This window comes from Triturus cristatus, chromosome 3_1 (assembly GCF_964204655.1).
Source record: "Triturus cristatus chromosome 3_1, aTriCri1.1, whole genome shotgun sequence".
NCBI lineage: Eukaryota > Metazoa > Chordata > Amphibia > Caudata > Salamandridae > Triturus > Triturus cristatus.
In genome coordinates this window covers 131,307,935-131,452,113 of record NC_140583.1, presented here as the reverse complement: position 1 = coordinate 131,452,113, position 144,179 = coordinate 131,307,935, and the positions used below count along the sequence as shown (strand labels likewise).

Sequence of the window (144,179 nt, the reverse complement as noted above, 5' to 3'; positions counted from 1 at the left end):
TATGTCGCACATGGCAGTGCACACAAAACTACATTGACACTGTCATGAAATGAGCTGGCACATTTTCTATGAAGCCACTGTTATAAATGAATGTTGTCACAGATTCTCCATATACATGTGCCCACGGTGGTCTAGATTTTGTGAGACTCATTAGTTGTCGGTGATACAAACTAACGAGTGTCAAGACGTACAGACCTCCATGGGCCCATGTATATGTACTTTCTGCAACACAATCTATTTCTAACAGTGGCTCCTCCGAAAAGGTGCCAGCTTCTTCAATGACAGTGTCAATGTACTTTTGTGTGCACTGCCTTGTGCAACATCTTGCATGCAGGCACATCAGTGTTCTCTTTGCAAAATGGCCAATTGGCACATCCCAAACATGTAGATTGCTTGCAGTTGTGTGAGTCCCAAGGTACCAACATTTGTTTATTTTGTGTTCCAAGGGACTTACAGGTCTCTGAGTGTGGTGACACCTTGAGTATTGAGGTGTGTTAGTTAACCTTGAGTGCACCATTCCTGTTTCTTCCAGGATAAACAAGAGGTGGCATGACTGAATTGTATTGCTGTGCTCATCGGTTCGCAGACACTAGCTTCTCAGTGTATTGCTCAATCAAGTTGTGGCCTTTTGTGTATTGAGTTTCCTGGTGTCAAAGTGGCATGGTGGGTCTACCAACTGGGTAGTACAGGGCTTACATATGTGCGGAGTAATCCAGATGTTACTCATGATGCATTGCCTGATATGCACTGTGACCTATTGTTCTTGTGCTCATGTGTCAGATGTATACAGGTGACTGATGCTTTCTTGTTTCTTCTCCTTGCCCACAGCATCATCATCCACACGCGAGGGAGACACCGGCATGGACCTTGAGGAGGGACCCAGCGACAGTGCCACCAGTGCTGTGGAGTCAGCAGGAGACAGTGGCACGGAGGGCGAGGGGAGTCAGTCGGAGGACCTGTCCGGAGGCGAGAGCATGTACGACACCGACAGGTCCCAAGCTGACATCCTTGAGGAGGCGGAGGATGCTACAACATCTGGAAGCATCCCACCATCTGTCCCCGCCTCCTCCATTGCCATCTCCGCCCTCCCAGTTGCTCCGGTCCCTTCTGTCTGTGCAGGATCCCACCGTGTCTCCTTCGGACCAGGCACCGCAGCCCCTGCCCCTGTCACCCCTGCTGCCCTCAGTGAGGAGTCTGTGGACACACTGCACCAGTTTCAGGTTGGTCAGGCATCGATGCTGCATGTCCTCCATGAACACACTAGACTGCTCACACAGTTGGTGTAGTTCGTGGAGGGCATGTCATCAACGATGAATGAGCAACGCAGGTTTCTGCAGTCCATGGCCTCTTCACTGACAGAAGCAGTGTTAGACGGCGACCTCAGAGGAGCCCGGAAAGGGGGTCCTGACTACCCTGAGACCCACCCTCAAAGTATCGTAGCCGGGCACTGGCGGGAGACTCCCCAGGGGGAGGAATCTCGCAGCTAGGATCGTACTTCTGGCACCACACGACACCGAGTAATCACACCGGTTGTTCTCAGAAACAATCTTTATCAAGTAGGTTATCACGGCAAATATGTACAAGGTGGGTACGGGTTCAAGAGTCTCGGAAAGGTAGGGGGGTAGCGGGACAGTCTTGGGCAAAAGTTCAAGCAGGGACGTATCCGGCGCACAGCTCACAATCCTCGAGCCGGGGGATACGGGGTCGTAGTCGGGGTCCGGCGGGACCGTGAGAGTCTGGGGGAGCCGCGAGTCACTCAGCGGGCTCAGGTACAGGTTCAGAGATGTTACGATCTTCCAGGAGCCGCGAGTCACTCAGCAGGCTTAGGCGCAAGTTCAGAGATGTTACGATCTTCAGGAGCCGCGAGTCACTCAGCAGGCTTAGGCGCAAGTTCAGAGATGTTACGATCTTCCAGGAGCCGCGAGTCACTCAGCAGGCTTAGGCGCAAGTTCAGAGATGTTACGATCTTCAGGAGCCGCGAGTCACTCAGCAGGCTTAGGCGCGAGTTCAGAGGTGTTACGATCTTCAGGAGCCGCGAGTCACTCAGCAGGCTTACGTTGTTCCAGCGTCGAATCTGCCGGACCGACCCGGAGCGCCCCTTGTTATAGGTCGACCCCTCTTTGATGTCCGGGGTCGGTGGAGGCAGGGGTCTTGTCACCTGGGGGTCGCTTGTCGGGATTTCCTGCTATTGTCTTTTGATCTCGTTCAGGGCCGGGGCGGGAGGAGTCCCAGACACCCAGCAGGCGTGGAGCCAGCTCTCAGGGAGGCCGGAGGGCCGATCGAAACCCATCGTCCCAGGGGAGTCCAGAGGTGCGATAGAACTGCTCCTCCCTCTCTCATCCCCCTGGAAGTGTGATGTCCTCCAGCCGGAGTGGCGCCTCTAGGCCCGGGTCGCGCTGGGGCCGGGCGGCCATCTTGACGCATGAAGGGGGCATGCGGGCCCGGGGTGGCCGAAAGGAGAGAGGCCACGGACGGGGATGTCCGGGCCGGGTGCGGGTGTTCTGGTAGGAAGGACCGGCTGGGCCGGGTGGTTGGGGCTGCAGGTACCAGGTTCCGGTGGTGCGGGTGCACGGAGGGCCGTTCTGCGAGGCCGGGTCCAACAAGCAGTGTCTCTCCTGCATAGCTCCGCCCCCCCCCTACCCGGGACCCATCCACACTGCCCTCTCCCATGCCTGTCCAAAGCACACACAGACAGTCACAGGCACACACCACAACAGACAAATCCAGCACACCACCACCTAAGGCACAGCGTACACCTCCTGGCATGCACACTCAGGGGGATGTAGTCACACCCACAGGGTCTGGGGGCAAATGGCAGACACGCAGCCACAGTCAGAGTCCGCAGTCCTCTCAACCCACTTCCTCCAAATCCACTCCCCTTAGCTCCTCTGGCAAAAGGTCACCAAAAGAGATCTTCCTGGCTAGTCTGTCCCTCAGCCCCACTGTGACACCACCCCGCAAGCGGTTGCTGAAGTCTCCGGCCAGGGGAGTTGAGTCCGCCCCCATGTCCACCACCTCCCCCGAGAGTGCTGCACCCCATCCCTCAGACACCCCCCCCTCCGTTGGCCCTGGTGTTCGTTCCAGTGCAGGGGTTCCTCTGGACGCTCTGGCTACAGTGTGCAGCGAGCTGCTCACCACCACCTTTGGCACTGCACCACCCCCTGTGGTGGATACGTCCAGTCCTGCACCCACCACACCTACCCAACCCACTCCTGTCCCTGCGGTGCCTGGTACTCCCAGTGATGATGCCCCTCCCCCCCCCCTCCGGTCGACAACCCTTGAGGTGACTTTGTGTAGGCAAGGTAGGGCTGGACAGACTGGCATACGTCCACCCTTGCACTCGAACTATGGACTGGCCATTGGCCTTTGTAAATAGTGTTTTAATCTAAGTTCTTTTTTTTGTGTGCTGAATAAAGCCTTTTCTTTTAGTTTCCACACTATTGCATTTCAGGTTCTTGATGTTGGTGATGAGGCCCATGAAGTTGGTGTTCTGGTAATGTGTTAGGGTTCTGAGAAATGTTTTAGTATGATGGTCATGAGGTGGACCATGGTATCTGTGTGCCATCTCAATGTCTGTGAAAATATTAATTGGTAGTGTGTGTTCCTTTGGATTGTGAGACATTGTTCCAGGAAGTGATCCTTCCTCTGTGGCACCTGACATGTTCCCTGCAAACAGTTGCACAATTGTTGTGCTGACCTATGTCAACATATCCTTTGTTGGTGACGGATCCCTTCAGCAATGGCCATGCATGCTCACCGATGTCTCCTGCTAACTCGTCTGTGCCATCCTTGCCAGTCACTGTACTTGTGTTTTTTGTATGTAGGAATGGCATCAGGAACAAATTGCCCCTTTTCAGCACTATGCATGTGTGTAATCACGGCCTAACACACAAATGGCATGTGTGATGCAGGGTATTTGGGCACCTGACTCACAATTGTGGGCATTGTATCTAGTCGCAGTGAACCCTATTCCTTACATGAGAGACATCATCTGGGTGGCTGGACCAGCACCTGAACATTCCTATGATGTGCGTGACAGTGTGTGTTCCCCTTGGCTAACTTATTTTAGTATGCATTTCCATGACTATACATTCTGTTGGCATTAAATCCGGGTGTGTATTGTGGGGCATCCGCCATGGGTGGGTGTTGTTTGTCCTCACACCCACATGTGGTGTGTCATGCAGTGTGTGAATGACATCCTTCCTCCTGGAAGTGGGGCACTGCTGGGAGTCCTCTGCACCCACCCCTCATATGTCTGGGCACTGATGGTAGTGATATGCACCCACCCCTCATATGTCTGGGCGCTGCTGGGAGTCCCCTGCACCCACCCCTCATGTGTCTGGGCACTGCTGGTAGTGATATGCACCCACCCCTCATATGTCTGGGCGCTGCTGGGAGTCCCCTGCACCCACCCCTCATGTGTCTGGGCACTGCTGGTAGTGATATGCACCCACCCGTCATATGTCTGGACACTGCTGGGAGTCCTCTGCTCCCACCCCTCATGTGTCTGGGCACTGCTGCGAGGCAACTGCACCCACCCCTCATATGTCTGGGCAATGCTGGGAGTCCTCTGCACCCACCCCTCATTTGTCTGGGCACTGCTGGGAGTCCTCTGCACCCACCCCTCATGTGTCTGGGCACTGCTGGGAGTCCTCTGCATCCACCCCTCATGTGTCTGGGCACTGCTGGTAGTGATATGCACCCACCCCTCATGTGTCTGTCCACTGATGGGAGTCCTCTGCACCCACCCCTTATTTGTCTGGGCACTGCTGGGAGTCCTCTGCACCCACCCCTCATGTGTCTGGGCACTGCTGGGAGTCCTCTGCACCCACCCCTCATATGTCTGGGCACTGCACCCACACCTCATGTGTCTGTCCACTGCTGGGAGTCCTCTGCACCCACCACTCATTTGTCTGGGCACTGCTGGGAGTCCTCTGCACCCACCCCTCATGTGTCTGGGCACTGCTGGGAGTCCTTTGCACCACACCACTCATGTGTCTGGGCACTGCTGGGAGTCCTCTGCACCCACCTCTCATGTGTCTGGACACTGCTGGGAGTCCTCTGCACCCACCCTTCATGTGTCTGGGCACGGCTGGGAGTCCTCTGCACCCACCTCTCATTTGTCTGGGCACTGCTGGGAGTCCTCTGCACCCACCCCTCATGTGTCTGGGCACTGATGGTAGTCCTCTGCACCCACCCCTCATATGTCTGGGCACTGCTGGGAGGCCACTGCACCCACCCCTCATGTGTCTGTCCACTGCTGGGAGTCCTCTGCACCCACCCCTCATTTGTCTGGACACTGCTGGGAGTCCTCTGCACCCACCCCTCATGTGTCTGGGCACTGCTGGGAGGCCACTGCACCCACCCCTCATATGTCTGGGCACTGCTGGGAGTCCTCTACACCCACCCCTCATATGTCTGGGCACTGCTGGTAGTGATATGCACCCAACCCTCATATGTCTGTGCACTGCTGGTAGTGATATGCACCCACCCCTCATTTGTCTGGGCACTGTTGGGAGGCCACTGCTCCCACCCCTCATGTGTCTGGGCACTGCTGGGAGGCCTCTGCACACACCCACGCACCCCCTTGGAGCTGTACACTGCTGGCCAGGACCTACACACACAACAATTTGTAGGTGACATGCTGGGCCAGTCCTCTATGGCCACATTCCTTGCGTGTGTATGCCTCGTATCCAACATTTCCTGCTGCCGTAACGGGGTACATGTGGTACGGACCGTACCCACGCATGTATGCGTTGGTACGGTCCATACCTGAGCACTCATGGGGCCGTAGGGGTACGCACCGTACCCACGCATTCATGCGTGGGTACGGTCCATACCTGAGGACTCATGGGGCCGGAGGGGTACAAACCGTACCCACGCATTCATGCGTGGGTACGGTCCGTACCTGAGGACTCATGGGGCCATAGAGGTGCACACCGTACCCACGAATTCATGCGTGGGTACGATCCGTACCTGAGTACTGATGGGGCCATAGGGGTATGCACCGTACCCACGCATTCATGCATGGGTACGGTCCGTACCTGAGGACTCATGGGGCCGTAGGGGTGCGCACTGCACCCACGTATTCATGCGTGGGTACGGTCCCTACCACTGTTGTCATGGCGCCGTAGGGGTACGTGTGGTACGCACCGTACCCACGCATGTTGTTCTCACCTTCTGCAGCGTGTGCGTCGGGTGCAGTGCACCAGGTCGTAGGCCAAGAGGACCGGGATGACACATACGATGGGGTACATGGCTGTACGTCACGTACCGGGGCTCCGTGGCGTTGGGTTCTGCTTTCCCGGCAGTTTTTCGCTCCCGTAGTCACAGCGAGGTACGTAGTGACGTCGGTACAAATCGTATTTGCTGGGCTGGAAAACGCTGCTGAAATACGTGCGGACGTCGAGTACAAGCATTTCCGGATCGGAATCGTGGGTATTTTTTTGCTGTATGGTCTTTTGTATGATTCGTACAGACAAAGGCTTTCCGTACGAATCGTACTTCCTAGGTTGTAGAATGGGTTTACCTGGTACGAGACGTACGGAGAAAACGCTCTGTACGACTATTCGTACAGCCTTTTTCCATGATTGGAATCGGCCCCTAAATAGGTGTACCAAAGTAAAGTAGCACCAAAATGAAAGTGAATTATAAAACACAATTCCTCAAATTATCTCACCTGTCTGACCATGGAGTTCATCTGCCCATTGAGTGCGTCGATCCTTTTCTGCTGGGCACTAATCACTGCTGCTGAGTTACTTCTCCACTTGTTCGCAAGTGATTTTCTCACTGCAAACTAAACCAATGAATGGATCCTTTAATCTTTTCTAACAGCAAATGAAAATGCCTCATTTTTTTCCATGTCACACCTCCACCAATCAAGAGTCGAATAAACTTGCTGAAATTTTCAAAAGTAAGCTGAATAAAGTGACTGCATTTTTTTCTCTGATTTTTTTCTCACACAACCTCGTTTTTAAAATAGCGGTGGTGAACGTCGTCTTTCTACCTCTGCAGATACTGAATAATGCCAGCTGTTCAACTCTCGATGAACTATCACAGATGGTTCAAACTCTCACAGCTCCGTCCTTTGACCCAACTCTCCTTGACATTCACCTCAGAACTCACTGAAGTGGAAGCAAGTGTCTAAAATTAGACATGCTTTCTGCAGCGAAGTCCTCGTGTGATGTAGTCAGAATGACCCGTCTTGCGCATATTTCCTTTCACTTGGGCTGCACATTGGCACCAGCCCCCTCCCCCTCCCCCATCATATTTCCGGGCTTGCACGCTCTGACTGAAGAGAACTAATGTAAGTAGTTACTTTGTTTCTATTTAGTCCTAGGTCAGCAGCGCAAGGAGCTCAGAGCAGGCGGCAGACTGCTGCAGCTGCTTAAGAGCAAGAGACAAACAGCTCTCTACCGATGAACAGAGGGGGCCCCTTCACATACTGAAGACTGGGGTCCCCCCGCACTGCGGGGGCTGCAGAGGTGTTTGTAACACCCTTGTTTCCATGGACGTCAATTCACCGAAATGCCAGGGGTAGTGAGGTGACATCACATGCCCTTCGACCTCTACTATCTCTCACACACATATCGCTTATACATACACACAAATTCCTACCTATACACTCTCTCACACCTAAACACACACTCACCCACAAGCACGCACACAACAAACATTAACAAGCATTTTTTACTGACCTCAGCTGCCACGGAAGGACATTTTCCAGCTTATTGTACTACATTTGTATTACACTTTTATTAAATATTATACTTTATTTATTCACTATTAGTGTAATGAAAAATTGACAGAAAATTTGGAGTGTAGAGCCCCGACTGCTCCTTTATAGCTAGCACTGAATTTTCCATCTTTGAGGCTAGTGGGTCGCAAAGGCAGTGCTAGGGGTAGCAAAGGGCAAGCCAGAGGTAGCAGTTGCGAACCCATGCGACTAATGACGTCCATGGCTTCTTTGTCTCCCAGTTTGAACATTTCTCTATCCCATCCTCCTTCACCACACTTGGCGATGTGACAACACTGAACCTGTATCCTTTTGCTATGACATAATATTCCCTTTACAGTGTTAATTATGGGCGTTTATCTGGCATCTGGCACCTGGCTCCTGCACTACCATAAAACCAAACAGCAGCTCTGTCTATGTGCACACTTCTGTGGATTCCAAGAGGGTGTCGGACTTCCAGGAATCCTCGAGTCAGCAAGCCGAAACGTATACTTCACAACTGTTTCCTTATGGTGCCAGAAGTTCTTAACCATTTCCTCACTCCCCAATTCCCGTAATTGTTCCTGCTTGTTGGGTCTTGCTGTTCTCCTACTTCCTCGCTACATTCCACTTCTCAAGCCCTGTTATCAAGCGTTCTTTCACTTCTTCCTTTACAACTTCACTGTGCTCTTACCCTTTCCTGCCCACATCTTGACCACTATCTCCATCTTTTTCATGGCCTCTCCACAGTTCCAGGTGTCCCAGTGTCTCCACCTTACCACCTGGTACATTGTACATGATCAGTGGTCCCACCTGTGCTTTAATCTTCAGCCTCAGGTTTAGATTCAAGTTTCAGGCTACAGTGTCCTCACCTCTCATTGTCTTCTGGATAGCTGTTACTCATGGCAGTGTGAGATTTTAGGGAAATCTTGCCATCATGGTGTTTCAAACATGCTTTTTCTGAGACCCGCATTGGTGCCTCGCTGCGCGTTGACCAACAAGAACTGCACACCCAGGAACTCATCTTTGTCTTCTGCACCTTGCTGTGCTCATGAAGATGGGATGCTCTACAAGGAGAGACTCTAGGGAGCCTGCTAAGGGCTTGGTATGGCCATGTGCATTATTAGCATGACCACTACTATACTGTGAAAATAGGACTTGAGTAAGTGATTGGCTAGCCATCACAAAATGCAACAAACCACATGCAAATTAGCTCTCGTCCTCCTCCAATAGTCCAGCTCGCATCCCAAATGAAAATTCACGGACACCTGGACCACTTTCACCCTTGATGGGCTTCATCAATGATGTGCAGCTTGAGACCCATGACGCTGTGCTCTATGGGGACAACTCAGTAGTTGTGAAGGTTTAAACTGTTTGTCAAGCAGTTGAAACATGTGACATCGGTGTGAGTGGGTAGGGTTACATTATGGTTCTCCTCTAGAGTTTGTTGCAGTGGAAAAACATGTAAAGTGTGAGTAAGTAGATTTTTGCACGTGTAGCATGTTATTTAGGTATGCCTACCTTTTCTAGAACTCTAATTCTCTCTGGAAGTGGTTCCGTAAGCACTGCACCAGATGCCCAGGCAAGCCCCTTGCTCTTAGGGCTAGTAACATTACCTCCAATAAGAATGACACAAGTGCTGATGAAGTAATTTGTTCTCCTTATGTGAGTTGACATAGGTCTGTTGTCTGATTGGCTAATCGTATACAAGGGTGTGTACGAGTAGATTTTTCTTGGAGTCAGAGGTTTCTGTGAGACCACTGGGGTCACTGCCCTACCTTGTCTAACATGGATGGCAGGGACCTGTCTGCATCTCTGCATGGACGGATCCTGTTAGTTCATGGCCTTTATGATCACAGGAAGCGCTGGATCTTAGAGGACCTGGACTAAGGACTGGGCGGGCAGGCACCGCACATCTTCAAGTCAGGTTTCTCAAGGTTCTCCATATCAAGAGTCTGTCTTTAGGAGGTGAGTGCAGGTGCAGAGGATTGGGAGTAGCTGTGGATCCAAGATATGATGACATGGAGGCATAAGGGATTAGGTTATGGGACACAGAGTAGAGCATAGATTCTTAGAAAGTTCCTTGCCACAGCGGGTGTCTCACAGCCACCTCCAGATCGTTTATACTTTCTATTAAGTGAGTTTAAGGGGAATGCAGTGCGCCGGCAGGACCTTTCCAGGACAGCGACAGTTACCCTGACCTGGACAAGGGATGTTTGCTGTATTTAGACTGTGCAAAGGATAACCACCAATTAGACTGATTCTGGATGAGTGACAGTGCCTGCAAGGGGGTGATTGGATGTCATCCTGCAGAGGATTGCCTAGAAGGGAATGAGGTTAGGGTGCACCGTAAGATGTGTATTCAGTGAAGAAGGGTTGTAAGAGGGAGCGCATATAGGCATGCTGCCAGCAGAGCAACTCTGTTGGGTCTGATCCCTGTCCCAAGGTGCAGGACGAAGAGAGGAATAAAATCTCTGAGATAACCCGACGATAGAGTGGTCTGTCTTGGAGTCTGGAAGGCTTAACAGGGCTATTAGGACCCAGGGGCTGGATGGCCTAGCAGTGGGCTAGTGTCAAGCCATCAGTGGCTTCTTTCCTTGGGGCTACTTTGGTTTCTATGGCTATTGGTGACATATACAAAGGTGTACAGGATGAACAGGAGATGAAGTGTGGATATAATTAATTCTAGTGCAGGTGAGCGGAAAGAATGCTGTGGCCCATCCCTTGTTTCAGCTACCAACTCTGGTTGGTTAATAAGTGTCCCTGGTAGAATCAAATCCCTGCTAATCAATACCTACAATGCCCTTCACAATCAAGTACCTACATACATCAACCACCGCGTGAACTTCCATCACCCTCCAGACACCTGCGCTCCACCTCCCTCACCCTTTTACACACACTTGCATCAACAGTGGAAGACACTCCTTCTCCTCTCTCACCTTGAAGTCCTAGAAGGACCTCCACCTCCACTTCAGAACCTCACCGACTCTTGTGGAATTCAGGAAAGGACTAAAGACAGGGCTGTCCAACTGAACCCCTTGAAGCAGCAAGGCTTCCCTGTGCCTAGATCCCCTCATGGGTGATCAGCCGCGCTTTATAAATCCTGTTTGATTTAATTTGATTTTTTAGTCTGCTGGTCTGCTCCTGGTGCAGCCTTGAGTAAAGTCACAAGCCACTGCTTTTCCAACAATAGACTCAAGAAATCTATGAATGTTGGTGAACCTTTAGGGACCTAAAAAGAAAGACCCTCGCACCGACCTACAAGTATCTATTTCATCTCCCTGCGTATTGTTTGCTGCCCCTGGGGCAAATGGGGACACTACTGTGCAACCACAGAAGGGTATTGTTGCCACAGTCCTAAGATCAGCAAACACCTCATTAGCTCTGGACACACATGCAGCTGCTTTACACTTCATGTGGCAAGCACTTCATGTGACAGAACACCTGGTCAACTGTAAGTCTGAGACTTTATAGCGGTGATGACTGGGGGTCTAATGTGCGTCCCAAGACCCTAATAATCAGCTGGAGGCTCGGATTAGATATGGATTGTGGGACGAGTCCTGATCTGTGTTGGGAGACGTATGCATTAAGGTGTACACTTCAAGGTGTTTTAGAAAGACACAGTCGACACTGCAGACTGGGGTGAGTGCTCACTCTTCGGCAGGTGAGCTTCAATACCATATGCCACACACGAGGGTCCACCCAATAGAAGTCATAGGGGGCACCTCTTCTATAACTCGCGTGCTGAATACAGAAAATAAGGTAAACTGAGCGCTATTACATTCCCAGTACTTCCTGTCTCGTGATTGTTGATTGTTGAGACGGATGCGTCATAGAAATTCTTGTGAGACAACCCCTGTGACGTCACAGGAGGGCCCGTGATAGGTGCCCCGGGGATTCAGAGTGTTCTGAACAATGGGGAGCGCCCATCAGCTGCCTCACGCCAATCAACGCTGCCGGCAGGTGCAGTGTAGGGGTGCGGTGGTGTGTCTGGGGTAGGGGAAGACGGAGGCACAGTGTTATACATTTGAATACTGGAACATTTAAGAGGAAACATCTGTTTTTCGGTGCGTTGCTTTTTCTGCACCATCATTCGACATATACTCTCTCCCTCGTTTTCCTCCCTTACTCGTATCTCCCTCCTCCCATTAGACAGAGTGGGGCAGATTTATGTTGCACTTGCGCCACTTTTGCGCCGCCGTTGCGTCACTTTTGTGATGCAGCAGCGGCGCAAATCCTGCGCCATGGTGCGGGGTATTTACAAAGTGACGCATCTGGGAGATGCGTCACGTTGTAAAGCCCTGCGCCACATATAGGCGTTCCAGGGCAGGTGGGGGCGTTCCGGCGCAGGAACGCCTCCTAAAAGTGGCTGAGTGAAATCTACAAGATTTCACTCAGTCACTTTTAGGCTCATGCTGCGTCAAAACCCTGCGCCTGCTTGAAGCAGGCGTAAGGATTGACGCAGCATTGTACGGATAGGGCCCCCCAGAACATTGCTGGAGCTGCGTCGCGCTTGCGACGCAACTCCAGCAATGCGCCACTTTTACGGCACAGATGCGTCACGCATCTGTGCCGTTTTTGCCCCATGGTGCGCCGCATTATAAATGCGGCGCATCCATGGTGGCGCAGCTGTGGCGCATAATAATTGGCGCATCCCTGCTGATATGCAGGGATGCGCCAGTTAACATAAATCTGCCCCAGTGTATTTATATGCAGGGCCCTGCGTGGGCATCACTGCCCCGGTAGCACAGCAGTACTGCGTGTGCTCACCTTCTGTAGGGTGACCAGATCTTGAGAACCAAAAACCGGGACATTTTAGGAAAATAAAAGAAGGACTACAATTTTTCATCAACAGAATGGTGCAGAATGACAGTTCTCATCAACATAAGATTACAGAAAAGGCATTAAGAAAATAAATAAAATGTAATTTCTACAGCCAGCACCATACACATTAATTAAACTGCTTACTTATAACAGCTGCTCACTAGCACAGCTTTATAACACCCAAAAAAGTGTCTCTCAATTTTTTCAGTCGACTCCCTCTAAAAACCGGGACATGAGCCAAAATTACCGAAATCTGCCGGGACAGCCGGTGAAAAACCAGGACTGTCCGGGCAAACCCGGGACGTCTGGTCACCCTAACCTTCTGCCATGCGAATGGGCCATTTTTTGTGCTGTGCCAGATATATATAAGCACAGCCCAACACGCAGAGTCTCGTAGCAGATACCGACCGAGCCTCAGAAACATTCATAAGGCAGGGGACCCCTGTGAATCCTTGTGGCTGAGCCCTGAATGCAAACCTGGAGACCCGTGAAGGAGAGCGGACCCCGCTGAGCGGACCCCGTCGTTGCCGTCATATCCACACATGTGCTGTATCGCAACCTCTGTGGCGGGCATTGCAGGAGGAACATTAGGGCAAAAATGCAGTGGTCCACGGGCCAGGTGTCTGCTCTCTTCAGTGCCCGCACCTGTCATTCACACGGGGGAAGCTGCTCTTCATAGACAACTTCTTTGTTCCACTACAATCGAACTGACAAGGGCCGGTGCTCGGAAACCCCTATGTTTGGCTCAAATTCATCGTTCCTGCATAATTCTGGGGGGATTTCATAGCATTATGGACCTCATTTATGAGGCTCCTTGCGCCTCCAGAACGTCACTTTTTGTGACGTTCCGTGGCGCAGAAGCCTGCGTGATATTTATCAGGCAGCACGAAGCCACTTTTTTGGGCTTAATGCTGCCTCATAAATATCAGTCCCTTTAACGCAGTCTTCTGCGTTAAAGGGGCGAGCAATGGGTGTTGCTGAGGGCGTTCCCAGCAACATCCATGGCCTTTTGACACTGCCCCAGATTTAGGAGAAATCTACACAATGTACACAAGAGAGGTTCTTTTTAATCTGACATTTTAGAATACTACAATCCTTTCTCTGTAACACTCTGGGCCTCGTTTATTAGACTCCTTGCGCCTCCGGAACGTCACTTTTTGTAAGGTTCCGTGGCGCAGAGGCCTGCGTGATATTTATCAGGCAGCACAAAGCCGCTTTTTTGGGCTTATTGATTTAAAGCTACAGTAATACCTTAGATATTAACCTTATCTGTAGTCCAAGGTTTACCACCTCATTAATCTACTAATCCCAGTCCTTACTAACGTGAGGTGTATACACCTCCCCAGCAAACATTCCGCTGCCCACATAAAAGCCATACTCAGTCCTCGTTAAGGGAGCCTTCTTCTGCTCCAGGTACCAGAGACCCATCAACACCAGCTCCTACCAGGTCTGTCTGAACAGCTCCCCTGCTATTTCTCCATCCGTGGGCGTCGCATTGGAAACAAGCATTGGCATAGCCAATAGGTCTCGCCTTTGGGACCTTATAAGTGTTTAGCCGTGCAACATTTGATGTTGTTGCACGAAGGATATTGTGCTGCATAGCTAAATACTTATAAGGCCCCAAAGGCGAGACCTATTGGCTATGCCAATGCTTGTCCTTTTTCTATGTGTGCTGCATTCTGCAGCATACATAGAAAAAGGAAAAAGCCTCTTGTGATTATTTTTGAACGGAAAGGTTTCCCTTCCTGTACACAAATAATCATCCCCGCAACATAGGCACCCTTGCACCATGGTGCAAAGATGCCTGCATTGGCACACGGCAGCCCATTGTGCGCCGGGGAAAAGGACAGGAATGAGCCGTATCTTAAAGATACGGCGCATTCCTGCCCTTTTCTTTTGCCGTAGGGAAGCGCAGCAGGAAGGGCTGCTGCGCTGCCCTACGGCAAAACCTCGTAAATGAGGCCCTATTTGTCTTTGTAAGACTCAGCTATTCTCCTTGCAGCATTATCTGGAGCACTGTACTTATTTCTATGTTGGGCGTGGTTATATACCTGGGGTTTATTTATGAGAGCCCATCATCACTTTTTACCACGTAAAGTGGTACATGCGTGACGGTACGTGCGTGACGCAGGACTCCGAATCAGATTTATGAAGCCACTCAAAGCCACCCTACGTGTCTTTGAGTGGGCTCATAAATCATGATTAAGGTGACGCAGTGCAAATCGTTGCCTGGCCTTACTCTGAACCCCGGTAGCCGTCTCATGGGTGTTGCGGTGGACATTCCCATGTAACACCCATGGAATTTGACGCTGCCCCAGATTTACAAAGTGATGTAAACCTGGGGAAGTGCCACATCCATATACAGTGGTGGCTGCTGTGTACTGAGGGCATAAGGCGGCGCGGGTCTGGGGGTGATGCAAAAAAAATAATAATAAATAAAACACTTACCTTGGGGTGCGACACAACGTCCTCCTGCACCGGTCGTATCTATTCCGCAGGACACAGCCAACTCCCCTAACAAATCCTGGTGCAGTCTTAACCAGCAAGTGAGCAGTGCCAGGATTTATTGGCGAGGCCTCACTCAGCGCTATCAAGAACATTGGAGGCCCACGCTTTCCTTAGCCCAGCTGTCAAACACAGCTGGGTTAGAGAAGTTTAAAATGTGCATGTCTGACTGGCGTCGCAAGACAGACGGCCATAGAGACATGCGCATTTTCAAACACACGGCTCCCTGCTACCACTCGGCAGCACTGGCCCCGCCCCGTCCTCAGTTCAGGATGGGTCGGTTGCTGAAAAATAAAATGGTAATAAATAAACCTTATTACAATTTTATTTTTCAGCTTTGGCCTGTGGGGATGACGCTCTCCTACTCAAAAGGAGGAGCTGCCCCTGTCCGTACGCCACCTGAGGTGAGGCGTAATGAGGAGAAATATGCTGATTTCACCTCTTCCCATGGGTGCTGCATTCTGCAGCACACAAATGAAGAGAAAAACGCCTCATAGGATTTTTCTTGTGCAGAAAGTAGCCCCTTCCTGCACAACAACAGTACTGCATGCAACGGAGGCACCCTTGCACCATGGTACAATGGTACCAACGTTGACGCTAGGCTGCCAAAACGGAGCCAGCGCCGACAGGACAGGAATGCACCGTATTGCTTAAATACAGTGCCTTCCTGCCCTTTCACTTTGGCGTAGGGCAGCACACCAAGGTGCCTCGCTGTGCTGCCCTATGCCAAAATGCCATAAATTAGGCCACTGGTGTTTTTAGGATGGCATGACTAGGAATATTATGTATTAATCAGTTGTTATTATCTAATATTGTCTCATGAGAAGTGATCAGACTCTGGCCTTTGGTTCCTTTTTCCATGCATTGTTCTGAGAGCATCTGTGGGAGCCACACGTTTGGGTGGACTATACCTTGGTTTTACACTAGCATTGGACTCAACACAAACAATTACAATGCATGCCTTTACAACGCGGTTTTTACATTGCAACTACCATAACAACACATGATTTTACAATGCATGCCATCACAACACATTTTTCGAAACTACCATTACAACGCATACCATTACAACGCATTCTATCACAACACATAATACTTTTCGGGCAACAGTGGGTAAGTGTTGGATAGTGTTAGGGCAAATATTACTATTCCCACTCCAGTGAGTGCAACTGTAGGGTAATTGTTTGAAATTGTAGGGGTAAAAAATTACTATTCCCACTCCAGTGAGTGCAAGAGTAGGGTAAGAGTTGGATACTGTAGAGGTAAAAATACTATCCTATCTCCATGTACCCCAAAACCCATACCCACCTTAAAACTAAAAAATCCCTATTACTTACCTTATAATGCTTTTTAATGGCATGTGTTGTAATAGTATGCATTGTAATGGCATGCGTTGTAGTGACATGCGTTTTAATGTCATGCCTTGTAATGGCATGCGATGTAAAAGCAGTTGCGTAATAACAGCTGCGTTGTAATGGTTGTTTCCCATGTCTAACATAACCCCTGCACTTTTCTAGGGAGACCTTCAAATATTCTTAGGTTAAGATCACGCCTGCTGATTCTGACATCATCCATACACTACACTAGGGTAGCGATTGCAAGAGGTCCTACGTCTTTGTTATCTGTCAATAGGAGTATGCAGTACTCTACGGTGCACTGTAAATCAGGCAGTGTTTGAGTCTTCAGCCAGTATAGCCATGGCTCCAAATTGTACCGTTGCAACCTCCTTTGAGTCGACTTCCTCATCTGTGTAAAGACGCCACTAGTATCCTCGGATAGAATATGATGCTTTGTTGAAATGTATCTTCCTCATCAATAAATGATCCTTATACCAACAGTAGGTCCTATTGTGAACTTTTTTAACATACGTAAATGAAATGGATATCTTTACTATGTCAGTGAGATTTCTGTTTCTCTAGGTCAGTGCGGCTGAAAGGGAGTTGGATAGGTTGGAGTGGGGTAGACTTGGTAGCTGAGAGTTGGGTAGAGTGTGGTAGAGTGGGGTAGAATGTGGTGAAGTGGGGTAGGTTGTGGTGGAGTGGGGCAGATTAGAATGGAGAGGAGTTGGATAGATTGCATTGAGGCTTCTGTTTCAATAGGTCAATGAGGTTAAAAGGGAGTTTGGTAGATTGAAGTGGGGTAGATTGTGCTAGATTGGAGTGGGGTAGATTGTGGTAGATTGGAGTGGGGTAGATTGTGGGAGAGTGGAGTGGGATAGATTGGAGTGGTGTGGCATAGATTAGAGTGGAAAGGAGTTGGATAGATTGCAGTGAGGTTTCTAATTTACTAGTTCAGTAAGGCTGAAACGGAGTTTGGTAGATTGGAGTGGTGTAGATTGTAGTAGATTGGAGTGGGGTAGATTGTGGTAGACTGGAGTGAGGTAGATTGTGGTAGATTGGAGTGGGGTAGATTGTGGTAGACTGGAGTGGGGTAGCTTGTGGTAGATTGGAGTGAGATAGATTGTGGTAGACTGGAGTGGGATATATTGTGGCAGACTGGAGCGGGTAGATTCTGGTAGACTGGAGTAAGGTTGATTGTGGTGGACTGGAGTGGGGTAGATTGTGGTAAACTGGAGAGGGGTAGATTGTGGTAGACTGGAGTGGGATAGATTGTGGTTGATTGGAGTGGGTAGATTATGGTGGAGTGGGATAGATTGTGGTAGATGGGAGTGGGGTAGATTGTGGTAGACAGGAGAGGGGTAGATTGGAGTGGGGTAGATTGTGGTAAATTGGAGTGGGGTAGATTGTGGTAGACTGGAGTGGGATAGATTGTGGTAGATTGGAGTGGGGTAGATTGTGGTGGAGTGGGATAGATTGTGGTAGATTGGAGTGGGGTAGATTGTGGTAGACTGGAGTGGGGTAGATTGGAGTGGGGTAGATTGTGGTAAATTGATATGGGGTAGATTGTGGTAAACTGGAGTGGGGTAGTATGTGGTAGACTGTAGGGGAGTAGATTGTGGTAAAGTGGGATAGTTTGTGGTAGATTGGAGTGGGGTAGATTGTGGTAGATTCAAATGTGGTAGAATGTGGTAAATTGGAGTGGGGTAGATTGTGGTAGACTGGAGTGGGATAGATTGTGGTAGATTGGAGTGGGGTAGATTGTGGTGGAGTGGGATAGATTGTGGTAGATTGGAGTGGGGTAGAATGTGGTAGACTGGAGAGGGGTAGATTGTGGTAGATTGGAGTGGAGTAGATTGTGGTCGACTGGAACAGGGTAGATTGGAGTGGGGTAGATTGTGGTAAATTGATATGGGATAGATTGTGGTAGACTGGAGTGGGGTAGTGTGTGGTAGACCGGAGGGGAGTAGATTGTGGTAAAGTAGGATAGATTTTGATAGATTGGAGTGGGGTAAAGTGTGGTAGACTGGAGTGGGTAGATTATGGTAGATTGGAGTGGGGTAGATTGTGGTACATTTAAATGAGGTAGATGGTGGTGGAGTGGGATAGAATGTGGTAGATTGGAGTGGGGTAGATGGTAGTAGAGTGGGTTAGACTGTGGTAGATTGGAGTGGGGTAGATTGTGGTAGATTGAAGTGGGGAAGATTGTGGTAGATAGGAGTGGGGTAGATTGTGGTCAACTGGAGTGGAGTAGATTGTGATAGATTGGAGTGGGGTAGATTGTGGTAGATTAGAGTGGGGTAGATTGTGGTGGAGTGGGGCAGATAAGAGTGGAGAGGAGTTAGATAGATTACAGTGAGGGTTCTGTTCCACTGGGTCCTTAAGTGTTTGATGCTGCAGGCAGGGCTTTAAGAGAGCCGGGTCTCTCTTGTGCTGAGCACCAGCAGTTTTTTAAAGGGGGCCTCGAAATGGGTTTCCATAGGGCTCTGTTTTGTGACTTGGCACAGGCGGTCCCTTTTTTTCCAGACTGCAGTGACAGCAGGCAAATGATGTGCGCATGCTCACCCTGCTCACTTCTCACTATTGGAGAAGGTAGGGCATGACGTCATGCGAGGTGAGCGTTGTGGCGGAAGGGTAAGCCTTTAAAGAGAGTCATTTTCTCTCTGGACTTCCCTTATCTTTTTGAAACCCAGGAGCAGCAACATTGTCCAGGTGTCTCCAGAGCTTTAAGTGGAAGCGTTTTCAATATTACATGCAGGCCATAGTTGCTGCTTATTTATCTTATGCAACTAACGACCATTAACAAAGCCAATAGTCCTGACTTGTTGAAGGTATGATGTTACTTGTTGTATCATATATCTGGAAGCAATGACAGAAACAGCAAAATACAAGTCAGGCGACACACTATGCTAAGCACAGATTTTTAGCTAACATGTTTTTAAGACACGCCCTTAATTACATTGGCAACACCCCTTTGAGAGACCCCCCATTTTTTTCATCCACCTTAAAGCCCTGGCTGCGGGGGATGCTTGGAGCCTTCCTGGATGGACCGGGGGCCAGGCGCACACCTGTGCGGATTCCTGCAGAGGGTTGGTCGGCGCCTCACCCTGCACTCTTGTCACTTTCTCAGGCGAGGTCGAGGAATGCATGTGGTTTTTCCTGCTACGTCAATTGTGTTTTGTAAAGTGATCCACAGAAATGAAGCAGTGAGTCATTATGCAGAGATCCTGAATCATCCTTTGCACATACACATCTGAAAGTGCTTGATCTCCAACTGTGAGTCAGTGATTGCTGAGAAGGTGAGAAAAGGATCACAATATGCTGACCCTTAACCCCATTAAAATGCGGTTTTGCAATTCACATCTCTTACCTGCGAACTTTACTCAGCAGCCCCGGGACGCGAACTCCAGCACACTTGGAATGAAGTCCTCAGTGCTATAGGATCAGGCGCATCACTAGGGGGGTGCGGACCGCACCGGGTGACACCATCACATGGGATGACACCAATCTGGTTACGCTGTGTTGGCTGCAGGACTGGCCAAACTTTCTCCACTCTATCAATAGACAGCTCTGCAGCCTCACCTCTGCTTTATAATTAGGAGGAACCCCTTACCCGGCCGCCGGGCCAAGATTATTATCCAATTAGGCTATAACGACGTGAGGTGACGTCGACGTTCGAAACACATCACTCACGTGGCTCCCGCTAGTCCTTCCGGATTTCCTGCCCCCCGCCTTCGGTCCTCGTGCTCTCAAGCCACACGGTGCCTTAGTTCCTTCAGGTATGGCTCCTTCTTATTCTTAAAGATGGCCTTTTTAATCGATGGTTGATCGTTGCGCCTGTTCACTCCCTCCGTTGAGGTTCCGCCCTGCAGTATTCCCAAGGTACGAGTTCCACACAGTGAAGGAAGGGGGCCTGCAGCACTTCAGCGAGATCTCACAGCCCCCGTCCCACACGTAATTCCCAGTAAAAGCAGCTGCCCGCTATCCCTTGGTGGAGCAGCTGCTGAGGATAAAAAATGCCGGCGGCTCCCTTTTAGCACTCCTGTTGGGTCCCTTGCTGGGCAGGGAAGCTTTACTCCCCAAAGAAATGCCCCCACGACTCTAGGCACCCTATGAGGGTAAGAAAAAACACAAAGGACCTCACCTCTGGAGATCACCCTGGCGGAAGGTCTGTATTTCGCCACGAACACGTAGTTCCTGGGTGATGCCGAGTGAGCAGGACAGCCCATGCAGTGGAAAAAAACTATTATAATATCAGCTTGGCTGTACTCTGTGAAGCCTGTGGGGAGATGATATGTGCGGGGGGGGGGACCAGGAGTGCATACATGCCAACATTTCAGAAGAGCAAAGTGGGAGTTTTTGGGAAAAAATCGGGAGAATGGGGCCTTGAATCGGGTTACTGTCATGTATGGGCGTTAGAAGTGTGCTGCTGCAGGATCGGACATTTGAAATGCAAATGCACGTTTTTTGCTTACCTTTCAGAAGCATGGAGCACAATGGCAGGCAGAGAGAAGGTGATGCAAGTGTTGTGCACTGGCCTGGCAGGTTGCTGGCAGTGCATACACCAACCCCCCCTCGTGTGTGGCAGCCCGGGCTGGAACAGCTTCCCTGGCACACACACAGCCGCATCCGAGTACTTCACAGGTCTTTAAAAGACCATTCGTTTGTTAATGAGGCTTTGTTGGTTTTTCACCTCTTCTAGAGCCCCTGCATCGCCACTCTGACTATTGCTGGAAGAATTAGCACTTTACACAATGCCAAGCCCTGTCAGCTGAAACGCTGAGGAAACGGATTTCTGGATGCTTGAATCGGTAGGCGGGAGGCGGGAGGCGGGAGGCGGGAGACTAGCCTTGGAATCAGTAGTCTCCCTCCTGAATCGGGAGGGTTGCCATGTCTGCAAGAGTGAGTGACAGAGATGGCAGACATTTCGTTCAAAATGGAAGCTTACACAGATAAACCATATTAATAACTTCATTTCTAGACATCAGAAAAAATTAGTTTCAATTGCAATTATGTCAATATGTCTATACATGTAGAATCATGTGTAAGAATGCATAGTACACGTTATTATTGAAAAATAACACTCGAAAAACCTTTCCACAAGTGCACATTTAAGATGTTTACCTATAAGCCTCCCAATTTGGGAATCCACATGTTCTATAAATCCTGGAATGAGCGCATGTGACCAACCTGAGTTTCCTGTGCTAAAGGTGCCTATGGTAGAGTTTACTGTGTTATTATGGATGCTTGTGATGCATTTTTTCTATAGATATCTTTTATTGGTTTTTATCAAAATAACAGTAACAAATACATAAATAAAAGCCATCTCCAACCATTTGACATAGAGAAGCAGGTAATCACAGCTCTTGTCATATAATAATACTGGAGTATTACTCCCAGGTCAAAAGTACGGAATAAGTCACCAAGCATCTGCATTATTAGATTTCACTTTGTCATCTGAGGAGAGTACCTGTGAGCCCCTCAGGTCTACGAAGTTACCCCCCATACTCCCAAGTCCCTCTCTGCCTTCTCATCACGGCTACATTTTGTTAGGTGCACCTCATCTGCCAAGCCCATTCAATCACATCCTTTGCCCATCTTTCCACACTGCGACCAGTCTGAACCATCCAGGTAATTGCAACCCTTCTCTTAGCCAAAAATAACAACAGGTGTAAGAACTTATCCATTACCTCCTCGTCAGCCCTCCTAACCTGGACTGGTTATTACCAGTGAGTAACCGGTCATCTCACAACAGGCAATCAACCAGATTCGTCTCTATTGGCATTCTTACTATGGTCCCGTTATATGTCAACTGTGTCCACTGGCGGACTCGGAGCGGAGGAAGTCCATGCGGTAAGTCATGAGGGGGTGACACCATGAGTTACCCGCACCGGGTGACACCAACCCTAGTGACGCCACTGTATAGGATCTCCCTATATGTGAGTATAGGTTGGCGCTGGCTGTAGAGCGGTGTGGCCTACACTCCCTGGCTTGTGTAATCAGTATACTAGAGGCAGTGCCGCTGGTATGACGCAATTCTGCGGCCAGAGCCTGTTCGGCATGATGGCAGATTTGAAGCATTTGCCGCATAGTCCATCATCTTGTCCATAATTTAAAGATTTAACAAAACATTTGTTTTTAGCTCAGACGGATGAAAAGTTAAAAAAATTGCAGTGACACAAAGCTGCTGCGCAGTGGAAGGCCTTTCACAAAGATCGACTGGTCACGTTCCATTCGCTTATTACTGTGTTTGGATGTTAAACTGGTATTAGTGATGAGAAAACTTTGCCAAGACAGCATTAACGTGTGTAAAAATTAAAACAATTATGAAGCAATATTATTACAAAATGTTCCATAGTATGTCGCATAAATTGCCTTTTCTTGCAGCATAATCTGGTCAACGCTGCACATATTTTAGTCCTACCCTGCTTTATACTTCCAGTGGCTCTGACTAAAGGGGCATGATATGTGTCAATTTAAGTTTAAGACCCTCCATTCTGGTTAGCGGATCCAGAAAATCCTCATTATAATTAATTTTCCAACTATTTGTAAGTGTAACACACTCACATGCTGACTGGGGGCCGTAGTCAGAAGCTGCAGCAGAGCAAAATATATGTAAACACAACCACAGCTCTTCGGAAAGCTACATACAGTCTCAGGTGTACTCAATCCCACCAGTGACTCAGGAACTCACTAAGATGAGTGAGTTGCTCCCCTACATCTCATCCCTCCTAGAGTGCCGGTAACACCCGCCCTTGCATCTATGGCAGTATTGGGGCAGGGGCGGCCCCTCCATAATTAGGAGGAGCGTTGCCCCACTCGCTCAGAGCCAGCAGCAAAAAAATATAACGCTATTTCAATTGTGTTTTATTTTTAAGCCGCTGGCTCTGCCAGCATGTACAGGGAGGGGCAGTGCCTATGCATGGGAGGGGCAGGAGGAGTGCCACTCCCGAAGTGTCCATGTGTGTTTGGCCAGCCGTTTCAGGCTGACCAAAACTCACATGCACACTTAAGTTTCTCCAGCCCTGGAGAAACCCCACAGACTCCTTGGTCTTGATAGCATGTTCAGGCCAATGCCCAGCAGTGTAAGGATTGGACAGGGAGTCTGTGACGTAGTCACAGTGTGTCTTGCTGGGAGAAGGAAGTACCAGCACCGAAGCATGAGCAGGAGGCAGCCGGCAGCAGGTAAGCGTAACTTTTAGAAAAAAATATTATTTTAAACACACCCTTGCACTGCATCCTGTGCTTCCCCCGCGCTCCCCTTACCCCTGCACCTCCTTCCACTGCCTCTCCGCTCTTTATATATGGCGCCACCACTGGTATGGGGGAGTCTATTCAGCCTAAAGCCTTTGGGCCATATTTATGTCCTGGTTTGCTTCGCTCTTGCACCACATGGTGCAAGAGCGACGTAAACTTTAAGTCAGATTTTTTAAGCCATGCAAAGACACTTTGCAAAGACACTTTGTATGGCTTTGAGTGGCTCAGAAATCTGTAGTAACACAATCCCTGGCACTGATCTGACCTGGACCATGCGCGCAACTTCGGCATCCTCCTCGACCACCAATTGACCATGAAAAGACAAGTCAATGCAGTCACCTCCTCCTGTTTCCACACCCTCCGCAAAATCTACAGAATGATCCCAGTCAGCACCAGAAAAATTATCACACAGGCCCTCGTCACCTGTCGCCTCAACTATAGCAACGCTCTCTACGCTGGAATCCCCACCCAACTATTCAGAATACTTCAGACCATACAGAATGCTGCAGATTCATTCTGGACCTCCCCAAATGGATCCGCATCACCCCACACCTCGAAACCTCCACTGGCTCCCCATCCAGAAGAGGTACCAGTTTGAGATCCTCACACACACACCTACAAAGCTCTTCACGACCAAGGACCATCCTACCTCAACCACTGACTGAACTACCATTAGCCCTCAAGGAACTTGCGCTCCTCACTTTCCCTCGCATGTGCCTCCGCATCTGACACAACCACAGCAGTGTTCGCTACTTTTTCTACATCGCCCCTAAGTCCTGGAACAACCTGCCCCATCACCTCCGGACAGCACCCTCCCTATAAAACTAAAACCTGGCTTTTCAACTGAGACTGTGCACCCTCAGTGCCCAGATACCCTTAGATACCCGTCAGTGATGTGCTATACAAATGACTGATTGATTGATTGATTGAGGAAACGTAACCCAAATTGCTGCGTTGCGTTACTCTGCCATGGGTCAGCATTCTCTAGGCATCGTGTGGCTTTTCTCATGCAAATCCCATGGTTTTAAACGCATTCCAGATTTACAAGACCTTCTAAACCTGGGAATGTGTCAAAAAGATACGTGTCCACAGGAGAGGCGTAACGAGGAGAAATATCTTTATTTCTTCTCGTTATTTCCTCTTTTTTATGTGTGCTACATTATGGCGCACACATAGAAAAAGTAAAATGCCTCTCGGGATTGTTTTTGAGCAGGGAGGTACTCCTTTCTGTACAAAAACAATCCTGCATGCAACGCAGGCACCCTTGTACCACAGTGCAAGGGTGCCTGCATTGGCACTAGACATCCCATTATGCGCCAGCGCAGGGGAAATAGTCAGGAATGCTCTATATGCCTTAAGTATGGCAAATTCCTACCCTTTCCCAGTGACACAGTGTAGCGCAGCAAGGTGACTTGCTACGCTACACTGGGACACTATTTCATAAATATGCCCCTATGAGTACATGTGCCATACATGAGTCTCAGTGGTGCCTCATTACATGCTGCAGAAGGGGCCCATCATGTTATGTTACACCACTATATATCTCCAGAAGTGAACAAGTAGATGGTAACACAAGAAGTTGTGGGAATAGTTTCCCCTAATCCCCCTTTCAGGTCCACCTAAATTTCTTTCTCTACCAGTGATATCTAGCTGAGAGAACGAATAGAGTGCCGTAATGGCTGGAACAGAGTCTGTGTGGGATGTGTGAGTGCGCTATCGCGTAGATAATCACGGTCAGTCGCGCACTCAAATTGGGGGGGCTGGGGACGCTGTTCTATGAAATAAAATGTCCCTAGGGACAAGATTCAAATAATGTTTCAAAATACAGTCAATTGAAGGATTGACTCAAAAGGGGAGTTTGAGGTCAGAAATTTGGAAAACTATGAAAGGTTATTAAATTTAAAGTGCAATGAAGAATGCCGTGCAGAACCTCGTGTGGCGATCCCATTATGGTGCCTCTTTCAAAAACACCGTCGCCTTTGAAAGACGCACTGCTGCGGGACCTCCACGCCGGGTGGCAGAGACCTTTGTCGGAGCGGTGGCACAGCGTTTGGGCCACCGTGCCACCTCTCTGCCAAAAGTCATAATTAGGACCTTAGGGTATCACCAGCTGGGTATAAGGTTCCTTCTGGCTTCATGAAGCTCATTTTAACAAGAAAACTCCTACTCTGGCTTCATTCTGCTGTGCCTTGACTCTTGTGTTCCTGATCAAGAGTGAACTCTACTCACTCACTGAGCAATACAGCTTCCTGTTCTGCGATGGCATGTGAGAACAACAGAGTTATGTGCAGAGCGAGAACTTTTTTCAAGCCTTGGGGAGATCAGCAACTCCAAAATGTATGGTCCTGGTCAAAAATCACGTTCTGCTTGTGCAGCAGATCATCTCCAGATGAATCTTACATATTTAGTCAAGGAGGCATCTTTATGTAAAACTGGGAGAAACCAGAGCCAAGCAACTCAGGGTTCCATGATCTAAAACCATGCCACCCTGTTTACAAATCAGATCACCAGCCAAACAAACTGGGGAGCTTCTTCAATAGTTTATGTCATAGGCTTTCACAAAGGAAGGGAATAGCAGTTACCTGCTGGCCAAAAATTGGACCATTTTCACTAACTCATTGGAGTGTCTGTGATTTCCAGGCATCTCTCAGTCGAGCACACAGTGGGCCCACAGACCGCTACACGATGCGGTTGGGACCTCATCCAAGTCAAGCACCCTATGCATGCTCATCTCTCTTAGGCAGGGCCTGAGGCAGATTTGCCCAAGTGGTTGGACCTGCTCAGGTCTGTCTTCTGTGTAGAGGATATACCTTTTGGAACATCGGAAAGCATGGAACACCCTCAGTGGACTCATATAATGAGGGGGAAAACAGAGGGCACGCCAAAAAGAGTTGAAAAGGGGCAGTAGGGTAAAGCATATATTACCATGCAAGAACATATGTCCCTTTGGAGTAAATGTTTCCAGGTGTATTCCTGGCAAACTTTTGTGAATTCCATATTTGAAGGAGAATGTATACACTTGTGTATTTTCTCATGAACATTTGGCGACTAAGTGCAAGCACTTGCTAGTTCTTCTTTTTTTCACTGGTAAAATATTTTTATATCAGTAGCGTGGTGACGGCTTTCATGATTCAATGGCCCCTTAACCAAGAAGATTTACGTAGACTCAGACAATCTGTTTAACTGTATCTACTGAACTATTGCTGAATCTTGGTCATGAGACGTTAATTAGAAATACTGCACCACCGTGGGCGCACTTAACCCTTGCGGATTAAACTTGTACTGGAGACAACTGGGCTATCATAAAGATCCAAGGGCCTCAGTTAAAAATAAAATCATCTGAGTTAAGTGACTGCCCTCAATTACAGGGGCAGAGAGGCCATGGCGGGAAATCTTGGGGTGACGGCAAACATCAATGTGATGATGCAAGCAGAGGACCTTGAGGACCCGAGGCAAGATGGTCATTTTCAGTGAGGTACACAAGAACCCAGAAAGGACTACGGGGATTCATTTGCTAGTTGAGGTGGAGGGAATCACTGGGATTCCCGTTTAACCGAGTTTCGCACCACGGCGAAAGTAATCCTGAGGATTAGCATGGACCCTTTTGATGATGTGAGTTATGTGAGACCTGCCCCTCCTCTGGCCTCGGAAACTCCATGGAGTCCCGCAGCCCTCTGAAGAAGGAGATGGGTGACCATCACCCGATAAAAGCTGCTCGGCTCCATTGACACTCCACCGCTCTCATTCCTCCCTGACACTTCATGTGAGAATTCACCTAGTTCTCTGCCACACAGTTACTGCATGGCATGGGTTTGATCTGCTGCCCTCGGCGGTTGAAATGGTGACTCCGCCATCTGATTGGTGGTGTCCCCACCTTCATTCCACCAAGTAATTGACTGGGAGGTGAAACCCTCAAGGTAGAATGGTGCTGCCTCCACACAACAAGTTAAGACGCTTGCAAGGTGTTGAAGACTACAATTTGCAATGAAGAACATCTCCGAGCAGTGAGTTGGTCCCAGCATCATAGTGATGCTGGGATGCTGAGGATATATGTAACGCAAAATAGGAAATGCATGATTGACTAACCTTTCATCGTCAGCCTATATTGCCATAAATAAAATGTAGGGATTTATTGTTAACTCTCTGCAATAACAGTGCAAGTCATTTTCCAAACTCACACTACAGAAAAGAGAACAGTCCCCTTCTGTAGCACAGGGTCTACCAGGGTCCATGCCGGTGATGTGGGTGAATGGTGCCACCAGCAAGTGGAGTGCAGATGGTAACTCTAACTACCAAATAGGGATCCGTATAAAATAAATTAGGACATTTTAAAAAGTGTGATGATTAAGAGTTCGATAAAAAAAAGGGTTGGGTTGGAGACAGAATAAGGGATATGAAGATAGGTATGGATGAGGTTGAGGTAAACGTCAAAGTCTAAAGCGCAGGCTAAGGATTGGATTAGTATAAACAAAAGCCCTGGATTTAGAATAGGGCGTGAGGCTAGTGTAACGGAAAAAGTTAAGTTTTGAGGCAGGGGTTAGGATGAGAGTTAGAAAAAGGGATGGGGATAGGGTTTTTGTGAGGGGTAGTGGTAGGATGAGGTTTAGGGTTACTATTAGGTTTAGTAAGTGTTACAAGATTAGGTTTAGAGTTAAAGTAGAACTAATTGATAAGGGTTAGGTTAAGGAATACAAAATGGCAAAGGAGCACATGATAACATTCCGCAGTTTTTCCAGTTTATTATTGTACATGGAAGTCCACACCTCTTCTACTTCTATGTTTTTATCTTGTAGTATTTTAAACGCACGTTTTTTATATGCGATCATAGACATGGTCGTAAGATTTTCTGGTCAAGTTCAGCTAATTCTAATCCCGGCAACTTCTATCTATTTATCTATCTATCTATCTATCTATCTATCTATCTATCTATCTATCTATCTATCTATCTATCTATCTATCTATCTATCTATCATCTATCTATCTATCTATCTATCTATCTATCTATCTATCTATCTGTCTGGCTGTCTGTCTGCCTATCTCTCTATCTGTCGGTCTGTCTGTCTTGTCTGTCTGTCAGTCTGTCTGTCTGTCTGCAAGTCCAGCTATCAATATATCAATATGATGAACTGTCAGTCTATAGACTGTATCTAAAGCTGCACAGATGAGTGCAGTTATATGTCCATCTCACGCTGGTGACTGTGTGTCCCTCCTCCCATCCCACATCGTCTTGGAGAAATGTCTTCATCTCGTACTGCATGAACTCTAGTGCAGTGATTCTCGACCCGCGGTCTGCGGTCCCCTGAGGGCCCGCGATGACCACTCATGGGTTCTGTGACTATTTACTAATTATTAGTAGTCTAATGATCTATTTATATACATAAAAAGCACAATTGCAAAATGACTTTTTTTTAAAGAAATTAAAATTAGAGGCTACAAATGTATTTGGTGTGATGATCCTGATCGTGGGAGCCGCCCAAGTACACAAAAGGAACCTAGTGCGGATGATTGGGGGGCACAACTGAAGAATCACGGGCATGAGGTGACAAAAAGAAATCATGCATTGAAAGCAAAAAAATAAGGTGCTATGCCAGCGTTTAACATATTGCTTTGACTTTTAAGCACTTTGCTTTTAAAAATAAAACTACATTTGAAAAGTTCCAACCTTCAGATTAAAAGTATAATTTCGATGTCTGCATACGTTTTTGTTAGTGATTTTTTTTTTATTTAAACATAAATTGTGTATTTCTTTGCTGTAAACCTGTGTGTGTACTTTTGTGTATTATTTTCAGATTCAAATGATAAAACTTGCTTAGGTGACGGTACCCAGCCTCTTGATTCATAGGGGATCTGCGGAAGGCAGAAGGTTAAGAACCGCTGCTCCAGCGCTTGGGTCTCCAACAGGGGTATGAAGCGCTATATACATGGTCGAGGGCTGCTCTTGCTCCTACTTAAAAGCATTCTACGCGCCTGCAGTGCTGGCTCTTGCAGCTCCGTGACGTGTATATTCCGAGGCGCTATGCACTGGGAGTAAATGTACAGTCATTATAAATGCTCACGTTCTGGTACATGACTACATTCCATCCCTGGTGCCCGAAGCACTGACTTCTAGTGTCTACGATTGACTCATACATGGTTACTAAAGATAGACCAGGAGCCAGGTGCGCTTCAACTTTTCACCCAGGCTGAGGTGTAGCGAGAACTCTCGTCTGTCTTTGTCATTGGGGGCGGAAGACCTGCCCCGAGGCCTCGGGCCGTGCCTGTGCCTGCCCTGCCGTGAGGAGCACCCTTTGACGTCACGTCACGCAGGCCTGAACCCGCGCCCCACCCACAGGCCCAGCCTGACCTCAGCCCACATCGCCCAGACCTCTTTAATGTGCGGAGCTCAGGGGCAGAGCGCGAGCGGCACTGACTACTAGAGCGCCTGATACCCATCGAGAGCTCTCCGCCGCCTGATCTGCATTGTCCAAGAGCCCGGAAGCCACCTCTTCTGCACCTGTCTAAGGCCCATCTCAGGACCGCAGCACCTGCGGAGCATCCGTCTAAGGCCCATCTCAGGACCGAGGCACCTGCGGTGCATCCGTCCAAGGCCCATCTCAAGACCCGGGCACCTGCTCTCCCCCTGTCTAAAGCCCATCATAGGACCGAGGCACCTGCTCTGCACCTGTCTAAGACCCATCTCAGGACCCAGGCACCTGGTCTGCATCTGTTTAAGGCCCATTTCAGGACTTCGGACACCTGCTTTTCACCTGTCCACCACCTGCTCTACACCTGACCAAGGCCCCTCTTGGGACCCCGGTGCCTGGTCTGTACCTTTCTAGGGCACATCTTAGGACCCTGGCACCTGTCTAAGGCACATCTCAGGACCCAGCCATCTGCGCTTCACCTGTCCACCACCTGCTCTGCACCTGTCTAAGGTTAATCTCAGGACTTCAGAAGGCATCTTCAAGTCCCACATCATGCTCGTGCTCCTGGGAGCCCTGCTGACCCTCGCGGCCTCGTCTCTGGCTGTCTCGTGCCCGGGCTACTGTGAAGGTAAGTCCGCTCCGCTGCAGGTAGCGGGGCTCCGTGAGCAGAAGAGCTTCTGACTGCCAGGGCAATATATACGGACACCGTTCCCCATGGACACAGAGTGGGTGAAAAAAAAAACTGGCATAGTTCCTTAGTGTCAAGCTGTATAGCTCCTATGTTCCAGAATGTCCTATCCTAACATCACTTTAGGGGTATTCGTTTGTCTATCAATCTGTCCGTCTGTCCATCGGTTCCTGTATATTTGCATTCCTCTGTGACCCTGTATATTTCAATTATCTACTTTCTAATCTCTTATATGTCTACTGTCCAAATATCTATTTATATGTATACCCATATGTACAGTTATCTATCAACCTGTTCATCCGTCTATCTTTATATTTACATCAGTCCACCCTTCATATATTCGACTGTCTATCTATCTATCTATCTATCTATCTATCTATCTATCTATCTATCTATCTATCTATCTATCTATCTATCTATCTATCTATCTATCTATCTATCTATCTATCTATCTATCTATCTATCTATCTATCTATCTATCTATCTATCTATCTATCTATCTATCTATCTATCTGTCTGTCTGTCTGTCTGTCTGTCTGTCTGTCTGTCTGTCTGTCTGTCTGTCTGTCTGTCTGTCTCACTCTCTGTTGGTCTAAATGTTCTAAAACTACACAGCTAGATGAATGCAGTATGTCTTTCTGTCTGTACATCTGTCTGCATAATACCGCTACCCTTCACATGTAAACTGTCAAATGCAAATATGAAGCTATTTACACATCGGTGTGCGTACATAAGGTATATATGGAAATGAGCAGAGCGCAACGAGGTATTCATTCCCATATCTGAGTGGAAGGCACCATGTCTCATGAGAGGGGAGGCCAGAAGTGCGCCATGATGCCCCCTGGCTCTCTCAACAGCAGCGCTATTTCGCTCAATGAGTGTGTATGACTCATTTGACGCCGTGCTGTTGTTTCAGTTGTTGTAGGTGATGGAAAGTGAGGTGTCTCCAGCACCACAGCTCCAGGGGTTACATGTGTGCAGTGGGATAAAACCTTCTGAGATAGGCCTTGTGAGTGCGGACCCCGGTGTGTCCGCTCTAAATCGAGTCTAATCTAGCATCTGAAAGGCGGAGAGCAGTCACTTCCGACTTTACTCATGCCGGACTATCATAGTAAGGTGAAGTTGCTCTTTATTGTGCAGTAGTAAATGTCCGGGTGACATAACTCACTTGAAGTCGGATTTCTCACTCATGAGATTTCTCACTCATGCTTCGATTGGTTGTTCTCTAAACATGAGGGTGGACTCAAATGCCGAAACTTTTCCATGTAACCAGTAATCTTTCTGCCGCGACCACGACGGATGAACACAACCTTTTCATTCAGTGTAATCCGAAGGTAACTAGTCGTACAATCCAAACACTCTCCATTTCACCCACTACCCATTGTTTGGTCATCCATCAGTCTGTCCAGGAAAAGTGGACAAAACCTAAAGTTTCGGCTAAAGTGATGCACTATTATTTGAAAAATGTCTATTTATTTTCGGTCAAATCTTATCATATTATATTGTTTGCCTCGTCATGATGTTATGTGACAAACATGATGTCATCAGGGTGGTGTTATACTCGCTGATGTTATAGTCAGCTCCATCTTAAAGGGTGCTAACTGAACTCCTTAACGCTGCTATCTCATCACATGTGAGACTTTCTTACTTTTTTCATAGACATCAACAGGAGGGGTGAACCTAGTTATGGGAATGTAGCCCCCACTTCGGTGATGGGAGGCGCGGTAAAATGGGGCTACTACCAGGGCTAGTTCCACATTAATACTACTGTAGGGACAGCTGCCGTATGGTGCTACCGCACACGTCCATAAGAGGGCAATAGATGGCAACAAATGGCCTCAAAATGTATTTATTTGCTAACATTGTTGTTGTGGCTGTTGTTGAGGCTGAGATATTATATTTATAAGGGCACGCCCAGCTATTAGTATTTCATAGGACTTTATTTGGTAGTCCGAAGATAGCATTCCAAACCTTTTAGGGGTTTGCATAGCAGACAACCACCTCAGTATGTTTCTGGGAATGTGGTGTCAGTGTGGCAGGAAATGTGCCTTTGTTAAGTGACTGTCTCAGGCGTGGTGCATTGTGGGTTTGAAGGGAGAGCCAGCAGGGTTGGTCCATGGGACTTTGTTCATCTTCTCGTTCAAGTGCGTGCCCATTCCCAAAAGATGTCCACACCTAGGCCCATATTTGTCATATTTTCAGACAGTGCAACGCAGCAAGCCACCTTGCGGCGCTAAGTGAAAAGGAAAGGGCAGGAATGCGTAGTATTTTTCATTATACACAGTGGCGTAACGAAACTTGAGGGGGCCCCCTTGCAATGTACATGGAGGGCCCCCCTCCGGTCTTATTCAGGAGCCCTCAGGCCAGCTACTGTGCTGATGGGGTGCGTGGAGCTTGGGGGCCTCCCCACACCACGGGGCTGTGGGGGCCTATGTTACGCCCATGTCTGATGATTCTCTAAGAAGTCCACCACAAGATTATTCACATTTCTCCACCACTTTAGCCAAAAAGGTAGGAGAGAGATGGGTCCATATCTGATGGCAGTAATCCTTGAGTGTGTTGCTTTCCCATACTTATTGCCATTTCTAATTCTTGTTTTCCATTTCGTTACTCTTCCCTGGCCCCCAAGTCTGGCAAAGTCAATAGGTCTGGCTTTACCATATTAAGCAGAATTTTGTTTTGCAAAGCCTGCAACCAACATATGCATGCTTGTATTTTCATGTGATAGCCAGACCTAAATAAACCAGGCCTATTGAGTTTACCAATGCTTCCCTTATATTTGCAAAAAAAAACTACGCAGCAAAACGACTTATAACATGAATAAATCCAGCAAGGTGGCTCCTTGTGTTAACTTTATCATTTGACATTGACTGTAATTCGCAAGTCACCAGTTTGAACTCTACTAGGAGCAAGGCCACTTTCCATCCTTCTGACATTAAACAATTAAAAACGACTAAATTAGGTAATGTAACATCTGTTATTCACAGTGTTTGAAAATGGCACTTGTGGTATGAGGTGTTCTGCAAAAACAAGTTCTTTCTTGTGTCTGTACAGCGCTACAGTCAGGCGTAGAGAGTTAATGCCCTTGACACTACCGTGGGCATTTACTGTCACCGGTGGTCATCATTTACCGACACTGAGACCAATTTGGGGCTTTATAGTTTAAGTCTGGGGGATTTCTCGACCTAGAACCTACAATACGTTTCCAATTTGAAAACACATTTGTTGTCATCGACATTGATTGGCGCTATACCAACCAATAAAGAAGCAAACCAAAGTCTGGGATTGTTCAAATCACTGACGCACAAGGGCTTCGATGCCTCGTCAGGGATAGTAAGCGCTATATAAATTGAATTTTAATGCAATTCATGTGCACAAGTGCTCCCAGGGACATCCTGTGTAGATTAGTTCTGACTTCAAGGCTTCGAGGCCCCCGTGCAACGGACATCATCTGCTCACAGCAACTCTACCCCAGACTTGTCTCACTTTACTTCAACCTTCAAGGGTCTAAGCTATTAAAATCATTAGGACGGCCCCCAAATGTTTGTTGGGAGTGGGGTGGGGGGGAGTTCTGCTCTTTTCGTCAGGCCCTCTAATTGCAAAGTTTGCTCACAAAAGCTGCCCCGGCTTGGAGAGCCCCTAATGAGAGTTCCTTAATTTAAACATACCCCTCTCCCCCAGCAGCCCGTGTGCTTTCTCCGCGTCTTTCATGCGTGGTTAAATATGTAAAACACCTCGTAAAGTCACCCTTCAAGGCCACAAAGGGGACAAAGGAAGCCGGGTCGAGAGATGGCCATAAACCTCCCTCGTCAACATCACATGTGCCAATGCAAGGCAGTAATATGTGCATTAGCCCCAAATTTGAATTTCTAACTATGTGGCCCCGGTGTAATGGAAACATTTTAATGACTAGAGGAAGGATTTTTACCTGAGGAAATGGAAAGAGTCGTGAGCTAACAGTTGCTTGCAGGCTTCTTCGGTAATGTCCACGGGAGCATGCGTAGATGACTGGTGCTGAGGCGCGCAATTTACTCTGCGCGCATGTAACCAACCCTGCCCCACCCTGCAGAGCAATGCGTGATGGCGCGCACTAATGGCCTGCTGCCCGTGCACAGAGCCACCCTTTATGGTGCATGGGCGGCAGGTCATTATCTTTATTAAAATGCTCCTCTGCCGCGGAGACTCTTCCCAGGTGAACCCTGACTACGAGTTAATATTTAAGGTATTCTGTCCCATAGTCAAGCCAGTCTGCATTGTGCTGAGGGTGCCCCCTAGACTTCGGGGGGCCCCCATCACCTCGGGGGCTGCGGGGGCTTGTGTTACGTCCCTGATTATACAGCGTATTGTAGCTGCTTAGCGCCAACTAACGCACCCTTGTGTCATGGTGCAAGGGTGCCTGCATTGTAAGCCGGATGTTTTGTGGAGGAAGGCACACCTTCCTGCCCAAAAACAATTCCAAGGCATTTTTCTCTTTCTATGTGTGCTGTATAATGCAGAACACACAAAAATAGTTAAAAACGAGGAGAAATAAAGATACTCCTCCTTGTTACATCTAATCTTGGGAGGCGTAGCATTTTGACGCAGTCCCAGGTCCACCACTCATGGGAAATCTGGGAATTCGCCAAAATCCATGGGTGGATGTGGGCGTGCACCCATGCTCCACCCATGGAACACACCCCGTGGTGCAGACTGACACAAAGCAGCGATTAGTGAGGCTTTGTGTTACTCTAGACTTATCAAGCCATGCAGGACCGTGCAGGGTGGCCTTGCGTGGCGTGATACATCTCACCTAGGTTATGCGTCGCCCTTGCGTCCCCTTACTTGGTGCAAAACCTTGATCATTCCGCCCCCCATATTTTTGTAAGCATAGGTCGGGCCTCAAGCATCAGAGCACTCTACAGACAAATGTACATAAACTCTGCAGTGCATGTGATAACGCCAGAGATTACATATAGACTTGCAGCTTTGTGTACAACAGGTGACAGTAATACTTGGAAAGAACGAACGGATCAATGCGGCGAGAGAACATGGGCTGACAGGAAAACCTTTCAAGATGGGCACTTGGAACAAACCAAGAGACATGGATCTGTCCAACGCCCGGGCAGGAATGTCCTGTGCTCAGGTCATTAGGATATAACTAGGGCTCATGGAATTATGCGGCTGGGGAGGAAAAACTATGCAGCAGAAGGTGGATTATGTGGCAAGTGCAGCAAAGTCCAAATTATATGGAAATTAAATGGCCACAGAATCACATAATTTCACTGTCTCTGTATATCACACAGACAAATACCAACCATGCGTGTTAGGAGAGGTAATGTAGTGTTACTGAGATTCATAACACATGCCCCAAAGGTCTTCAAAGCGCTAGCACAGCAGACCGAGGCCGGCCTGACAGAATTAAAATAGCCAGATCTTCAACTGCTTGGGAACAATCTCAGTCAATGTGAAGTCTCAGACAGGAAGGCAGAGAGTTCGTGGGGGAGGGGGAGAAGGGTGGAGAGGGGAGAAGTGGCTAGGTAGGTGGGTGGTGGCGCCTGCAGGACCTAGAGGTAACATGTAAAACGGGCAGGCAGATTTCATAGCAAAGCGAGCAGCCCCTCGACAAGAAAGCCCTTCAGTGAAGCTCTGCAGATGTTGAGTGAATGTTCTTTCTTAACGGAGGTGAGCACAGCGTTCCAGAGCAATCAAAGGCAAAATATCATTTTACCGTGGCTCTAAAATCCTTACACCAGAGATGGATATTAACTATTACTCAACCTTCTCTGAAGTTCTTGTCACATTTCCATTCAGGATAATATCTATTTAGTTTTTATAGAGCACAAAGAGGCGGCCTTTCAAGGCCCAATCAAAACAAAACATGATAAGAAACCTCTGACATCCCTGCATGTGGTTTATATATGAAGAAATTAACAGTAAACCATTTATTTACTTGCATATAATAAATATTGCTATGTCATTACCTCACCTGTGACTGTAACAGAGGGTTGGAGCATGTGAGAGCCCTTCCAAAGATGAAAGGAGGGAAACATCGTTTACATCGCGGTGTTTACACCGCAATACCTTTACAACGTGGGTATTACAACGCCAGTCATTACAATGGCTTCGCTGGATGGTGCTCTAACCTAAGGAATAGTATGATTTACTAAGCCAACACCTTCCCTACTGTACGCAGACTGGTGTTGGAATAGTAAATCATACTATTCCTAAGACCAGCGCCCTCCAGCGCAAGTCGTTGTAACGACTTGCGTTGTAATGTCTGCACTGTAAAGGCATCATGGTGTAAACACCGCGATGTAACGTCATATATTCATGAAAGGACATTGGTGCACATTGCCTCCACTAAAGGCCGGCGTGGCCATACTGGGTATCGGGCGTTTTCCCGGAGGCTGGTGTGGTGGAGGCCTGTAGCAGTGCAGCAGTTTCAAAAGCACTGCAGAGTTCTTGTAGATCTAGCTGTTCTCGGGCAGCAATAAAAGTGTCAAGTTAACTCTGGTGATTAATTTACCTGCTAGCGAGAGATTGAAGTTTTGTCTAGTGGCAGTTCTGACTCCTCTAAGGTATCACAGAGGGTTAATACGCCTGCTGCAAGGAACGTATACCATGCAGATCACAGACCCATATTTTATGTGCATAGATCAGTGGGTTACTACTTGTGTCACACAGATTCTTTTTTTAGTGTGTAGTTCATAAATGACAATCATAATCTAGCACAGTGAGCTATGAGCTGCCATCAAAAAGCTTCATGCAAACTTAATGGTACATGTTAGAAAGTTATGTTTCTTTCCCAGTCTTTCATGATGTTGCTACAAAACGTTTATTTAGGTAGAAATAAATTATTATTATTGAAGTCAACCCTAACCGCTGTGTAATGTTCTGAATCCTGAGTGTGTGCTTCTCCACGCCAAGCACTCTTAAAAGATGTCCATCAGTATGGATGACGTGAACACTATACCTTATAGTCCTCTTTGTCTTATGTAACATTTTCTGTACACTGATTTACACACGTATGATTCAATGTCTCTGCATGTGTGTGATGTAAAGTGCTCTGACACCCTTCACTGGTACGAGAGGTTGTATAAAACAGATTAAATACATGTGAGAGAAGGGATACGAGGCACTGTTGGAGGGTGGTAGTGAGGGAAGCATTGAAGAGCCCCAACAAAGACTTTTGTATCCTGGTGCGCTGTAAGGTCATCATTTACTATTCTTTAAAAACAAATGCAATTGAATATGTAATGACAAATGTGCTGTAGAATGCACCATTTCCCCCCAATTTTCTTGAGGAGAGAAGCCCCTAACACCCCCCCCCCCCTCCTTTGTAGTGGTCACGCTAGCCTGATGAACCCGGTATGCATTGTTTGGTGGCTGGTCCGACATCCTTTACCAGGGCTGCCGTGGGGTGCCCAGTCTGGCTCCATCCATTTTTGGGGGAACTGGTCTCTGCTTTCTGGTATTTTTCATAGGCCCTCGTGCATTTACGTGAAGGTATCTTGTGTGGTACGTTCAGCTTCTCACCTCTGTGGATCTGCTCATATGGCCAGGACATGGCTCGCAGGTCCCTTGGGGAATATGATCTCAGACCGATAACCCACTGACCAGCGTCGGATTGGTAACGCGGGCACTTGGGCAATGCCCGAGGGGCCGGTATCCGAATTCCAGCTGTGGGCTGCTTTTTTGAGCAGCCTGGGGGGCCGATTTGGGCGGGTTCTGTGTTGTTGGATGCTGCCAGCGGCCCAGTGAGTGCCTGAGTGGCCTTTCTGGAGGCAAATGGGCGTCCATTACCTCCCTTTTGCCAACGGGTAGAGGTTCACTCCCTTTCTCTCCCTGGGTCGGCCCTATAATATATGCATATGGAGCGGGAACAGGGGGCCCGAGCAAAAGTGACCTCACTTGTTTTCAGGTGTGTTTCACCAGTGTTAACTAATCCAGCACTGTTTTTTTACACCCCACCTTTTTTTTTTTTCGTCGAAGCAGTATTTTGCTAAAAGGGAATATGCAAATGTGGGCCACTTTTTTTGAGCGTTCCCGGGCCAATTTTTAATCCCAATCTGTAATCCAACCCTGCCACTGACACAGATAGTTCCGTATGTGTGAAGTCAGGACGCACACTCCCACATGCTGATGTACCCCTCTGGTGTGCCAGGGGAGCACCTGCCCCTTCTCTCCGCTAGAGGGGAAAACCACGAGCCCACCCTCCTCCATGCAGCACCATCCCTATAGGTGCCCGGATGTTTCTGTTTTCTTTCATTGTGTAATTGTCAAGAGATAAATAACGTACATTCTGACCAGGTGCGTTCATCTCCCGCTCAGTGTGGAGCAATCGACCTTCTCTGAACTGCCTTTGGATTACTGTTGTCAAAAAGGTGCATTAGTCACACCTGTTCGTAGTTGTGTGGTAGATGACGAACTTCTTAATCTACCAGAAATACCACATTCCACTGCCTCTGACCCGACACTCCTTTTTCTCACAAGAACCTTAAAAGGGTTTGGTTTCAGGGCGCCTGGGTCCAATTACTCATGTCTGTGTGACCTCACCACTGACGTCACAGGTGAGATATTGTCCTTATGAGGGTCTGTACCCTTAGCAGTCCCTGACACTGGGGTCTCTATGATCTCATGCACTGAGGTCTCTTGAGGAGCTGTGTCCCAAAGATGTCATATGCTGGGGTCTCATGAGGAACTGTGACCTACAGTCTACTACACTGAAGTCTCTTGGGGAGCTGTGCCCCAATGACCTCATACACTGAGGTCTCGTGAGGACTTTTGACCCTATGATCTCATATACTGGGGTCTCATGACGAACTGTGACCTGCAAGCTACCACACTGAGGTCTCACATGGATCTGTCCCCCTATGATCACATACACCGGGGTCTCAAGAGAAGCTGTGCCCCTATGATCTCATACACTAAGGTCTCATGGGCACCTGTGCCCCTATGATCTCATACACTGATGTCTCTAAAGGAACTGTGACCCTATGATCTCATATACTGAGGTCTCTTGAGGAACTGTGACCCTATGATCTCATATACTGAGGTCTCTTGAGGAACTGTGACCCTATGATCTCATATACTGGGGTCTTTTAAGGAGCTGTGCTCCAATGATCCCCTACACTGTGGTCTCAAGAGGAGCTGTGCACTAATTATATCATACACTGAGGTCTCATGAGGAGCTGTGCACTAATGATCTCATTCACTGAGGTCTCATGAGGAACTGTGACCCTATGACCTCATATACTGGGGGTCTCTTGAGGAGCTGTTCTCCAATGATCTCATATACTACCTTCTCTTGAGGAACTGTACCCCTATAATCTTATACACTGAGGTCTTATGTGGAGCTGTGCGCTAATTATCTCATAATACCCGAGGTCTCAAGACGAGCTGTTGCTCTATGATCTTATATACTGGGGTCTCTTGAGGAACTTTGCTCCAATTATCTCATATACTGGGGTCTCTTGAGGAACTGTACCCTATAATCTCATACACTGAGGTCTCATGTGGAGCTGTGCGCTAATAATCTCATATTAACCCGAGGTCACCAGAGGAGCTGGTGCTCTATGATCTCATATACTGGGGTCTCTTGAGGAACCGTTCTCCAATGATCTCATATACTGGGGTCTCATGAGGAACTGTGCCCCTATGATCCCATACATTGAGGTCTCATGAGGAGCTGTGCGCTAATGATCTCATTCACTGAGGTCTCTTGAGAAGCTGTGCCCCTATGATCTCATACACTGAGGTCTCATGAGGAGCTGTGCGCTAATGATCTCACTCACTGAGGTCTCATGAGGAGTTGTGCTCCTATGATCTCATACACTGAGGTCTCGTGAGGAGCTGTGCCCCTATGATCAAATACACTGAGGTCTCATGAGGCACTGTGCGCTAATGATCTCACTCACTGAGGTCTCATGAGGACTTGTGACCATATGATCTCATATACTGGGGTCTCCTGAGGACCTATGCCCCTATGATCTCGTACACTAGCGTATTATGAGGAGCTGTGATCCTACAGTGTACTACACTGAGGTTTCACAAGGATCTGGTGTGCCCTTGCAGTCTCATACACTAGGGTCTCCTGGAGATCTGTGCCTCTGGCAGTCTCTTACATCGAGGTCTCATGGGGATCAGTGCCCCCTGCAGTCTCATACAAGCAGTCTCACGGGTCTTTATATCTGTGGTAGTCTCATACACCAAGGTCTCGTTGGTGTCCCAACAATCTCACACGCATTGAGATCTCATGGGCATCCATGCCCCTGCAGTCCTGCACACGTTGGTATCATGGTTGTTCTATACCTCTTACAGTCGTATGCACTGTTATCCCATGGGGATCTGGACCTCTGGCAGTCTCACACACTGATATCTCATTGGGATCTGTGCCACAGCAATCTCACACACTGTGATCTCGTGTGGGTCTCAGCCCCCAGAAATCTCATGCACTGAGATCTCATTGGAATCTTTGTTCCTGCAGTCTCGTACGCACTGAGAACTATTGGAATCTGCGCCCCTGATGTCTCACACGTTCTAGTCTCATGGGGATCTGTGTCCCTAATGTTTCGCACACTATGGTCTCATGTGGATCTCTGCCCCCAAAGTCTCACAGACTCTGGTCTCATGGGGATCTGTGCCCCTAAAGTCTCACACACTCTGGTCTCAAGTGGATCTGTGTCCCCGAAGTCTCACACACTCTGGTCTCATAGGGATCTGTGCCCCTAATGTCTCACACACTCTGGTCTCATGTGGATCTCTGCCCCCAAAGTCTCACAGACTCTGGTCTCATGGGGATCTGTGTCCCTGAAGTCTCTCACACTGTGGTCTCGTGTGGATCTCTGCCCCTAAAGTCTCACACACTCTGCTCTCATGGGGATCTGTGTCCCTGAAGTCTCACACACTATGGTCTCATGGGGATCTGTGTCCCTAAAGTCTCACACACTCTGCTCTCTTGGGGATCTGTGTCCCTGAAGTCTCACACACTCTGTTCTCATCGGGATCTGTGTCCCCAAAGTCTCACACACTCTGTTCTCATCGGGATCTGTGTCCCCAAAGTCTCACACACTCTGCTCTCTTGGGGATCTGTGTCCCTGAAGTCTCTCACACTGTGGTCTCGTGTGGATCTCTGCCCCTAATGTCTCACACACTCTGGTCTCATGTGGATCTCTGCCCCCAAAGTCTCACAGACTCTGGTCTCATGGGGATCTGTGTCCCTGAAGTCTCTCACACTGTGGTCTCGTGTGGATCTCTGCCCCTAAAGTCTCACACACTCTGCTCTCATGGGGATCTGTGTCCCTGAAGTCTCACACACTATGGTCTCATGGGGATCTGTGTCCCTAAAGTCTCACACACTCTGCTCTCTTGGGGATCTGTGTCCCTGAAGTCTCACACACTCTGTTCTCATCGGGATCTGTGTCCCCAAAGTCTCACACACTCTGCTCTCTTGGGGATCTGTGTCCCTGAAGTCTCATACACTCTGGTCTCTTGGGGATCTGTGTCCCTGAAGTCTCACACACTCTGGTCTCATGGGGATCTGTGTCCCTAAAGTGTCACACACTCTGCTCTCATGGGGATCTGTGTCCCTGAAGTCTCACAGACTCTGGTCTCATGGGGATCTGTGTCCCTAAAGTCTCACACACTGTGGTCTCAAGTGGATCTCTGCCCCCAAAGTCCCACAAACTCTGCTCTCATGTGGATCTCTGCCCCCAAAGTCTCACACACTCTGGTCCCATGGGGATCTGTTTCCCTAAGGTCTCACACACTGTGGTCTCATGTGGATCTCTGCCCCCAAAGTCTCAGACACTCTGCTCTCATGGGGATCTGTGTCCCTGAAGTCTCAGACACTCTGGTCTCATGGGGATCTGTGGCCCTGAAGTCTCACACACTCTGCTCTCATGTGGATCTCTGCCCCAAAGTCTCAGACACTCTGCTCTCATGGGGATCTGTGTCCCCGAAGTCTCACACACTCTGGTCTCTTGCAGATCCCTGCCCCCAAAGTCCCATGCACTCTGGTCTCATGTGGATCTCTGCTCTCATGGGGATCTGTGTCCCTGAAGTCTCACGCAATCAGGTCTCATGTGGAGCTCAGGTCTAATGGGGACCTGTGTCCATGAAGTCTCACACACTCTGGTCTCATGGGGATCTGTGTCCCCGAAGTCTCACACATTCTGGTCTCATGGGGATCTTTGTTCCTAAAGTCTCACACACTCTGCTCTCATAGGGATCCGTGTTCCTGAAGTCTCACACACCCTGCTCTCCTGGGGATCTGTGTCCCTGAAGTCTCACACACTCTGGTCTCATGTGGATTCCTGCACCAAAGTCTCACACACTCTGCTCTCATGGGGATCCATGTCCCTGAAGTCTCACACGCTCTGGTCTCTTGCAGATCCCTGCCCCAAAGTCTCACGCACTCAGGTCTCATGTGGAACTCTGGTCTCATGGGGACCTGTGTCCTTGAAGTCTCACACACTCTGCTCTCATGGGGATCGGTGTCCCTGAAGTCTCATACACTTCGGTCTCATGGGGATCTGTATTCCTAATGTCTCACACACTCTGCTCTCATGGGGATCTTTGTTCCTAAAGTCTCACACACCCTGCTCCCATGGGGATCTTTGTCCTGAAGTCTCACACACTCTGGTTTCATGTGGATCTCTGCCCCATAGTCTCACACAGTCTGGTCTCCTGGGGATCTGTGTCCCTGAAGTCTCACACACTCTGGTCTCATGTGGATCTGTGTCCCTGAAGTCTCACACACTCTGGTCTCATGTGGATCTGTGTTCCTGAAGTCTCACACACTCTGGTCGCATGTGGATCTCTGCTCTCATGGGGATCTGTGTCCCTGAAGTCTCACACACTCAGGTCTCATGTGGAGCTCTAGTCTCATGGGGACCTGTGTCCTTGAAGTCTCACACACTCTGCTCTCATGGAGATCTGTGTCCCTGTAGTCTCATACACTTCGGTCTCGTGGGGATCTGTGTCTCTGAAGTCTCACACACCCTGCTCCCATGGGGATCTGTGTCCCTGAAGTCTCACACATCTCTGCCCCCAAAGTCTCACACACTCTGCTCTCATGGGGATCTGTGTCCCTGAAGTCTCACACACCCTACTCTCCTGGGGATATGTGTCCCTGAAGTCCCATGCACTCTGGTCTCATGTGGATCTCTGCCCCCAAAGTCTCACACACTCTGATCTCATGGGGATCTGTGTCCCTGAAGTCTCACACACCCTGCTCTCCTGGGGATCTCTGACCCAAAGTCTCACACACTCTGGTCTCCTGGAGATCTGTGTCCCTGAAGTCTCACACACTCTGGTCTCCTGGAGATCTGTGTCCCTGAAGTCTCACACACTCTGGTCTCATGTGGATCTGTGTCCCTGAAGTCTCACACACTCTGGTCTCATGTGGATCTGTGTCCCTGATGTCTTACACACTCTGGTCTCATGGGAATCTGTGTTCCTGAAGTCTCACACACTCTGGTCTGTTGTGGATCTGTGTCCATGAAGTCTCCCACACTCTGGTCTCATGGGAATCTGTGCCACATGTAATTTTATACACTGAAGTCTCACAGGGATTTGTGCCCCTTGCAGTCTCTCAGGGGGACCTGTGTTCCTGCAGTCTCATGCACTGATGTGTAATGGAGATGTGTGGCCCTGTACTTTCATACACAAAGGTTTCTATGAGGGTGGGTGTCCCGCTAGTCTCAGAGATTGAGGTCAAAAACCAGTGGCAGAGAACAGGGGTAACATTTTTTGGTGCATAATTTATTAACCCTTTGATCAGCAGCTCCCTCTGAGAAGCCTGCATGGAAGACAAGCATTGGCAAAGCTGAGAGTTCTGGCATTAGTGACCTATTGGCATTGCCAAAGGTTTCTATCTTGCTGAATAGCAAGACTAAGGCTGCGAAGTAGTGCTTTTAAAAATTAAAAAACCGCCTGCGTGGCCAGCCACTTTATTTCGTAGGTGGCGCAACAGGCATGCGCTTGCCTTCACAATGACACAAGTATTAATTTTTTTTGTTTGCTGATCCGAGTTGGTAAAAGAAAACCAAAGTAGAGCAGGTCGGTGGGTGTGAGGAATGACGCAGTGGTTGGGGAGCAACAGGAAGTTTAGTGCAACGCAGGGGATCTTGGTGGAGGATGCAATGAAGAGGGGGCAGGTGGGTGGGAAGCAACACGGAGTGGGCGGGTTTGGGGAAGTAGAGAGAGAGAGAGAGAGAGAGAGAGGAACGTCGGGGATGGCAAAGAGATAAGAGTCATCATGGAGTCAGGGGGAGAAACACAGGAGTAAAAACTCAACATCAGGGGATAATCTCACAAGAACCTCATGGCAGTGCAGAATTACACAGGCAGCGAAAGAGCAACACAAGCATGATGAAGGGGGAGCAGTACCCAAGGGAGGAGGCTAAAAACACAAAAACTCTTGAATAAAACAGTACAGCTTGAAAAGTGAGCAGCTGAAGGACACTAGTAATGCGTCCAAGCTCCCCAGGTGAGACAGACACAAAAAGTGGAAGGAAAGCGCTCAGACGCTAACGAATAAGAAACAAGGAAATGAGTAACAATTAAGCCAACCAATGGTAAGCAGTGGGTGGGTCCTGAGCCCACTTTAAGTCAACAATATGTTTCACAACAAACAACTCATGCACTGAGACCTAAAAAAGGGTCAACACGTTCTTCCTTGGACTGTGAGTAAATGTAGCTCGCATGCAATAATGCTTACAAAGAATTGATTTTATTTAAAATAATTATTTTACAAAACAACCTCATGGACAATAGGGTTAGTCCAGACGCAAATTGTGTGAACAGAAAAACAGACAACATCACTCAGTAATTGCTTGGGCTTAATAGCTTTCGAAAGATAAAGTGGACAGTGATTCTTTTTTCAGAACCTATATTTATCTTGTTAATTGTCATCGGATACATTATTGAACAATTTTTTAGGTGATATAGTGATAACATAAAATGATGGGGCACCGCTAAAAACTGGTAAACGTGCAAAACAGCAACAAAATGATCGACGTCTCGTGCTGAGAGAAGCACTGGATAAATGAATAATTTGACAGTCAAACTGTCAAAACATAGATAGTTAATAAGCTATTGGCCAAAATGCAGTCCAGATCTATTTCAATTTGTGTTTCGATCCACTGATGCAGTAACTTTATCAAGACCAGGGTATGGGGGGAGCAGAGGTTAATTGGGCAAGCACATAGGCACCTAAGTAGCCATTGTTCACAGTGGGCTCAGGGCATCACCCAGGAAGCAAAACAATGAATTGTTGATGTGGGGGGTCTGGAAGTGACCATTAAAAACCTTGAAGAAATATAACTATAGCTTGTGCTGAACCAACTTTCAGCATTACTACATCAGTATCCCTAAAGGCGCTGTGGTACCAGAATATCATAACCAAAATATTGTATGGAAAAAATATTATGTCATAAATACCAATTACAACAATATTGCCTGATTGGAGTTAATAATAGAAAATCTACCCCTAAGGGAAGATAGAAAAAAATGATAGGGAAAAGATTCAGATGAAGCTATCCATGCAGGTCATTGTCCTTGAAATGACGCCTGTCTTGCGACTCTGTTTATCCACCTTGTGCATGATGTAATCACATGATGTAATCACAGCAAATTCATGCACAATTCTTTCCTTATTTTTAGTGCTTTCTGGGGTATTCCAACCAAATGTCACTGTGAATTTCAGTGACGCTCAGCTCGTGTGCGACTGTTACAAAGCTCAGCTGGCAAACCTGGAGCAAGTCACCAGAGCGTACAATCATAGCTACGAATCTTGCAGGTAAGGGCAGCGCCCAATCACTGGGGCACATCTTACCACCTTTTTTTTATACGAGTTTACCACCCCTGCCATTGAAAGCATAGTCACTAACGTCTTGATCCTCAAAGAATGTAGGCCACAACTGTAGCGCTATTGAAGCAATTTTATCAGATTGAAGAAATTGTCCGCAAGCCAAACTGAATGTCTTTATGGCGTCTTGTAATGTAATAAAACGTTCAGCTGGATATAGATCTGAGAGCATGAAGTAACCCCCCTCTTGCCACTTAGCTACCGACATTGTGTGAGCCATTTATTCAAAGGGACGGATAATATGTATACGCAAAACTCAACACTTAAATAGCCACCCTAACTCGGAATGGATCGCACGCTTCAATGAGATATCCCTCGACCTATCTCATCTCAAGGACAAAATACAAAATTGATCAATCATAACCAAAGAACTCCTAAACTCGCACAGAGCCACTAGTGCCACCGTGAACTGGATCAGTTACCAAACATGACCACAAATCCACACTCTGAGTGTACTATTCAAGATACTATACCTTTCCCCGAGCCTTCTCGTCCCAAGAGACTAATTGCTGAGTTATCTGACACTGACATAAGTGACCTCCTCCTATCTTATGCCAGTTCTATAGACAACAGCAAGCCCCTGCATGATAGTATTCAAACCATTCAAGCTAACCCTTGCAGAGAACCCACGCACAACAACAGATCTATATATAGCGAAAACCTCAACAATATCAACATATTGCAGACAGCCCTCACCCACTCTACTAGCAAACTTAAGTGCGTATTCCTCAACTGCAGAACTGCTAGCAAACATGCGCCCGACAACCACAATCTCATCCTCTTAAATGAGCTTGATATTGTTGTCCCGACTGAAACCTGGCTAAACAGCTCCTCCTCACCTATCCTAGACCTACTGATCCCTCCTAGTCATGACACAATCCGCCTAGACAGAACCGTGAAACCTGGCAGTGGTTTAGCCTGCATTTACCGAAACACACTCTCAGTCAATCAAACAGACACTGTTGCCGTATCCACCTGTGAATACCTTTGCATCAACATCACAAACATCAACTGCCTCATTAGCAATATTCACATAATATACCACCCCCTGGTGATAATCTGCCGTTCATCGAACAGATAATAGAAGTCATCACATCCAACGACAACTCACAAGTGCCTTAGATGTTTCTTAGAGATTTCAATCTCCACTGGAATAATACGAACAATCTTGCTGTAAGCTGTCTTAAATCCTTCCTGTTAGATCAGGATCTGACCCAATTCTGTGACAGTCCAAACCATAACAAATGCAAAAAGAACAATTGATGGACAGAATGCAGAACAATCTCATACATTCATCCCAGTACAGAGATCTGGGTCTAAATCCATCGTTTTTTTACTCACCATGCCATTCCAGTTTGAACCCAGCTATTTACAAATCAGTCTTGATCCTGTGCCCAATGGAAACAGTCCAGCCCGAACTGCCAGGCCAGGTCCTCCCTGGTCTGGAAACAAGCATTCTAGGACTGGTTTCGGGGTTTCACCCTTCTTCAGCCAGGATAGCGTGATTCCAGTGGCATGGAGAGCACGGGACTCACGTCTGAGCATACCCGTCCCACTCGGGGTGACAAATGCAAAAAGAACAATTGATGGACAGAATGCTCCGTCCATCACCACCCCCCTTTTGTACTGCTGGGGTGAATGTATGACATTGTTCTGCATTCTGTCTATCAACTGTTATTTTTGCAACCCATAACAAGGCAGAAACATTAGACCACATCATAGCCAAAACAAACTATGTCTCATTGGATTTCATTATCCCCTGTGATTGCTCAGACCATTACTGCAACTTCTTCTCTATCAATATTGAGGTGACTCTGAAAAGAGTCCAACCAACAACAACAAAACAATGGAAAAGGAATATCCAAAATATCAACCCTATCGACCTAGAAAACTGATGCATCACCGACCTGAACCCTCAGACAGGCATGGTAGACGTTCATGACCTCACAGTCTTTTACAATCCCACTAATCTTGAAATACTTGACTCAACAGCCGTCCTCCAACAAAAAAACGATTCCACCAAAATATCCTAACCATGGTTCAATGAGAATCTGAACTCTGACCGGCGCAAGCTAAGATCAGCTGAATGACTATGGAGATTGGTACCCGCTATTGAACACATAAATCATCTTAGAGCACTGAGGAATACATACAACAGGAAAATCTTAAAGGCTAAGGTAGACTTCTTTAAAACACAGCTGAACCAAGCCATTAATAGTCTCCAAAAAGTATTTGAAATAGTCAAATAACAATCGCTCAACACACCAAATGCTACAGAACAAAGAGTCGGTTATGCCAATTTCTACCTAGAAAAAACAAAAGCCATTGAATACGACATACAATCTAAGAATGCCCTACCACCAGCTACCGATCATGAGTCTACATCTTACGCCCAGGTCAAGGTCCAATTTAGTGTACCTGTGGCAACTGCTAAAAACAATGCCTCTTGGCAGACCTTCACGCCCTACACAGAAAACAACATCTATAACACTTCACAGATCCACTACCTCCTTCCTTATTCAAATTTTTAAAAACCTCTATTCTACCCTTATGGTCAAAGATTGTAAATGCCTCTCTTAGGCAAGGCACCATATCTGACTGCCTTAAAGTAGGGCAGGTAACACCCATACTAAAGAAAGCTAACTCTCTCTCCTCAGTTCTCAACAACTACTGCCCTATATCCAACATCCCCACTCTGACAAAGCTACTTGAAAAATGTGTGCAAATTAAATTTTGCAACCACATTGAGAAGTTCAACCTCCTAGACCAATACCAATCCGGCTTCCCTCAAGGACACAGCACCAAATCAGCACTCACCCACATAATGGACGACATATTAAAAATGCTAGTCCATAAAGAATCATGTCTATTGATACTCCTTGACTTATCCTCCGCTTTCGACACCGTTAATCATGATAACCTACTGTCCCTACTGGAACGAAGGATGGGTCTATCTGGACCCGTCCTACAATGGTTTACCTCTTTCCTAAACAACAGAACCCAAGAATCAAGATGAAGCCATTATTCTCTCAACCCTCCATGGTCACCCTAGGGGTTCCACAGGGCTGAGCCCTATCACCCATTATTTACAATCTACTCATGGAATCCTTGGCAAACGCGTTGAACTCTGTGAACATTCTATATCACCTGTATGCAGACAACACACAATTGTGTATGAAAATCGCCTCCCCAGAAGACTTAATCTCCCTCAGCTCTATTCAGCATAATATTCAAAGTTGGTTCAATGGCAATCACCTCATGATCAATACTAAAAAAACGGAATTCCTCCTCATCTCCCCCCCCAACCACGCACCAAAGATAGCCCTCTGGCTGAAGCATCTATCAGTCTTTAACTGCTCTCCCCACATCATTGACTCCGCTAAATCCTTGGGAATCACCCTAGACAAACATCTGAATATGCAGGCACATATCAGTAATGCCACCAAAGGAGCTAACCATCAGATGAGGATCCTAAGAAAACTTAAACCCTTCCTCCCATAGGCCGACTTAAAAATGGCGGTACAAGCTCTAGTGTTGCCAAGATTGGAGTACGGAAGCACCACTCTATGCGGACTTCCCAAATACAAATTGGCCTAGCTGAGGGCATCTCTTCACGCCATTCCAGGCTGGTCCCTGGCACAAAAGGAAATAACCACATCTCTCTGATCTTAAAAGAACTAAACTGTCTACCATATGAGGCAAGAATACAACTAAAGATCGCCTGCATGAGCCATAAAGCCCTGCATCTCATAACCCCCAGTTACTTTGCACAAAAGCTAGAGCTATGTGGGGGTTACAGACATACGCGAAGCGCAAGCTCACTACTACTGAAACCACAGTCCTTCCACAAAAAGAGAATGTGTTGCAGAGCCTTCTCCAGTATCGCACTGAAGATTTGGAACTCCTTATCAGCAGATGTTCGCAGAATCCCTTCCTCCTCCTCCTCCTCCTTCAAAAAAGAAGTGAAAATGCTTCTAATAGACAAATTCATATCCTAAGTCTCTAAACCATACGTTACTGTTAGCAGCATTTATTATCTTATCTACCACTGTCTACCTCTTTTTGTATTGAATGTAGAACATTGTATGTATGTATATTACCCCTTGCAACCGTCTAATGTTTCAGGTTGGTATAATGTAAAGCACTCTGATACCCCCTAGAATCATGTTCGCGCTATATAAAACTTCATAAATAAAATAAATCCAGTGATCGAACGCTGGGCCAAACGGTGGGTGTCCTTTCACTCTACAGATCGTTCCTTCCCACAAACGCCCTATAAAGCGAATCAAGTGCATGAAAGAAGTAGGCAAATTTTGCCCTCTCATTAAAAGTGGCCCACATGCATACCCTCCAGAAATGCCCTCTCCAAATTTGGGTCTATAGCTAGCCACTGAATTGCTTGCTGCAGGAGGGGCTGCTAAATAACAAAGTTCTAAATCCGGGACCTCCATCCCTCCACTCTCCCATTCTCTTTTCAGGATCTGTAGGCTAATCTGGCACTGTTTCCTAGTCCAGAGGAGTTCTAACAATAGGCGGTCAATCTCTTGAAACACCCGATGAGGAATCTCATATATAGCCCCTGCATAACATACAAACACCGAGGTAGAATGACGATTTTTATAAGGGCGATCGTCCCCATCAAGGAGAGTTTTAACATATTCCAAAAAGGGATGGAGGGGAGTAGAAGAGCAATAACTTGTCTGAAATTTAAATTGAATGTTCGACATTCCCCATGGGCGATCTGTATCCCACGAAGATCTAACCACCTCCATTCCATTTCATGATGATGCTGGAATGTAAAGAGAATAGGGTAGATGTGTCCCAGAGAAGGGGGTACTGGACAGACCTCTGAGTAAGTCACAACCTGGATTGTTCTCCTTTCGTTGCACTGGCATATCATTCCAGCCAATCTGATTGGTCACATTGGATCCTATAACTACAGTTATTGCCTTCTGTAATCATCAGAATTTTGCCTGGAGCAAGAAGTACTACGGTGTCACTCTCCTACCCTAAAAAATAGTTTAACTCCAGTTCACTGAGCACCATTCTGTCTGACTCCCCTCCGCAGGGTCTTAGAGGGGGGGTGGTGTACCTTCCATAATATTATGAAAAATAGGTGTAAAAAGTCACTATTTACGAAAAATATTACCGAAATTAAAACCTGGCACCTAGGTTGCTCTGAAATGCAAATCTATCATTATCTTTGGCTCTGGTATAGCACTGAGTATAATTCATCTGCAGCACAGCACATAATCATGTGTGTGCCTATACGAAAGTTGTGTTCCGCTACCTTAGGACTGCGTGAGCTGAGTAACCCATTGCGCACTCTTGACAGAAGTCCTTTGGTACACCCTCTTCCGGCTGGGTGTTTGCCTGTGTTCTTAGTGGAGGCTAATCTGTATGGGTGTTGGGGTGGGGAACCACTGAATGAAATACCCTGGGGGAAGCTTCAAACGGCAGAGGAGTCAACGGAGGGCTGAGTTGTGAACGACGTACTGCACACCTTGAGCATTACCTGGCAATGGTACTAGAAACTGTGCATATGTGACTTCCCAAGTGAGTCACCACACATACAAAGTTTCTACTCTCTATTGACTAGAGAGAACCAAGACCTCTATCCAAGAGCTGGGGGATATTCTGTGTCTACAAAGTATTTCCAGCAGTACTCTTTCTGTGAACAGACCAGCCAGCCAACCTCAATGTCGCTGATAAGAGGAACATTGCATCTAGCTGGTTGGCCTGGGCCATGCACTCAGTCAGGGAATGTTGGCACGTGACAGACAAGGACTAAATCCAACCTCCTTGTTGGTTCAAGCCCATGGGAGCGACAGAGAGTGGGGAGAAATCTGCATGGCCTAATTAACACCCTCTCACTTGCAAGCCTGTGCATGCCCAGCCCAAGAGAAACAAAAGGAGGCAGCTAGACCTCTGGCACAGCTCACTTTGACATTTTGGAGAATAGGGACCAGCTTTCTGTGTCAATTCGAGGAGGAGCTAAAAGCTCTTAAGTAGCTATAGCTGACCAACAGTTAAAATTGCCATATACAACAAGCCCATCAGAAAGTACACAAGGACGGATCATGGGTTGAGGCATCTATGGACTGGTGCGGCTACCCCCATCCACTAGAACTCTCCACCTACACTTTTAAACCCCTGCACAAGGGAGGAAGTATGGAAGCATTGAGGCCTGCAGAAGATAAGGACGGACAGATGACAATTGGATGAACCTTTCTGAAGTGAAGGGACACTAACATTGTATCGATGGACTTGCTGGGACCCTGGAGGTTTGGATCCCCTTGGAACTTCTGTGGATCAGGTCTGACTTCAGGAACTCACGGAGAGATGTGCCACAATGCTGAAAGACACAACTAACAGGTGTGTGCAAGTGGCCATGAGGAAGTGGGACTTGCAGAAGGCAGACAGGCAGTGTGGTCTGCCTTGTGTAGACAGTAGCACCGCGCCCTCCTTCACCTCTCCGGTTGCCCCTGGCCCATATGCCACATTTCCCAAGGACAGCCAATAGCAAGCTTGTCTTGCGGAGTCTGAGAAATGTGACAGCGTCCCCGTAACACCGGGCATGATCCGCAGAATCCCATCATCTGTGTCCCTCATGGGTGCTAAAGACAGTAGTGCCTACTGGCATCTACTGAGGGTGGGGGGGTACTGGATGCCTGCACTTGCTCTCAACCTACCTGTCTTAACACAGCTGGGTTCAGAGGTCTCAAGACGGGTGGCCAAAGATGCATGTACACTTTAAACAAGTGCAAAAGGTGGCTTCTGCCCACCACTCCTCCCTGCTCAGAGAACAGGCCCCGCACTGACCCTCGGTTCAGGATGGGACGATAAAAAATAAAATGGTAATGAATAACCATTTTATTTTTTATCTTTCGGGCTTTGGGAGGCATACAAGTGGGGCGATGCTCCTCCAATCCAATGGAGGAGCCGCCCCTGGCTAAAGAGTGAGGATGGGAGTAGCAACTGCCAGCCACCATCCATGCTGTAGATGTGCATGCCTGGGCGAGAATTCAAAGCAGGGTCACCTGTCAGCCTAGATAAAGTGGCAGGGGGGGAGTGGATCTGGCTGGCCTGGCCGTGTGGGCCTGGATTTCTGTACAGACTACAAATAAAATGACCCGGATGCCCACACTTAGGGCAGGAGAACCCATTTCAAAATAAACAAAAGAAATTTTCACAGGAGTGGAGAGATCATTATCTGGGTTACCTGGGTTAAAGCTAAGGTTTTCACCTCATGGACTATATATGGAGATAAGCTGCCCCAAGACCGGGTGACCAAATAAAAGAATCAGGTCCTTTACTGAATTTAACTTTTAAATGGTTTTTACTGACACTGTGTATCTTCCAGTCACAGCAGTGACCAGCAACATTGATGGAGACGGAGTACTGGTCAAACCTAATGATAAGTTGAGTGTCAGTGGCGTGGGATAAAAAATGCTTATCAAAGGGAGCTCCCTTTTTCTTTCCATCTACAGGTTTTTAGGTCAAATAACTTTCATCAGCTGCCACTATGTGCATGCCCTTTCTAATCCAGGCACATGCTGTATCTGGAACATAAAGAGCAAATCATAATGTAATAGCAGCTTGCAGAGAGGTTCTTCAATCAGATTTGGATGTAGGGGTGCTGTCAATGAAAGCTCAATCTTTTATCATAAAACAGATTTGGTGCTCAGAGCTGCAATTATCTCATGTAATTATCTTTATCTGTTACTGTTTTAACCCTATGTCATGGTAGTCTGGCTCTATCTGGCCATCTCAGTTTCAGGGATACTCTGCAGATACATCGCTTCAGGCGGAGTATGAGGCTGTTTTACACAATATTCTATCATCAAATAGACCTATAAGTCACTCTACAGAGAGCTCTACACATAGGAGCACTGTTGGTTCTCTTTGTCGGTCACTTGTTACACCTCGTTGTTTTACCCTGGCATCCTATCCAAGCACGCTTGCTACATAAGGGTGTCCACAGTGGGTGTCGCGGGGAGCTGACACAACCAGCTGATGGGGTCTTGGATTACAGGATCCCCCGACGGATGGCCTCCACTGGGGATGGCTGGCCTAGGAATGTCTGTGTGTCTCCAGATTTGTTGTTGGAACAGTGTAGATATAACCAGGTGCCTTACAAATAAACTTTATTTAGAAAAGACAAACATAATAATGTGTATATATATATATATTTACTTTAAAATAATTAACAATTAACCTTCATTTATTTTGAAGCTTTAATATTATATAAAATTAAAATATATATATATAATGTAAAAGATAAAATAAAAAATTCTAGAATAAATTAAAACATTAAACTATGAAAAAATATTTCAGCTTAAATTGACCAGTACAATCAGTGCAACAGTACAAAAAGTGTTGTACAGCAAAATAATTAAATTTACTATTCCAACTCCAGTGAGTACGACAGTAGGGAAAATGTTGCATAGGGAAGGGGTAAAAATGACTATTACCATTCCAGTGAATGCAACAGTAGGGAAAGTGTTGGATAGCGGAGGGGTAAAAATTACTATTCCCACTCCACTGAGTGCAGCAGTAGGATAAGTGTTGGATAGCGGAGAGTTAAAAATTACTATGACCAATCTAGTGAGAGCAACAGTCGGAAAAGTGTTGGATATCAGAGGAGCAAAAATTACTATTCCCACTCCAAAGAGTGCAACAGTAGGAAAAATGTTGGATAGCTGAGGGGCAAAAATTAGTATTCCCACTCCACTGAGTGCAGCAGTAGGATAAGTGTTGGATAGCGGAGAGGTAAAAATGACTATGAGAGCAACAGTAGGAAAAGTGTTGGATACCAGAGGAGCAAAAATTACTATTCCCACTCCAAAGAGTGCAATAGTAGGGAAAATGTTGGATAGAGGAGGGGTAAAAATTAGTATTCCCACTCCACTAAATGCAACTGTAGGATATGTGTTGGATAATGGAGGGGTAAATAAATGTATTCCCACTCCAGTGAGTACAACAGCAGGGAAAGTGCTGGAGAGCGGAGAGGTAAAAATAACTATTACCACTCCAGCGAGTGCAACAGTAGGGAAAGTGCTAGATAGCGGAGGGGTTAAAATGACTATTCCCACTCCAGTGAATGCAACAGTAGGGAAAATATTGGATAGCAGAGGGGTAAAAAAATGTATTGCCACACTAGTGAGTGAAACAGTGGGGAAAGTGTTGGATAGCAGAGGGGTAAAAATTACTATTCCCACTCCAGAGAGTGCAACAGTAGGGAAGGTGTTGGATAGCAGAGAGGTAAAAATTACTATTCCAACTCCAGTGAGTGCAACAGTAGGAAAAGTGCAGGATAGCGGAGAGATAAAAGTTACCATTCCCACTCCAGTGATTTCAACAGTAGGGAAAGTGCTGGATAGCGGAGGGGTAAAACTTACTATTCCCACTCTAGTAGGTGCAACAGTAGGGAAAGTGCTGGATAGCGGAGGGGTAAAACATACTATTCCCACTCCAGTGAATGCAACAGTAGGGAAAGTGTTGGATAGCGGAGAAAACAAAATTACTATTCACACTCAAACACTTTGAAAAAAATAGATATTCCAAAGTAAAATTAAAAATTAAAAACAATATTTAAAAAAAAAATATATTAAACATAGAAAAGAACACATATTATAATACTAATTACATATAACAAAAAGCTATAAATATTATATAAAATAAAATAATAAATACATTTACAATTTTTTTTTCATTTAAACTAGAAAATATTTACAAACAAAAAAATGTATTAAAACATAAATGTATTTATTTTATTTCCTACCCTATTACACCACACCAATAACTACATACTTTAAAGGTTTTATTTACATTTATTTACATAATTAACATAATTAATAATGAATTAAACCACTATTATCAATATAAAAACTAATACACATGAATTATCTACACACACTTTAACACTATAATATCCACAACGCACCCCTAAACTATAAAATAATAAAACACAATTAAAACTTATTTTAAAATTGAAAACTATTACTATTAACAACTAATAATTAAATAATTAGAATCTATTTAATACCCACCCTTCACCCCTTTAAAACAACACACAAAAATAAACAATTACCCCAAAAAAATCAAATAATTAACATTAATTACCAACTATATCTAATTAACTAAACACAAATTACTTCACACCCTTTACTCCTATAAAAACTACAACACTCGCCTAAAATTAATTACACAATTGCCCTAATTAATTGAGAATTTATTTATTAAAAATAATTAACAACCAATTACTAATTCATCAATTAAAAATAACTTACTTCCCACTCTTTACACCTATGGACACCACAACACACTCCTAAAATTTATTTTAAAAGTACCAAAACCAATAACCAATTAATTAATTAAAATTAATTAACAACCAAATATTAATTCATAAATTAAAAATAAATCACTTTCCACCCTTTACACCTAAAACACCACAATACACACCTAAAATTCATAACACAATTACCATAATAAATTACAAATTAATTAATTAAAAGTAATTAATAACCAATAATTAATTAATTAATAATAAATTACTTTACACATTTAACACTATAACATTTCTAAACAAATAATAATAAATACAATTTCATAATTACATTTTACATAATTAAATTACTTCTCACCCTTTTCCCCATAAACCCACAACCCGCTACGGAACTAAAATTGCAAAATTCAAATTCAATAAATTAATAACTACTAAAAATTTAACACATGTATTAAAAATACAGACAACTCTCATACAAGAAACATACATCACATACATATACAATATGTACTAAAATACATAACAATAATAAAAAACGATATTTTTAGCAACTGTATTTTTGTAAACGATATTAAACACTTCGATATTTTTTAAATCAATATTACTTACCATAAGTCGATAGTCTTGACCACGATATTCCTGCTGTTGATATTTCTGACCCACATGATATTAATGACTCGATATTTGCGCAACTCGATATTTTGTACTCGATATTCTGTCTCTGCACCCAGGGGAATAGGACTGGATAGCTAGAGATGTTTTGGTTGTGATATCCCCAAAATAAGTAGTTTCTTGGCTTGGTAGTCGGGTCGGAGGGACCTCGGTTGTGTCTACTATGTCTATGTCTTTTGTCAGCCTGATTTCACTAAGATTTTAAATTGTTAGTTTTTTGGATCAAGAATCTAAAGATATTTTGGCCCAGATTTACCAAGATTTTGCATCCGGGTACCTTTTTTTGTATTTACAAAGCCACGCAAAAATACATTTGCATTGCTTTGAAGGAAAAAAGTCAAACGCAAAAAGCGTATTGTGCTGCCTTGCACACTTTTGCACCAGTTTGGCTTTCCATGGGTGTACATGGTCATCCTTCTTGTGTACCCACGCATGGATTCTGATGCAAACTGTTAGAAATGAGGGGGCTCTGGTTGGCGCAGGTGTGTACCCACAACAAGCAGGGACCCTTTACTTCTTGTCAGGGCGAAGGATGACTCCCCAGAATAACCCCTGCTCACCCTCTAGGTGCGTGGCGCGAGCAGTCTAGGCTAAGTCTCAGGCGTACACGGTTAAGCAAGCGCAATTATACACACAATAAACCCCTTGCATGCACCACAAACGGACACCAATCAGGAAGTATATAAAAATAAGCTTTTATGTAGATTCAGCAGGTTCAATACAAGGCCCAGTAACGTTAAACTGATGGGGCCACAACTCTTAGGAATACGGTAAAGTTCTCTTTGTTACGGAAAGTTCTTAGGCGGGCACAAGGTAACTGTGGGCCTCAGCGCACTTCGTGCTGAGGCGGCGACCGGGAAGCACACGGCAGATGACAGGGAAAACAGAACGTTGCGGACCCTGGATCCGATGCGAGCTCGCGGTCGAGTTCGTAAGTACAGTACCTTGTTTCTTGACGCGAAGGCGGGTGCGGGATTTCAGCGGCTCTTCGACAGAAGGGCGAGGCGGCGTCCGGGGCTCCCACACTTCACGATGGGGGTCTGATCTTCAGGCTCACGACAAGAGCGGGGTGTTGCAGGTGGCGAGTGAACAAAGCGGGGCAGCCGGGCACGCAGGTTACGTCCGGGCCGTCCGAGGCTTGGAGATGCTCACAACGCCGATTCCGGCGGGAGGGTGCAGGTGCGCAGCGAGCCTCCGGTGAGCGAGGTGACAGGGGCAGCCCAGCACAGCGTAGGGGGAGCGGCTCAGATCGAGCGAGGCTCTTCCCAAGGCGGGGGCGACTAAGCAGTCCTGGTCACGGCTCAAAGAGGGACTGGGGCACGAGGGTCACAGCTCCGGTGAGGGAAAGGACACCACAGTCCAGCGGCAGGCGAGTGAAGATCAGGTAGAGCCCAATGGTCCTGGGGCTCAGTTCAGGGGGCAAGCTCGTTTCAGGCCCTTGGAGATCGTTTTGAAAAGCACAAGTCTTGGAAGTAAAAATAAAGCAAAGTCTTCAGAAAAGGTTTCTCTTCTCTCCTTTGGCAGCAAGGTCACCACTGCAGGCCAGTCCCCCAGGATAGGGACAGTGTTCCCCCTTACAGCTTTCCCGGTGCCTCCTCCTCAGGCAGAGATTCTTCTTGGTCAAAAGCGGATCTAGTTTCTTGGGAGCAGGGCTCCTACATTTATACAGCAAATCTTTTGTTCTCCCAGGCCAGGGGGGCCCTTGCCTAGTCCAGTCCGGTTTCTGAGCACTCTGTTTACGCGATGCAGGCTTCTTCTTTCAGAGTGCAGGGCAGAGTAATCAGACGCTCCACAGGGGGCGGAGCAGGCATTGTGGTGGCAGAGCACTGTCCTATTCAGAGCCTAGGAGTACTCCTCCCACCCATCTACCTGTCGATCGTCCTATTCACCACCAGGCTACCTAGCCCTGCCCATCTGGGTTCCCCCAGCCCTGTCACTCACACCAGCCAGACATCAGATACACATCACGCAGAGGCGGGCTGAAATGTTTAGGCAAGCAAAGGCCAGCTTTCTAAAAGCGGCATTTGCAAACGCGGAATATTAAAATAAACCTTGGGAAAAGATGTACCTTATTATTCCGAGTTCAGGCATACTAAACTCGATCTTCAACCATGTTCCCTGGGTCGGTTAGGATCATAGGATGTAACAATCCTAGCCGCCCATGCTGGCCTATGAGAACAGGGTAGCCTTACAGTAGTGAACAACAAGATGGCGGTAATTCACTACTAGGACATGCCACGCATCCAGGCTTGTCCTACCTTATGCTTACAACGCACCCTCCCCGTGGGCCTACCAGAGGGGTGACTAACATGAAGTTAAGGGAAGGTTTAGGGACCGGCAAGTGTGGGCACTTGCCAGTCAGCATGTCAGTACCAGACTGCACGCAGGTTCTGCGATGGCAGACCTTAGACATATTTTACCGGCCGCTTCTGTGGGTGGCACAACCAGTGCTGCAAGCCCACCAGCGGTGTTTGCATTTACATGCCCTGGCGCTCCTGGCGCACTTTACTAGGGTCTGACAGTAAACCAAACAATCCAATCATGGAATCCAACCAACATATACAATTTACATAGGGAGCACTCGCACCGCGACACTGGTTGGCAGTGGCACAGCGCGCTGAGCGGCCAACACCATAAAAGCACATGAGGCACAGCGACAAAAAGAGGAAGGGAGACTCACGCCAAGGTGCCAGGTCTAACACAAACCCATATTTACAAAAAGTTAAAAACATGGCTTTGTGCCAAAATGTTGCACCTACCTGAGGCTGGTGTAATTAGGAGAAATATCTTTATTTATTTTTATTATTTCCTCTTTGCATGTAAGAAACATTTTGCAGCACTCAATGAGGAAAAATTGTCCAAGGATAGTTCTGTGTGGCCTTTCTGCACAAAATGTATCCTTAACATGGCTTAGACACCCTTGCACTAAGTTTCAAGGATGACTGCATCGGCGGTAGGCAGCAGAAGTGTGCCAGCACATATAGAGAGATGAACTGTGACATTTCTCTGTAGTAAAGACACCATTACGCTCTCTTGAGGTAACGTAATGCAGCAACTTTGCTTGCTGCACCACATCTTGGTAAATATGCCATATAGTGACCAGATTACAATAAAAGTAGCAAATCTGCACCCATAGAAGTATACCTTGACTGAATGCACATTTACTACTTTTTAGCTTTCACAAACATTGGCAGTAGTAGACTTGGCAAAATACGTCAGTCTCAGGTTTCCAGTGATATTACTGTCAATCAATCACCTAAATGGGATGCGAGGAATACTTGCAAATATACTAACCACACGGGTGGCATTCCAAAACGGTGTATTTTGTCCACTGTGCCACTCCAGTCAGATGACAGATTTAGAATTCAGGAGATGGAGTAAAGTCAGACAAGGTGGCAAAGGACTTTACTGCTTTTACTTCGCCTGCCCAATTACAGATATCTGCCAGCCCAACGGATATCTCTATACACTGCTATGTTCACACAGGAGCAACGTGTGAGTTCAGTCCAGCTCTGTGTTGGAAAGGCGAAAGCTTAGCACGTGCTGTGCAGGTGGCCTGCGGCATCAGTGATCCTGTCAGGAGGACTAGTCACCGCCCCTCCAGGAGAAAAGGCCTCAAGATGAAGTTAAGTGACCAGCACTAACCTGACTAACATGATTACAGTTTCCAACTTACTTGAAGAAAATGTATTCACCATGAGCACTGCTAATATATTGATGGAACAGTTAGGTTACATAAAAAGATTGCACAGTTGAAAGCAAAGTTCTGTGCTTTGTGTTTCGATGAGGAGACATTCATTGGCATGAATTGACCCCTTTCTCTTTCCTTAGCTGGGGCTGGGTGAAGGAGCAGAAGATGGTGATGCTTCGTTATACACTGAACGAGAAGTGTGGCAATTCCACAGGAGTCCTCCAAAAAACACCTTGTGTGCACATCGAGGCACAGAGCGGGATCTGTTTCAAACGCAACGGTGAGTAAACCAAGGATAATCCAAATGATCAGACACCATTTCTGGGTCACAGCAACTCCATCTTGTCTCCCTCTGTGTCCTTGCTTTCACTGTCTGATCACTTACTGGTCCTTCTTTACCAGAATTCCTAATTTCACCACACACAAGATGGTAGAATTTTAAAATTGGTGTTCACTTCAGGCTTAGTCACCCTGGTGGTGTCCAGCCAGGCAGTGCAACACACCTCCTGCATAGCTAATTTTCCCACCTCACTTGACGCCAAATGGGACATGGACAGGGGTTTGGCATTCCCTCACCTTTGAGGGAAGACATATTTGCATGCCAAAGACAGTGGCTCCTTAAAGCTCCCTGCCTTGGAATGTTTTTAGCACTCTTTGAAGGGGGAGGAGGTGATAACATCTCTCCCCAGAGCATGGATTGTTTCTGACCTCTGAGAGCAGAGCTTTCACCTTCTAGGATGTCAGAAACTCGTCTGTAGTGGCAGGCTGGACTGGACCAGTTATCCAGCAATTTTAAACTTTTACCCCACATGACTCCGTAGTTCAATTTATATAGCTGCCCGTATTGATTAGAGACATAAATCCCCAAATAACATGTTGGATCCGACTTAAGGGCTTGGAGTTTGAGATTTGCAGAAAGAAAATCACAGTCAGTATTTAAAATTAGAATCTCGGTTTTGTTTTGGTTTATTTTATAGCCCCCAATCAATTCTAATTCACTAAATTCTGTTAACACCAGGTCAAAATTCTGTCTCTCAGGACTGAGATATAAAATAATGTCATCCCGCGAACAGCTTTAATTTTGACATACCCGTAATCAGAGCTCTAATTAGTACATTGTCACAGATTTTAATAGCCAGGGGTTCGTTAAAGAAAGTAGATAATAAAGTAGAAAGCGGACACCCTTGTCTAGTCCCACAGTTTATATTTGCTATTCCTACTTGGTTTGCATTTATCACCACCTGGGCCTGAACCCCCTGATAGATATTCCAGAGCATTTTTGTGACCTGAAGGGGGACACCGAACCTACTGATACCATAAAAAAGGGCGTCCCAATTAACCAGGTCAAACGCCTTTTCGTCGACTACCATCATAATGCATGCCGGAGTACAATTATTATTAAAAAGGTCGAGAGCCTGTATTAAAAACCCTGTATTCGAAGACATCAACCTCCTGGCGACGAACCCAGACTGGTCTCTGTGGATCACTTCCTGTGCTAGGGGAGTAAAACGCTGAGCTCAAATTTCCATTAACATTTTGTAGTCAGCATTAAGAAGGCTGATTGGTCTATAGGAGTTGACGTCCTTGGGATTCTTACCCTTTTTCACAAAGCTAAAAATAATAGCTTCTTTAAAGACTGAGGGAACAGCGCCACCAGTCTTTATAGAATCAAAAAGCTTTTTCAAGAATTCTATAGGCAGGCCATTGTTTCCGCAGGCTTTCGCTCCGGCAATTGAATTCAGGCTGCCAGGATTTCAGCTCCTGATATGACAAGTTTAATCTGTTCCATGAGGGAGTTGGACAACCTCGGGAGATTTATGCCTTCGAAGTAGCTCTGCATTGAATCTTGCCTGACCGCATATTTGGTAGTGTAGAGCTGTTGATAATGCTCCATGAAAACTTGAGCAATCCTATCCCTATCCGTCACTAAGACTTCGTTCTTGGGATCTACGACCTCTGTAATTAGGGCCGCTTCCTGTCTGATCTTAGTAGACCCGGCTAACAATTTGCCAACCATTTGGCTTTCTTCATATAGTCGTCGTTGAATAGTCCGGGAGCTGTTGATTTCATCTATTAAGAAAAATTCCCTTAATGCCTTTTTAGCCTTTTCAAGCTGACCCCGTAGAGGGGCATTTCTCTGATTTAGGACACTTTCAACTGCCTGCTGGAGTTCAGCTATTTTAATACGTCATGTTTTGGACTGAGCGGCTGAAAAGGAGATCAGGTGCCCATGCACAGCCGCCCTGAACCCCCCATACTAAGAATTGTTCTGCCGTCCCCTCATTGATCCTGAAATAGTCAAGTATCCACTCTCTTAAGCCTCCTACCCATTGGTGATATAGGAGAAGGAGACAATCAATTTGCCACCTGGATCTCATCCTCTTCCCATCTTCGATTTCTAGATAAAGCTTAATAAAAGAGCGGTCTGAAAATGGATTAGCCCCAATTTCTGCCTCCACGAGATTCAGGGACCGAGATGTTAAGAAAAAATCAATAGGAGATGCTGTCTGACATTTACGGAGTAGCATGTATAATCGCGTGCTGCCAGATTTACGCCATGGATCAATCAGCTGATAATCCTGTATTATGGCATCAAGGGCTTTTTTAGACTTTGGCTTCAGTTATTTCTTATATTTGTTGGAAGTGTCTTTTCTTAGGTCTTGGATGTAATTAAAATCCCCTCCAAGAATGATCTGACCGAAAGATCCCCTAAGCAGCTCATTAACCGGCATCAAAGCTGTGGGATCATCGATAATTGGACCACTGTTATTAACAAAATTCAACAGACTCCCATTTAATTTAGCCATGACTCATAACCATCTTCCCTGAGGAACTCTCCGGACTTGGACAAAGTCCCAAGCCACGCTTCTACAGAAGTCAATAGCTACTCCTCTCATTGCCATCCCCGCTGATGCAAAAAAAGCATTCAAGAAAACTCTAGGGAGAAAAAGCTTGGGTGAATTTGTTTTCAGGTGAGTTTCTTAAAAAAAGAGAACTTGAGGCGTATATGAGACCAACCATCTGATGAGCCCTCCATATTTTTGTTTGTTTAACATACCATTCACATTTACCGACATAATATGACATTTACTAACCATTTCTATTATTTAAATAGTGACAATAATCATTTGAGTTCAAAACCCTGTTTTCCTCTTCTTTGTCCCCTTTGCTATTGCTCTTTTTACTGCCATAGACCCCCCCACCACCACCACCCTCCCAGTGACGGCCCGTGTAGGGCGTTTTACCGGGGAGGTGACGTGGCGCAGAGGAGGGGCAGGAATTTCGCTGCGCGCGCTGCATCGCCAAATGCGATGCAGCGCGCGCAACGAAATTCGTTTTATTATTTTTTTTCGGAACTTACCTGAAATCGGCCGTTTGCCGCATTTTGCAACCCCCCACCCTGCCCCTCCTCTGCGCCACATCACCGCCCCAGTAAAACGTCCTACACGGGCCGTCACTGCACCCTCCTCCCTCACAAGTCTCATTATGGATCAGGTTCAGTGAAAAGTTGTATAATAGAGGTCAATTTTGTGTTTCAATTGGTCAGCAGACTGTGGTGAAATATTTCTTCCTACTTTTATTATGACAGACTGTAAGAGTAGATTCCCATAGACAAGCTCCTTTAATCAAGAAACCCAGGGTGCGGATATTATGTTTAATGAAATATCCTTTTAATGGAGCATAGACATATTTCCAATAAAACACACATACGCCTGCAAAGTATTTTATAGGCAGAAATCTAGTCGCTGTTTGTGATGTCACACCCAACAATTGTATTTTAATACATATTACACAGTCATTGGTAGCTACTTTGATGCCATTTGAGGAATGTACATGATATTTGGCGCTCACTTGGTTCATTTGGATGCCTTTTGACGCGCGTGCTTTCGTGGAGATATCTGCATGGGCAGACAGACAAGTTGTAGGTTTATGGTTAAGTTATGTTTCCAATTTGAGCTCCTTCCTGAATTTGTGATCTCAACTACACTAAGCTTAGCAAAAAATGAGAACATTACTCAGAATGGGGCTATTCTGATGATTGGTTATAAATCTGTTATGGAGCTTGTCGGATTCTTACATTGCAAAAAGGGTAGGTGGGTTTGGAAGGGTCAGTTGTGTGTCTTGACCCTGTATGCTTGGATTATGTGCAGATGTTAATCAGGAATCTATCAAGGAAAATACATTTTAAAAATAAACGAATCCGACTGGGAATATTTTTCCCTTCATCCAAAGGAGGATTTGTGGATCTTCAGAGGATCCAAGACCCCAAATGTTCCTATTGGTTGGCAGCAACTTAAATGTTTTATAGCAGTAGCCCTTATAGGACGCTAGGCACTACAGCCTGGTCCCTCAAAACAATGAAAGTGAGTGTGAGCGGGGTGGCAGCGCCACCTTGGACCTCAGAGACAAAGTTGGGCGTCCCAGAGGGACAGACCGCCTACAATACAATTAAAAGCCCTGTTTTACTGGCAGCATTAGCCGACCTCGGTCATTTGATCCACAGGCAGCCAAAGTCTGTGCTTTGTGGAGCAGTGTTTGCCCGCATGGGAGGTTGAGTGGCAAAAAAAAGAGAACAGACACAAAATACAAGTATAATCCATCTTTGCACAGCACCAGTTATCCTCTGAGTGCAGTCACCAACACGGAGGGAACAACAGCGCCCTCCCAGGATTGCTCTCCGCTCAGATGACTGCAGCTCGACTTGAATGGAATGCAATGTTCTTCTGTGGATATTATCTATTCCTACAGCTCAATTTTTACGACCCATAGTGCGACCAAATAACCTTAAATCCTATAGGTTAAGTCCTGGACGTTGTTTAGGGGTCGCTGCTGCGACCCCTGACATTCCCCTTGTGACCTTGGCACTTCCTTTGCGACCCCTGGCCTCAGAGATGGCAAAATCAGCGCCAGGAACAGAAGCAGCTCGTCCTTATGGACGTCCGTGAGGGCTTTACTCTCCATGTTTTTTATTTTGAAAAAATATTATATTAATAGTGAATAATATGACATGATTCGCTATTAGTTTAATAAAAAATGAAGCACAAAATATCTGGAATTTGACTTTCCCTAGCAGCTGGGGTAAGTTAAAAAAAAAAATGCTTATAAATATATGTATGTTATGTGCGTGCTTGCAGTTTTGAGTGTGTTTATGTAAGAGAGAGTGTGCGTATATGTGCATACGTAGGGAGAGTGTGCGTGAGTGTGAATACTTGTGTGTGTGTGTGTGTGTAAGCATGTTAATTTGTGAGTGAAAGTGAAGGACAAAGGGCATGTGAAGTCACTTCCGCTTCCCATGGTATTTTGGTGAATTGACTTCCATGGGTTAGGTCTCCAATTTCCACAGTTTACAGGCCACACAATCATTAGAAACCTTCTGCAAGCATTGAGGTTATCCTGATACTGACCCTTATGGAGAAATATGAAAGTTCTGTTGGTGCCAGCTTCCTAGGTTCTTTGTGGTATTATGATTCATGAAGATTTTAAGTAGAGTTTTATCAATAATTTGTATTATGCATGAACTAATCCTACATTGTATCACTCTGTTTTGTAAATTTTATCGAAATGTTTTATTTATGTAAAAATCCCCATGCAGAGGTGGTTACACTCAATATATTTTTCTCATTATTCTGTATTATTTAACACTGTTTTTATTATTGATGTGTTTGTCTTTTTATGGCCATATTGCAGAATAAAAGTATTTTAACTGACTGAATAGAATGCTCCTCTTCCATGGATGTATGATGGAACAAGGACTCCCTAAACCACGCATGCCTTAACAAAGCGGTCTTAACAATGATCGCGTCTTTACAATGCAGGCTTTTACCACGCATGCCTTTACAAAACATTTTGTTGAAAAGATATGATTGGTAACGGTATTTGCATGGTAAAGATCACACCTCAGCTCCCCTGCCCCCAGCCCTGCAATCTACCCTCATCGGTCCTAAAAACTACCAGAGCCTCTACCCTGAGCCCTAAACCCCATTCCCCAGCCCAAAAAAGTATCCTGACCCCAGCCTCCCCGCCATGAGCTCTAAAACCGAAATTCCAGCCCTAAAAACTACCCCTATCGCTCATCCACCGGCCCCAGTCCTACTTACCAAGCAGCGTACCAGTGCCTCCTGTCCCGGTCCTTCCTGTTCCTCTCCACGCCCATCTGCTCTGGATCTAGACCACTGACTGCCTTAGCCACGCATATGCGTGGTTAAGGCATATGCATGGTTAAGGCAAGCGTTGTTCCGCTTAGGTTGAAACGGGACGTGTGGTTAAGCCTGCCTTGTAAATGCTGTACCCCCCTTCCGTGTAACCATACCCAGACCCACCGAGCTGCCCTGCAGTGAACGCCACAGAAGAGATCCAACAAGGCTCCTAAGCTGGTTCACACACGCTCTGCACATGCGCACCCGGGAATGGGCGTGTTGCAAGGGAAGCATACAGTGTAACAGTGTGAACAGCAGCTGCTCCACATCAGGTGGGAAAACCAAAGTGCTCATGTCTGCCAACCAGAGCTCTTTAAAGAAAGAGACAGGGCCCCTGATGGAGGAGAGAAGAAATGTGACAGAAGCCAGACCAACAATGAGCTTGTGTGTCATTCCACTATCTGCCTACCAATGACCATATGTACTCAGTTATACAGTTGTACGTAAGGGTAGCAGTCTAGTGGCTAGAGAGGCGGGGCGTTGGGGTAAGGAGGAAAAGGAGGAGCATAAGGGGAAACGGCAGTTGGGGGAATGACGAAGAAAGATGAGGTCGTGGAATAAAGGTGTTGAAGCATCTGAACACGGTGTCGGTCGTTATTGAGGCAGCATCACGATATGACAGCTGGCGACGAGGGTGGGATCAGCGGTGTGCTATCCCGAACCCCCAATACACGACCTAGGCTGCCAGAGGGCGAAATACTGAAGACGACTCAGAAGCAGTGAGACGCGTGCACAACCGGGTTCATCATCCGCGCTGAGGGAGCGGAATCTGCGGGGTAAAAGTGAGACCCTGGACCCCTACGCGTTCGCATGGTCCCGCCTGAGCGAGCGACGTGCGTGTGAGAGCCCCCCCGGGCACAAAGCGGAAGACGAACGGCTCCCGCGGAGGCGGCGGTGAGAGCCCATCTTCCCGACACTGACTGAGGAACCCACGAGGCTGGTGAGTGAGGCTATCGGAGCGCTGGTCGGAACGCTGTGAGTGGCAGGAGAATTGCCGGCTGAAGCACGTGTGAAGCCGTGTATGTAACATCGGCCCGGCGGCCATCTTGAAACCAGGCAATCCTGTGAGACACCCTCATTAATCTGACCAGGCGGCCATCTTGAAGTCAGGCGCCAAGGGTTTTCTATAGGAATCCAATAAGCCTAAGCAAAGGCAAACAAACACGAGCAAAGGCAAATGTGTGACACGCACAGAAACAAACAAGCACGAGCAACGACAGGTGCAAGATAAGCACGGAAACAAACAAGCACGAGCAAAGATAAGACTTGGAGACAAACAAGCACAAGCAAAGACAAAGGCCCGGAGACAGAACAAGCACAAGCAAAGCAAGGACAAACGTTTGAGTGGAACTCCGAGTGCGAACGAGCTTTCCAAGAAATCAAACAGGCTGTGGGCGCCGCTGAAAGTCTGGCATATTTCAGCCCGAACCGCAAGACTGAGGTGACAGTAGACGCAAGCCCTGTCGGCCTAGGCGCCATCCTGGCCCAATATGACAACGACTCCGACCAGCGTCATATCGTGGCACATGCCAGCCGGAGTCTCTCCGACACGGAAAAGGCCTACTCCCAACCCGAGAAAGAGAGTCTTGCGGTGGTGTGGGCCTGTGAACACTTTCATGTGTTTATCTATGGAAAGCCTTTCACCATGGTGACGGACCACCAAGCGCTCGTCACTATCTTTGGGAATCCACGCTTGAAAATGCCGCCTCGCATTGAACGCTGGGGACTGCGGTTGCAGGAATACACGTTCAACATTGTCCACAAACCGGGGAAATCTGCTAACCCCGCTGACTATATGTCGCGGCACCCTGAGGCATCCCAACTCTCCAAACCGTCTGTCGCTGACGAGTACATCCTCTTCGTAGTGGACCAGGCGCGACCACCGGCAGTTCCCCTAGAAGTCATCCTACAAGCCACCTCGCAGGATGAGATGCTGCAAAGGGTGATTTGCAGGGTGCTGACGCACCGGTGGCGACATGAAGAGCAAATTGAAGAAAGTGATCCGACACTATGCCAGGAGCTGCGGGCGTTCAGGAATGTGAGCGAGGAGCTGTCCATCACCCCGGAGGGTCTGCTACTTCGAGATCACAGGATTGTAATCCCTCGACAACTGCGTCAAGGAGTCATCAACCTAGCGCACGAAAGCCATCGAGGGATTGTCGCGACCAAGAGGGCTCTCCGCGAGCGCGTTTGGTTCCCGTCCTTGGACACAATGGTGGAACGCACCCTAAAGGACTGCCCTCAGTGTCAGGTAGTGGGGCATGGTGACCCCCCGGCCCCACTGCAAATGACGCCATTGCCAGCCGGAGTGTGGCATGAGTTAGCCATGGACTTCTACGGCCCGATGCAGTCAGGCAGATATGTTCTGGTAGTCATCGATGAATATTCCCGCTTTCCCATCGCCCAATTTGTGCCATCGACTGGGGCAGCCACCACCATTGCAGTGCTAGATGAGGTGTTTGCAGCCTGGGGTGTACCTAAAGAACTGAAAACTGACAATGGCCCTCCATTCAACGGGCGGGAGTTCGGCGACTTCATGAGGCTAATGGACGTGCGACACCGGCGGATAACGCCATTGTGGCCACAAGCCAATGGCACCGTTGAAAGATTCATGGCCACCCTCAAACGAACATTCCAGCAAGCCACGCTTGATAAAAGGGACCAACAAACAGCTCTCAATGATGTGCTTCGATCATATCGAACAACGCCTCATGCCACTACAGGCAAGTGTCCGGCTACACTCATGCTGGAACGTCCTGTTCGAACACGGATACCTATGTGGGAAGGAGCACTCCGATCTGTATCTCCAGGTCGCACTCATCAAGAAGTGTTGGCAGCTGATAAAGCCAGTAAAGAGAACATGAAGGAGTATGCGGACCGCAGGAGACGAGCCCAGCCTTCCTCTCTTCAAGAAGGAGATTGTGTTGTGGTCAAGCAGGAGCAGATCAAGAAGACGGACAGTAGATTCCGAGCGGAACCCTTGACAGTCACTCAACAAAAGGGCACCATGGTGACTGCAGATTCGGACAGCAGACGCATCACGCGAAACGTGTCACATTTTCGAAAATGCAGCCCTGCCCTGCAAGAGAATCTTGAGCTGCGGCTAACGCTGCCAAGAGCTGAACTTACTGGGAGACAAGCTGAACGAGCTGCCCATCGTGAACAGGAAGAGGGAGACAACCTCGGTGTGGGAACAGAAGGCCGGTCCCTCAGACCACGGCATGAACTTCGACAACCCAAGCGGCTAATTGAAGAGATATAGACTCATGAGTTTTGTTTTGTGTTTTATTAACAGAGGGGGAGATATACAGTTCTACGTAAGGGTAGCAGTCTAGTGGCTAGAGAGGCGGGGCGTTGGGGTAAGGAGGAAAAGGAGGAGCGTAAGGGGAAACGGCAGTTGGGGGAATGACGAAGAAAGATGAGGTCGTGGAATAAAGGTGTTGGTCGTTATTGAGGCAGCATCACGATATGACATCAGTGATGGACTGTGAGCTAAATTCGGTCCTGGATAGCGCGTTAATACCAGCTCGAAGTGTAGCATGCGCCTGGCAGTGCCCAGGAGGATTGTGGGTGGTGGAATCATCTGTATGTCTTCAAGAGCATGGTGGTTGTTCCCCAGGGCTCTTTGCCAGGCTGCAGGGCTGAGGATCCCTCAGTCCACCCACTCCTAAACGGTGCCCGTGACCCTCAGGGTAACAAGGGATTCATCCGCCGGGGTCTTCCTATGGCCAGTCCACTATCTACTTAAGTGGGCAGCTTGGAAAGTCACATAGCAGGACAACTAATAGGACGAGCAGCAAAAGTAACTATAGCAGTGCTATAGTAATAGCATAAAATGATAAATCCATTATTACGTACAATCCAGGGTGGAGCAGAAGCCTTTTCTTTTCTTATCTTAGAGAAGGATAGGACAAGTCACGGATGGACATGGATATTTAGAAGAAAAGAGAAAGGTGCTCTGATTAGAGGAAAGACTTTAGGGGCTACTACTTTACCTTTGCAATCGAGTAAGAGCAGTAAGCAGGTGACGTCAAACACTACAGCGAGTAAATGCATATTTTACTGTATCATTCATTTAAACGAAATACTTACCATTTTCCATCTCCTCCCCAGTCACGTACTCCGGCCTGTATCCTGTTTCCCCCCCAAGGGCCTCGCAGCTCCTGACCAAAGCAGAAGCCAAAAGGCTGTGTGTGGCACTGCTCGGTAATTTGGCAACCAAAGAAGAAATGACGACTTCCAACCGGTCGACACTACCCTTGGGCTTGTAAGTAACCACAAGCAGTGTGTGTGTATCATGGCTACAGTCTAGTGTGTTAGTTAAATTACATATTTGCACCTGTTGAACAGTGTAGAAACAATTTATGGGGTCACAAATCTTTTGGCCACTCTGGAAAGAAATGCCGCCGTCACTTAAATAAGTAACATTTACCCATTAACGTGCTGAAGTGACTAATACGAATTAATACCATGTGCCTGGACTCTGGGAAGACACACACACACACACTCTCTCACTCTCTCTCTCTCGCTGGCTCTCTCTTTACAGTCAGCCTATATTTAAACATTTTAAAGAGATCCTGTATTTTTATGAATTGTACTTCTAACTCCAAGCAACAATCACAGAACCAAAATGTGTTAAACGTACTGTTGAGCTAAACTTTGACACACACCACACGATGCTTGTCACAGTAACTAGTATAAGCAAAGAGATTCAAAGTAAAGATGGCCACCTTGTTCACTAAGGAGGGCAGTGATCCTTGAGTGGAGTCTACCTACCCCAAACCTGTCACACCACTGCCAGATTTCATTTGACTCTCCGGGGTGCGTCTCTCAGAGGGCCCACACCGAGTCCCTGGCTTTACAGAGATCGAGGGATGAAGACTGTACCAGGGTCTAGCGCCTGGAAGCGCCGAGGGTTTAGCTGAGCCCTTTATAAGATGCAATAATAATAACACATACTATAATAATAACTCAGCAGTCCACCAGGAAGGTTCATCGGCCTTGTAAATTGACTCTCGTATGGTCAGCGCATTCGTGGCGCCAGGTCTCCAGTCTTTTATTCCAGAAAAGGTGTTTCCTCATTCATCTTTCGATCTCACCCAGACCTCCGTCCAGGACCTCGGCTGCATTCCATTCCACACAGCTCTGCGGACACGCTGGTCAGTTTTTCTAACCTCTGGTTCTGCGACTACTGAGGGAGGCATGAAGATGAATTCGGGCTTCATTTTGATGGAAGTCATTCTGTTCGCCCATGAGTCGGCAGGCCACTAAGCTCTTTCTCTATTGAAGCAGTGTCTGCATCTGGGAATGATCATACACAAAACACCAGTCTTGGATTGTGGTGCTCAGTTGAATGCCTCACACACTGTCATCTGTGGCCCCTGCCTTTGTGGTCCAACCAGGGGCAAGGGAAGGGGTAGGACTTCCCTGTGTCTGCGCTCACCCCCAGGGGCCTCATTACCCCACTCTAGTTGTCATATCCTTCACCAAATGCGAGTCGAGCATTAGAACTGTGCTCGGCTGAACATTGAAAGTAAGGCGCAGGGAGCGGCATTGGGAGGAGGTGGAGGCTTCCCTATGAGTCACGGTCCTAACCAGGGGTGCGCAGAGTGCGCGCGGGACATGTTGCATCCTCGCATCCCAGGAAGCACGTGGAGCTTTCCGTGACATCACAGTGCTGACTGCCATGGCTGCTGCTGCTGAGGTATGAGACGCAGGGCACGTCCATTGTAGACATTAAGAAGCATACCACCACCCCGTCACATTCCAGCTCCACAGTGGCTGCCCGCTTCCCAAGCCTCCTGGATTCCAGCACTCTGGACTCCAGCAGTGAAGCATCCCGTGACCAGGATATAACACATCCCCCTTCTTTAATACAATACCAAAAATGCTAACAGCTGCTACAGTATAATATATTGACACATCTAAATCAATTTTAGAGCTACTAAACTCTTCATATCTAACAGACAACAGCATGTGTTCACCATTTAGGCTCATACTCTAAGTGCAAACATTGACTTTAAACAACTTAGGACTTCACCCACAAGCCAATGTCACGTTCCTCCTTACAGGTCTTTGCCTTACTCTCCACTCAACAAGTTCACTTCTGAACTCCAAAACTCTCTTCGGTTTGGATAAAGTTGGCCCTATTACCAACGCTACTCAGTTCGGACAACTTGGCATAACCTTTCATCACCCTGTCACCCAGACTCACCCTCTCATGCACACTGTCCTCCAACTTCTTTTCTTTCTTTTCATCCGTTTCATTATGTCTCCAAACATATGGAGCTACTCACTTCTCCATCTTCTTATTTGACTTCCAACAACCCAACTGTAGATACCTAGACTTGACCCACCTTGCTGGCCCCTCCACAGCGCAGGCCACTCTCCCTTTAAGTAGGCAAAACGGAGACTTACCTGTCATAGAGTGCGGAGTGGCCCTGTAGTTCCATGGCACATCTTCAACCTCACTCCTCTAAGTCTCACATGTTACTACCAACCATAGGGTTTCTCTCAAAATGCAGCTAGAGCGCTCCATTACACTCTTCCCCCTGGAATGGTACAAACTGGACCTACAATGCTTAGTTCCCCTCTTTTTCTGGAAAGACCTAAACTCTTTCAAAATAAAATGGGGAGTACTAGTGGTCAGTATGGAGGCAGCATAACCTTTCACAATACATTCTCACACAAAGCAACCACCTGTGACCTATTTACTTCTCTCATCCATTGTGCTGTGTATGCGTGGGTTCGTATCCCATCCTCGTCGCCACGTTTGAGATGCAGGGCACTGCCAATTCTAGAGATTAAGAAGCTTACAAGGCAGCATACAATGACCCTTGTCACATTCAGCTCCTCGGCAGCTGCCCGCTTCCCAAGCCGCTTGGATTCCAACACTCTAGAATCCAGCAGGGAAGCATCCAGTTGGCAAGATATACCAACATTGAGGATGACCCTCCTTCTGGAGCCGTGCTACTTTTTCGAAAGGAGAAAAAGTAAAGAAAAAATCTATAGCTTCATCAGACCTGGATGAGTAAACAACAGCAGCGAGCTGAGCAAACCACTCTGACTGGCATCTGCTGTGCTTCTTCACTTCCTGTTGGCTCCTCCGTCCCCCATCACTGACAGAAGACTACCTGATTAACAACAAATGAATCAGCTTAGTGGCCATTAACCATCCACTGATTAGGACCCGGCATGGTCTGCACTCAAGCCAAAGCTCTGACATTGCAGAGAATGCAGAGCTCAAAGCGATAAAAAGTACAGCAACAGAAGCAGTCGAGGGCGCTGGAATGGTGAGGCATCCTGTCACCTGCCAGTGGGATGTTGGTGAACATACTACCCTAGAGTGTTAACATTCACCCTTGGGGTTTGGCTCACCTCCTCCCTCCTGATGTCCGCTGATAATTAGAACATTGGAATGTTGAGAGCTCCAATGAAAATAATGAAATGGCTCAGGGCTAATAATGGCCGGTAGAAGCCCGAAGCTCCAACATTCCAATGCTTGTCTTCATGTTTTTCCGTTTTTAATTTAGAACGTCCCACCCTCGGTGGGTGAAATGTCCAAATAGCCTTATAGCTCTTCTGCCTTGGCTATACCTCTTGTAAAAGGCCCGCACCCTCGTTATAGGGCCCCGCCTCAGGCCTATAACATGGGTTCAGGGTTTTTATCAACCAGGATAGCCCTCTGCAGGGGGCTAAAAGGCTATTATAGACTCCTTTTTCAACATTCCTTCTGTGGCTTGATTTCATTACAAATGTCTTTGAGGCGGTCAGGCTGACCTTTATTCACATGATGTCAGGGTCTGAACCATGACACACAAACATGAGGGAGATCTTTTTTTGTGCATGAGACATTAAGGAAAGATCTCTACGGGAAGTGAGAGAGACTGACAGCCCCGCACACCACCGAAACATCTGTTCTACACATAAGCCAGGAGAGCACAATGCCTAGGACATCACACTTTCACATATCCTGCGAACACACCCAGAGCTTGGGGGATGCTTTTGAAAGATGGCACTTGCTTCCTGAGACATTACCTGTGAAAGGAGCGATACAAGTACAGGTTAGATGGTGTTTGGTACCACGAAGAACCTCAGATGCTGCCTCAACTCTGAGAGCCTTCCCTAAATGTTCCAGATAACCTCGATATGCAGAAACTAATGTAGTCTCTGGCCTCAACACCTGCTCTGTATACGACAGCCCCAAGCTCCCTGCAGGGTCGGGTGTGCGGTGAAGGTGGTGGTGGCCGTAGACAATCTCCTTTACTACTTGTCCCTTCTCATTGCGGACACTCAAGATGGCCGACTCTCCAGATACCAGATGGTTGTCCTTTGGAATGATCCAAAATTACAATGAAACTTCACACAAAGCCATGACAGAGGGGGCAGACCTGTTGCCCGGACCCCCTTCGTGTATTGCTTGCTTCTGTTGTTTAGGCTGGCTCATTGGAATTCTGCCCAGAACATGGCACTACTTACATTTAAATTGGTCTGCATCAGGAGTGTCAATTGTATGTCCTGGAGGGCGATGTCCATGCCACATGTGTATTCATTCCTGCAGTTTTTTCTTAAACGTTTTCCTTTGTTGTCCCGAAAATAAAATAGTTACTCTTGCATTGAACCTATTTTTCTACACCCTCGTCAGAAAACGGAGTATTTTCTCCCCATTCTTACCCTGAAAATGTTTTTTCTCCTGCACTCTACAAAGTAAATTTGTAGGCATTATGAGAGTGAGTAACTAGCTGCAGCGTGATAGTGGACAGCCTGAAACCCGTGCGTATGTGAGTGCTCACCAACTTCTGCTAATGTACCCACCCAAGACTCTGTAACTCCATAACTTGAATCCTGCACGTTAATTTGCGCTCACCCACATTCCGGAAATGCGAATTTTGTGGTGATGCAGTAGAAGGCCTGTACCCCCCTCCCTTTCTCTTCTGCTCGTTGTCGGGAGTGGAGCTGCCAGCATCCAGTGATCCATTCGGTTTTATACCACGCAATTAGCTGTTGACAGGGCTTAAAGTGAGCCGGGTCTCGCCGGTGCTCTTTTTTTAAAAGGAGGCCTCGAAACGGGTCACTATCGGGCTCTGTTTTTTGCCCTGGCACAGACGCTCCGTTTTTCCCCGGAATGCAATGACAGCAGGCACATCGATGTGCGCCTGCTCACACTCCTCACTAGTGGTGAAGTTATAGCATGACGTCATGCCAGGTGAGTGTTGAAGGGGAAGGTACATCCTTTCAGGAGAGTCATTTTCTCTCTGGACTTCCCTTCTCTTTTTCAAACTCAGGAGCAGCAAAATTGTCCTGGTGTCACCAGGGCTTTAAGTGGAAGCTTTTTCAATTTTATATACAAGCCATAGTTGCTGCTTATTTATCTTATGCAACTAACAACCATTGACAAAGCCAATAGTCCTGACTTGTTGAAGGTATGATGTTACTTCTATTATATATCTGGATTCTGGATGCAATGACAGAAATAGAAAAATACAAGTCGGGCGGCACACTATGCTAAGAACAGATTTTTAGTTTATGTATTTTTAAGCCACGCCCTTAATTACATTGGCCACGCCCCTTTGAGAGACCCCCCCCCCACAGTTTTTCATCCCACTTAAAGCCCTGGTTGTTGCATATATCTGGGAGTTCTCTCTATTGTGTGTGATGGAAGGATGGCATGGCCTTTAGTGCTTTGAGGTGGCATTGCTCAGCTGGTGTTATTGCTCCTTTTCCCCTGGCTTTGCTCCTTTGGTTTTGCCGTTTCTCTCATCCTATTTATTTTCCTGATAGGACTGCTTGGTACCAAGACGGGATCATAAAACAGAATGCGAATGGAACGATGGAGGAGGTCCCCTGCGTTAATTATCCGCAAGTTAACGCCAGCGTATTCTGCTATAAAGCAGACCGTAAGTCCGGGGTTCTATGCCCGTCTTTATTTGCTTTCGGTTTTATTTCTTTGTACTGATTTGCTTCCTTTGCCTTATTTTATTGCTATCGCTCTCCTCCCTTCAGATTCTTTTGTTCACACTATCTTATGTTATTTTATTTGTACTTATCTCTCCTTTATTTTTTTTCACCTTTTCCATTTTGACTCTTTCTTTCGTTGTCCTATTTTAATGTGTCTAGTCCATTTATTTCTTGGTTTCACTATGTGTTTATTTCTCATGTCTTCTTCGTCTCCCTATTTCGCGATCTTTTATATTTCTTCATACTAGTGTTCCTAACGCTTTCTCTTTTTTTCTTTGCTGTTAAAATTTTTTAGTTTCTGTTTTCTCGCATTTATTACTCTCCATCTTCTTACATCGTTGTTCTTATTCTTATTTTTCTCTTTGTGTCTTTCTCATAATCATTCGTTTCTGTTACATTTTGTCTTCCTATGATTTTTAATCATAGGAAGACAATTACTACTTAATTACTACTTAAATTAGTCCTATTTTATTCTCCCCTTTATTTTTCTTTCAAACTCTCTACACAGGCAGGTGTGAACGCACAATAGCTTATTAGGATAGGAATTTTGAAAAACAGTCTGGAACCCTAATGATATATTTTTAGCAATAAACTCTCTTCTGCAGTTAGAGAAGCGCATCAATTGACTATGAGTGCGAATGGTGCCACCTTGCGGCCAATTTTGGAAAATATGTTCTAATCAACCAGCAAGATTGAGTTTGAATGGTATTAGCGCTGTGGGCGTGGAGGTTATGTCATTATAAAGTAAGCACTACAAAAGCAGTGCCGGTGCTTACTACACGAGCGAGAAAACGCTTGGTTCACATTCATGAAACCAGGACACTCCATTCACTGCGGAAAAACACTATAGCAGGAAGCGAGGAGCAGTTTAGGCTAAAATGGAGTCGGGGAAAACAGATTGTAATGCTCCCTTTATGACATTAAAGAAAACAAAACAGTGATGGGAGGTTCACTGGTAATTTCTTTGAACCACGAACCAGAGCATCGATTTTCCCCAGCATGTCACCAAAAGCAGGAAGCAGCCATATGCAAATATCCCTGGTCCTCCTCCAATAGGACTAGTCCTGCCCGCCAGTTGACCTCTGAATAGGAACACAAGCAACCCCAGCCTGGTTTCATCCAATTTGGACCTCAACTGTAGGGTGCAGCTTGAGTCCTATGGCAGAGTGAGTACAGGACCCACGTCTGGGTAGCTTCCGTCCTATAGCTCAGTGAGCACGTGACCCATGTCCAGGCATACGGTGGCGCGTGAATGGCTTAATGTGATAATCTCAGCCATTAGTAGTTACTTTGGGCCACAATCTAGTGCATCGTTTTTTACCACCATAACACATCAGACTGAAACTTGCCATATGCAAATCAACTTTGGTTCTGCTCCAATAGGAACAGTCCAACCCGAACGTCTAGCTCAGGTCCCCCCTGAACGGAGACAGCAGCCCGAGTCCACTCTGAATGGAAGCACAAATACCTCCTGGCCTGCTTTGGCCTAGTAGAGCATTTTCAGCAGGTTTGGGTCGAGTCCTGTGGCACAGTGGGCACCGGACCTACACCTGGACATCCCTGTCGCACACAGAGCATCACACTGAGGGAAAAAAATGGATGGGCGGGTTGCTTGAATTAATCTGAGCCACTTGTAATTACTATGAGCTGCAACTCTGTTCAGTCAGCCATGAGTAACCCCGGCCCTGGTTCCAGGTCTAAATATAAAGATGTGTGCTGTTCCTAGCGGGTGAGACTGGAAGAAGGAGGCCTACTATAAACTAGAAGTCAGTGAAATCAGGAGAAACTTCCTCCTTTAGGAAAAAGACCCTCACACATCCAGCCAGCTAGATGTCATGCTTCATCATCAGGTCTGCTCCGAATCGGGGCGGCGCTGCAATCCCCGATCGGCGCCCTTATCGGGGCCTTTTGATGGAGATCTTTTTTCCTTTAAAGCCGGTTGGTGTAGTGCGGGTGAGGGCCCTAAGTGAAGTGTGTTCAAAAGAGCAATTTTAAAACAAGTAGCTGGCGCCTAAAATACCAAAATTTAATCAACAGGGTCCCACTCTTGACTAAAAATACAAGGACGCGCCTCACTACTGCCAGGTAATAAGGTTGGCGCTATAAGAGGTCAACATGTTTCTCGCTATGGTTAATTAAACCGCAATTCATCAGGACAAAAACAAAAATAAAGTTCACACACTTACTGGTAGTGATAGCACCTATTTAGCACTTACCACTGATACAGCACCCTAATAAGTGGTTACTTAAGTTGGAGAAAAATCTATATGTACCCCATAGTGATGCGTAAGGGACTCCAACGAATCAGGGCCAGACTATAACACTGAATAGTACAGTGTTTTCTTCCCTTGTTTCAGGAAACGGCTGCTCCTACCCTTCGTCCGATCCGATTCCAGGTCCACAGTAAGCTATTTAAAGACAATACTGGTATTTTGAGTCCGTGACCACCTGGACTGATGCATAAAAATCCATCTGAGGATGCAGCACCCAAAGCTCGTGAGATACACAAGACCCTCTCCGAGGGTATAATACATGACCCTCCTCCAGAGTTCATCGGAGGCTAGGATGCCTTACCCCACCCATGCGATGGACATGAGATGATGTGCATGAGGCTCAGTTTAAGACTACTCCACCCTACCTTCATTACATATATAACACTAAGCCTGGGCAAAGCACCACGCTACGCTCGCGTAGTTTGCGAAGTTTGCGCTACTTCGCACTACGCGAATTGCACGTAGCACAGTGCAAACACGCGTAGCGTAGCGGTCATTTTTAGCTTGCTCGCGGCCCTCAATGTCAAGTTGGAGACTGCGAGCAAGCAATATGACATCCTGGCGAGACTTTTTCTTCGTTCGCGATCAGCAACATCAAGTTGCCGATCGCGAGCATGGAAAATAAACCTCCCGGCGAGCTTCTCAACGCGGGATGGTTAGGTTTCTCATAGCGAGTGGTCGCGTATGCTCGCGACCGCTCGCGATAAGAAACTACCAGTCCTTGTTGAGAAAGCTGCCGCTCGAGTAGAAATCTACTCGAGCAGCAGAAAACGACCGCTTGCACTGTCCAAGATGCAGTTTGCACTGATTGCACAGTGCGGACAAGCATTCGGCACTGTGCAATCAGTGCGAACAGCATCTTGCACAGTGCAGTACGCAGTTTGCATAGCTACGCGTAGCTCACGTAGTGCGAAGTGCACTTCGCGTAGCTACGTGTAGCGATACTTCGCAAACTACGCCCAGGGTTCATTAACACTCCATCTGAGACCACAATGCCCATTCCTCATGATGCGTGAGGCGTACAGCACCCCATCCGTCCGTATGGCATTCCACCCCATGGTTCACGTCTACCTCAAGCCGAGGATTCAACGGCTCGCTTTAATGTAAGATCTCATGTTATGTTACATTAAATGTTCTTATTGAGCGCTGGCTTGCCAAAAGGCGTCTTGGTGCCAGCTGAGATAGCCAGGGGAGCAAACCCGAAGACAGAAATCTAGCCTGCTGAGAACAGCCATGTTTTCAGTGCTTTCCTGAAAGCCAGGAGCTTGGGCACGGCTTTAATGTGCCAGGGAGGGAATTCCAAACTTTAGATGTTCCTAGCACACTTTAGATGTCTGCTAGCCCAGTTCGCATAGCTGAATATGGGGATCGCCAGCAGTTTGGCCGAGGCTGAACCTAACGACCTGCCGAGTATATACCAGAAAAAGCTCTTCCTCCCAGGCCCGATCCCAGGCAGTGCTTGGCACACAAGACACAAAGCTTTAAAAGGGACCCTCTGTCTCGCAGGGAGCCGGGGGAGTTTCTTGATGCAGGTCGTGACGTGACCGACTGATATTTCGGGATTTGAAGCAGCTCACGGGCTGCAGTATTCTGCCAAGTGGCATCCAGGTCAGATGAAAGAACACACACTGAATCTAAATGGAAAGAATTGGTGTAGTTACCGCTTAGCTCGAAAATATGGCAGGGATGCAGCCCTGGTCCAGGGTTTGGGGTTTCTTCACCTTTGGGGTGTTGAGATGGAGGAAACGTGTTTAATGATTGATTGGCACCACCTGTCAAGGACATTTTGTCAGAGAGGTAGGAGAGTGTAAGAATGAGTGAATGAATGAGAATATGGACTTGCAGTACCATGGTATCTATGCTTGCATTCTTCGTTGTGTAGTTTAGTATAAGCTTTTAAATAACATTTCAACAGATAACTAAAGCCACATATGGTTTCAATTTGGCTGCATTAGAAATCATTTGTAACTGGTCAGATGGATTTTTCTCCAGCATTTCTGATATGCCTTTATTCAATGCAAAATATAGTAAATCGTGCGGATATCCAAGTTGGCCAGGTGTCTAGACAGGGGATTTTAAGAGGGGTCGAGGTGAGATGAAAGTAGAGCATCTTTAAATGTCCCTCTTCATGGTGCAGTGATTATTAAAAGGATGCCACAGGCCTGACTCGACAGCACTACTAACTCAATGTTTATTGTCCTTTTTCATTTCCACAGTTAAAGATGCAGTTTGTGTGGACAACAGTAAGTCCTGTTTCATACTACACATTATTGCACACTTTAAGTCCCGCACAAATTTCCTGTTGCATTAATCATATTTTTTCGTTTATTTTCAGCTTGGAAAAATATTCTAATGGGATGTATTTTAGCATCAATATTTGCCATACTGCTGGTAGCGGCGGCCTGTATGCGAGGGTGAGTGATCAGTATAACTGTAAGATGCCCTTTGCGGTCATCAAAAGAGGTGTGCTACATTTTCTATCAACCCTTTCTTTCGTCTTTATCTATGTCTTTTGTAGGTGAAGCTTCAAGCTTCATTTACCACACGACGTGCAACAAAATCTAATCACAAATCGCTCCTAAACGTCAGAGTGAATAAACTTACCCCGTTGAACACATATTTCCATCCCGCTCCTCACATCTGATGTTTTATTTCTATATTCTTTTATGTCTTTTCAATTTTCGGTTTTTTCTGTATTACATGCTGCAATTTGCAATATTCTATACGCTGGTTCCATGAATAAACCCACGTGCTATTTTATGCCTGCCACGGCTGTCTATTGTATGCACGCACGAGCACCTCCATGGCTGGGTCTCTGATTGATCTATAATGCAATGGGTGCGGTGGCCGCTGGTATTTAAGGGCGGTGGAAGGGCAGATCGTGGAGAGGAGGGGGTAGATTTACCTGTTTCCGCCGCTTCCTCTCATCGCTCTTCTCCTGCTTCCAAGGCAGGAAGCACCCAGCTCCCAGACGCCCCATAGCCAATCACAAGGCTGCAATGCAGTGTTTTGATTGGTCGGAGCACTGTGGTTCGGTGCTCAGCCAGAGAATGGGAAACTGGGCAGGTTCTGCACCCAGGTTGTAATGCAACCTAGTGCAGAACTTGCAAAGTGCGCATGACGGTTTGGATGGCTTGAGACAGCCTGACAAAGCGTCTTGCGTACTTTGAGTGGACAAACCACTCCTTCCTGCTCTGTGAGCAGAGCAGCCCTGCCCCTGCTGAGCAAGGATGGAAAATAAAATGAAAATTACAGTGAGTTATTATCATTTTATTTTTTTCTTGTTGGCCTGCTCAATGGGGCGACGCTCCTCTGCCTTAGTGGAGGAGCCTCCACTGATTGGGTGGCTGTTTGTAGCGGTGATCCCAAAGCTGTGTTTCTGATTGGTCCATAATGCATTGTGTGGATGTTTGTAGGCGATTAACCCAGCAGCCTTGTCTCAAGAGCACTCTAGAGCATGGTACTGCTCTCACGAATTACCGCACAGAAAAGGTATAAAAAGCAATGTATCGCTTGTGCTTCCACCTACAGCCCTTGCTTCAGCAAAGTTTCTAAAGTCATTAAAAACATGCTCAATCCTGATGCTGGAAGGTGCATTTGATGCATAGTAAATAAATCAGAGCTGGCTGGCGAAACTACTCTGTAATTTGCATAGGCTGCACACTGGCCTTGACTCCATATGTGAAGGGAGCATCGCACAAGAACTGCTTGATTTGTGAAAAACACACAAGTGCCAGGTCTCTCGTTAGGAGGCCACTGCAGCTTACACCACCCATTGCCCCTGCTATGCTGCCAATGATAGTAACAACACAACTAGTAACCATCACACGTCTACAAGTGTGACTATTCGGACTATTTCAGGCCCCCATAGCTATCAGAATGACCTGGGTGGCAGGTAACAATCATTTTGAATGTATATTGAATTAATAAATTACCTGTGGTCATCTCTAAACAAGCCAGACAGCGCCACCTTGTGGCAGACTGTCACAAGCACAGATGTTGTCAATTAAGGGCAGGTGCCGAGCACTAGAAGCCACAGACTCAAATTAAGCACTGGGCACTAATAATAATAATACATACTTTATGCAAATACTGCAAACTAGAATTAAACACTTCATAGCCACTTCACATAATTATGCAGGTTTAATCCTGACTTTATTCACATTAGGACTCGAAATGTTCGTGATACTACAGATTATATAATCAGTGCTGATGGGTCTGCAGGTCAGACAATGTTTCTCTCAGCAATGCAGTCCCAACCAAACATGCCATGTCAGTAGGGTAATATAGTTTAGCCATGATTTTTAGCTTAATAAATATACGGCCACTGGGTGTTTTGTTCTTGTTTCCTGCAATTTAGCCAATACAATGAACTCACAATATAGGAATGGCTGATAAAAAACAATTGCATGCTTTCAAACAGGGTCTCCTGCCAAACTTGAGCTAGCTGACAACTGTAATACTAAAGGAACTGCTTACAAGTAGCACAGCATGTCTTTGCCCCTTGGCCTGCGCATTCTATTGCACTAAGAGCAGAATCACCTGAGTCACTTGTGCACACCCAACCTTGATGAGATAAGAGATGAATTTACATACTATATTATAATATTGCATTTCATTATGAATAGGCAATCAAGCTGGACTTTGTAGACTGCATATTTTGTGTAATGGGTGAAGGGAAGCTAAAGTGCCATAATGAATCAGAAGCACCCCAAAGGGAGTCCGTCTGCGCCCGTCCGCAAACTGACCGCGACCCGACTGCGACCAGCACTAGGGACCCTGAACCTCTGACCCGCCCCCACTATGACTTCAACAAGCTCCATAAACTCAGCAACAACTGCCAGCTTTTGACACCGAGAGACACCCAAGTCCCGATTACCTGCCGATACTGCCCCTGCCCCTACACACACCTCCGAATCCCAGCAGCAGTACCCAGCCTACCAGACATCATCGCAACTCAAACAACTGAACTGCATCCTCCTCAATGTGTGCTGCAGTGATGAGCACGCCATAGAAATCTTGGACCTCCCCAACACCCACACGCCCAACGTTGCCTTCCTCACTGAAACCTGGACCAATGTCACAATCGCCATTCCTGATGGAAGCAAGATCCTGAGAAAAGACTGCCCCATCCACCCAGGAGGAGGCATCGCCATCTTCCACAAAAGCTCCCTCAACATGACAGCAACTGACCCAGAGGACACCACAACCCTCATGGAAAATCTCCTCTTCCAGATCTATACCAACCCCAGAACACCTCTCTGTGGATCCCTCATCCACAGGCCGCCCAGCCCCCGTGCTCCTGTCACCGACACCATCACCAACCTCATCGCGCCCCACGATCTTACCTCCAGAGACTACATACTACTCGGAGACCTATGCTAGTCCCCGTCTTCGCTGGAGAAATCAGCATCTCCTATAGCTACACCACAGAACTACTTTGGACAGACCACCACTGCATCCATGTCTCCTTCAGAAAACCCACCGTAACTAAGCACACGCACTGCCTCCCCCACAGAAGCTGGAAAAAAGTCGCAGAAGACCAGCTGCCCTCACCAGTACCCCACCAACAATGACGCCAGACACTAACACAGCGTCACGCAATATCCACCACGTGATCACCAACTGTGCAGACACTCTCGCTCCCCTGAAGAAAGCTACAGGACGACACAACAAGAAACCAAGCTGGTTCACCCCTGCACTCCAAGAATCCAAGCGATCTTGCTGACGACTCGAAAAGACATGGAGGAACAGCAAAACCCCAGAAACATACACCGCCTACAGGACAGCCACCACGGCACGGCACCAACTCATCAAATCCACAAAGAAGAACTTTCCCCAAGACAGAATCCTCACCAACGGCCGCAACTCCAAAGAACTCTTCTCAGTCATCCAGGAATTTGCCAAACCCTGCACCGAAACAACAGATGTCCCTCACTCCCAAGACCTCTGCAACAGACTAAGCACCTTTTTTCACCTCAAGATTAATACGCTGTACAACAACTTCAACAACCCGGACCTCTTCATCGCTCTTGCACCCGCCCCCAGCGATGCCACCCAACAGACCCTACTAACTTGGACCACCCTCATGACAGAACACACCTTAAAGACCATGACGAGCATCCCCTCATGATCACCCTCAGACCCCTGCCCACCCCACATCTTCCACAGAGCTGACACTGCAGAAAAACTACACATGCCCTCATCACTAGAGGACAGGACAACGGCAATGCCCTCTATACAGGTAGAAACAAAAAACGTTGCTCTCTTTAACCTTCCCAAAATCCAGACTGGTCAGAACGCCACAGCCAGACTGATTCTAGACATCCCTGCCACAACCCCATCATCCAACACCGCCGCAAAATCCACTGGCTCCCCATCGAAAGAAGAACTGCCTTCAAGCTCCTCACGCATGCATACAAGGCCCTTCACAACATTTGACCAGCATACCCAAACAACTGCCTCTCCTTCCACGCACCTAAGAGAAACCTCCGATCAGCTGACCTCTCTCCGGCCACCGTGCTATGCATCTACAAGACCAGAATGGGTGGAAAGTCCTTCTCGTACCTCGCAGCCAACATCTGGAACAACCTCCCCCTCCACCTCTGGTATAGCCCTACACTGCTCCAATTTAGGAGGGACCTCAAGACCTGGCTCTTCAGATGACCCCAGCATCCTACGGAGCCTCTCCCCCACCCATCCCAGTGCATTGAGACCCTCAAGGGTAAGTAGTTGCGCTAAACAAGCCCTTGATTGATTGATTGATTGATTAATTGATTGATTGATTGATTGGAGCAGTTATCACCCAGTGCCGGTCTGCCCTTACAGTCCCAGCCTTATATGATTTTTACCTGCAGACTTTCCGGACAGTTGATTCGGGCTCAGTGTTCCTGCATGACGAAAATCTGAGTGTTTAAACACTGGGCCATTTATAATCAGGGCCACTGGAATTATGCGGCAGGAGAGGGCCAAATTATGCAGCAGTGTTGAGTAAATTATGCAGCAATTGAAGGCAAATTATGCAACCTCATGCAGCACATAATAGTATTACTTAATTATTTCATAATTTTTAGTTCGAGCCTAGACGGCGCTTGCGCTGTCTAGGAAGATCTGTTGTCTATACTTTGGGGGCTCCGGAGATCAGCCCCAGGACTTGTCTGCTTCCACTTTTGCTTAGGGGCTCTTTTTTCTATTCAACTGCCTCAATTTAACTGTCTTGACAGAAAAAGACCAGTAGAGGTCAGTAAAATACCAGAATAGTTTTGTTCTTAGGGACTTTCTTTTTTATGTTTCTGGTAACTGCCGCAATTTAACTCGCTTGATAGAAAACAACCAGCAAAGGTCAGTAAAATACCAGAATCACTTTAGCATTCCCTTGATTCCAGGCTATAGTAACTTGTCTTCCACAAGCCCCCGTAGACAATAATAGTTTATTAAATCTTTTTTTTCTGTAATATGACCACTGAAGGCCCTGAGTTTATATTAAAAACAGAGCTATGGACAATACAATTTCCCGCTGATAGGCAGTATTTCTCTCAATGTGTTCCCATACCTGGCGTGTTCCGCAGTTTGGTGCTCAATATCCCTCCATGTTAAAGAACAGTAGATGTTTCAGCACCCAGGCTTATGTGCTGCATAGGTAAATACATGTAAGGTCCCAAATGCGAAACTGATTGCATTGCAATGTCAATCTTGGTAACACTGTCTGGGCATTGGTTGCATCTCATTAGTACTATTTTAATAACCATATATAGCAATAGGCAACAGAAAGGTGACAAGTCCAGTTTTGCATAGGGCCTTTCACTGCGCTGCAATACGTTGCATTTTAAGTAGTTTTTAAACTGTTAAGCTAGAAACACAATTTATGGGGGGATGATATTTGTAGATTATGCATCAGATGATTCTGTGGCAAATGTGACAAATCTTTCACTATGCGAAAATGGCCACACAATCGCATAATTACAGTGGCCTGGTACCCGACCAGAATACATCAATTTCCCCCTCCAATTCTAATCCAAGCCATTGTGTCTTCGCCCTAGGATAGCTTCACTATTGCCCATCTCATGGCATGAATCCCATCACGCTGGGAATCACTAGTCCACTTTGGTCCAAACCTCCAGCTGTTGGGTTATATAGATCTCTGCAGCAGATGCAACATTCTCACTCAATGTTTGTGCCTGAGGAACCCAAGTTCAGCTTCCTGTGGATCCATCACTCTGCAGTCACTCAATGGAATATTGCTGAATGAAAGCAATGGGAGCTATTCACGAAGGGGAATTTGGTCGTAAATGTGCATCTATGATTGAATTTACCTTTTGTCCCCTGCTAGAAATTCACACTTTGGTCTCTGGCAGGCGTAAATCCATGTACGGTGGCTTGTATATGTGCAAAGAGGGCAGACATCTATGCAGCCATAAGTCCAACTCATGGCCAGATATTTACCGCTGCCACGAGCTGGCGTAATGCCCTTTGTACGCTGAGAAGGGCAATTGACCAACCTCAGATTTTCCAGGGATGTAAGGGAAGAGAGTTCGCAGTGTGAAAAATATTTTGTCAGTGAAGAAGACAAGTGCATTTTCACAAGGGAGATCATGCCTGCTATCAGAGACCTCCGAACAGTGGGAATAGGATGCAGCATAGAAGGTCACATGACCCTCCCAGGAGTATGCCTGGAAAACTTTACCGGGTGCAGATTTCCAGGCGCCGTCCCAGAAATGTTTGTGAAGAGAAGAAAAGTCGGTAAAATCTATCAGGCGGACATTTCTGCTCATAGGTTTTATAGTTCATGAGTCATGAATCAGGTCTGGTGACTGTCGGTTTGTAGGGTGCTGGTTTGAGGGGTGCCTGTGCCAGGATCATGCTCTGCGTAAATGAAAATGAGGGGATTACATTCAAGCTGGTAACTGAATAATTTAGAGCCAGAATTCAAGACATCCCCACCCCTCCCCATCTCATATACCATCTTACCCTTTGGTATGACTTTATTATCTCTCTATATCTGGACAGTGGTGCAGTGAAGGTGAGGAGACCCCCTTGCAAAGTGTGTTCAAGTGCCCCAGTGATTCCTGAGTCCATTAGCAAAAATGCAGCGCACTAAGTTGCCAACACTTAAGCACACTCAATTGGGGAGAGGAGTTGGCCTCACGGCTAGGGCGGCCGACCTCAATCTGGGGAACTGGGTTCGAGTCTCGACAATGCCACTGAACATCCTGTGATTCTGGACAATTCACTTAATCTCCCCGTGCCTAACAAAAATGAATATGTCCTCATGTAACGCAACTGGTGCTATGTAAAGCGCTCTGATACCCGATTCGGGTCAAGTTTGCGCTACATAAAACTCTGTAAAATAAAAAAAATAATGTTGTTCTACTTTGGTACCAGTGTCTGAACCTCTTAGTATTGGTGAGAATGGATTTGGGACCTGCATCTGCTGTTTGCTGCCTTGTCTGTGTCTTAATCCCCTCTTTCAAAGTGATCCTCACTCTACAACTCTAGCTCATTCCATGTTTTGTCCTATACATAATTCTGAGTGCATACATCTCTTTCTTCCCTCTTCTGATACTGCACAGCTGTAATTTCTCCTACTTCAGTCTGAGAGGAGCTCTGCTGCCACCAGGATAGATCTTGCCTTACACAGTAATCAATAAATAAAGTATTTGCACACATGTGGGGTGCACGGGATACACCGGCCGTGGCAGATTGAGAACACACCATGGACTGTTGCATGCTGGCAGACATGAATGATATATACCTGGGTAGAGGCTGCCCACGCAAATGGGAAAAAATTAGGTCCCCATGGCGATCGTTTCGTGGGATGGTGGAGGAACCTATGGAGTGACTCATAAAATTTAATAAAAAGACTTAAAAGAAAAATAATGAAGTATTTAAGTGTCTTCTACCTTCCCCGGAAAGTAGAAACGAAGAGATAGGTTGCCAATTATTCTGCTTTCCTCTCACTGCTCACTATCATTTGATCTGTCTCCTCTCTCTGTTTCCCCAGGAACCAATTCATTTGTTGCCTCGAAAAATCCCACTCAGCGACTGTGGGCAACTCGAATGAGGTGGGAAGGGTCACAGCCAGGAAGCCCACATGGAACACTACGAGCATTTACACGCCGGTGGTAGACGTGATCGACCCAGTATATAGCAATTCCATGAATATACTTCCTGAACCTCGGCTGCCTGCCATCCGGCCAGAGATGCTCAACTACCGAAGCCACCTGTCCTACGTCATACCGCGTCCTGCCTTGCCTGCCATTCCGACTGGCCAAAGCCGCGTCTATGACAATCTGGGCTACGATGCCTCCGGGGAACAATGAGAAAGACTGCCATTTCCATATTTATTTTATCCAGGTATGTTCTTGAGGGCAATAACCTAATGCAGAATCTAAGAGCACACAAGTCCTTGCAAAAACATTTCAGGATGGTCGGCCTTGAGGCTTTTACGACCCCTGAGACTCATGACTTGAAAGTGGAACTCAGCGCCTGCAAAGCTTGGATGGACATATCACTGGGTGGGTGGATCGCCGTCCTATAGGGAGTCCATGGGATCTTTAAAAAACATACATCCAATGTGTATTAAAGAGGTTGAAGAGAGAACACTGGCCTTCCAGATCGCCTCAATGGACAAAGATGGGGAACTTGCTCTCAAGTCTGAAGTTCAGCGACCTTCAAAGCGCACAGTGCAATGATTATGCAGTGTATGATTAGAGATCCTTTGGGAATGAGGACCATCTACATGTATCCTTCCTCCACTTGGCAGGGAAAAAGAGTGCTAGTCTAAATGTGTTCTTTTGTCATCCTGTTTGTTTTACATGGAAACAAACAATGTGTATATAAGTAAACGTGTGAAATACACTCTTTTGGTGAGTTTAGTACTGTGATCTTTTCGCCTTGATTCATGGCGGAACACTTTCGGGTGTGTTTGTGTGTGTGTGTGCATGTGTGTGTCTGTACGCACATCTGTGTGTGTGAGTATGTTGCAGGTATAAGACTTTACGATGAAAAGCTGAATGTGCTGTGGCTCCGTTAATATTGTACTTTTATTGAATAAGAAATACTTCTGTGCCATGCCCAGCTGCTGTCTCATGTATACACCTTGCCTCTCAAATCAACATGGAGAGATGTGCAAGTGTTCGCCAATAGAAATTCTTGCCCAATATATATATATATATATATATATATATATATATATATATTCTAATACGACTTGGGTTACAGGTAACATTGCCTGGCGCCACCAATCTCAGACACTGGTCCCCACCAGTGCAATTATATATTCAACACAAACAAATCTGAGATAGCTACATATATCAAGCAAATAAACCATATATGAGTCTTCTTATGTAATTATCTTCTGATGTTTATTCTTATTTTCTTTGTAGAGATTTACATATAAGAATCACAGTGATGCCTTCTTTTCTCTTTATGTTCAGATTTATATACAAGTATCCCAGTAAAGCCAACACGTGTTTCGCGCACACTGTGCTTCTTCAGGGCTGTCATACAAACAACATAATTTTCTTTTTTGTTTTAAAACAGAAAGAAGAACAACTTACAATAAAGCACGTTCCTGATACATTAATATACAAATTAATTTAAAATTATTTAATATTAGAACATAATTATTAATTTATAAACTCAAAAGCAGTATCTAAATTATAACCGATTGTTCAATCAGTCAAACGTGTACAGAAATTCGGGTTGTCATAATTATATACACATTTTCTATGGTAAGTATACCCATTCTAATGATCCATAGTGGTGTATCAATTTTTTAAAACATTTTTTTATCCTCCCAGTTCTTATAATGGCCGGAGCATTTCTTTACCTCAGTTAAGTAGCTAATCTCACTTCTTGCCTTGTATTTTGGAAAAAGTTCTCCCATTAGTAGAGTCTCCGTTTTCTAAGTATAGGTTCCTAAAATAATATATATTGATGTTACCTTATTGCTTTGTTTATTTACAAATAATCATTATTAATATTGAAACTTAATTCTCACCTTAATTATTCATGTATACTTGTTGCACAGCTAAAATATATCTTCATAATCAGAGTGTATTCTTTATCAGTCCTCAGTCTACTGATCCTTGATAAGATCTGTAATAGTCCAGAAAACCAAACATATACCTTACACAGTGTCACCTAGTCTAAAGAAGAAAATTATTTTAAATATTAAAGAGTTTATTTTAATTAATTATTTGTTGAACCTTATACCAGGATCGAACCCACACAGTTAATTTTTTTGTTGATACCATGATCTAATGCGCTACGCTATCCTCCTTGTCAAAGCAAATCCAGTTTCAACTAGCTATCTGTTTTGTTTTTTAGATTAATTGTATGTTCAGAAAGGCTTCTAATGAATTATACCCAAAATTAAAGAACACTTACTAATATTACACATTTGAATCTACACTATAGGTACACTCTACTCTTCATGCTGACTAAAAAGCTTCATTCTGTCAATATCAGTAAAAAAATATATCTATGACAATTGACTCTGAGAATAGCTGTGAAAAGTATTTACGAACTAGGACAGGACCTGTCAGTATTGTAAAGTCAAATTGACAGAGGAATGACTACACTTTATGTCTAAGTTCAACAAAATTAGAGTCCAATGCTAGAGAATTCTTCTTACCTCTCAACCTTTCGACGATCGTCTAACCTTTTCCTCAGCCAGTACCACAGACATAACATTAGTGTCAACTGCCACTTTATATACTCCCCCTTAGTCAATCAATTAGCATAATTTGGCGGCAAAGTTTGTTTAAATGTTAACAGACTCAAGATGCATCGTTGCCAAATCAACATGAGTTCTTCTCCTTAATAATGTTCAACATTTATTTAGAACAAAATCTGAATTTATATTAAAATAAAAAATAAAACTAGAGTACTACATGTAGCAAAATTAAGGGATTTATAAAAAGAAAAAATATTTACTTGAATTCTTTTCTCATCACGAACACGAACCTCCAATGTTATCTCTATTGAGATTCCGTGTTTTACTGCTCTGAGCTATCTTGTAAGTCAGTGAGGTTAGTCTTTTAATAGATATCTATTTCTACCCTAGAACTAGTATTATAATAATGGTGATAAATTAGAAATATATATAGTTCAACATAAAAAGGTTACAATAGATGAAGCCTAAGGCATAAATACATGGGATCCTGATAATTATCCACACCCATGCATCTTCTAAGTATCTCAGCCGAGAATCGAACCCTGGATTGCTAGCATTGGAACTTGATCGTTCTTATGTGTTGTGCTATCTAGAACTATATAAAAGTTGCATCTCATAATAGTTTTCCTACCACACAATTCTATAATATTACGCAATTTATTCATAAGTACTTAGTCATAATCTAAAATTTAGGACAACAAAAATTAACCAAAGTAAAAAACAAATATGCATACGATCTATTATAAAAAACCTCTTGAACAACTAGTATTAAATCTATTAGGTGCGTAATTTATTAAATTTGTTAATACCTCCTCCATCTAATTGAAACCCAAAATGTATTATTTACTCAGACCATTTTAATGAAAGAACGTACCCAAAATTAGAATACTCAATAATTGTTGTTTATTAGAATCAACATCAAAGCTGCCTGCTCAGGTCACTGTACCCATTCTCAACTTCTTAATTGTATTGTAGCAGGAGGTCGTGATCTATGGGAAGTAACTTAGAGTCCCAATTATGATCATCTTAAATATCAATAAGTATACATATGTATTTCTCTTATTCATTCCTACATGTGACATACAGAGTCGCAAAGAAGATTTAATTAAGATATTGAGATATTACCTACATGCTGTATATATATCCTACTTATTAAGGACCGAGTTAACTTAATAATGTATATATTTCACGATCCATATTCAACCCATATTGTACTGCTCGTAATTTATTAATCTAATAGGTTTCTCTCAATCTTAATTTTGCTTCTAAGTCTCCACCTCTTCTATCAATATTAGCTTGTTCAATACCCATGAATTGGATATCTTTTAATTCAGTCAGTTTATGTTTATCTTTGAAATGTACTGCCATTGGATATTTAGGTTCGCAGTTTTTGATGGCTCTAAGATGTTCCATCCATCTAATCTTCAGTTTTCTCATAGATGAACCCACATATATTTTTTTACAAATACAAGTCATTGTGTATATACAGTGGCTCTCATTGCAGTTAATGAAAGAGTTGATTCTGTATGTGTTCTTATATGTGTGATCACAAAAAGTTTGAGTTTTATCTACAACATACTTACAACAAATACATTGATTACATCTATAACATCCAGGTGTTAAGATAGTTTTTGTTAATAGTTGTTGTTCATTCTGCACTTCATATTGACATGTATCACTAGGACTCAGAAGATTTCTAAGTGTTGGTGCTTTTTTATACACCATTTTAGGCTTGTTGTCTAGAAATTGGGCAATTTCTTTATCTAAAGTCAATATGTCCCAATATTTACGAAGTTAATGGAAGACCCTATCGTTTCCTTCACTGTACGTAGTGATATATCTAATCACATCTTTTTTATTCTCTCTGGGTCGTGGTCTGTCATTCAAAAGTTCATCCCTTGTCACTTTCTGTGCTCTGAGTCTAGCTTTTTCTACAGTTCTGCTGTCATAACCTCTTCTCAAAAATCTTTCAGTTATATCTTTCGTTACAGTTTGATATTCCATATCCTCACTACAGTTTCTTTTAGCTCTAAGTAATTCCCCGTATGGAATGTTATCAATGTGCATTCTTAGGTGTCCTGATTTAGCATGTAATATTGAATTAGTTGATGTTAATTTCGGAAAATGTCTCGACTCTATGTGTCCATGTGAAACGTACATTTCTACATCTAAAAAAACAATGCTTTCTAGACTATATTCAAGAGAAAGAGTTATATTATAGTTGTTAGCATTTAAATAATTGTGAAATAATTTTAGCTTTACTTCACTACCTTTCCAAATCATAAACACATCATCTATAAATCTACCCCAGTAGATAATATTTTCCTCAAATTCACTTCGCCTCCAAGCATGTTCTCTTTCATAATGTCCCATAAATAAATTATCATATGAAGGTTCCAATTTCGCACCCATTGCTGTACCTGTTATTTGATGAAACAAATCACCTCTATAAAAAAAGAAGTTGTTTGTAAGAACCAAGTGTAGAAGCTCTAGTATCATATTAGAGTGTTGAAGATAGCTTGCTGATTTGGTATACAGAAACTATTTAACAGTTTCAATCCCTTTGTCATGTTTGATACTAGTATAAAGACTGTTAACATCCATAGTTACTAGAATCATTCCATTTTCCCAAGTAATATTTCTCATTTGTCGCAAAAAATCTTTAGTGTCTTTGATATACGACACAAGAGTTTTAACAAATGGTGCTAGGAACATATCTATATATTCTGATATATGTTCTGTCCTGCTGCCAATACCAGATATAATTGGTCGTCCTGGTGGTAATTTCCCACCTTTATGTATTTTTGGAAGGAAATAGATAATAGGTGTTTTTGCTTTATCTACCAATAGATAATTATATTCATCGATATCAATCAATTTTTTGTCTAAAAACACCTTCAATGAATTCTGAATCATTTCTTTTGAGTTAGTTAGCTGAGATGAATTTGCTTTAGCATAACTCTCACGATCTCTCAATTGTCTTAATGCTTCATTATGATAGTCATTGTGGTTTAACACCACCACATTCCCCCCTTAATCTGCTTGTCGAATAATAATACTTTTGTCTTTACTCAAATTTTGCAGTGCTTCAAATTCATCTTTATTTAGATTGTACTTACATTTGCATGGTATGTTTTTGTCAAACTCTCTCATAACAAGATTAGTAAATACATCTATCACATTCCATCCTTTCATAGGAGGTACAAACTTAGATTTTGGTCTTAATTTACTGGGTACACTGTGGTCAGTTTCAATATCTAGTTCTAATGCAATATCCTCAATGTCACAATTGGTTTCATCATCCAAATTAAAAAGACATCCAATATATATCTCACCAGTTTCCGTAATCAGGTGGCAAAGCACTTACGGACTCGGACCAAAAAATCAAAAAATTAGTGCAAATAATTTATTTTGTGCAGTATGTCGGCATAACGTTTCTGCTCGTCCGAGCCTTGTTCACATGACAATGTGAATGTGTTAGACCACAGTATTTAAAGTGACAGTGCCGGTTTTCAAAAACTTAATCATGTGACTGAGCTTAGAATAGAGATGGAAGAGATACTGCAGCGTCGGATTTACAGCATGTGCAAAAATGCATTCTAAAATCATTGTGGATATCTAACATCATAATACTATTGTCGCAAATCAACAAATAATCGTGTAATAAATTATAATCCAATGACATTGTGCAAATAAGCATATTGTGCAACAGTACATGTTTTTGTATATGGAGCGCAGTAATGTCTCCCTATAATAGGCACTCCCATACTTCAATTTAGCATCTGGAGTCTGCAGCTCTCAGCAATGGATTTATACATATTATTGAAAATAGTTTCAACTATGCTGCTAATGGTATGAATTGCCATAAAAACAATGGTCTCCTCAGACATAAGGTAAATTTCATAATGTGCAAAAATGTGCAAATTTAAACTCGCCCTATTGTAAATAAAAGAGTCTATCCATGAGTAATGGATGTCTACGATTGAAATAAAATTATTAGATCAATTTATCTAAGCGTTAAATAGTGCAAATGGTATAATAAATCCCATGTTGATAATGCATTATCCTAAGTGCTGCCATGTCGGACCTACCCCAAATGTGTCCTACTAAACTCAGTATTCCCAATTACTAATTTAAAGCATTTTTAAAACATATTTTATAAAAGAACCCTAGTGTTGAGGGACAGCTAGAAATTAAAAGCCTATGACATCATTACTGTTTACCGATGAATTAGGGGACCAGAGAAACCAGTAATGCCTATTAATTTAACTTATAATACTCCTTCATATTATAGAGAATGTGAAAAAATTCATAGAATTAACAAGAAACGCAAAATCAGGATAGGTCATGCCTAGCACTAAAAGGTACTGGCACAAGCTAGTAGAAGGGGTAATGTACACACGTTGAGTTGTAAAAATGGCTTACTACTCCCATTACTGAAGTACGTGTGTTTGCCTAGCTGGTAGTAAAGTCTAAAAAAAACTAGATTGGAGACATATATTGTACAGCTATTATACGTCTCAGAGGGAAGCATAAATACACTTTTCCAAACCTAACATTGGAATAAATATATATAAAAAAAAGTTAAAAACCCCAAGGAGATCCACTCTCTAAGATAAACTATTACCACCAGAACTTAGGATAAACATGTGTGCAAATCTTCTGTGACATTTAGGCCTCCTGGGTGCTTGGAGTCCAGCTGCAAAATATATTTAGTTTCTAATTTACGTAGCTTGGACTCGCGGTCACCTCCTCGCCTGCTTGCAGTTACTGCATCAATAACAAAATACTTGAGGCCCTGAATATCACTGTTGTGATACTCTTTAAAGTGTCTCGCCACAGGATAGGTTTTATCTTGATTTACTATTGCCCGTAGATGCTGTAATATACGTTTATGTACTGCGTGTTTTGTGCTTCCCACATATTTTAGCCCACAGGGGCATTCCAGTACATACATTGCAAACTCAGTCCTACAAGTGAGTACTTTACTGACTTGATGTTCTTTCTCACTGAAGGCATCCTTAAAAATTTTCATGTTGATGCCATGTGTACAGGACTTACATGTTTTGCATTTAAAGAAACCCCTATTGGTTTGTAACCATAAGGTTTTCTCAATAGTCTCCGGGCTAGTATCGACCAATCGGTCTTTCATGGATGGAGCCTTACTAAAAGTTATAGACGCCTTGCGGGGTAAGGTGGAACCAATGACTGGATCGCTTAAGACAATGGGCCAATTGCAGTTAATAATTTTGTATAGCTCAGAATGTTGATTGCTATATCCAGTAATTATTCTAAACGTGTTGGAAAGGGAACTAGTGTGGTCAGGAATTGTCAAATTTGTAGGTTTGTTGGGGAAAACTGCTGGTTTATAGACATCAAGGAGTTCTTGTGTATTAATTCTCACTGATTTCGCCATGGCTGTATCAATGACATGTTCAGAATACCCCCGTTCCAAAAACCTGCACTTGCTTGCCTGTTGCGCTGTCCTTAAATCCAATTCACTGCTGCAGACCCTCCTGAGACTAAGCATTTGCCCGTACGGGATGCTTGATATCAGGTGTGCTAGATGAGCACTGCCTACATGTAAAATCGTATTGCCAGCAGTGCTTTTCCTGAACAATCTTGATTCAATTTTATTATTATGTAAATGTACAGATGTAAATGTACAGATATTTATATAGCGCAAATCACCAACCGGTCTCTAAGCACTTGCTTAGGGAACCCATCCTGGTATTCCCCTGTGAGATAACCCAGCAGGGCATCCACAAGGTGAAAGCCAGGCATCCCGCCGCGAGGGGCCATTGTGGAGATTAAGCAAGCTATTGCCCAGAGTCGCAGAGTGTGAACCCATGAATCGAGTATGCACTGGAGCGAGAATTATCAAGTCCATGGAGAATTTATGGACTCAAGACCCAGCCGAGCCGGGAATTGAACCCTGGTCCCGGGCTGATCTCTGCTTCCAAGTCTGCCTACTCTAACCAGTGAGCCACACTTCTCCATTATTATTAATATAGATCTCTGTATCCAGGAATGTAACTGAGGATTGGCTCATGGTTACAGTGAATTGTAGATTAAGCTCATTGGTACTAATTTCAATGACAAATGCCTCTGCCTGCTCTTTAGTTCCCCTCCATACAATGAATAAATCATCAATAAAACGTAACAAAATTATCACATTTTCATTAAAGACCTTCTTGTGTTTCACCTTGAGGACCAGTTCCTTGCAAGCGCCAATATGCAAACAGGCATAGCTTGGAGAGAAACTGGCCCCCATTGCTACACCCTGTAACTGTCGATAAAGCAAGTTGTTATACATGAAAATATTATTGTGAAGACAGTATTTCAACATTTGGAGTAGCATATCATTGTGATCGTTGAACTGTTCCGACCTACGTGACAGAAAGTACTGTGTTGCTGCTAGCCCATCCGTGTGCTTAATGCTCGTATAGAGCAAAACAACATCAAGGGCAAGCATCCAATAACCCTCCACCCAAGTAATCTGCTGGATCTTTAGTGGGAAGTCTCCCGTATCATGTTCGAAAGAATCCAAAGCTTTCCCATGACATTGAAGAAAATAATCAATGTAAATTGAAGATTTCTCCAGTGGACCCCCCCTGGCAGATATAATCGGTCTGCCGGGCGGCTTGTCCCTGTTTTTATGGACCTTGGGAATGAAATAAATCAATGGGGTTATAGGGTTGTTGATCTTGAGAAATTTAAATTCTTCTTTAGATAGTAATCGTTTGCTTTTCCATTAGGTCAGTTTTTGATGATATTCATTGTGTGAACTTTTCATTGTTACCTGGGTGATGCGTTCATAGCATTGCCTATCATTCAATTTAAGGTAAGCCTCCTTATCATAATCAAATCGTGTTAATAAAACAATGTTGCCCCCTTTATCACTGCCCCTAATAATGACATCTTTATCTTTGCTCAATTTGGCCACAAGGGCCTCATATTGCTGTGTTTGTTTGTCATATTTGTTCTTCAGATTGCATGTTTGTTTCTGTAATTTCTTTAGTTGCGCCGTTACGTTTTCATGAAAGATATCAATCGTGTCCCGAGGCATGAGTGGATTGAAAGTTGATGGTGGCTTAACTGGAGTATATGGCGCTTCCTGTTTAGAGGACTGATCAATCGTCCTAGAATTGCTTTCAAATCCTGGAGGAGACCCATAGCCCGCGCCTTCTGTTACCCATAACTCAAAGATATAGCTGGAGAGCGATGAACCACTCGATACTGCTTCTTCCATTAAGTCTGGGTTGTGGGATGTAGAGCTCTTATTTGTTTTCATCATATGATACTTGCGCAGTTTAAGCTTTCTCACTGCTTTATAAATGTCCAATCTGGTGGTAGCATAATCGAAATTTCTATGAGGTGCAAAAGAAAGGCTTAATTTGAATATTTTCTCCTCATATTCTGTGAGTTCTAACCGAGTCAGATTAACAATAGTACAACTATTGCTGCTGCTTATTGTTGATTCTTGGGTACCCATTGGCCCCTGTCCCTCCTCTTGTTTTGATAAGGAGCGCCGCTTCCTCGCCCTGTATCTCTGGCGCCATTTGTAATTTGCGAGTTTTCGCTGTATTTTCTTTGAATCCTGGGTCGAAGAGACTGCATCCGCTCATGACATAAAAAATCTCTTCTCCTGGCGATGGTTTGGCAGACTGGCCTAGAGCTTCTACATCACGAAGCTCTGATTCTGACCCACTGCTCATTGCTGAACTCAAATCTAATGTCGTTGTGTCCAATTGATCTTTATTTTTATTGGGTATTTTGGATTTCCTCTGTGTTTTCAGCACTGGACCTCGTAAGACATCATAATTTTTTGAAAAAGTAAAATTTTGACCTAACTCATAGTCGTTATGGTCTCTAAGCTTTACGTTCTATTATTTTGGTCTCCTCTTTCTTAAGCTTAGCCGTCATCTCATTGGTTAGTTTAACTTTTTCTTCGGGTTCATAATTTTTTTCCAAATCCTCATAAATTTCCGCAATCTCTTTAAGTAGCTGTGCCTTGTCTATATCAGCGTATTTAATTAATATTAAGACCAAACGCCGCGATGATTCAAGATTGCCCTCTGCCCACTCCCGCATTAACTCAGGATTAGGATTCTCGTAACTGGGGGCAGTTAAGATTCTGAGTCCTCTTGGAATTCGATTAACATCGATGTATCCTTGTAGGGATTTTCCTTCCATAGGGTAACATTGACTGGTTTCACTTGAAAATTCTTCTAAATGTGGAGTTTTGGAACTTTAAAATATTCCTAAAAATCAGCAGAACTACGAATTCCGATTTACTCACCTGTTATCAGGAGAGACTTCAGTGGTGCATCTTTTAGCCCAGCACTGACCCTGAAAAGTAATTGTAACCTTACTTAGCAGTACTCGCCTGTATGACTTAAACGGATTCTTTCAACTGTTTACAGGAGATGCACCAGTGCTGGATCCAGGTTTCACCACTGAGTAAAAAAAGTGACGATCACACTACTTACCTGCTAAGTGAATTTCCTCCAATAGGGTAACATTGACTGGTCTCACTTGAAAATTCTTGTGTGTGGTGTTTTGGAACTTTAAAATATTCCTATAAAATCAGCAGAACTACGAATTCCGATTTACTCAGTTGTTATCAGGAGAGACCTAAGTGCTGCATCTTTTAGCCCAGCACTGACTCTGAAAAGTAATTCTAACCGTACTTAGCAGTAACTTGTATTTCCTTCCGTAGGAATCCCTTGTCTGGTTTTCAGCAGAAAAGTTTCTAAGTGTCTATTTTCACAAACTAAAAATATTCCTTTAAAATCGCCTGTATGACTTAAAAACATTCTTTCAACTGTTTACAGGAGATGCACCAGTGCTGGATCCAAGATCCACCACTGACTAAGAAAAAGTGACGATAACACTACTTACCTGCTACTAAGGGTGGGCGTAGTGGGCGTAGTGGGGCTACGTGAAGCAGCACGTAGTGTGCCCAAATCTACGCACACTACGCGCTTCGCGTAGCCCCACTACGTGCCACCCACCTCCCGCCCGCCCTTCTTTTAAATAATATAAGCAATGAAAAATAAATAAAGTAAGTCGACTTACCCGTAAGCGCGGCGTCTCCGGGGCTCCCTCTTTCTGTTTCTGATTTCTTCTTGCAAATGCGCATGCGCGGACGCCCGCGCATGCGCATTTCTCGCAAAAAATGCGCATGCGCGGGTGTCCGCGCATGCGCATTTGCCAGAAGAAATCAGAAACAGAAAGAGGGAGCCCCGGAGACGCCGCGCTTACGGGTAAGTCGACTTACTTTAATTTATTTTTCAATGCTTATATTATTAAAAGGAGGGCAGGCGGGAGGTGGGTGGCGGGTGGCAAGCAGCTACGCTTCGCCCTCGGCGTGTGCGTAGCGCTGCCCTGCTTCGCCTACTTCGGAAAGTGCGAAGCAGGCAGCGCTACGTACACTACGTGGGCGAAGCGTAGTGCTACGCCCGGGGTTACCTGCTACGTGAATTTCCTGCCATAGGATAACATTGGTGATTCTATGTTAAAAAATTTCGAAGTGTCATCTTTTAAAATACAATAATATTCCGTACAAATCACTACTGTAACCAAAACGCTTTTACTCAACTGTTTACAGGAGAGTTATAGTTAGCTGAACTAACTATAAAATTTCTATGGTTTTGTACGAGAGAAATGTCCAACTAACTATAACGCACCTGAAACCTATGGTTTTTTCAGTGAATATATATATATATATATATTATATATATATATATATATATATATATATATATATATATATATATTAATATATATATATATATATATTAAAGATTTGGAACTCCTAGGAGGTCTACATAAAAGTACATACATATTATTACAAGTAATAAAACATAACAGAGCTTATTCTACGAACCATCATAAAATTATCAGGGACCTGCATTAGCAAGGCTAGTATAACTTTAAGTAAGAGCAGTCAATATTGTCAGTTATCCCAGTACATAAAATACTTAACATTTTCAACATTAAAGTCGTATACAGAATAAAATCCAAAGTGCAATTTCAGCTAGAATATCAATTTAGAATTAGCAGCAAGAAAAAGGGAATAACAGAACATCTCCTAAAATGTGCAAAGGGCAGTAAGTATCAGTCAGTTCATATTCTGAACTATGTCCAAAGTTCAACTTCAACCAAAATATTCAATTTGGGATTAGCAGGGAAAAAAGGAATAACTAAGCATATCCAAGCCTCTGCAAATAGCAATTCAGTAGAAGCCAGTTCATATGCAAAATACATCCAATCCCAAGCTAGCAACAAGAACATAGTGGGAAACAAGTGTAACATATCTCTATTGTGCAAAAAAGCAGTAAATAGCAAGCAATCAGTGTCCAAAATGCAAATCGATAAAGGGCAAAATACTAATACTTTACAAGAGGATGACTAACAAGGGGGTTAACCCCCCAATTAAAAGAATGTGTTAAAAATTTAATATATATACATAAACTCCTTAATTTTTAAAAAAGTTTTACACACACTGCTTGGTTTTTCGGACAAAAGAGATAGTCTCGGGCTGATACAACATTTTAACACAATTTTGTAAAAACATTGGCCGAAGCCAGCGATAACGACTCGAGGCCAATACTGGACAAACAAACAAAACATGATCCAGGGTCTGAATGCTCAGCTTACACAAGTTACAAGTTTTTTCATTAGTTAAATTCTAGGACCAGTTTGCTGTTAAATCATTTAGAGGTAAGAGATTCATGCGACATAAAGGTGCCGATTCCGATCCGGTAAAACCCGGGTACGAATGGTCGGACTGAGCGTTTTTGCCGTCCGACTGGTACCCAGGAAAAACACCTTACAAACTCACAAGTACGATTTGCACAGAAATACCATCACCGCCCGAGTCGGAAAAAACACCGACCGGCAAAAGTTTTACATACAAATCCCTACCGGGACGGCGCACATGCGACGTCCGGACGGAGTCAGGCAGCGTTTCACGGACCAGCAAGAACGATTCGTGCCAACGTCACTCAGCATGCAGCAGTTTTTACGGGAGCCAAAAACTGCCGGGAAAGTGAGGACGACGCGAACAAGGAGCCCCGGCACACCAGGGACAGTGATAGACCCCAACCTACACGTCATCCCGGCCCTCATAGCCTACCACCTCGTATACAGAAACCGACGCAGACGCCGCAGAAGGTCAGAACAACCCCCAGGGGCAAAGGGGTGTGTGTGTGTGTGCAAGGGCCAGGAAACACAACCCTACACCCCACAAATAACTACAACATCATGCACAGCAATTACCACCATGGACTGGTCACTTTGGGGGGCGTGTCCACCAATCCCACGTCCCGCCACAACGGAAGTGGACACGGACACGTACCCGTCACCACCACAATGGTGGTACGGCACATACCACGCCCATCCCCACGTCACACCAACTACGCCAGTACGGCCTGTACCCATGTCCCAAAGGCATGGGTACAGGCCGCATCCCCAAAGTTGGGGTGCCCTATGGGTACGGGCCCCACCCAGGCTATCAGCACGTGGGAACGGCACATACCATGCCCACCCCTACGTCACACCAACTACGCCGGTACGGCCTGTACCCACGTCCCACAGGCATGGGTACGGGCCGCACCCCCAAAGTTGGGGTGCCCTAGGAGTACGGGCCCCACCCAGGCTATCAGCGCGTGGGTACGGCACATACCACGCCCACCCCTACGTCACACCAACTACGCCGGTACGGCCTGTACCCACGTACTAAAGGCATGGGTACGGGCCGAACCCCCAAAGTTGGGGTGCCCTAGGGGTACGGGCCCCACCCAGGCTATCAGCGCGAGGGTATGGCTCGTACCACGACAGTGGACAGATACATAGGGGTGTGTGCCTATCACTCCCAGCAGTGCCCAGACACATGAGGGGTGGGTGCCCATCACTCCCAGCACTGCCCAGACATATGAGGGGTGGGTGCCCATCACTCCCAGCATTGTCCAGACATATGAGGGCTGGGTGCCGAGGACCCCCAGCAGTGGACAGAGACATGGGGGGTGTACATCATCATCAGATCACCACAGCTCCATGGGTGAATGTACGTATCCCTAACTCAGGACAATCATGATAGTGCCATAACAACACATCACTGACAGCAGTGTGCCACTCCCAGGAGGATGTTCGTCCTGAAGAACCAGAACCTTTTGGACCTGGCGGTGCAGGGTACGCCCTAGTCTCCGGAGTTCTCCTGCTCAGCTACACAGAGACACGGGACACTCTGTCGGCGTTAGAAGATAAGATTTATTAGCTGCAGCTAGTACAGTTATCCCAGAAGTACACAAAGTAGGTTCTCAGGAGACTGCCACTTCACTCTGTGGCGCACAGTCTTTTATACCACATAAAAACATATCCATTAACAAAATACACTCCCAGAGTATACAAAAAAAGAGCCAATAAGGAAAGTTGGAAAACAGGACAGAACCAATAGGAGAGTTTGGAAAACAAAGTATCAGATGACTCGAAAAGACGTCTCCTCCAACTATGTTTGTCACCCCTCCCTCAAGCTAATTTATTAACAGATTCATAACTAACTTACAGGTGGCGAGATACGTTTGTGTGTGTTGGAGGACAGTTGTGAAACGAGAGAATGCTAGTAGAAGACAGTGAAGGCCAGACGATAAGATAAGGTCAGGAAAGAATAGTGTGAACCAACAGATAGTTGAGACGGGGATTAGAAAAGCCAGACAGGGATTAGTGTACTCGGCTAGGTCTAACACCAGCTTTGCGAACAGAGGCAGAAAGCGTATTTCGACACCAGGTTACAGAAAAAGCAGAATAGACTTTGTTCGCCGTGCTGCCTGAGTGATGGCAACATAAAATGGCGGCGGAGCACAAAATGGCGGGTCGCTTCGATCGCGATCAGAAATCAAAGTTCCTCAGACCCTCCTTTTGCCAGAACTCAGGCAAGATAGACTCATGCTAATCTGAGTCCACGTCAATAGCCATAAGGTCATCGAGCTGTTGCTGTAACATCATTCTTATGTTTTCTGTTACTTGTGGTTTGGGTTTTGGGATGCACATAGTAGCACAGAGGTCACAGATAGCGGGACCACAGTGCATACAAAGGCAACAGGAGAAAATAATGGTCAAAATTATACCAAGAAACGTCAACGCTTTCCAACCCCATTTGGACAGTAGTCCCCAAAACCACTCCGTAAAAGACCAATCTCCTTCGTCCTGATGAATAGACTCAGAGATTATGTGCAACTTGGAGATAGCTTGGTATACTGTTGGAGCGTCATTAGGTATGAAAATACAGCAACTTGACCCGATCAATTTGTACACTCCACCACGATCAGCAAGAACAAAATCTAAGACAACTCGATTTTGTAATGTCATAAGACGATCCGCCTGTAGTTCTGCCATGATGTTGCTTAAGGCACCTACAGTGATGTCTATTGTAGTTTCCACGACACGGACCAATTGCCTTATATTTCTGCTGTTAGCCATTGGACCCCAGAAGGGAAGAAATCCTTTAAGGAAATCTCCTCGCTCTTGTCCTGCTGTGTCCTTTGAATCAATAATCCCTCTGCCGTATCGGGTTCGATGATGATTTGCGGAAGCGGTGTAAGTAGGGGAAAGAAGAAAGGCTATATAGCAAGTACCAGAGAAACCCGTTGGTAACCAAGTATAAGCTCTATTATAGCAGATGAAATAGGTGCCTTGAGACGGCACTAGAGGAAGCGAGTTCTGAGAGGAATAAACGTTTGTGTAGGAGCAGTTATTTTTTTGTATGGTATTAGAAGAGCGATCGTTTATTTGTAAGCAGAAGTTGCCCTGATGTGGAATAGTCCAAATCGGCGAAGACTTTCCTTTCTTAACTTTGTCACTAAGACTAGACATATATTGCGTGACATTCCAGTTAGTGTACGCTTTTCTTTCATCAATGGAGATTTTACTATTTTCCATGATTTTAGCCATAGCTACCATACCTTTAATCAAAGAACTATGACTAAAATCCGGATCACTAACATGTGAACTAACGGATCGTCTGAATTTGCTTTGATGAGCATTGGAGAAAATGACGAAGTAAGCCCAAGCAGAACCTTCATAAGAGAACGGGAGAACTATATATGCATTCCTTTCTCTGTGGTGTGTGGCATAAGTCCACACACCCAACAGTCAGTTGTATTGACCACTATTTGATGCTGATGTAATAGCTGGATAAAGGAATTGTTATAATATTCAGTTCTTCTAATGAGTTCATGTGGAGGAAGAGTATGAAAGAGATGTGGAGAGATAGTAGGAGAAGACAAAGAGGAAAAAGGGGAGATAACTTTTGGCTGCAAAGCATAAATAATCCAACCAACAAATGCCAAGACAATACACAATGATATAATAACACATAAAATTATGCTGAAATGACTGTACATTATTTTACAGGATGCTTTCTTCATTTCATCTTTTCTTTCTCTTTTCCCTAGTGTAGTTTCCATCTTTCTAATGGATGCTCACGGCAATCTTCCTCAATCGCTAAATCACGATGTTCCACCGTCCTGTGACACTGTAGATCCTGCAGGCCTATTGCCACTACTCAGGTCGTGACTCAGACTCCTACCGTGACCCTGCAACCGGGACAGAATACTACACAAGAGAAAAATCTTTTAAATGTTCTTTAGTCTAAGTCGTAAATGGTATCGTTCCTTTCCCGGAACACTCTGGTCTTGGAGCAATGTTCGTGGATTAGTCGTATCCAAGTGACGATGTGATGGAATTGCTTCCTGTAAAATGTCGTCGTCCTCTTTCTCAGACAGTGTCCCATTCAGGTGTGCATCGCTGAAGGGTACGAATCGTGGAACTCTTTTGCTTTCACAGTCACCAACACCTCTGCGTACCCATTGATCGTATGGCAAAGGCAAAGGCACTTTCTTACAATGCACACCGTGAATCCAATTTTTCTTTCCTTCGACTTTAACTGCTGTCCTCGTGGTGAGAAGGACCATTCGGGGCTCCCGCCATCTGGGTTCCAAATTGCTGGTCCTCTGGAAATTCTTCACACATATCCAGTCACCTGGTCGGATGGAGTGACCTGGGTCTGTGGAAGCCTTCGGCAGAGCACTCTGAACCTGTTGATGGAGAACACGCAATTTAGTCATAAGATCATGCAGATAGTCAATCAACATTGGATATGGCAAGTCTGAGTATTTCTTAGGGCGAGGGATTCCCCATACGTTAGCCGGACGACCAAACACCACTTCGTATGGGCTAAGTCCCAAACGAGAATGTACTGCAGTTCTGGTGGATAGCAGAGCTAATGGCAAAGCATCAGGCCAATTGAGTCCTGTACTTGCTTGAACCTTTGCTAACTTTAACTTCAAGGTTCCGTTGTAACATTCTACTAAACCCGCTGACTGTGGATGATTTGGTGCGTGGAACTTTTGCTTGATACCAAGACCTGCACAAACTTTCTGCATGAGTTGGCCAACAAATTCGCTCCCATTGTCACTCCAGACAATGCGCGGCAAACCAAACCTGGGGAAGAATTCTTTTAGAAGGATTTTAGCTGTGGATAGGGCTGTGTTATCTTTTAGAGGGTATGCTTCTATCCATCTTGAAAAGGCGCATACTACCACCAGAACATATTTGAGGTTGTTGTATCGCTCCATATGAATATAATCGATTTGCAACACCTCAAATGGATATGTCGGAGGAGCAAAGTGACCCGCTGGAGTTGGGGTTCCCTTTCCCGGGTTGTACATTAAACAAACAATACAGTGCTTCACTACATTGTCTGCACATTTTGGGATACCTTCATTCTGCCACACTGGAGCCAGAAGTTTACAAATACCTTTTGCACTTAAGTGGGCTGGACCATGTGCCATAGTAACTACTGGGAGAACATAGGCATCTGGTAACAGCCAACGTTGATGTTCAGATAATTCCACCCAACAACCCATCTCATCTAGCATTCTCGTACTTTCTTTCCACTTGCTTATCTCCCTCTCTGAAGCCTCTTTCTGAATCGCTTTTACACTTTCCACTGTATTCTCATACATTCCTCTCTCTCTGACCCAATTCGCAGGACCTGCCACATACATTCGACTTGGTGAATCTCTCGCTGTCTTCTTCGCTATTTCGTCTGCAAACGCATTTCCTCGACCAACATCATCCGTAATCTTTTTGTGTGCATTACACTTTACGATCGCTATTTGGGTGGGTAAGGCAAGTGATTCGAGGAGATCAGTCACTAACTGACCATGTTGTATTTTGGTGCCATGGGAAGTGAGAAAACCCCTTTCCTTCCAGAGACGCCCAAAGTTGAACGCTACACCAAAAGCGTATTGGCTGTCAGTGTATACATTCACTCTTTTCCCTTTCAATAATACACAAGCTCTTGTTAATGCTATCAATTCTGCTGCTTGCGCTGAATTGTGTCTAATGCGTGCAGTTTCCACAACTGTATGTAGAGTAGTTACAGCATAGGCTGAAACTGTATCTCCATTGGGCATTTTAAAACAAGAACCATCTACCCATAGGGTTCCATCCGGATTCTCTAGCGGTGTGTCTCTCAGGTCAATTCTTCCCTTTGTCTCTTCCTCAGTGCGGAAGAAACAATCATGCTGTTCTTCAACATTTTCTTCATCTTGAAGGGGCAACAGAGTAGATGGATTCAGGGTATTACATCATTTGATGTGTACATGACTAGCCAAAAGCGTCAGCTCGTATCCAGTTAGACGAGCACTCGTGAGATGCTGCGTTTTCGTTCTGTTTAGTAAAGTATCCACTGCATGTGGCACCATGACAATGAGAGTGTTATCCAACACCACTCCAGCAGACTGCAGAATAGAAATTGCTGCTGCTGCCGTCGCTTTGAGACAACTAGGCAATGCTTTAGCTACAGGATCTAACGTAGCCGAAAAATAGTCACATGGCCGCTGTTTGTCTCCAAATTGTTGTGTTAAAACTGACAATGCACAACCTTCTCTCTCATGAACATAAAGCGTAAAAGGCTTAGTGTAATCTGGTGTATATGGGACAGGAGCAGAACACAGAGCGGTACGTAAGTCAGTGAAACTCTTTTGGCACTCATCAGCCCAAGGAAGGGGGTGAGGCATATCTCTTAAAGTGAGTGCCAACAAAGGTTTAGCAATTAGAGAGAAGTTAGGGATCCACTGTCTACAATAAGAAGTAATACCCAGAAAGGCACGTACTTCCCTTTGTGTGGATGGTACAGACATTCGCGTAATCGCCTGAATTCGTTCTGGTGTCAATCGGCGTCCCTCCTTTGATAGGAGATGACCCAAATAGTTAACCTCTCGACAAACATATTGTAGTTTGGAAGGTGAAACCTTGTGATTCAGTTTAAACAAGTGGTGTAACAATGCAATAGTGACATCTTTGCAGATATCTTTTGAATCGGCGGCGACTAATAAGTCATCCATATACTGGATAAGAGCAGCACCAGACGGCAAATGAAAAGTATCAAGATTACATTTTAAAGCTTGGCTGTAAATAGAGGGACTTTCACAATAGCCTTGAGGTGCGTGCTTAAACCGGAAGCTTCGGCCTCCAAGAAAGAAGCCAAAAATGTCCCTACTCTCTTCTGCAATGGGAATACTAAAGAAGGCATTCTTTAGATCAATAACAGAGAACCAAGGGGCATATCAACAACAACCGGCGATAATTATCGCTCAGCGCTCTTAGCGCGAGGATAATTATCGCCGGCTAGCGTGAATTTTTATCGCTGAGATAGCGTGCTATTAGCAACGCTTATCTCAATAGCGATAAAAATCAACACGCTAACAGGCTAACGTGAGATTATCGCTGGAAACCAAGCGATAATCACACGTTACCTTGTTGATAGGGACAGGCAAACTTAGCCATGATATCCTCCTTCCATAGGATATCATGGCTAAGTCTGAAAATTAGCAGACGTAAAAAAGCAGCGTTAACCGCGGTTAGCGCTGCTTTTTTTGTCTCTAAAAGGGTTAGCGACATTCTTGATAATAGGAGAAATGTCGCTTAGCGACATTTCTCCTATTATTTTACTCTGGAACGCCCCCTTTGCATCTCATTAGAGATGCAAGGAGAGCGTAGAGTAAAAGGGTGCTAACATGCAAATTTGCGTGTTAGCACCCTGTTGTTGATAGGGCGCTAGTTTTATCTCTGCTTTTTTGGCTTTTAAAGCCTAAAAAGCAGAGATAAAGCCCTTGTTGATATGCCCCCAAGTCGCTGTGGAAGGTATCATTGTCAACAGAGCCGTAATATCCGGAACAACAGGAAATTGTGGGACAACAATTTTGTTTACCTCTCGCAGATCGATTACGAAACGATTACACCGGAGGCTGAGAAGGATCAGTGCGTTTGAGAACAGGAAGAATAGGACTATTGCATGTGTTACCTCTTGTTTCTTCAACCACACCCTTCTGAATCAAGTCATGAATGATTCCCAAAAGCGCTTTCTCACCTTCAGCAGAAATTTTATACTGTGGGATGCGCGGTAATTCAACATTGGGCTTGAGAGTGACAACATAAGGCGGAATCTCAAAACAACCCACATCGTTCGGACCCGTGGCCCAAAGCGCTGCTGGAAGAGAAAGTAATTCAGGTGGAAACTGATCTTTGGACAAATACATTGGGGAGGCCAGTTTCTGTCCTAAAGTAAGATGTACGCCAGAAGGAGAACAATATATCGTAGCATGCATTCTTTTCAATAGGTCTAGACCCAACAGATTTTCACCGCAACCATTCGTCAAGAGAAGTGGTGCTTCCAAATCATAGGGGCCAATTTTAAGAGGTAGAGGGCAAGAAACTGGGTTACGAAAAGGGGCGCCAGAAAATCCTACGGAAACATTCGTTAAGCCAGACAAAGGTGCCCCAGGGAGTTTAGAATGAATTATAGAACTTCTCATTGCTCCAGTATCCAGAAGAAATGGCTCTGAAACATCCATTGTAGTGACGTTAACATAAGGTCCATTTTGAGCAACTCGGATTGGCACAACTCCCTTACTTTGTCCATGGCTGTCCTAGTTAGCATGAAGACTTTCGTTCTCCCCTTCAACATAATGGTCTTCATTATAATACTGTGCAGACCTCACATTTTGCTGATCAAAGTAGTTCATGGAATTGGGAGAAGGAAGGGCACGCTGTTCTTGAGTCAACACACCCCGACCTCTACCTCTGTTTGCTGACTGGAGGCCAGCACGACCTCGTGGAGCAGATAACGCTCCATTGCGCTGCAATAAAACCGGACAACTACTCTTAAAATGACCTTCTTCTCTGCAATAGGCACATTGATTAGGACCTAACAAAGGTCGCGGATTGTATGGCTCAGGTTTTTGATATAACCTCTGAAACTGCAGGTGCTGCTGAATTTAAGGCTGAGCATAACGTGGCGGATAGGCTTGTTGCAAGAGAACCTTTGTTTTTAGATCTTTCGTCTTTTTCTCTTGCTTTTCTTTTTCCTCTTTATCCCTGTTTTCATAATATTGTGCAGTAGCCAATATCTGAGCAGAAGAAGAAACAGCCCATGAACTTTCTGAATTTTTAAATTTGTGTGACAGCTCGGGAAGCAAATTGAATACAAATTTGTCCACAAACAATCACTGTCCACCCTCTGTATCCATGTCTTGACCACTGTGGTCGATAAATGTCTCCTCGAAATGAATAAAGAAGTCGGAGACACTTTCATCTTTCTTTTGTTTGCATGCTGCTAGTTTATCCCAATTAACTCTCAATGCAGGCATCATAGTTTTCATTAACGTAATGATTCTACCAGGGAGTTCCGAGATCAGAGCGTCAGGCTTTGCGCCACCCACTTGGTCTCTATCTGTATTAGTTATAACATCCCAAGTAGCACCTAGTTCCTTCGCGTGATCCTCTCTACGAATCTTAGCCCATATTGCCTGTGGGACTACATTTCCCATTAGCATGTCAATATCTGCTAGGTTCATAATACAAGCATCAACTGTCTGTGATAATTCTTTATAATAACCTGCAGGGTTTTTACGAGGATCTGGTAGAGTCTGCTTAAGGGCCAAAACTTCAGATCTCTTCCAAGAGACATGTACCCATATACGTTGGAAATGAGCAGGAATAGCTGCATTAGCACCTACTGCCGCAACCTCTTCCTTCCATACTGGAGGAACCTCTCTCATAGGATAATTTTTCAACGTCAGTCTAACCGACGGATCGGAATCAAGGAAAGTCTGAGAAAACAATAAGGATCTATAAGAGATAAGCGTCCTTACAGCTTCCTCAACCTTAGAACCCAAAATAAGTCCTTTTTCAAAATCAGTCTGAACATTTAACAGATCTTGTGGGATCGGACTCAAATTCACATCTTCCCATTCTTTAATGAGAGTGTCGCACATTACATTAAAAACATATCTTTGCGTAGGCGCATTCCATTGCAAAAAGGTAGGCATAATATCAAGCACACTGTATTGTGGACCCTTCTTGATTCATTTTCCTGCAAGAGAGTCCAACCTCTCTCGTTCCTCAAAATCTGGGAACTGACTACGAGACTGTCTTCGAGAAAAAGCCGGAGACATTTAAAGCTTCAAAGAAAGGAGATAGAATACCAGTAACCGTGTCTGTGAGACGCTGACGCACAGACGGAGAATTAGACATGAGAATTGGAGACAAAGTATTAGGAGAACTGACAAGAGAGGAACTGGTAATTGCAGGAGGAGCAGAAGGCAAAGGAGATCTAAGATCAGGAGATGAGGGCAAAGAAGTTGAGGCTAACGGGAAAAGCCGGCAAGGGCGGTAATACTGGAGGAGGCAAATGCAGAAGAGCCGGGACAGGCAGAAGTACCGCTGGCGGCTGCACAGGCTGTAACGGCTGAGGTACATTGGCACTTTGCGCATAGGGCGGAGGCAACCTTAATAAGTGGGACATTAGGGGATCTTCTTCTATATCTTTCTTATTATCAGAAGGAAAAACAGGCAACACCGGATAGCATTTATCTATCGCCATACGATGTTGTCTTTCTAAAATTTCAGTCGTATTGTCAATTTCATCGTCTTTAAATCGTTGGGCAGCCTGTATAATTGTCATACCTTGTGCTTTTCTATCTCGTTTTGCTTGCTTAATTTTTTTCTGTTTGGCTTCCTTACGCCAAAGGCGGAAAGAGTCAAACATTGCCGGCCGGGCTTTTCTTTTAAATAAAACTGCTTCCAAATTATCTAGCACATCAGGATCAAAACTACCATTTTCTGGCTATTTTAGAACACCATCTTTCTTCGTGTATCGGGTCCATGTCTCGTTAAAGGCAATGGGGCCGATACCATGTTTTGAATAGAGCTCATATGTGGGAGTTCCAACCGAAGGAATCGGACAAGAGTCCTCAAGTCGGGAATCCCTATTACAACCAAGACAACAAATTCTTCCAAACTTAGTCAGACCAGGCATCTCGAGATGTCTCCAGACTGTTCACAAACTTCAAGGGAGTAAAACTCAGTTTACGCAGCACAAATGCACTTACCCTTGGCTTTATCTATTGCAATGGATAAATCTAAGTACCCAAAGAAATCAATCAAAGAACCAAAATTGTGGGCGCGACCCAAGAAAATACTTAACTAAGGACGTCTTCTTCCACCAACAGAGGCCCGTCTATCGTCTCGCCTTACCATACATCATCAAAGGAAGGGCCAAAGCAGGGCGGCAGTCAGGGCAGCGGTCGTCAGTAGCCGTCAGGAAGGAGTAACTGCGCTGCAAAAGACCTTCAGACCACTTTCGACATACAGGGGTCGCTTAATGTGGCTCGCGAACCCTCCGGAATTTTCTTGCGGGGTTCCTCACGACCTTCGAGCAGAACCGGTACCACTGAAGCCGCCCCACGTTGGGCGCCAGTTGAAGAACCAGAACCTTTTGGACCTGGCGGCGCAGGGTACGCCCTAGTCTCCGGAGATCTCCTGCTCAGCTACACAGAGACACGGGACACTCTGTCGGCGTTAGAAGATCAGATTTATTAGCTGCAGCTAGTACAGTTATCCCAGAAGTACACAAAGTAGGTTCTCAGGAGACTGCCACTTCACTCTGTGGCGCACAGTCTTTTATACCACATAAAAACATATCCATTAACAAAATACACTCCCAGAGTATACAAAAAAAGAGCCAATAAGGAAAGTTGGAAAACAGGACAGAACCAATAGGAGAGTTTGGAAAACAAAGTATCAGATGACTCGAAAAGACCTCTCCTCCAACTATGTTTGTCACCCCTCCCTCAAGCTAATTTATTAACAGATTCATAACTAACTTGCAGGTGGTGAGATACGTTTGTGTGTGTTGGAGGACAGTTGTGAAACGAGAGAATGCTAGCAGAAGACAGTGAAGGCCAGACGAAAAGATAAGGTCAGGAAAGAATAGTGTGAACCAACAGATAGTTGAGATGGGGATTAGAAAAGCCAGACAGGGATTAGTGTACTCGGCTAGGTCTAACACCAGCTTTGCAAACAGAGGCAGAAAGCGTATTTTGACACCAGGTTACATAAAAAGCAGAATAGACTTTGTTCACCGTGCTGCCTGAGTGATGGCAACATAAAATGGCGGCGGAGCACAAAATGGCGGGTCGCTTCGATCGTGATCAGAAATCGAAGTTCCTCAGTCCTACCCCCACTGCATGACACACCACATGTGGGTGTGAGGACAAATTACACATGCATACCCACCCCTGCCGGAGGCAGCACAATACACACACTGAGATCATGCCACAAGACTGCACCCTCATGTCAAACACCACTAAACAAAGAGAGCCAAAGGGAACACACACTGTCAGCCACATTCCACGAATGATAGGAATGTACAGGTGCCGGGGCAGCCAACAAGTTGTTGACCCCCATGGAAGTGAAAGGGTGGAGTACACACAGATACAATGCCCACAATTGTCAGTCAGCAGCCCAAATACCCTGCAGAACAAGTAACACATGTGTGTGAGGCAGGGAGTACACACATGCAAAGTGCGGAAAAGGGAAAATGTCCACATGAAGTCATGTCAATATACGCCACACACAAGTACAGTGCCCACCAAGGATGCCACAAACGATGCAGGTGGAGACATTGCAGAGCATGCATGGCCAAAGTCGAAGGGAAGTGTCACACACCGAGGCAATGTTGACACAGCTCAGCACAACAATTGGGAAACACCCTGCAGGGAAGATGACAGGTGCCACAGAGGAAGGAACACACCTTGGGACAATGTGACCATGCAGTAAGAGCCAACATGACCTACGAATATATGCAGACACCTTGTGAGGGCATGCAGATACCAGGGTCCACCCCATGAGCAGGACACAACAACATATACCAGACACCCAACACATCATCACCCCCCCCCCCCCCAACTCAGGGTGCAGCAGCACCAGCAGCAATACCAGAATAGAAATAGTGTGCAAATAATAAAATAACCACCACATTCAGCATCTCGAAGAAAAGTAGCCACAGTACACCATTCCACAAGCCCATAGGCCACACCAGATGCGAAGTCCCGGGGGGGACACGTAGGGACGCCTCTCCCCAGGCTCGCCTGCACAGTACACTGTACCATATCATCCACACTGTCACACTGGGGCTGAGGGATGGACTGGCCATGAAGGAGAGTCTGTCCGACTGTTGGGCAAGAGAGCCATGGATGAGTGGTATTGTAGGTAGTGTGTCATGAGGAATGCGGACTCCTACTGTGACAGCGTGGCTGCTGTATGCCCCCCTACCCAGTGCCTGTGCCTTCTCCCCCCTGTGTGTGCGTGACAGGAGGTGTGCGCTTGGCCTTCCCTGGTTGTGTGCTGCCTGTGTCCGGTGGGGTGCATGCATGGGGACGTCTGGGTGTGCATGGGACAGGCATGGGAGTGGGAAGTGCGGATGGTGCCGGGGTAGGGGGGGACGGAGCGCTGCAGGAGACCCACCGCTGCCGTCAGTGACGAGTCCATGGACCTCAGCACCATCCGGTAGTCAGACATCGCTGAATACATGCCCTCCATGTACGACACCATCCGTGTCAGCATTCTGGTGTGGCCATGGAGGACACACAGCTGCGACGTACGGGCACCCTGCAACTGGCGATGAATGTCCACAGACTTTGCATTGACGGCGGCAGGGGAGACAGGGGCAGGGTGTGCGGTACCTGGCACGAAGGAGACATGTTTGGCACTTCACAAACTCCCCTCAGAACCCAGAACCCCACATCCGACTAGCTAAGTGTCCCATTCGATATCCGAGGTTGGGCCCGGCGGTCCCAATGTATAGACAAGCCAGAACAAGCAAATTACAACATCCTCAGGAATGGTGGGAATCAGACATACCTGTTCGTCATGATTCACAGATCAGTCCACAACAGAATAGACACAGACAAGGTAAAGTTTAATGAGTACATTCAATGAACCTCGCGTCCTAAGATGCAGGACTGTGGCCAACATAAGCAGACAAATGGTTAAGGCCAGAAACATCAGCATTGTAGCGATATCATAGACATTGAAAGGAGCAATCATAAGAAACTGACAGTGGAAACAGCAACCTTCCTGTCGCCAGTAAACTAATGGTAGTATCATACGACTAATAGATGGTCCCTAAGCTAGAACGGGGGACCCCCCCACCGTACAGATCAGCTGAGTGGAATCACATCGCGGTATCATCTAGTCCCATCTTCTGCAAAAGTCCTCCATCACAATGAAACGAAAACGTGCTGCACTGCAATATGGCAAGCACTCGTCTATCAGGTATCTGCAGCTGCGTGCATGTAATGGCCAACTAGTGGGACGATCAACCTGCACACAACAACATGCACAGTCTAGTCACCCTGACTGTGTGTGTACACAATGTACAGTACAAGCTCGCTGCTCACTGTGAAGGATGTCAATCAACACACAGTCCTCATGTGAAGTAAACTCGAGTAGGCATTTCAAAAGTAATAACACGCAACCTCAGTGTCGTGTGCAAAAGCTGAAAAAGTGGCAAGATGGCTTACTGGCAACTAACGCGGTGGTGCCAACTAAGCATTGTACATTAGGGGATAGGAATCGTCACTACACCCCCCCCTTGTTCGTACCACTAACCACTGGGGGCGCAAATTCGAGAATGCAGAGTTCAAGTTTGATAGAACGGAACCAAGGGCATGAACTGGAAGTCCATAGAAGGGAAGCGAAAAAGTCAGAAAATTAATGTCAATTGGGAACGATGTTGAAGGGCAATTAACCATGCAACCATGTAACAGGGTAGAAAAATATCACATCGACGGATGCACCATGAAATGAGCAGGGCTAAAGTCAATCCATCAAGGCATAGGCACTATAAGTTGCAACAGCTTCCAAGAGGAAATCATCTGCACGTTCCGAAAAATTGTCTGCCATCCAGTTCAGCAGGGGGAAAGAACACACGTGTTCCTCAACAATCGGGCCAACCAGCACAATTTGTGGACAACAGGTGGGGACATCAAGATGACTTCTGGATAAGAATTCATTTGCTGCCGTTCCGATGTCCCAATTCCCTAGGACTCCATGTGCAGCAGCACAGGCCATGACACTGACGCCAGAACAGTCCAACTCATGAGCCACTAAGGGGCTCATCAGTCGATCAAAATCCGGGTCAGGAGCCACCGAGTTAGACAGGCACAAATCCAGAGCCCATTCGAATGGACAATCTAGGCAATGAAAGACAGGTTGCACGCAGGTAAAGAAGGGAAACCGGAAGGACAATCCATAGGCACTGCTTAAGGTCGCCAGCGGCAAAGTGCCGTATAATTCAAGCATCATGTTCCGAAGATGGAGCAGCCGGTGCATGCTGTCTTGCAACGCAAGTTGTGAAGCCACAGCGTAGTACACAGATCAATTATGGCACCCCAGCTACGAGGGCGAGAAGCAGAGGGACACCTCCGAAGACGGTAGACAAAATCGAATGATGAAATGCGGGGATCACACCAAACAGAGTGTGGAAGGAGGTCACGAGGCCGGAGCCCACAATGTAGAAAAAACAGCCAGGCCACTTGTTGACGAGGCATGAAAGATAGTGTGAATCCGAGTCCCAAAAATGTAGTGGGAGATCAGTGTTGAGAAGCGCTTGCACCTCTGTGCGCGTGTGATCTACGTGAAGGCCAAATGTTTCTCGGGATGAAGTCAACACGACTTGTTTTTGAGACAATGGAGCCCTTACACTGCTCATCTTGTTGCACTCCGCTTTCAAGGTTGGAATGGAAGGCCAGATGGATACATCTAGCCGGCCATGCGGGGGTAGTGATACAGTCACGATGTCAGGAATTGCCGGAAGCATCCCACAGCAAGCTTCTGCATTGAATAGCACATAATTACCGTTAGCAAGCAGCGCACAAGACGGGGTCATGACTGGCACACGAATCCCTTACAGAATACAAGCTACATCATGAGAGTGCATGTAACAAGCACCATGCAATTGAATGTGCCTACACACCACAGAATGATCCGGAGTGGTAGTGCACCCTTCACCTCTTAAATACACCTCCTTGCTGTCTCTCACGCACCTGTTGTCGCCTACCACGGACACAAGGGACCCGAGCAACTGGGAGGGCGGTGGTGAGAATGGAGGGTGCGGCGAAAGATGGATTCCTGCTTTCAGCTCTGGGAGCAGCCTCCGGCCCCTCTGGGAGCTCACCCTCGGACCCGTCAGCGTCATAGTCGGTGTTGGGACTGGACAGGTCCTCCGCCTGACTCACCTCGGCCTCCGTGCCACTTGCTGCGCCAGACTCCCCAGCACTGTTGGCCCCGGTGCTGGCTACCTCCCCCACGTCCGTGCCAGTGTCTCCCTCGGTTTTCCCCGACGATGCTGTGGCCACGGCGAAGTGACAGCAAATGACCAGACACCTGTATACATATGACACATGAGTCCAATCGACATAGGTCACAGCGCATAGCATGAACGGCAACATGAGTGACATCTACAATACAACAAACATATGTAGGCTCTGCACCACACAGTTGGTTTACCCACCACATGTGTGTGCATGTCGATGGGCATGGCACACTATTACGCACACCAGGCCACATGTGGAATCAGACGTAACGGGTGTATGTATGCATCGCACATGGACTTGCGAGACAAGGACATATCTGCGTTGTCTCAATGTGTGTGTCATCAGACCTGACATGTACCCCTTCATGGCAAGGTGTGTGGACTGTCCTGTTTCAAAGACATGCGACCTGTGCCTCTAGTGTCCTGCAACCGGTCTGTGTGATAATACATCCTTCTTATGCACATATGTGAATGTTTGTCACTCCTGTAATGCGTCAGACTCTTCACTTACACTGGCCCACAGCTAGTTCCATGGCATTTCATGTTGACCTTGCGCACCCACGTGTGTAGCTGACTGTTAGGGGTGTTACCTGGCTGGCATACGTGTCCTGGATGCATTGCACAGTATAGACTCTGTATGTAGCATATGTGTAGTAGCCGTTGAACATGTGCCCAGTCCATTGTCAGTGGTGTAGTGCTGTACTCAATCTTCGTCATTCCTTCCAAATTTCTGCAGGGCACCGCCTCTCCCCCGACCAATGCCAGACTTGGCTGCCATGAGGGAACGTGACTGTATACGCCGCTACCGCTTCTCCCAACCGTTGATTGACGACTTGACCACAAGGCTAGAGCCACACCTCCAACCGCTACTCAGGTATCCTACTGCACTGACCCCCAAGATGAAGGTGATGGCAGCCCTACATTTCTTTGCCACGGGTACGTTTCAATTGACCATAGCTGATGTAGGTGGCATGTCCCAGACCATGTTCAGCCGTGTCCTGCATGATGTGTTAGAGGCCATGTTGTTACACCTGGATGAATTCATAACCTTTCCAACACGTGAGCAGTTGATAGGCATCAAGGGTGAGTTCTATGCCCTGGGAGGGATGCCCCATGTCATTGGGGCCATTGATGGGACACATGTGGCTTTAGTGCCACCACACGCACAGGAGGTAGCCTTCCGTAACCGCAAGCATTACCACTCCATCAATGCCCTTGTGGTATGTCTTGCTAACATGATGATATCCCATGTCTGTTCCCGTTTTCCAGGATCAGCACATGATGCCTACATCATGAGGCGTAGCAGGGTGCCTGAAATGATGCTGCAGCTGCGCAACGAACGTGCATGTCTTGTTGGTGGGTATAATCTGTTGGTCCTGTATTTAGCCATTTCTTCATATCTTACTGCTTCTCCTGACCCACTTGTGTCCATGATGTTTCAATGTAGGGGACGCTGGCTATCCCAACATGCCATGGCTGATGACGCCTCTCCGCAACCCCAGAACAGCCGCAGAACACCGGGACAACGACACCCATGGGCAGATGAGGCGCGTGATTGAGAGGACGTTTGGACTCCTGAAGAGCAGATTCAGGTGCCTCCTCAAGACCGGCGGCGCTCTCCCATATGCCCCGGTGAAGGTCTGCAAAATCTTCCTTGTGTGCCGCATGCTGCACAACATGGCAGTGGAGAATGCCGTGCCACTCATCCTGGATCCTGATGAGCAAGATCATCCACCCGTGGAGGATGAAAGTCTTGGGCACGGGGCAAGTGAGGATGAGGACATCTGGAGTCAGCTGATCCTTAACTTCTTCTCATGATGGTGAGTCCCTGTGTCTGGGTGTGCACGCTTAGTGCCTTGTGTGGCATGTGTTGCAATGTGTGTGTCGAGCTGACTGTGTGCCAAGTGACTTGGAGGTGTGTTCTGATGTGTCATACAAGTGCTAATGTCATTCCCCATATTTGTGCAGGAACACAAAAATCATTATTTCCATGGTGACAACATCAATCCTGTCGAGTGCATGTACATGTCTGCGGATTATTAGCTCCTCGCTGACTTGTTGTGTGTCTGTCCTCCCCAGGTTCCTGCGGCTGTCGTCTGCTCATGTCATCATTGCACTCCTGCTATTCCTCATGATTATTGGAACGTGTGCTGGATCAGAGTTACATGCACAGAGATGGTACCAACTCCAGTTGGGTAAGGAGTGCAGCAAGGCGTTTTGTGGGTGGTACGTGTTTGTGATATGTGGGGACTGCTCCTGTGCATGTTGTGTTACCATGCATACATGTCGACTCACCATGGGCCACGTGACGTGTTGCATAGCTCCCATGACTTGATAGTCACCCTTCCTGACAGTCATCTGTCATGGATTGTGGATTCTGATGAAGGCACCAATGTGTGTCTAACGTCCCTCAGGAACATACGGGATGGTCATGCTGGACATGGTGTGGGACATCCCCATATGAGGCTCAATGTGGAATTGTGGACTCGCCGTGTGCAGCAAGGGGTGTGTGGCTCAACCCCTTCACTTGTGTGCCAGCTCAGTAGGATTTACCACATCTGTGTGTTGCAGGGGGTGTCCAGTGTGGGTCACACATGTTCAGCCGAAGGACCTGTGATCCAGTTCCAATGGATGCTATTCCATTTGTGTGAGGATGAGTAATAAAGGTGTTCGTCATACTCCAAGGTGTCTCGTCTCTGTCAATGCTGGTCTCTTGCCACTTGGCATGCGGCATCTCTGGCATACTTGCTGTAGATAATGCATAAGAGTCCATGTGTAGTTTAGCGACATGCATGCAGTTGTTCATGGATTGGGCTCCCTATTGGGCATGTGTTACATGGTCGTGTATGTTTCTTAGCGAGGTCAACCACACAATGGGCCATCACCAGTTGCTGAGGGTGTGTCTCCTGTGCGCAGGTCGGCCTTCAGTTTCCTGATCCGGTGTAATGGTTCTTTGGTTATTGTGCATGCATTGTCTCTGGGTGTGCCATGTGACACTGGACACTCCTCACTTCACGCAAGCGCCTGTTGCAGTTGTCCTTCTGACATCCTAGTCTTTGTGTGCAAGATGGGCCATTTGGCAGGGAGATGGCGCATGCTGCTGCAGGCCCTGCACAGGCACCCAGTGGCCACACACACAAGATGTTGTACATCATGTTTGGCTCGCTCACATATGCCATGCTAGTCCACTGCATCTGTACCTCATGCTGCAACGCCCTCTGCATCATGCACATGATCCACAGATGGATCCACTCCAAGTTACGACAGACCCTCCCCCAGGTCCATGACGACATCCCTCTCATATACTGCCCTGCCCTCTACGGAGCAAGTACATCCAAACTCCAAGGACGTTGGTCCACTTCCAGGGGGCATCTGCACACCTCAGCTTCTACACCCTGCGCCCCAGCCACCTCACCATCCACCATAGATAGCTGCTATGGATCACTGTCTGCTGCAGGATTTCCTCCACACACCCCGCCCACACTCAGGAGGCAGTCCACAAGCCCGACCCCACACCAACCTTGTACGTCTGTCATCCTAGATCCCGTTGGTCCATCTCCGTGCATCCAACCTTGCCCTGGCCACCGTTCATCACATCCACTGTACTCCAGCATACAGGACATAGTTCTCCCACCTGGCCACAAATACCTGGGACTCCCTCCCCGGGTACCTCCACATGGGCCATGGCCTCTACGCCTTGATGATGGTCTCCCAAATAGGTCTCTCCTCACAGTTAGCAAGCCCCCCCTCAGCAGCCAGTGGCCATCACAGGTGAGTGTTGTGCTCCATGCCTACATTGAATGATATTTGTGACCCATGTGTGTCCTGTACCAGACTCTGTTCCCAGGGGATGGATGGCTGGAGTTGGTTCAACACTCAGGCATAGTTAGACATTTCCACACACATATGTCGTAGAATAAGGCAAAATGACAGCAACATCTCCTGTGCAGAACAATGTGAATTTATTTTTGGTGGGGTGAGTCTTTTGGTACATGTGCTAAGGTGCTCTACCGGGGGAATAGAATCCAAAGTTCACTGGGGGAGATGGCATCCTTGGCATTGGAAGTCATCAGAGTCCAGACCACAGTGTTGGTCATCATTGGTCAGACTGTGTCCGGTCCTTGGTCCAACGACAGAGAGTCCAATATCCACGGGAGCGAAGATAATATTTTTTCACTCTCACAGGGTCCAATCCTCTATAGGTATAGAAACACACTATAGGAAGACATAGACCCCCAGAGGGTGAAGAGACCAGAAAGGACCACCAGGTCTTCTACCAGGGTGTCAGGCAAAAGATGTCAGGGTTCCTATAGGGAGACAGGAAACAAAAAGGAATTCAGCATTCGTAACCCCTTGTGACCACCCACACAGTAGTTATTACATTCTATGCCTTCTCATACTAACATAACCAAGACCTGGAGAACGTGGACGGAAGAACTCTTCTTGTGAAAAGGAAATGATGGATTAATTGAACATAAAGGACCTGCGCCTCTCTGAGGATCCGGTGTAAAGAGGGCAGACCAAAAACAAGATGAAGGCCTTTGGAAGTGTCACTCCCACATATATACAGCGTCTTACAATGCGCTGTCGTTAGTGTTCATCAACAAGATACTTCTGTACAGTAGTCCTTTCTCCTTGTCGATGCGGTTCGAACACTGCGGGTCTCTGAATAGGGAAATAGGACTGTCTGTATAGACGAGGCTTCTAAGGACGTTGAGGGGGCAAAATAGAGTCTAAAATTACAATGCAGTTACGCCTACCAGCGTTAGCTGCGATAGTCTGTTCCAAAGCGCTTCCCTGCGCTGTAGGCAAGAGGCGGATCACTTAGCGCATTTCAAGCGCTGACAAAAAAGGCAGGTACTGCAGCAATATTCAGAGCAACAGCGCTACCCCGCGCGTGTGGCAAAACACAGTTCCAGAGGGTCTCCGGTACCACAAGACGCTCAAACTCACATTGCTAAAACTCCTGATGCAATTTTCAGGTTCAAACGTTTTGGCTCAGCAAACAAGGGTCAAGTAGATGAATGACGGGCAGCCATTCCGAGAAGGGTCCAAACAGGAAAAGGGGGCGTGGTCCTCATGCAGGAAGTAAGGCCAAGCACTCGTGATTGTGAGCAGGCAGCTTATATGCCGGCATCAGTCACCTGACCTATCGTAATGCAGCATGGGAAGGCATACAAGGTACTCTCTCTTGCAAAGAATTCTGGGATCTGGAGTTTTCATGTGGTTTGCAGACAAAAAGGGTACAGGAAGCGCGACCTCTGACAGTCTGGGACCAGCAAGTCCATGTGGCAGAGAATGTCATTGGGTGAGGTGCTGCTGTTGCGCCAGAGGGCCAGGTGCCAGGCCAGGTGACCTGGGAGATGGCGATGGTCCGCTGACTCTCACGGTCTTTTACGTGGATGACCCACCTTCCTCCGGGGACCCTCAGATGCAGGCCTTAACGATGTCAGGGACGCTCGGTCAGACGAATCCTCCTCCTCCTCGTCCCTCCCTGTGTCTGGTGCTGGTCTACGCCTGGTGGTACAGTGAGGGTTCGCCAGGCTTTGTGCGATCTGACGGAGTGATTAGGTCACGTCCCTGTGCACCGCCAGGAGCTCAGCCAGTCGTGCCTCCATCCGTCCTTGGTGCTGTTGAAGATTGGCATGATGCTCGACCTGCAGGTTCTTCATCTCATCAAGGGTTCCCTGCATCCCGGAAAGTCTGGACACGACCTGGTCGATGCCTCTGGTGTCACGCCGGTATGAGTCCAGGATGTTGCGTATGTGTGACATACCGGGGTCCTGAGCTGGCTGGTCAGGTTCGCGCCTCCGCCTGCCTCCACTCTCACCACCCCTGCCCACACGAGCCTGGCCTGCCGTTGTGGGCACATCGGGTCTACGGGACCTCTGAGGGTTGGCATCGGCAGGGTTGTCTGCCTCCTCCTGGGTGCCCGCAGAACCTTGTCCCTCCTGGTCAGACTGGCTGTGTTGTTTAGTGTGAGCAGGGATCCTGGGTGTGTCCTGGGATGTGGTGGGAATGGGGGTGGTGGTTGGCACAGATGTACCTGACGCAGGTGCTGCAGGTGCTTGTTCACCAGAGGGGCCAGGTTGGTCGGGGTCATCCACGGAGTGGTGAGAGTCGTCGCTGCCGGTGGGATCGTCTTCACGCGGTGCCTGGTGCTGTGATTCTTCCCCCCCAGTGTTGGGGGGAGATCGTCGACGTTGCCCTGTGTGTGAGAGAGAGACAATGTTAATGCTGTTTCATGCCACATCCATGTTTCATACATATTCAAGTTGACACAGTTCCCCCAGGTAGTTGGATGTTCCTGGCATTCCTCTCAGTGTCCACTTGGGGATGGGTATGTTGCGGGGGACAGATTGGGATGTTCTCCTGAGTGTGTGGCCTGTAGATAGTTGGCTCTAATCAGGCGCGCAACACCTATTGGGCACACCGGGCTTCTGCCCCCCCCCACCGTCATATGTGTCAGCCCGGCTGAGACAGCCTCGCTGTTGGACCCGGCCTCGTAGGATGGCCCTCCGTGCCCCCCGCACCACCGAAACCTGGTGCCTGCAGCCCTAGCACGCGGCCCAGCCGACCTTTCCCACCAGGACACCTGCGCCAACTCCGGACATCCCCGTCCATGGCCTCTCTCCCTTCGGCCACCCGGCCCCAGCGCGACCCGGGCCTAGAGGCGCCACTCCGGCTGGAGGACATCACGCTTCCAGGGGATGAGAGAGGGAGGAGCAGTTTCTATCGCACCTCTGAACTCCCCTGGGACGATGGGTTTCGATCGGCCCTCCGGCCTCCCTGCGGGCTGGCTCCGTGCCTGCTGGGTGTCTGGGACTCCTCCCGACCCGGCCCTGAAAGGATCAAAAGACAATAGCAGGAAACCCCGCCAAGCGGCCCCCAGGTGACAAGACCCCTGCCTGCGCAGACTCCGGACATCAAAGCAGGGTCGACCTATAACAAGGGGTGCTCTGAGACTGTCCGGCAGATTCGACGCTGGAACAACGAGAGCCTGCTGACGTGGTCGCGGCTCCTGGAACTGGAACTCACCTGAGCCCTGCTGAGTGACTCGCGGCTCCCTGAAGATCGTAAGACCTCCGAACTTGTACCTGAGCCTTGCTGAGTGACTCGCGGCTCCCTGAAGATCGTAAGACCTCCGAACTTGTACCTGAGCCCTGCTGAGTGACTCGCGGCTCCCTGAAGATCGTAAGACCTCCGAACTTGTACCTGAGCCCTGCTGAGTGACTCGCGGCTCCCTGAAGAACGTAAGACCTCCGAACTGGTACCTGAGCCCTGCTGAGTGACTCGCGGCTCCCCCAGACTCTCACGGTCCCGCCGGACCCCAACTCCGACCACGTATCCCCCAGCTCGAGGATTGTGAGCTGTGCGCCGGATACGTCCCTGCTTTGAACCGTTACCAGAGACAGTCCCGCTACCCCCTACCTTTCCGAGACTCTTGAGCCCGTGCTCACCTTGTACATATTTGCAGTGATACCTATTTGATAAAGCTTGTTCTGAGAATACCCAGGGTGGTCTCTCTGTGTCGTGTGGTGCCAGACGTACGATCCTAGTTGCGAGATCCCCCCCCTGGGGAATCTCCCGCCAGTGCCCGGCTACAATACTACACGGGTGGGACTCAGGGAAGTCAGGACCCCCTTCCGGGCTCCTCTGAGGTCGCCGTCTAACATTGGTGGCAAGCGACGGGATTCGGGCCCATCACCTAGAGATCGTACAGTGAACAACGGACGCACGACCAACAAAGATGGCAGAAGGAAGCGCCACGAGCTCCGCAGAAACCAACGCCAACAGAGTGTTTCAGGTGGAGCATCTGGAAGAATACACACACAAAGAGCTAAAACAATTTTGCAAAGAACTTAAAATCGCTACCACTGGCCTCAACACTAAGGAAGACTTGCAGAAAGCCCTGAAAACTTGGGTGGAGACCGGGGCCTCCCGCCCGGAAGGCACGGGGGAGCGCCCCGACGAGGCCGAACCCCCCCAAAGTGAAAGCAGTAGCAATCAGGTGCGAGGCATCGTACCAGACGGGGGCCTATCCCCGGAAGAGCTCGCGGACAGAGAGAGAAGCCGCAGTCATGAACTCGAGTTAGCCAAACTCAAAATCGAGGGCGAATTGAAGTTAGCGGAGAAAAAGCTAGCAGTAGAGCAAATGCGTGTACAAGGCGAACTGGAAGAAAAGAAGCTCCAACGGGAGCACGAAGGAAGAAAGCTCCAACTGGAGCACGAACGGAGCTTAAAGGAACTCGAGCTCAAGGCCCGAAATGAGGACGGGAGGCCCTCGGGGAACCGAGAGACGGCCCCCCCAGCGGAACAGAAGGTCCACATCCCCAAGGATGTGGTCAAAGAATATTATAAAAACGATGACATTCAGCAATGGTTTCGGGCCTACGAGGTCGCCATGACCTCCCATCGGATTCCACAGAAGGACTGGGGGGCGGGGTTGTGGGGACGGTTTCTGAGCGAAGGAAGGGACACCCTGCTCGACCTACCCCTCTCCCTGCAGACCTCCTACAGCCACATGAAAGAGGCTCTCCTCACAAGATACGGCCTCACCCCAGAAATGTACCGCCAACGGTTCCGGGACTGCAGGAAGATCCCGGGCACCACCTGGGTGGAGTATGTAAACTTTTTTAGTCGGGCCTTCGATGGGTGGGTCAAGGGCAGCAAGGTCACCACCCTTGCCGAACTCACTGACCTCATGTTATGGGAACATCTGGCTGCGAACTGCTTCGTAGAGCTACGTCAACATCTGCTGGATAGCAAGCTCACAGATCCCCGGAAGCTGGCCGTGGAGGCCGACCGCTGGACCAACACCCGGGTCTCCCGGGGCATGGTAGGAGAGTACCCCCGAACCAGTCAGGGACCACCCCGCCAGAGAGGGGGAGGGAACCAGGGAGGGCCGAGGGAGTCCCAGCCTAGCCCCCCGAAGACACCACCTCCACCTTTTCCGGCGCCCCCCCCACCAGTAACAGGGCCCCCTGGGAGACGAGGACACCGGGTGACCGCCACATGTTTTCGTTGCCAGAAACCCGGGCACTACGCCAATGACCCAGAGTGCCCCATGGCCACCCAAGTCACCCCTGCGAGACAGATAGCCAACGTAGCCCTGGGGGAGGAGGTTGAGGAAGCCGAGGAGTGGGAACCCGCCGCTATGGCCCTGGTATCCCTGGGAGATAGGGAAATGATCCCTGGTAGCCTCCTACCGTCCAACACACAGAAATATGGGCAGCTCGTCAAGATCAATGGCCACCAGGTAGAGGCCCTGCGGGACACCGGGGCCAGTATCACCGGTGTCCTCAGGCACCTAGTTCCCGAGGAGCAGATCCTCCCCAATGTCTTTTGCCCCGTAATATCTGCAGACAATAGGGAAAGTATGTGTCAGGTAGCCCTGGTGCCATTTGAGTGGGGAGGGGTGATAGGTAAACTCAAGGTGGCCGTAAGAACCTCCCAGCCGGTCGACTGCCTCTTAGGGAACGACCTGGAGAGTTCTCCCTGGAAGCACGTAGAGCGCAAGGCCCACCTAGGAATGATGGGACTCCCCGAGTGGGTGTGTGCCACCACCCGTTCTATGACAGCCCGACTCCCTCCCCGGAGAGAAGTCGAGAGCACCCCGGTCGAAGTAGCCAGCACCGTACCCGCCGAGGGTCCTCCCGTTCCCCCATCGGAAGGGTCCGTCGCCAGCGACGAACCCGCACCATCCGACCCCGCCCCGGTCCCCGAGTTGGGGGATCTACCCGAGTTGGCCCATTGGCGCCACGAGGGCGGGCCCACCCGAGAAGAATTTTGCCGGGAGCAAGCCACCTGTCCTTCCCTGGTCGGGCTGCGGCGCCAGGCCGAGGGCCAAGCCGCAGGTGACCAGACCGGAACGCACCGAATCTATTGGGAGAATGACGTCCTGTATAGTGAGCAGAAATCAGTGGAGCTGGGATCCAGACGGGTACTGGTGGTACCCCTCCGCTTCCGGGATTTCCTCCTGGGCTTAGCCCACGATGTCCCCCTCGCCGGCCACCTGGGTCAGGACAAGACCTACAGCCGTCTCGTGACCCATTTTTATTGGCCTATGATGAAAGCAGCGGTAGAGGCATACTGCAAGTCCTGCCCCACGTGCCAAGCCAGTGGGAAGAGTGGGGGGAAGCGCAAGGCTCCCCTCCAACCCTTCCCGGTCGTCAGTACCCCCTTCGAACGAGTCGGGATCGACATCGTGGGGCCACTGGACCCCCCCACCTCCCAAGGTCACCGTTTCATCTTGGTCCTAGTGGACCACGCCACCCGCTACCCCGAGGCTATTCCCCTGCGCACCATTACGGCCCCCGTGGTGGGCCGGGCCCTGATGGGGATCTTCTCCTGGGTGGGTTTCCCCCGCGAGGTCGTGAGCGATCGCGGCACTAATTTTATATCCAGGTATATGACGTCCCAGTGGCAACAATGTGGGGTGTCCTATAAGTTCACCACCCCGTACCATGCCCAAGGGAACGGCCTAGTAGAGAGGTTTAATAGGACTTTAAAAGGGATGATCGCTGGCCTAGAAGAGCCCCTCCGGCGTAAGTGGGACGTCCTGCTCCCCTGCCTCTTGTTCGCTTACCGGGAGGTCCCCCAGAAGTCCTTAGGGTTCAGCCCGTTTGAATTACTCTATGGGCACCCCATCCGAGGTCCCCTCAGTTTGGTTAAGGAAGGGTGGGAGGCAGCACCCCAGACCACCCCCCGAGATGTGTTCCAATATGTCCTGGCCCTCCGGAACCAGACCAGGAGGTTCCGAGAACTGGCCGAGGCCAACCTGGAGGCGAGTCAAGAAGAAATGAAGCGCTGGTACGACCAGAATGCTACTCTGGTCGAGTTCCAGCCGGGCCAGCAGGTGTGGGTCATGGCCCCCGTGAAGCCTGGCGCTCTCCAGGACCGATGGACTGGGCCCTACAAAGTGGTTGAGAGGAAGAGTCAAGTCACCTACTTGGTGGACGTCCAGTCGCCTCGGGATCCCCTCCGGGTCCTGCACGTGAACCGCCTCAAGCCTCACTTCGTGCGGACAGAACTGAGCCTCCTGCTGGCCACCGATGACGGGGCCGAAGATGAGTCGGATCCCCTCCCGGACCTCCTGTGTGTCAAGGAGCAGGATGGCTCCGTGGAGGGAGTGAACCTCTCCCCAGCCCTCACTGCCCAGCAACAAGCGGACTGCCGCCAGCTCCTCAGACAATTTTCCGACCTCTTCTCCCTGACCCCCCGGGTCACCAACTGGTGTGTTCACGATGTGGACACCGGGGACAGCCCGCCGGTGAGACACCGAGCCTACCGGGTGCCTGACCGGGTCCGGTCCTGCATTCAAGCTGAAGTCTCGAAGATGTTGACCCTGGGGGTGATCGAGCCCTCTGACAGTCCCTGGGCCAGCCCCGTGGTCCTGGTTCCGAAGGCAGCAGCCCCCGGTGTCGCCCCCGAGCTCCGGTTCTGCGTGGATTACCGGGGGCTCAATGACGTTACCCGAGCCGATGCCCACCCCATTCCACGAGCCGACGAGCTCATTGACCGACTAGGGGCCGCCCGGTTCCTCAGCACTTTCGACCTCACCTGCGGCTACTGGCAGATTGCGCTCACCGAAGGGGCCAAGGAGAGGTCTGCTTTCTCCACCCCCGATGGGCACTACCGCTTCCGCGTGATGCCCTTCGGGATGAAAAATGCCCCGGCCACTTTCCAGAGACTGGTAAATAGGGTCCTGGCCGGACTAGAACAGTTCAGCGCGGCCTACCTGGACGACATCGCTGTCTTCAGTTCAGAGTGGAGTGAGCACCTCCAACACCTCCGGAGAGTGCTAACCGCCCTGCGCCAGGCAGGCCTCACCGTAAAAGCCAGCAAGTGCCAGATCGGGCAAGGATCCGTAGTCTACCTGGGGCACCAAGTCGGGAGTGGCCAGGTCGCTCCTCTACAGCCAAAGATCGACGCCATCCTGGCCTGGGACCCACCCATCACCCAAACGGAAGTCCGGGCCTTTCTGGGACTCACGGGCTACTACCGCCGATTCATTCGGGGATATGGCAGCCTGGTCGGCCCTCTCACTGAACTCACTTCTAAAAAACAGCCAAAGAAGGTGCAATGGACGGCTGCCTGCCAGGAAGCTTTCGATGCTCTAAAAAAGGCCATGTGCACGGCCCCCGTCCTCCAGGCTCCCGACTACACCAAGGAGTTCATAGTCCAGACCGATGCCTCCGAGCATGGCATTGGGGCCGTCCTGTTCCAAGTGAATGATCAAGGCCTAGACCAGCCCGTCGCCTTCCTCAGTCGGCGGCTGCTACCCCGAGAACAGAAATGGAGCACCATAGAGCGCGAAGCCTTTGCCGTGGTCTGGGCACTCAAAAAACTACGACCCTACCTGTTCGGCACTCATTTCAGGGTCCAAACTGACCATCGGCCCTTGCGATGGCTCATGCAGATGCGAGGAGAAAACCCCAAGCTACTGCGGTGGTCAATCTCCCTCCAGGGAATGGACTTCACCGTAGAACACCGCCCTGGTACGGACCACGCCAACGCGGACGGCCTCTCCCGGTTCTTCCGCCTCAGCGAAGAGAACCCCCCAAGGTGATGGGCAGTTCTCTCCGGCTTTCAGCTGGGGGGGACGCGTGTTGGACCCGGCCTCGTAGGATGGCCCTCCGTGCCCCCGCACCACCGAAACCTGGTGCCTGCAGCCCTAGCACGCGGCCCAGCCGACCTTTCCCACCAGGACACCTGCGCCAACTCCGGACATCCCCGTCCATGGCCTCTCTCCCTTCGGCCACCCCGGGCCCGCGTGCCCACTCCCTGCAACAAGATGGCCGCCCGGCCCCAGCGCGACCCGGGCCTAGAGGCGCCACTCCGGCTGGAGGACATCACGCTTCCAGGGGATGAGAGAGGGAGGAGCAGTTTCTATCGCACCTCTGAACTCCCCTGGGACGATGGGTTTCGATCGGCCCTCCGGCCTCCCTGCGGGCTGGCTCCGTGCCTGCTGGGTGTCTGGGACTCCTCCCGACCCGGCCCTGAAAGGATCAAAAGACAATAGCAGGAAACCCCGCCAAGCGGCCCCCAGGTGACAAGACCCCTGCCTGCGCAGACTCCGGACATCAAAGCAGGGTCGACCTATAACAAGGGGTGCTCTGAGACTGTCCGGCAGATTCGACGCTGGAACAACGAGAGCCTGCTGACGTGGTCGCGGCTCCTGGAACTGGAACTCACCTGAGCCCTGCTGAGTGACTCGCGGCTCCCTGAAGATCGTAAGACCTCCGAACTTGTACCTGAGCCTTGCTGAGTGACTCGCGGCTCCCTGAAGATCGTAAGACCTCCGAACTTGTACCTGAGCCCTGCTGAGTGACTCGCGGCTCCCTGAAGAACGTAAGACCTCCGAACTGGTACCTGAGCCCTGCTGAGTGACTCGCGGCTCCCCCAGACTCTCACGGTCCCGCCGGACCCCAACTCCGACCACGTATCCCCCAGCTCGAGGATTGTGAGCTGTGCGCCGGATACGTCCCTGCTTTGAACCGTTACCAGAGACAGTCCCGCTACCCCCTACCTTTCCGAGACTCTTGAGCCCGTGCTCACCTTGTACATATTTGCAGTGATACCTATTTGATAAAGCTTGTTCTGAGAATACCCAGGGTGGTCTCTCTGTGTCGTGTGGTGCCAGACGTACGATCCTAGTTGCGAGATCCCCCCCCTGGGGAATCTCCCGCCAGTGCCCGGCTACAATACTACACGGGTGGGACTCAGGGAAGTCAGGACCCCCTTCTGGGCTCCTCTGAGGTCGCCGTCTAACACTCGCGGGCTGGCGTCTGTCTAATTGCAGCCGGACACGAGTACTTCACAGGTGTATGGTAGTCCATTTACTCGTTAATGAGGCTTTTGTTGTGTTTTCATCCCTTCTTACAGCCACTCTGCCTATGCCTGGTAGATTTAGACCCCCCCAAAACTTTTTCTGCCCCCCCAGGAAATTGGCTCTAGTTGCCCGCCTGGCTCTGATGCTTACTTGGCTCCGGATTGGTCTTGTTGTGTCACATGTCCATTGTGGGAGTGGGTGTATCTGTTGCCTGCCCCGGGGGTGTGTGCTTGTGTTGGGGGGGGGGTGTGACCAGGCGTGCTGTTGTATGTTGCGTGAGTTGTAATTGGGTCTCCCAGGTGATGTGTGTGTCCCCTCATGGTGTATGCTGGCATGACAGTATGTGTGTGTTCCTGTGCTAGATGCCTGTGCTTGTGGAGTTGTTGTTTGAGTGTACAGTTGTCCCAGGAGGGCCTTGTGCTGCATACAGCAGGGCCCAGTGTCAGCAACCTTGTTAGTAGTTTGCCAGTCCCTGTGCATTGTGCATGGGTATGTCACTATGCCATATGGGCTGAGGACATTGGTGTCTGCGTCTCATTTTCACGATGTGTTGTGTGGGGCCCACCCTCTCAGCCTCCCGGACATCCAGTCTTGTGTTTGTGATAGTTGTAGCCTTGTACATGGCCTTGCCTTGATTTGTGAAGGGTGAATGGTGACGTTCGTGGCATGGGCATGGTTATTGAGTGTGGTTGTGTGCGGTGAGTGCTTGGGGGTAGGTGCGCGCATTTATTGTTGTTGGGATGTGGATGCCATTCCCCCATGTTACGTGAGTTGTTTGTTTACTCACCAGGCTCTGCGACTCCTTCCACTCCGTGTAGTCCCACCGGCGGTAGCATGGCCATCACCTTCTCCTCCCAGGGATGGTAGTGTACGGGTCTGCGGGGCGGCCCACCTCCAGTGATGTTGGTCTGGGCATGTTCTTCATTCATCTTCCTCTTGACCGCCCTGCGCAGATCGTACCACCTGACTTGGCATTCATGCCTGGTCCTTCGAATGGGCGCAACAGCATTCACCTTGTCGACGATCCTCTGCCACATAGCAGATTTTTCAGATATGCTGGTCTGTCTGACCATTGTTCCAAACAGCTGTGGCTCGACTCTGATGACTTCGTTGACGAGTAGCTCCAGCTCCGCCGTAGTGAACTTTGTATTCTTGTCTGTGGGCATGGTGTGGGTGTGGGCGGTTGTGGGTGTGTGGGTGTGAATGTGTGTGTGTGTGAATGTGAAGAGGGGGATGTTTGTGGGGGAGGTTGTGTGAAGGTGTGTGTGTGGCGGTGTAGCTCAGGTATGGGTTATGTGGGGTGGTTTGTGTGTGAGCTCTGTCCGCAGTAGGTCTGTTGCAGGGGCTCATGGTTTGTATGTGTGGGCCCTTTTTATTGGTCAATTGGTGGGTGTGGCTGTGTTTGAATTTTGGTGGGTGTGTTATAAGAGGTGGTTGTGTTTGGGGCCTCTGCTGGCCAGTTTGGATGTGGCAGGTCAGTCATTTTGTTATATTTTGTCGTGTAGACGTGTTTTGTGTTTTTGTGCGAGTCGCTTTGGCCCTCCTTGTGCTGTTTTCCACTGTCCTGGTTCTGTATGTGTCTTCTTCGCATAGGTATGATCCTTCCATTCGCGATGCTGTGTGAGGGTGCTGGGGTACGGTGTTGGTGTGCGGCAAGTACATGCGGTGGGGGGCTGGGGGTACAGTGCGGACTGGGTGGTGTACGGTGCAGACATATTGGGGGGGTGTGTGTACGGCTCGTACACGGGCATGAGTTTACCCGTGTACATGTGTGCTTCAGCGTTGTCTCCGTACGGGCCTTTTTACGTGCGATTGTGTATTCGGACGGGCGGTCGGGATCGTACTTGTGCGCTCGGACTTGTGTTTTACGATTTGTAAGTTGAACTGTCCGGACCACTTTCGTACACTTTTCCAGACGTTATTCGGACCTGGACACTTTCCGACGCACGCTCGTAGACTTTTCCCAACACTATTCGTAGTTATTTTTCATGTCCCATTCGTACTTGCCAGTTTGTACGGTACTTGTGCGACTCGTACGTAAAAAAATACGGATGCGGGTCGTACGCAAATTATTTTTACCGGATTGGAATCGGCACCAAAATGAGCAAACATCGATTTCCATGTTCTAAATTCCAAAATAAGTATTTTTGTGCAATTCTCGGTGAGTTTGTCCTAGCTATTAGTTTTAATCTTTCTTTAGAATTGCAAAATTTAGTATCTCTATTAAAGCTAGTTTTGCCACTTAAGGTTTTTAGGAGAGATTTAAATCCAAATGATGGGAGTGTGAACACGGATTCTTCTTGTATACCAAAGGTTTTTAGTGCCAATGAGAAATCATGGTAGAAAAAGTCATTACCTGCCTTAACATCGAAGATTTCATGACACATGAAACCTCTTAGTGAATCTGGCTTGCTATTTTTTAGCTGATATCCCCAGCGTATCACCCTGGATAAACCTTGGCTATAGAAGCTTATCATGCAGAATTCCAATCTAATTGCTGACGTTGGCACTAACGTGTTAAAATTTTATATTTTACGTAGTATCTGACCTTCGATCCTATCCAGAAAACTCCAGTCCTTAACAGGGATTGATCCGATCGCATAGAGCAGGGTTGGAGGAATTTTTGCCTTAAAAACCATCAGTAGATGTAAAAAATGTCTTCTGCCCATAGCACTGTAAAAAAAAACGCAAACCATTGGCGTGAGATGTAGCTTTACAATTGCTGTGTTCAATATGAGGTTTGTTCTTCAAACTGCCTGTTAAAAGGTTCCCTAAATAAAGGTATGAGTCTAGCACCTCCAGCTTTTCAGGACCAATTTGCCACTTGAAATTACATGATTTTCTAGTTTTAATAATTTTCATATTTAAAATTTTACTTTTAGAGACATTTATTTCCAAAAAAGTGGCCTGCTTTATATTTTTGTAGGGATACCAGCTTTCTATTCAGCCCAGTGGGGGTTAGGTCTATTACTTTTATATCATCTGTATATAAAAGACATTCAAAAGGCCAGATACTTATCTTTGGAGCATCTCCATCAGTTTGAGGAAAGCAATCGGGAAAATCTGCTATATAAAGAGAAAATAGCAGCGGTGCTAACAAACAGCCTTGCTTCAAACCATTTTCTGTAGGGATTACATCTGATAAACCTTGATTTTCACCCATTAATATCTGACACCAAGTTTGCAAATGTAGTGCAATAATTAATGATAGTAGGGGTGAGGGTAAACCCATTTTTTGCAATTTTCTCCATAATAAAGGTTGACCTACCTTATCAAAGGCTGTTGAAAAGTCTATGAAAGCCATGTATACATTTGATTTATGAGTTATTGTGTATTTCTCCTCAATTAATTTCAGCATAAAGATATTGTCTAGAGTGGAATGATTTTTCCTAAAACCTGCTTGTTCTATGGGGAGGGCTTTCTTTTCCATCATCCATTCCGTAAGGTGATCGAGGATACTACGTACAAATATTTTCCCCGCCGCGTCCAGTAAGGCTATTTGCCGATAATTACCTGGGTGTGTTCTAAGGCACCTTTTGTACAGAGGAATTAAAATACTTCCCAACCAAGATGGTGGTGTCTTCCCCTGGGAGTAGCAAATATTAAATAGTGCAGCTAAATAGGTGGTCCACGTAAGTGGCTCCTTTTTAATTACCGTCATGAGAATTTCATCAGGGCCCAATGCTCCTGATGATCTAATTTTTTTAATCGCTCCTGGAACTTCATCGATTGAATGTACCTAATTGGATACAGAAGTTTTAGACTGAACGGGTGCCACAATATTTAATCTGCAAGAATTACAATTCGCAGAATACAGTTCTAACAAATAAAGTCTCCATTCCTCTTCTTTTAGGGGTATAGGGAGAGATTTCACTCTAGTGCCACAGCAGTCGGCGATTATTTCCCAATACCTTTTGGAATTATGTTTTTGTAGCCTGCCTCTTTTAGCTGTATCCATGCTCCATCTTCCTTTAATTGTCTTAGGGAGCGTTTTTTTCTCTGTCTTTGCCTCTTTAGTAGGTGTATTAATTTACTTCGCTTGCACGAAAAATTCAGGAACTGAGCCCTCACTAATTTATTTATTTCCCTGTTTATAGTAAGCAATGTGTTAAAATATGGTCTCTGTTTAACAGGAGCATGTGTTAATTTACAAGATTTAGCCAGGAGACCTATATTATAGGAAAATGCTTCAAGTAAATCTGTTTGATTGGAGTCACACTCTACTGTTATTAAGTGCTGTTGATCTCTTATTAGTGTTGATAAGTGTGCTTTTAATTTAGCGGTCGCTTGAGTGTTCCAGTGAATTCTGCCATTTGAAACATTGAACCCTACTGTGTCACCTTTAAACATCCAGGGGCCTACCTTAGCACAAGTGAAATAAGAATTTTAAATGAATCAGCATATGGAAAACATTTCCTAGGACTTCCATATTTGTAAGTTTATGGGAAAAATCTGCAGAAACAATTAAATAATCTATAATACATCTCCCAGTTGGCGCCTTATGAGTGTAGTTGGTGAACAACCTAAATATCAATTCCAAAATATAGAATGGACAGAATATCGACTCCAAAATATAGAATGGACAGAATATCGAAAATCAAAATATAGATAGGTCAGAATATCGAAATTGGGGTACGAAATATCGATTTCCATAATATAGAATGTAAAAATATAGAATTGCATAATATCGACTTTAAAAATATAGAATCCCATAATATCGATTTTTTTTTTAGTGTTATGTATGGTAGTATATGTGTTAAAATTATGTATTATTTTTGTAATGTATGTTTAATTTTTTTAAACGAATGAATGTTATGTAATTTAATTTTTGCGTAATTTAATTCCGTAGCGGGTTGTGGGTTTATAGGGTAATAGGGTGGGAAGAAATTTAATTATGGTAAATTAAATATTAAATATATTTATATGTTTTGATAATTAATTGATTGACAATTAATTATTAATTGGTCATTAATTTTTATTAATCGATAATTAATTTATATTAATTGATTAATTGATAATTATGTTAATTTTAATTTTGATTATTAGCAGCGGGTTGTGGGTTTATAGGGGAATTGGGTGGGAAGTATTTTAATTGTAATAAAGTAAATATTATTTTATTTATGTGTATTGATAATTAATTGATAATTAATTGGTAATTCATTTGTCTTAACGGGTAATTCATTTGTATGAATTGCTAATTCATTTTTATTAATTGCTAAATAATTTTTATTAATTGATTAATTGATTATAATGTTAATTGTATTTTTCATTATTGGGAGTGGGTTGTGGGTTTATAGGGGAATTGGGTGGGAAGTAATTTAATTGTAATAAAGTAAATATTAATTATTTAATTTATGTGTATTGATAATTAATTGATAATTAATTATTAATTGGTAATTAATTTGTGTTAATGGGTAATTAATTTGTATGAATTGCTAATTAATTATTATTAATTGCTAAATAATTTTTATTAATTGATTAATTGATAATAATGTTAATTGTATTTTTTAGTATTGTGAGTGAGTTGTGGGTTTATAGGGGAATTGGGTGGGAAGTAAATTAATTGTAATAAAGTAAATATTAATATTTTTAATTTATGTGTATTGATAATTAATTGATAATTAATTATTAATTGTAATTAATTTGTATTCATTGGTAATTGTTTTTTTTTACCAATGGTAATTAATTTTTAATAATTGTAATTATTGTTAATTAACTTTTTATTGGTATTGATAATTAATGTAATCTTATTTTAAAATTAAAGCATTACTTTCCCTACTGTTGCACTCTCAGGAGTGGGAATAGTTTTTTTACCCTCCCTCTATCCAACTCTTTCCCTACTGTTGCAGTCACTGGAGTGGGAATAGTACTTTTTACCCTCCTGCTATCCAACACTTTCCCTACTGTTGCACTCACTGGAGTGAGAATAGTAATTTTTAACTTCCAGCTATCCAATGCTTTCCCTACTGTTGCACTGTGTGGATTGGGAATAGTAATTTTTACCCTCCCGCTATCCAACGCTTTCCCTACTGTTACAGTCTTTGGAGTGGGAATAGTCATTTTTCCACCTACACTATCCAACACTTTCCCTACTGTTGCACTCTCAGGAGTGGGAATAGTATTTTTTACTCTCCCGCTATCCAACTTTTTCCCTACTGTTGCACTCTCAGGAGTGGGAATAGTATTTTTTACTCTCCCGCTATCCAACTCTTTCCCTACTGTTGCAGTCACTGGAGTGCGAATAGTAATTTTTACCCTCCCGCTATCCAACACTTTCCTTACTGTTGCACTCACTGGAGTGAGAATAGTAATTTTTACCTTCCCGCTATCCAATGCTTTCCCTACTGTTGCACTCTCTGGAGTGGAAATAGTAACTTTTACCCTCCCGCTATCCAACGCTTTTCCTACTGTTGCACTCACTGGAGTGGGAATAATATTTTTTACCCTCCCGCTATCCAACGCTTTTCCTACTGTTGCACTCACTGGAGTGGGAATAGTAATTTTTAGCCTCCCGCTATCCAACGCTTTCACTACTGTTACACTCTTTGGAGTGGGAATAGTCATTTTTCCCCCTACACTATCCAACGCTTTCACTACTGTTGCACTCTGTGGAGTGGGAATAGTAATTTTTACCCTCCCGCTATCCAACGCTTTCCCTACTGTTGCACTCTTTGGAGTGGGAATACTAATTTTTACCCCTACGCTATCCAAATGTTTTCCCTGCTGTTGCACTCTGAGGAGTGGGAATAGTATTTTGTATCCTCCCGCTATCCAACTCTTTCCCTACTGTTGCAGTCACTGGAGTGGGAATAGTAATTTTTACCCTCCCGCTATCCATCACTTTCCCTACGGTTGCACTCACTGAAGTGAGAATAGTAATTTTTACCTTCCCGCTATCCAATGCTTTCCCTACTGTTGCACTCTCTGAAGTGGGAATAGTAACTTTGACCCTACCGCTATCCAACGCTTTCCCTACTGTTGCACTCACTGGAGTGGGAATAATAATTTTTACTCTCCCGCTATCCAACGCTTTCCCTACTGTTGCACTCATTCGAGTGGGAATAGTAATTTTTACCCTCCCGCTATACAAAGCTTTCCCTACTGTTACACTCTTTGGAGTGGGAATAGTAATTTTTCCACCTACACTATCCAATGTTTTCCCTACTGTTGCACTGTCTGGAGTGGGAATAGTAATGTTTACCCTCCCGCTATCCAACGCTTTGCCTACTGTTGCACACTTTGGAGTGGGAATAGTAATTTTTACCCCTACGCTATCCAACGTTTTCCCTACTGTTGCACTCACTGGAGTGGGAATAGTCATTTTTATCCCTATGCTATCCATAGCTTTCTCTACTGTTGCACTCATTGGAGTGGGAACCGTAATCTTTCTCTTCCCGTTATACAATGCTTTCTGTACTGTTGCACTCTCTGGAGTGGGAATAGTAATTTTTACCGCTACGCTATCCAATGCTTTCCCTACTGTTGGAGTCACTGGAGTGGGAATAGTAATTTTTCCCTTCCTGCTATCCAACGATTTCCCTACTGTTGCACTCTCTGGAGTGGGAATAGTAATTTTTACTCTCCCGCTATTCAATGCTTTCCCTACTGTTGCACTCTTTGGACCGGGAATAGTAATGTTTACCCCTACGCTATCCAACATTTTCCCTACTGTTGCACTCACTGGAGTGGGAATAGTAATTTTTACCCCTACGCTATCCAATGCTTTCCCTACTGTTACACTCACTCGAGTGGGAATAGTAATTTTTACCTTCCCGCTATCCAACGCTTTCCCTACTGTTGCACTCTTTGGAGTGGGAATAGTAATTTTTACCCCTAAGCTATCCAACGTTTTCCCTACTGTTGCACTCACTGGAGTGGGAATAGTCATTTTTATCCCTACGCTATCCATAGCTTTCTCTACTGTTGCACTCATTGGAGTGGGAACCGTAATCTTTCTCTTCCCGTTATACAATGCTTTCTGTACTGTTGCACTCTCTGGAGTGGGAATAGTAATTTTTACCGCTACGCTAGCCAATGCTTTTCCTACTGTTGGAGTCACTGGAGTGGGAATAGTAATTTTTCCCTTCCTGCTATCCAACGATTTCCCTACTGTTGCACTCTCTGGAGTGGGAATAGTAATTTTTACTCTCCCGCTATTCAATGCTTTCCCTACTGTTGCACTCTTTGGACCGGGAATAGTAATGTTTACCCCTACGCTATCCAACATTTTCCCTACTGTTGCACTCACTGGAGTGGGAATAGTAATTTTTACCCCTACGCTATCCAATGCTTTCCCTACTGTTACACTCACTCGAGTGGGAATAGTAATTTTTACCTTCCCGCTATCCAACGCTTTCCCTACTGTTGCACTCTTTGGAGTGGGAATAGTAATTTTTACCCCTAAGCTATCCAACGTTTTCCCTACTGTTGCAATTACTGGAGTGGGAATAGTAATTTTTACGCTCTCACTATCCAACAAAATCTCTACTTTTTTTACATTTTTTTTTTTTATGTTTACAATTTAAGCTTTTTTATATATTGGTGCCGATTCCGATCCTGGAGAAGCCGGGTATGAACCGTCGGACGGAGCATTTTCTCCGTCCGACTCGTACCCGGTTAAAAAACATTACAAATATGCAAGTACGATTCGCATGGAACCACAAGTTCCCTACGAATCGTACAAAACACTGACCGACGAAAATATCCTTTCAAATGTGATCCGGGAAAGCGCCGACGTGACGTCGGGACGCATTCAGGCAGCGTTTTACGAACCAGGAAGTACGATCCGCAACGACATCACCCTGCACGGATTATATTTTCCGACTACCAAAAACTGGCGGGAAATCAGGACGACGCGCACAAGGAGCACCTGGACCCGAACCTACGTGTCATCCCAGCCCTCATAGCAGTCCACCTGCTCTACAGGAACTGACGCAGATGCTGCAGAAGGTCAGAACAACACCCAGGGGCACAGGGGGGGGCAGGGGCAGGACACACGACCCCCACCCAAGTCAAAAATCATACATGCCCTGGACATACCTGACCTTCAGGGCCTGGTCACTTCGAGGGGGTGGGGGCGTGTCCAGCAATGCATGCGTCCGCCACAACGGAAGTGGGTGATGACGCGAACCAGCAACACAACAAGTCCGGTACGTACCGTACCCACGCCTTAAGAGCGTGGGTACGAGTCATACCACGCCCACCCCTACGTCACCCCAACAATGTTGGTACGGCCCGTACCCACGTTCTAAAGGCCTGGGTACGGGCCGTACCAGCATTGTTGGGGTGACGTAGGGGTACGCGTGGTAAGACTCGTACCCACGCTCTAAAGGCCTGGGTACGGTGCGTACCCCCACGGCACCCCAACAATGTGGGTACGCACCGTAACCACGTTCCAAAGGCGTGGGTACAGGTCGTACCCAGGCCTGCAGAGCGTGGGTACGGGTATGTACTGAGCGTACCCCCACCCGTGTATGTACGGCGCGTACCAACACCCCACCCGTGTATGTACGGTGCGTACCAACAACCCACCCGTATGGATGGCGCATACCCCCACCTGCGTATGTATAGCGCGTACCCCCACCCCTGTATGTACGGCGCGTACCACCACGCCCGTATGTACGGCGCGTACCCCCACCCCCGTATGTACGGCGCGTACCCCCACCCCCATATGTATGGCAGTACCCCCACCCCCTTATGTACGGCACATACCCCCACCCGTGTATGAATGGAGCGTACCCACACCCCACCAGTGTATGTAAGGCGCGTACCCCCACCCGTGTATGAATGGAGCATACCCAAACCCCACCAGTGTATGTACGGCACGTACCCCCACCCGTGTATGAATGGAGCGTACCCACACCCCACCAGTGTATGTAAGGCGCGTACCCCCACCCGTGTATGAATGGAGCGTACCCACACTCCACCAGTGCATGTACGGCACTTACCCCCACCCGTATATGAATGGAGCGTACCCACACCCCACCAGTGCATGTACGGTGCGTACCCCCACCCGTGTATGAATGGAGCGTACCCACACCCCACCAGTGCATGTACAGAGCGTACCCCCACCGGTGTATGTCCAGAGCGTACATGGCCAGACACAGGAGGGGTGGGTGCCTATCACTCCCAGCAGTGCCCAGACACAGGAGGGGTGGGTGCAGAGTCCTCCCAGCAGTGCCCAGACATAGGAGGGGTGGGTGCCTATCACTCCCAGCAGTGCCCAGACACAGGAGGGGTGGGTGCAGAGTCCTCCCAGCAGTGCCCAGACATAGGAGGGGCGGGTGCCTATCACTCCCAGCAGTGCCCAGACATAGGAGGGGTGGGTGCCTATCACTCCCAGCAGTGCCCAGACACAGGAGGGGTGGGTGCAGAGTCCTCCCAGCAGTGCCCAGACATAGGAGGGGCGGGTGCCGATCACTCCCAGCAGTGCCCAAACATAGGAGGGGTGGGTGCAGAGTCCCCCAGCAGTGCCCAGACATATGAGGGGTGGGTGCCTATCACTCCCAGCAGTGCCCAGACACAGGAGGGGTGGGTGCAGAGTCCTCCCAGCAGTGCCCAGCCATAAGAGGGGTGGGTGCCCATCACTCCCAGCAGTGCCCAGACACAGGAGGGGTGGGTGCCTATCACTCCCAGCAGTGCCCAGATATAGGAGGGGTGGGTGCAGAGTCTCCCCAGCAGTGCCCAGACACAGGAGGGGTGGGTGCAGAGTCCTCTCAGCAGTGCCCAGACATATGAGGGGTGGGTGCCTATCACTCCCAGCAGTGCCCAGACATAGGAGGGGTGGGTGCAGAGTCCTCCCAGCAGTGCCCAGACATATGAGGGGTGGGTGCCTATCACTCCCAGCAGTGCCCAGACATAGGAGGGGTGGGTGCAGAGTCCTCCCAGCAGTGCCCAGACATATGAGGGGTGGGTGCCTATCACTCCCAGCAGTGCCCAGACATAGGAGGGGTGGGTGCAGAGTCCCCCCAGCAGTGCCCAGACATATGAGGGGTGGGTGCCTATCACTCCCAGCAGTGCCCAGACACAGGAGGGGTGGGTGCAGAGTCCTCCCAGCAGTGCTTAGACACAGGAGGGGTGGGCGCAGAGTCCTCCCAGCAGTGCCCAGACATATGAGGGGTGGGTGCAGAGTCCCCCCAGCAGTGCCCAGACATAGGAGGGGTGGGTTCAGAGTCCTCCCAACAGTGCCCAGACATAGGAGGGGTGGGTGTAGAGCCCCCCCCCAGCAGTGCCCAGACATAGGAGGGGTGGGTGCAGAGTCCCCCCAGCAGTGCCCAGA

General features: G+C 46.8%; 1 protein-coding gene across 1 annotated transcript; it reads left to right on the top strand.

Moving 5' to 3' along the window:
- Positions 1 to 29,855: 29,855 nt before the first annotated feature.
- Positions 29,856 to 90,499, top strand: LOC146859825 (uncharacterized). Its single transcript, XM_085646296.1, has 8 exons — positions 29,856 to 30,669; positions 46,375 to 46,510; positions 61,371 to 61,510; positions 71,541 to 71,694; positions 77,208 to 77,323; positions 81,874 to 81,900; positions 81,993 to 82,071; positions 89,658 to 90,499. The coding sequence occupies exons 1-8, from the start codon at positions 30,594 to 30,596 to the stop codon at positions 89,974 to 89,976; spliced, it is 1,047 nt and encodes a 348-aa protein (XP_085502422.1). The 5' UTR covers positions 29,856 to 30,593; the 3' UTR covers positions 89,977 to 90,499.
- The last annotated feature ends 53,680 nt before the right edge of the window (positions 90,500 to 144,179 follow it).

Bases quoted from the DNA above. Each gene is read 5' to 3' on its own strand.
- LOC146859825 (XM_085646296.1), top strand. From the start codon at position 30,594: ATGCTCGTGCTCCTGGGAGCCCTGCTGACCCTCGCGGCCTCGTCTCTG. The intron at 30,670-46,374 runs GTAAGTCCGCTC...CCTTATTTTTAG, and splicing joins GTGCCCGGGCTACTGTGAAG to TGCTTTCTGGGGTATTCCAA. The intron at 46,511-61,370 runs GTAAGGGCAGCG...CTCTTTCCTTAG, and splicing joins CATAGCTACGAATCTTGCAG to CTGGGGCTGGGTGAAGGAGC.